Here is a 144,179-nt window from a genome sequence, read left to right as displayed (position 1 = left end):
TTGCAAAAACTCAGGAAAACTTAAAGGACACAGTAGATACTCTGAAACTTGGTTCAGAAAAACACACTGAGGAAATAAGTACACTATCGGATAAAGTAGCCGAACTTTCAGATCAGTTCACTAACTTATCTACAAAGGTAGATGATGATCTGAATGACACAACACCTGTAGCCTTCACTGACACTGAAGAGTTTGTAGAAATTAGAAAATTCAAACAGAATCAAAATCAAATCAATACACAGTACAAAAGAGAAATCCGGGAAGTACAAGATCAGCTGACACAGGTAATACAAGAATTACGTATTTCAGAGGACACTCGCGCCCCAACACGGGAAGAGGGACTTAGAAATACGGAAAAGACGCAAAATAATAACACAGGGCATTTCGGAAGTTATGAAAGAAACTGGCAATGTGCACCGAATTTCGAGATGGAACGGCCGACACGACCTAACAATGACCGATATGCGACTCGCCGACATGATGATTTTGACTATAAGCTGTTCATTACTACACGTAAATTCAAAACATTTAAGAATTCAGGCAACGACATTCATCCACAAGCATGGCTCCATCAATTCTCTCATTGTTTTCCTCCCAACTGGTCGTTAGAACACAGATTAGAATTTATGTGTGGCTACTTAGAGAATGAACCAGCTGTAAGAATGCGATCGGTCATTCACGATTGTCACAGTGAAGGAGAATTTTATCATGCCTTCCTCTCAGCATATTGGTCTCAAGCCACACAAGACCGCGTAAAACATGGCATCATAATGATGAAACATTTCGAACAATCTGAATTCTCCAGTCTTGTGAAATATTTTGAAGACATGTTGCACAAGAATCAATATCTTTCAAACCCATACAGCCCCTCAGAACTCATCCGCATTTGCTTATTCAAATTGCCTGAACATTTACGACATATTATTTTAGCAGGACGTTGCAAAGATGACATTGAAGCATTTCAGGGTCTGTTACAAGAATTGGAAATTGACACAGACAGTCGCAGGATGCGAAAACAGGAAAACAGTCACTACAGGTCACTTCCGTCACAATTCCGTGACGACAGAAACAATAACTGGACACGACAGGTCTATTCTTACAACCCAAATCGTGACCAAAACAGACACCACCCATATGACAACCACTGGCAGAGTAATAATAGTTACAGAGAAAGATCGCATTTCCGTAGTAATGAATATCACAGAGACAATCATAGAAATAGACAATATGACAACCAGAACTATTATTATCAAGGGAGACAGAATAATTTCAGACGCAACAGTTCAGCGCGCAGTTACGATTCAGGGAGAAATTCTCCACCACATGACCGACACGAAAGAAACTGTGTAAACTACCGACAAAACGACAGACCTGAATTCCATCAGAACTGGCGAGCTTTAAACAGAGCTGGGCCCTCTCGGCAAGGCGAATTTGTGGAAGTTAGGCCTCCTAATCCCAGTAACGACGCGCGGCAACAAAGAGACAGACAATGACTCGCACCGCAGGCACCCACGTGCGCCAGGTGGCTCAGAGAAAAATAACATAGACGCTAACCTTGAGAAAAATTCCAGTATTCTTTACCAACGTATACCGCATGACAACTGCATTCAAGTTCAAACTCTGAGTACTATGAAGAGTAAAGGATTGCACCACACTTCACATGTAAAACCGCTTATTGAAAGATAATCTGCTTTTTAACTTTGTCTTTGCCATAAAACTTTTCACTTCACATTTCTAGTATGCTTTGTCAGATTTAGAATCTGTTAACATGTAACAATGTTTGAAGTTAAATATCCAATCAAGAACCAAGAGAACTTATTTAAACAGAAATGACGAATGCATTGTTATAGTGAACAGACGTCACAGTGTTATTGTGTGTGTACATTCTTGCTTGTTTGTTGCACGATTACGTAACGACTATAAGGCTCACATACTTAGAACATTTACCAGTACTGTTAATGAGATTTTAATGCAACATTTTGGTTTATTTGAAAATACATTATGGATTCAAGGTGCTTTCTGAGAGACACCAGGTGACACAGAGGTTAGTTTATTTGACAGCTACATGACTATATCACGACGCTACTAATGTGTGACACAATTTACCTTGTTGCTTTTGCGGTGTATCTGTTTTATATCTGCACAGTTTTCTGAATTCTTCTGGGAAGAAAAACATGTTTTAGTAGTAACTTTTGTGGTATAGCAACAATGAGACAGCCTTTTTCGTGGCACAACATTACGTTACAGTACAGTACTTTCTTCATCACGGCAATAAGCGTAATAACTAAGACATTTATACGCAAAGCATTTCACTTTTGTGTATTATGAGGTAAGTACATTGACTTCTGCAGAACTTAGCTTTCGGAGGACGATAACTACGACACTTCCACAGAGATTATGTTGCAACGAGACGCACATTTAGGGCTACAGGACACGCATTTGAGTGATTAATTTTGTACTTTAAAAATTTATTTCTTAAGATATTTGAAGTACAATGATACGAAGTTTTTCCATGATACATTTCATTCCATTGCTGTAATCTGTAACACCTGAGGGTACAATTACATTAATCCTCAGGGGGGTACACGCTTGCTTTGTGTACCATGTGTTTGGCAAGCACAAGGAGCCCTAGCTAATATGGTATTTGCTTATACAACTTTACACATCGGTACCATATTTCTCTAACACACAATTACACAGCTATCTGATTATTTGACAGAGAAACAAACATTCTTTTTACTATGTCAGTGACACATGTTTACGCAATTACACAGTTGGATAACTTCACACTTATGAAATTGTACTTTGTCTGTACTTTGTGAAATGCTCATATTTTTTCGGAACCATTGTGATACTATGAAAGCTTTGAATGATGTATTTGGTATGGATTCATGATTTTTACAGTACGTTTGAGGCAGATGACACTTTTGACATGAGCAGAGAATTTTTTTAATTATTGGAGGAAGCTATGACGATTTTGAGATTTGACTGAGGTGTTATGATATTTTTTACGACGACGATGTGTATTATGCTGCTGAGGTATGTTTATGATTACTAAGCTGGTGCTATATAAGGAATTTGGTTATGCTATGTATTTATTATGATGAAATATTGAAGTGTCGTCGCAAGGTTGACGTGTCGACGAATATAAATATGTGTAATAAGGTAAGGAGTAATGAATAGTGATTAGGGACTCTGACTTATGGAAAAGGATGTTGGAAACCAAGAATCGTACTTTAGAATTATGAAATGTGTGTACATGTGTGAATCATGTGTGAATGTATCACAATGCCACTGAAAATTTTTTTGGACACTCTTATATTCATAGGATTTTGTTTCTACACATTTGCAAAGTAAATTCTCGACCTGTGAAATTTTGTATATATGACTGTTACTGTAGCGGAAACTGCTGTCGTAAATATTTCCGTACGAAAGTTAAGTGACCACCTGCACATAATGCGTCGTGGGCACCCAGGTGTGTCAGATGCCTGGCGAACAAGCCATTAGTGTGAGTGCCTCGTCAGAAGCACAGGTAGAAAAAAAAAGAAAGGGAAGGCCATTGTCCGTGCTACTGACATCTCCTTGTTGAAAGCATACTGTGGAGCTCGTAATTTATGATATTTACTGAAATGCCTAATGAAACGATGAGAAACATTTCACAGCTATTGCCTTGCTAGTTAAGAAAAATGCCATATGGCTTGCTTTGTGTATTTATTTACACATTTTGTTTAATATCAAGTTTCTAGCTGCACTGCAGCATTGGTTAAAATAAAATTTTATAGATGTACTAATATAAATATTTTCTGTCTACAGATTGAGTATATAATAATTTTTTTCAAAAAAATGAGGGAGCACAAAGCGACATTTACCTTCACAGGAACTGCATTCATAATTTTCTTTTCAAGTACTTGGTAATTTCTTTTGTAGAATAAATTGTGATGCATCACTCTAATGTTAAGATGTGACATAGGTATTAGACATGGCCATTTTAGTGTAATATTTTTTCTGCTTGCGCTATGTCATGTTTAGGTATAAGTTGCTGCTGTTTGCCAGGCATAGTGTTATTGAATTTGACTTTTGCTAATTTATACTGTAGCTTGCTTTGCAATTTTCCATTTTTTTCATTGCTGTTTATAATAATTGTTTTACGTGCTGCTGCATTGCCTCGTCCCTTAGTTTAGCATCTGAGCTCAGTAGATTTAAGTTAGCTTAAGAGGGGGTAGACTATATGAGAAACTGACTATGGAGAATAGGTAAAGAATGCATTGCGAAGTTATATAAAAAGGATTTGGGCCCAAATGAGTATTGTACAATCAGAAATAATTATTTTGAAAGAAATATGAACAGAATACAGAAAGCATGCTTGGATAAGATTTTTTTTGGTGGAGGCAAAGGTTGAAATAAGACGAAAGATCTATGGAATGAAGTTCTGGGATGGACTGCAGTACCAAATGTTACACTGAAAACGAACCCTGTCCTTTCCTTTTGTGTTATCCCAGTATGTGTTTGTGTACCCTTGTGTATTTGTTTTCTTCCTGTCTCTGTGTAGTTTCATAGAATTTTTTCTTCTTTTAATATTAAGCTACATTCACTATGATGAGGAATACTGTTATCCTCGAATATAATTGGCATTAATAATATGTTATTTACTTTGTAAAGATGTTAGACATTATTAATTCTGTTCTGTTCAATGCTCATGTGTGAAGTTGATGTTTCAAAAGTTATTGTGATCCTTTATGTATGTACTCATGTCATAATTCCACTGATGTATATGTTTATTTCTATTCTTTTGTAAAGCCTGTGTTGCTACAAATGTTATCTGTATTGTTATGTTCTTTAATGATGTATTTTGTACCTTTGTAATTGTATTTTCATGTTGTAAATTTATAATTGTACAGACACCAGTTCTTCCAATTAAGTTACATTTCACTGCACACGTTTCTGTTGGTCATAGTATATGGACAATATGTGAGAAGTAGGCACTGTTAGTGTTTGCACGTGTGTTAATAACTCAGCAAGGGACTGGATAACAGCATTGCTGGTTCTAAGGACAATTTCAAAAACTTTGTGAGTGCACAAGTGGTGGTTATGGACTTGCTACATTATCCGCAAGACTCTTCAATGGTGATTGTGCACCTGCACAGTCACAACAGATGGCTGCTGACCATCTCTACAAGGACTGCAGTGGGTCTACATCTTTGATGATCCATCAATACCATTATTTCTACAAGGACTGCAGTGGGTCTGCACCTCTGGTGGCCCACCAATATCGTAATCTCTACCAGGACTACGGTGGGTCTGCTCTGTGATGACCTACCTACCAATATTCATCAAAACTTCGACTGACTCTGCAGTGGGTTTGCTCTGTTGTGACCCAATACTTGTCTGCATGTCGAGAGTCAGCACTGTCTTTCCGTTGGAAGGACAACACTACTTCTTCAGGACTGCATGGAAATGCACTACTTCCGTGTGCATTTTCTTCTACTGCTCAGACTTTGAGAAAAACACTACTATTTTACCGTGATGAATGATCAGGACTGTCTTTATGGACTGTGAGAAAATTTTAGCTTTTGACCAACATTGTATCAATAAGTGTGTGCATTTGATATGTTTGTTATTGTAATTATGAAAAATTTTATCAAATCATTATTGGCCACTGCCCAAAAATATTTTGTAAAATTTTTTGTGGGGAGCGTGGGGGCTATGTAAGTAGGCTGTTTATGTTTTCTCTATGTAAGTAGGCTGTTTATGTTTTCTCTATGTAAGTAGGCTGTTTATGTTTTCTTATTGGCAACGTTACGTAGCGCTCAATATGAAAATCACTGGCTGTGCTGTGTGCAGTCTGTGGCTAGTTTACATTGTTGTCTGCCGTTGTAGTGTTAGGCAGCTGGCTGTGAACAGCGCGTAGCGTTGCGCAGTTGGAGGTGAGCCGCCAGCAGTGGTGGATGTGGGGAGAGAGATGGCTGAGATTTGTAAATTGTCATGAACTGCTATATTTATATATGATGATATCAAGGTAAATACATTGTTTGTTCTCTACTAATATCTTTCATTTGCTAACTATCCCTATCAGTAGTTAGTGCCTTCCATAGTTTGAATCTTTTATTTAGCTGGCAGTAGTGGCGCTTGCTGTATTGCAGTAGCTTGAGCAGCGAAGATTTTTGTGAGGTAAGTGATTTGTGAAAGGTATAGTTTAATGTTAGTCAGGGCCATTCTTTTGTAGGGAATTTTGAAAGTCAGATTGCGTTGCGCTAACAAAGTATTGTGTGTCAGTTTAAGCACAGTCATATGTATAAATTGTTCAAAGGGGACGTTTCATGTTTTGATGAAATATAGGTCCTCATGAAACGGTTTAATTCTCGGAAAAGTCTCTCGGTCGCGTTACATTGTGGACTAAACCTCGAAATAAATATACTTTTAATGTTATTGTCCTTCAAGAAATTTCTCCATTTTGTACCCAGAGTAGTATGCTGCATTATCTGATAGAATTGCTTTAGGTTTTCCCACGTGCGTCAGGTAATCACTTGAGAATCTTCGTATTATAGCACTTGCAGTGGCGGATTTTAAAGCATAAAGTTTAACATGTTTAGAAAATATATCGTAAAAAGCTAAGATATATTTGACGCCTCCAGAGCTTGCTGGATGCGGTCCACTGATGTCAGTACACAGAATTTCCAGGGGTTTACTAGGTAAAATAGAATGTAAATCTGTTTTTGTGGATAAATTCTGGGGTTTTGATTTTTGACATATGACACATGTTTTCAGTTCCCTGTAAATTTTTCTTCTCATATTGCTAAAATAACAGTATATACTGAGCTTCGCTAAACACTTTTTTGTCCCATAATGACCCCATACTAAGTGTGTGTGCCAAATTAAATTACGTTCAGACTCTTTGGGAATGCATACACACCAGTTAGTAGCATTTGGATGTCGGCGGTAAAATAGCACATCATTGTGTAACTTGTAATACTTAGTCAAAGGATGATTGTGTTTTTCTACCAGTAATGTTATTATTTTATACCAGTGAGGATCAGATTTTTGTAATTCAGCCATGTTTCTGCACATATCAATATAATATTGGTGATACTGCTTGTCTTGCATTAAGAGAATCCTGTAGTCATTTATATTTTCTAAGTCACTGTTGGTATCATTCATACCTTGTGGAAGTCCAGACAAAGTGTCTGCAATGGTGTTGTCCTTACCTCTTATGTACTTAATTTCAAAAGAGTAGTTCTGAAGTGTAACTGCCCATCGTGATAGTCTAGGATGTACAAGTTTACAAGTTAACAAAAATGTCAGGGCCTGGTGATCGGTGTAAATTACTGTATGTTTTCCAAATAAATAATAATTGAATTTCTTGAATGCCCATACTATGGAAAGTGTTTCTAACTCAGTAGTGGAGTATGTACGCTCACATTCAGTTAGAGTGCGACTCGCAAACCCAATAATTCTTATCTGTTCCTCCTCTTTATTCTTTACAACTTCAAATAAGCAACAGCCCAAGCCAGTACGTGAAGCGTCACAAGTCATACAAAAATCTAAATTGAAATCTGGATGGCTCAATATGTTAGCATTCACTAAAGCATGTTTAATTGTATTAAAGTCATTCTGGCACTGTTCCGACCAGATCCAAACTTGATTCTTTCTGAGTAGATTTAGCAGATGTTTACTGTTCAAAAGTGGTTGTGGCAAAAAACGTCTGAAAAATGAACATAGCCCAAGGAATGATTTTAACTGCTTTTTAGTTCGAGGGCTAGGAAAGTTTCTGATAGCATCTAATTTACTGGGATCCGGACGTATGCCCTGTGAATTAATGATATGTCCTAAATACTTTATCTCACTGCAACCAAACTTTGATTTTCTAAGATTGGCTGTGACTCCAGCTTGTGCAAATTTTTCTAAAATTCCTTGAAGTGTGTCAACGTGTTCATTCCAAGATTGTGTAGCTATCAGTATATCATCTACATAGTGTGTGACTGTCTCAACTAAATCGTCGCCAAGCACGGTATCCAGGGCTGTAATGAATACCCCAGAGCTGACATTCAGTCCGAAGGGTAGAACACAAAACTGATAGGTTCGCCCCCCGAACATAAATGCAGTATATTTCCGAGAATCAGGAGTGATACCCACCTGCCAAAACGAATTAGCGAGATCTATTGTGGAAAAATATTTTGCATCTAGAAATTTCTGTAATTGCTCTTCTAAATTTTCAGGTTTTGTGTGAACCGGTAAAATTATTTCATTAATAGCTCGTGCGTCTAACACTAACCTAATGCTTCCATTTGATTTTTTGACAACAAGTAGAGGACTACAGTAAGGTGAGGTGGATGGTTCAATGACCTTCCAGTCTAACATTTGTTTTAATTCTTGCCACACAGCAGGTCGTTGAGATAACGGTACGTTATATGTCTTATGGTAGAAGATCTTGTGAGGCTTAACTTCAATCTTGTACACATATGTGTTGATAACACCTAATCGTTTGGTAAAAACTTGTAAATATTTGGATAACACTTCCTGTAGTTTTATACGTTCATGTACACTGAGAGCTGTAGCTTCACTTATCTTATGATCAAGCAATGTTTTCAAGTCCATTAGCTCTGCGTCAGATGAGCGTGTTTGCATGTCTTGAATGTCTTTGTCAAGTACTAACTGAACCTTGTACCCTGTACAGTGTTTGTCATGCTTTAGAGTTCTCCTGTCCAAATAAATAATAATTACCCTGCTTTTATCATTTAAAATACATTTACCTTTGGAGAAGTCTATAATGCAGTCCTTCTCGCTCATAATATCTATTCCTAATATGCATTTAGTCACAAGGTTTTGTACAACCAGGAATGGCCATTGTACGGTTCCATTACCTATTTTAACGTTTACAAAAACTTGTTTCGTAACCCTACATGACTTATTACCTAGTGCAGTAGTTATTTTACAGTTTTGGGCAGGAAACTCAGGCACAGGTTCCAATTCACACATCTTTTTATAAAAATTAAAAGATAAAACGCTCACAGCTGCACCTGTATCTAGGATAATAGTAGTTGGAATCCCACCTACTACACCAGTAGTGGATGCTAAAACAATTTCATTTGTGTTTAAACGACATTGTGTACTGTCTTGTAAAAGTTCATCGGATATATTGTTATTGTGGTTGTATCTTATAAATAAAACAGGTAGTTTTTGTTTAGAATTACTCGGCATATCATTATTCTGTTGTTCAAGTGTGGTGTCAAATAACTGATTAACATTGAAGCCGCCCCCCAAGGATTCTTCAGCCACGACCTGGGGCAAAGTAGTGACTGTTTCTAGTTTGTTGGATTAGCATTTGTACTAGGTACTGACACAGATTGAGGTTGTGCATCAGGTGTCATTTCTATTATATTCACATTCGGATATTGCCTATTATGATCTCCAAACTTTTGCTGTTGTTGTTGCTGTTGCGCATTATAACTTACCTGTCGGTCGTAAGGTATGCTCCAATTTTGACCTGGTGGCTGCTGTGGTAAAGCAGAGTTTGAATGAAAGTACTGATCGTTACGAGTCCAACCTTGATGCTGTCTTGGCTCGTAGTTATTATTATTTCGATTTCTGTTTGTGCTTTTGTTATTACCTTTGTATCCGTTGTTACCGTTGTAGTTATTACCGCGGTGCCTTTTGTATGGATTGCCGCATGAAATGTTATTACTGTTGTAACTATTGTTTGTATTGGAATACGCGTGTTGATTTTGATTTCCGTACTGAGACGGCATGTGAGTTTGCTGTTTTTGTTGTACCGCGTATCCAACTGTGGGCGCGCCAGAATTGTGTTGGCAAGCCTGCATGTTTTGCATACCACTAGTGTAAACATTGTGGCTGCTGTTTTGCCGCGCGAAGCGCTGATCTTCAAGTAACATGTCAACCGAATCTAAAGCTGTTAAAAAATAATCTGAATCGTCATCCGGGATATGTAGGAGTTTTTCTTTAATGTTGAAAGGCAATTTGGCCTTCAACGCACGGAGTATATCTCGCGTTGCGACTGGTTCGTCTAAAAAGTGTCCCATGTTCAAGTATTTTTCAAAATATCTGCGTAAGTTACCATTTTTACTGTTAAAAGTTTCAGGTTCTAAAATTTGTCTTCTGAGTCGCTCCTGAACGGGTTGCGACTAGAATTTGTTCAGAAAAGCACGCTCAAACTCACTGTACGTGGTACATACGTCAGCTTGACTGTATGCCCAGACAGCTGCATCGCCTTGGATGTAACCGACAATATATGAAATCTTTTTCCGGTCACTCCAAGTGCGTGGAAATGCGTTACTAAAAGATTTGAGAAAAATCACCGGATGAATGGTTCGTTTTTCTGGGATAAAAATCTGAAATTGCCTGTGTTTCATTAAGCTTTCGTCTTCCTTTGCATTATGATATGGATTTGTCCCACTGTAATTACTGCTATGTCCAGCTGGCGAGTAATTACGATAATGTTGCTGTGGTTTACCATGATAATAGCTTGTGTTTGTGTTTCCACATCGTGGTATGTGTTGTAGTCGTGGTGTGTTTTGTTCTTGTGTATTTGTCGTGTGCGGTATGTGTGTGTCATACTCGAATGTATATTGGTTCCTGAACTGTGCATTTTGACTGATATTTTCGTTACATTCAGACTGTGGTCGATCGGTGAATTGTCTCATGGGTGCAGTGACGGATTGTATTGCGTCACTGATCAGCTGTTTGTTATTAGTAATGTATTGCGCTACGGAGTCGTGCACAATTGTTGGTAAATTTTCACGTAAGCATCTATCAAAATGTTTGTCTTTGTTCACTACCCAATCATGAAATTCTTTATTAATATTTTGAAAATGAGCTGTGGCATCAGATTGTAAGATGTCAGTCAGGTGTTGTTCAACATTGTCAAATTTATTCTGTACGTCAGTAATTCGTTTTTCAAGGTTGTCATGTACTGAAGGATATGTTTGAATTTGTTCAGTAAGAACTTCACACGTGACATTAAGGTTTTTTACTAGTGTCTGTAAAAGTGCTACGTCAGTTGTAGTCTTTTCTTGTCTCGTATTAAGCTGGGAAAATTTAGCACTGAGTTCAGTCATCTGTTTGGTCAGTGTGGCGTCTATAAGTTCCACACGCTTACATAAAGTGTCATTACCTGTCTTGAGTGCTATGAGATCAGATTTGATTTCGTCATTTTGTGTCTTTAACTGTTCATTTTGCGTCTGTAAGGTTGCCATATTTTCTGCGTTTTGTTTCATTAGCATTTGTAACATGTCGGCAATGTTTGCCGTTTGCAAGGTCTCTGCCCCCGCCGCGTCATTAGACGTGACGTCATGCATTAACATGGGCTCTGATTGAGACTTTGAAATTTTTGTGGTGGAAGGCCTATTGTCAAAATTTTCGTCAACACTTGCGTCAATGTTTGATGAATCGTCACTACCGGTTGCTGTCGTAAAGTCATTTTCTAACATTTGTCTCTCGTCCGAGTCGGATTGCGTCTGAATAGTACGTCTTTGCTGTTCCATTTTTGCGTATTGTTTTCTAGTTATTACCATGCCACACGTGATATATGTTTCAAGGAAATATTTGACACTGATTTTAAAATAAAATGCAGTTCAGCTTGAATCGGTCGTAGCAACAATGGCTGTCTGTTAATTTAAAAATATAAACTGAATTTGAGATTATTGGTAATGGCTGCTGGCCATGTTACATGATATCGTACAGAAGTCGCCCATATTGTACACTCGTGTATTGGTATTGTTGCATACGTTATTGTTTAAGGAAAAATACTGAGAATGGAATTTATCACTGAAACTGTTATGCGGAAAAGAAAAACTACAGAATCTACTGAAAAGCTAATACACTGAATTATACGTCTGGTCAAGCCTGCTAATGCAAAGATGCTGCGTCTTACCTTATTTTGCTGGAAGCTTCTTTGCGTCTTCCCGCAAAATTTTATAATTGGCAAATATCTTCTGATTTTTGTTATTTCTCATGTAGTCAAGTCCAGGTCCAGAAAGTTGATTTTTCACATGAAACAAAGAGAACAATGTAACAAATGACAAAATAACAAGTCCGACACGCAGTCGCCAATATAAAATTAATAAAATAAATAAAATTAATTAAATAAAATATTAATTATTTTATCTGTATGATTGTCTCTCCTATGAGTCGTCAGGTTTTAATTATTCGGTATCAGACGCTTGACAATGGCTTTTTCGTAAAGGCAATGTTACTCGTAGTTGACCGTGAAATAAAACTGAAATAATCGGACTTCGTAATTAAATCGTTTCCAAAGACTGCTGCGGTAGGTGCGGACTCATAAACTAAATCTCAATATTACAATAATTTGCCAGCCATGCCAAAACGTCGTACAGAGGTGATTGTCTACTAAACAAAAAAATTACACAGTTAGTTAAATCAGATATATTCAATGAATAAGCCTACAGTTCACAATCCTACTTACTTTTATAAATATAAATTCTTTTCAGAATCGAGTGCCTAGTATGGTTGCAACTCGCAGTAATTTTCTATAACATGAAATATGGCGGTGTGCCAGACAATAAACTAAAATACGTGCTTCTCGCACCACTTCAACCAGAGCTCTCTTTCTTAATCAAACATACGAGTAACGTAATTGTGCTTTTGTTTTATCAGCGACACAGCGCTGCAGTTGTGTGCCATAGGCTTTATTTATTTGTCACTGATTATTTATTTAATTAATATCTCGCGTTTCCGAGGAAACTCACGCTCGGCATGCAAATGTGCCTTTATAGATGGTCGGGTTGGTATTCCACCCCTGCCAAGGGCGTGACCAGACATCTCTTCGCTGATCATATTGGGGCTCAACTCGAAGCGGGACTCATCACTGAAGAACAGTCTATTCAGAAGATACCACACCGAAGACATTGCAGCAAGGTAATGACCGTATACAGAGAGAGCTAGAGAGCTTCTACTGCTTGTATTCGTGCTTGGAATTTCCTACCCTGGCCAGCAACATCGCGGGGTCTCTCCTCAGGTAAGAACGTTTCGAACACAGTGGACAGGGCCCTCCAAACAGCTCGTGATTTTGACGACAGAACGCACCAGTTGGACAGAATTTGGCACAGTATCCATCAGGAGGGCATCCAACAGCCTTGTCAATCAAACGGAATAACTGCTTGCATAAGGGCCAGAGGTGGATCAACGCGCAATTGACATGCTCAATTTGTGGAGCTCTTTCTCTTCAATAAATCATCCAATTTTTCTGAAATTGTAATAGCTTATTTGTCTCTACATGTATATCACCTCTACCCATTTCCGTCCCATTCGCATAATTCCTCCGTGGTGCGTCGTTTTTTGTGGGTGTTACTGTACATTCAACGATACAGTGTGCTGAGAGGATTACAAAACTGTAATCAGCTTTCATCTACATAAAGTAGTATGAATGTTTTTGATGTTACTTTATCGATGTGTAAACAAACAAATAGATATTAAAACATAGGTTTCAAAGTGAAATTAGTCCTCAGAGCAAGGTATTTTGACCTCCTGATTTATTTAAAAAACATCATTTGCTTTGAAAGGTTTTTCTTAAAAAATATCAAAATTCGTATCAGGCTTTGCGGTATTAGTTGAAGAAAGCCATCCCCACAAATTCGATAATGTCACTGCGACATGCTTTTGTCCATATATGTTAGTAAAGCTTGAGATAATTTGTGAAAGATAAACAAAATACGAAAGAAGCTGATAATGTAAAAGGATCACTATGAAAAAGTTGATGAAAGCCATCCCCACAAAATCGATAGTGTCACTGAGAATACGAGGTATTTTGTCCTTCAATATATGTTGGTGAAGCCGGAGATAGTTACTGAAAGATAAACAAAATAGGCGAAGGAAGCTGGTGAAGGAAAAAGATCACTATGAAAATGGATTGATATTTTCAAGTAACGTTATGTAATGACCAAGTGAGTGTTGATTTAGACAGAACCTAAAACAAGGGACAGTCAAATGAAAACGGGACAGTTGGAAAATGTAAGTAAACTGTATATTAGTTCAAAAGGAATCGTCATATGTGTTAGTATATTCATCACACTGTGAGAAAAGACGGTCAGTGCCTTCATGAAAAAAACTTTGCTGTTTCCTACAGAACCATGATTATATCCAGGCGTGGACCTCTACGTGCAAAGCAAATCGATGACCACACGTGTCTTTCTTCAGAGCTCCAAAAATATCGAAATTGTAGTATCGTAGCTTAAGGCCACTGCCGGAGCCAGATGAAAATTTCTGCAGGCGCCGCTAGTGGCCCTATGCACATCTACACCCATGAATGACCTCCTGGCCACCGCCAAATGAAGATCACCAGGACAGCACTATAAGTAGAGGGCAACTGGGCACTTTCTTCTAGTTTGAGGTTAGTTCCGTGTTACTTGTTGGTGCCGAATATTCCGCTTAGCTCTTAATAGCTAGCTCTACCGGCAAACTCAGTGTACACAAACACATGCCTGTGTTTTCGATTTTGCAGTGCCTGTGTTATTAAGGACTACGATGCAATGTTTCTTCGAACATGCATGCATATCCGAAGAAAATGCTGGTTCTGGTCGCGGTCCGTCAGATAATTTCACTGTCGTTATTCCATTATCCAGCTAACGGCTGTCAGTATTCGCAGCTGCGAATATATTTCACGTAAAGCAGTTTTCGTCGAGAGCAGACGACTTGGTGGATTGGTTGTAATCGATCTTGGATTTATGAAAAGTGAAGTGAGTTGAATAGAATTATGCCAAAACCCTCAGCGTGGTTTTCTGCATTCATCTAGGTACTGATACACTGGATATGGATATCAGACTGAATTAAGTTGTATACATACAACAGAACAACGAAAATAAACGGTTTCATCAGAATTGTGGCTCGAAGACTACTTAAGTGATAGAACCCAGTACGTTGTCCTCGATGGTGAGTGTTCATCGGAGGTGAGGATATCATCTGGAGTGCCCCAGGGAAGTGTGGTAGGTCCGCTGTTGTTTTCTATCTACATAAATGATCTTTTGGATAGGGTGGATAGAAATGTGCGGCTGTTTGCTGATAATGCTGTGGTTTACGGGAAGGTGTCGTCGTTGAGTGACTGTAGGATACAAGATGACTTGGACGGGATTTGTAATTGGTGTAAAGAATGGCAGCTAACTCTAAATATAGATAAATGTAAATTAATGCAGATGAATAGGAAAAAGAATCCTGTAATGTTTGAATACTCCATTAGTAGTGTAGTGCTTGACACAGTCACGTCGATTAAATATTTGGGCGTAACATTACAGAGCGATATGAAGTGGGACAAGCATACAATGGCAGTTGTCGGGAAGGCGGATACTCGTCTTCGGTTCATTGGTAGAATTTTGGGAAGATGTGGTTCATCTGTAAAGGAGACCGCTTATAAAACACTAATACGACCTATTCTTGAGTACTGCTCGAGCGTTTGGGATCCCTATGAGGTCGGATTGAGCGAGGACATAGAAGCAACTCAGGGGCGGGCTGCTAGATTTGTTACTGGTAGGTTTGATCATCACGCGACTGTTACAGAAATGCTTCAGGAACTCGGGTGGGAGCCTGTGGAGGAAAGGAGGCGTTCTTTTCGTGAATCGCTACTGAGGATATTTAGAGATCCAGAATTTGAGGCTGACTGCAGTACAATTTTACTGCCGCCAACTTATATTTCGCGGAAAGACCACAAAGATAAGATAAGAGATATTAGGGCTCGTACAGAGGCATATAGGCAGTCATTTTTCCCTCGTTCTGTTTGGGAGTGGAACAGGAAGAGAAGATGCTAGTTGTGGTACATGCACTGTATGGTGGATTGCGAAGTATGTATGTAGATGTAGATGTAGAATACTACCACTAGAAATTTAACCATCAGGCATCCCGTTGAGATAAAATACGCACAGTAGAACATTCACACACAAAAATTGATCATGCTGTGCTCATATTGCAAATGTTAACCACAGTATTAATACCGTACAGCACGTGCTCATAAATACTGGAAACCACAATTTTCCCTTAGGTTGGTTGTAGCTGGAATAGCACCACTGCAGATGTTAATAGGTTCGGCTGTTTGCCTATTGCGAGTATTAAATCTCGCCTCCACAAAATTGAAACAAAATTTTATACCTGCCCCTCCTTAAGCTGCGTGTACCTTGAAACTGACTAAGCGACCGGGATGTTTTCACATGTGTCTGTATGCCAGTAATTCTTGAACTGACGCAGAAATTAAACTGGGACAGTATTAGTGCACCTCCCTACGTAGAGAAACCTGTGAAACAGGTGACAATTCGCTCTTGAGATGGAGAGGTCGGTTTCACCAGAAACAGGCCGCCGTTGTTGGAGATGTCCTACATCCTGCAGGCACGTGTTTTGTGCTAGAGAACAAACACAGGAAGAGTAGCGCTTAGTATACCGCCGCTTCGCTTTCGAACAGAACCACACAGGACCTAAAGTTTCTATACGCGCGCCCCGCTGCCTCATCTCTGCTCGCGCACTGCGTGCCATTGTGAGGCGAGGATAAAAGCGCAATTCTTGTACTCCGGCGCTTGTTTCGCGTCCTGCCGAACGCTCCGGTTCGTCACCGCGCGCAGTACTCGCATTGTGTCCCGCCACGGGGGCGCCCGTGGTCGCTGTTTTTCTTCCATCAGCGCTGCGCCGAAGGAAAAGCCACAAAAAATGAGGAGAGGGGCTGACTGGAGGGGGGAGAGGGTCGGTGGCACGCCGTACGAATCCCGCTGAAAATACGCAGATACTGCGACGGCGGCAATGCGTTCGAGCAACCACTGCCCCGTCTCCAGCTGTCGTCCGGGCGGCAGCTCGGAGCTAATCCCCTCGGCACCCACTTGCGGGAACCCAGATAAAAAGCTAGGAACAAAGCTTACTGCATCTGCACCCAAGTCTTGTTGTTTTAAAAATACACTTTTCTTTGTTTTACCTCCCCCATAGTCCGGTATATGCTTACTGCTTCACGTAAGAGGATTCATTTCTGAAGAGTATCTGTCATAAAGATGAAATCGACAATGAAAGAAGTCGTGGTGTGAGAGAAGATACGCTATGGATGTGTATGATGAGGGTACATATAACACCAAACCAATATCAAATACACTACTGGACATTAGAATTGCTACACCAAGAAGAAATGCAGATGATAAACAGGTATTCATTGGACAAATATATTATACTAGAACTGATATGTGATTAAATTTTCACGCAATTTGGGTGCATAGATCCTGGGAAATCAGTACCCAGAACAACCACCTCTGGCCGTAGAAACGGCCTTGATACGGCTGGTCATTGAGTCAAACAGAGCTTAGATGGCGTGTACAGGTACAGCTGCCCATGCAGCTTCAACACGATACCACAGTTCATCAAAAGCAGTGACTGGCGTAATGTGCCAAGCCCGTTGCTCGGCCACCATTGACCAGACGTTTTCAATTGGTGAGAGATCTGGAGAACGCACTGGCCAGGTCAGCAGTTGAACATTTTCTGTATCCAGAAAGGCCCGTACAGGACCTGCAACATGCGGTCGTGTATTATTCTGCTGAAATGTAGCGGTTTCACAGGGATCGAATGAAGGGTAGAGCCACGGGTATTTACACATCTGAAATGTAACGCTCACTGTTCAAAGTGCCGTCAGTGCGAACAAGAGATGACCGAGACGTGTAACCAATGGCACCCCATACAATCACGCCAGGTGATACGCCAGTATGGCGATGACGAATACACGCTTCCAGTGTGCGTTCGCCGCGATGTCTCCAAACACGGATGCGACCATCAAGATGCTGTAAACAGAACCTGGATTCATCCGAAAAGATGACGTTTTGCCATTCGTGCACCCAGGTTCGACGTTGAGTACACCATCGCAGGCGCTCCTGTCTGTGATGCAGCGTCAAGGGTAACCGCAGCCATTGTCTGCGTGCTCCTGCAAACGTTATCGACCTGTTCGTGGAGATGGCTGTTGTCTCGCAAATGTCCCCGTCTGTTGACTCAGGAATCGAGACGTGGTTGCACGATCCGTTACATCCATGCGGATAAGATGGCTGTCATCTCGACTGCTAGTGATACGAGGCCGTTAGGATCCAGCACGGCGTTCCGTATTACCCTCCTGAACCCACCGATTCCATATTCTGCTAACAGTCATTGGATCTCGACCAACGCGAGCAGCAGTGTCGCGATACGATAAACCTCAATCGCGATAGGCTATAATCCGACCTTTAACAAAGTCGGAAACGTGATGGTACGCATTTCTCCTCCTTACACGAGGCATCACAACAACGTTTCACCAGGCAACGCCGGTCAACTGCTGTTTTTGTATGAGAAATCGGTTGGAAACTTTCCTCATGTCAGCACGTTGTAGGTGTCGCCACCGTTGCCAACCTTGTGTGAATGCTCTAAAAAGCTAATCATTTGCATATCACAGCATCTTCTTCCTGTTGGTTAAATTTCGCGTCTGTAGCACGTCATCTTCGTGGTGTAGCAATTTTAGTGTCCAGTAGTGTACTTTAATAAAGCAATGACAAAGTCCTATGCATAGTGATGAATACATGAGAAGAATATTTCCGGCATTTTGAAATTTAAAATTGCAACCCATTGAAGACAGCATGCAACAAAGGTGAAAATGGCAGGCAGAGATAACGCTACGTAAATTCTGTATATTGTGAAGACATAGGAAAGGGTTCTTCACTTAGGAAGCCAATGTGATTGATGGTTATTTGCGAGGAGACCACATGATGACGCGTGTACGAGAGACAAACCTGTAACAGCAAATGACGGGATTCGACATCGGAAGGGTCGTCGTGTACTGAAGTTGCGGTTTATCGTTGGTCTGAATGCTACTACTGCAGCGAATGTCGAATCGATGGGTATGGGAGGGTCGTACTCGATACCACATAAAATCTGAACGACTTCTCGTGAATACAGCCCGAGAGGGCAGATATACACTGTCTGGTCAAAAGTATACGGGCACTTATTATTGAACATTAATATAGAGTGCTCCTCGCTTCACCTTTATGACAGTTTGAACTCTATTGGGTACACTTCCAAACATACAAATTCTGTGGAGGAATGGTAACAGGCCAGACCGAGTGGCCGAGCGGTTCTAGGCGCTACAGTCTGGAACCGCTCGACCGCTACGGTCGCAGGTTCGAATGCTGCCTCGGGCATGGATGTGTGTGATGTCGTTAGGTTAGTTAGGTTTAAGTAATTCTAAGTTCTAGACCTCAGAAGTTAAGTCCCATAGTGCTCAGAGCCATTTGAACCATTTTTTGAATGGTAACACATTATTTCTCTAGAGCTGAAACTACGTAAGGTAATGATTTTGGACACTGGGACCTCGAGAGAATCGTACGTTGTAATTCATTTCGAAAGTGCTCGATTGGGTTAAGGTCGAAACTCTTGGCAGGTCAGTCTATTTCAGCAACGCTGTTGTCCACAAATGATTGCCTCGCAGATGATTCTGAGCCGTGTGGCTCGATCAGCGATTTTCCCGCCTCAGGTATGGGTCATCTTTCCGGTGGTGTGTGCGGAGCGACCGGTGGCGCCACCTACCGGGCTGACCAGGGAGCGAAGAGGAAGCTCTGGCAAGTAACGAGGATTTTGCTTTGGGACGCCTACGTCGTTTGGGAAGTCTGGCGGACAGTACAGGCGCCGTGCGAGGCAGCAGGAAGAGCACATCAAAAAGGGGCTGTTTGCCCGGGTGACGGCGCCGTAGCAAATATACCCGGCGTGGAAGCAGTCACGTTACTGGGAAGTCGTTCGCGTATTTCGCTTCCTGCATGTCGCCTGGAACGGCATCTGAGGCGGCTGTCTTCATCGAACAAGCAAGAGCGTAAGGGCCTTGTTTGTGCTGTAAATTGTGGCTGGAATCGACAGCTGGGTTCAGTGCTGTTGACTTCATTGTCTTGGCCGGCCGTTGCTACTCCTACTGACGAGGGGAGGCCACGACGTTTGCACCGCGGATTTACTGCAAACTTCGTACACTCGTAGTACTGTTGTGTAAGCAGTAGCGCGTACTTCTCAAGCGTTATTGAGAAAATCGCAAGATAATTTCGGTCGTCAAATATCTACCTGTGCGTGGCCATTTTTATCATGAAGCACCGGCAGCCGAGTGGTTACAGTTCAAGCCCGTAATAGCTGGGTCGCTGGATTGAGTCCCACTCGTCAGTTGTTTTCTTTTATTTCTAACACAGTCATTTTCTTTACTATTTGTATTACAATTGATGTAATAAGAAACATAAGTGTATTCGGATGAACTTTCATTAAATTTACAATGTTATTCGGCAGTCTATAAATTTTTATTATCACAAATAATATAATATTCATAACTACCGACTAGTAAACGACCAAACCCATAAAGTGATACTTAAAATGTATGCTTGTCCGTGTCTTCAAAATTGTTCTTATTTAATCAAAAGGGAACGAACAATTGCTTCTCCTGAAGACGCTATTAAAATACACTCGATACTGCATGACCAAAGATCAGCGCCGATATTTAAGGAAATGCTGCGTTATGCACGGTTTGCTTCCAAATTATCGGCTGAAAGAGAGGTTTTTGAAAATTTTAACGAGGTTTGTTTTTACAAGAAAAACCTCAAAAGACCTTGGGTGTGCGGAAAAATAGCATTTATTCAATGCAGTTGGTGCCGTTTAACTTTGTTTTTCACGTATTTACGAAAAATACCATCCCGCAACTTGTACTCGTAATGTCGAAAGCGACGATTAGTTACACATCTTTCGAAAGCCGTGTGTACCGGTCAAAACTTGGAGGTAATAAGTCGTTTTGGCTCCTTACAGGTATGAGGGATTTCTCAAATCACGGACAATCATACATTTTCAGTATCACTTGATGCGCTTGGTCGTTTAATAGTAGGGAGTTATGAATATTATATTATTTGTTATAATAAAAATTTGTAGACTATCAAATAACGCTGTAAATTTAATAAAAGTTCATCCGATTTCACGTATTTTTCCCATTACATCAATTGTAATATATATAGTAAAGAAAATGACTATGTTAGAAAGAAAAATAAAAAAAAAATGACGAGCGGGACCCGATCCACCCACCCAGCGATTACGGAGTTCTAGGCGCTACAGTCTGGAGCCGAGCGACGGCTACTGTCGCAGGTTCGAATCCTGCCTCGGGCATGGATGTGTGTGATGTCCTTAGGTTAGTTAGGTTTAAGTAGTTCTAAGTTCTAGGCGACTCATGACCTCAGAAGTTAAGTCGCATAGTGCTCAGAGCCATTTGAACCAACCCACGCACAGATAAATATTTGACGACCAAAATTATCTTGCGATTTTCTCAATAATGCTTGATAGTACGCTCTACTGCTTACACATGTTGTGGTCCTAATGGAGTACTACGAGTGTACGAAGTTTGAAGTAAATCCGCGTTCCAAACGTCGCGGCCTCCGCCTGTGAGTCTGTCCTCAAATGTGTTAATTTCAACTTTCTTAATACGCAAGGTTTTAGTAAGAGCTGTATGTGATGTGATGAATAACATTTAGTACGGCCTGGAGTACTGATACATTCTGTTTGTGCGTTGCTACCGTCAGTGTTAAGCGCCATTTGTAACAGTTTGGCTGGTCCTCGTGTAAGTGCCGCCTGGTTATTGCATTTATACCACACAACGGAGTTAACCTGACCAGTTGCTATAGATATACATGGATAAAATTTTCCTTGGATATATTTTGCTGCGATTTGCAGTAACATTATTGTCACGTTTCTATCTGTAGTGATAGCGTGTCTGAGAGACACGTGTCTAACTCTAAATGAGTAGTTTTCATAAATTCTTACAAGCTACTGAGAGACCGGTTGTTATTGTGTGTTTAATTAGTTTGAAACTGATTCTATTAATGAAATTACAAGAATTCCTTCAATGACAATATGTGGATGTGGTAATTTAAGACTACATTTCCTCATTAAATTTTAGTAAATTGTTCTTCAGGGTGTTCATAGTTTCTGAGTAAACGATTTTTATCTCATTTCAGTAAATGTGTAATAGGCCGTAAGTGCCGTGGTTTATAAACGTTTAAATTTTGATGTAACTTGCTCTCACCTAAATGGTAATTTTAAAACTGTGTGATGGTTTTATTTGTGTTTTGTCTTGTTTAAATGTGCCAAATAAATGTTCAGTACAAGTGTCGATGGTGATTTCCTTATGTGTCACTTGGTCCAGTCCTACCACCCCACAGCCTGTTGTGCTGTGCTTGTTTTGTTGTGTAGAGGTTGAATTCCATGCTGTGCTGACAAATCAGCTCCTTTACGACAGGATCTATTGTCATGCTAGTACAAACTACCATCGTCTCCAGACCGAACCTCTCCTATACTCAGTACACAATGCTGTAAAATGTGTTAACATACTTCTACACCCAGAGTTTTCGTAAACACGAAAAGGCGACCACAACCCAACCATGAAAAATACCCCCATGCAATAACACCACCTCCGCCATACTTCACTAATGACGCTACTCATGACGGTAGCTGACGTCCGCCATACCCAAGCCGTTTTCCACAGGATTGCCACAGGGTGTATCGCGATCCATCACTGCCAATCACTCGTCTCGAGAGTAATCGACCGTCCAGTGCCCTCGCTCTTTCCGCCACTTCAAGCATCGCTCAGCACTGGCTACAGAAATACCTTGATTATGAGGAGCTGCTCGACCACTGTACACCATTGTTTTTAATTCTCTACCCACAGTCAGTGTGCGATCTCGACTGCTCTAAGCCTATTGGAACTTACCAGTGAATCCTTCCGCTGATTTCGTACTTTTTTTATTTTTTTACGACTACGCTCTGCAATGCTCGCTGGTACGTGTACGTCATGGCGTTTCCACCTCACAGTCACGTCATCAATAGTGGACATCAGCACCTTAGAAGGGTACAGATGTTCCTTATGAGTTGATTACTCAGGTGACATGCAATGACGAGTCGACATCCGAAATCACTGGGTTCTTATGACGGACCCCTTCTCGATCGTGCTGCTTCGTATAGCCATGTGTGGTGGAGCGGTTCCTTTCTGGGATCTAACCAGCACCTACCTGTGAACTCGTTGCAGCATATCGGCGGCAGGAAAACCGAGCAGAAACCCACTGTACTGCGACTCGCACCACGCTGCATACAACGTAACTATTTTAAAAATCGGGAAAAGGTCTTAATTTTGAATGAAAGTAGGCAACACTGGCAAAATTTCGGTATATTCTGATGTTTAGAATTACAAGTTCACTGACAAGCCCGTGCTAGTCCTAACACAGTTATGCACAAACCCTTGCATTCACGTTAGCAAGTTTATGGTAACGTGTTTCCCGAAATCTGAATAGTTAATAAATGCGGGTTGTTCTTAAATGAAAATGCTCGCCATTCTATTAAGTTTAACAGTGTCTAAAGCCCTCAACTTTTTAGTCACCAATCTGCTCAATATGCCACGCGGAATTACTGTCTTTTCTCATACACAAAGTGACTTAAGAAATCCGTACTTTTTAAAACAAAAACCACCAGAATAAATATGCCTTCACTTTAAAGCACTTTTGAGGCATGTAGGACAACTAAAACCGACGAACTATAACTTCGTTCTGAGCTCATACTGCACACGACCGTACCTGATGATGATGTTTGGTTTGTGAGGTGCTCAACTGCGCATGAATCAGCGCCCGTACACATTCCTAATGTGAACACAATCTAATCTCGCCACTGTTCATGAATGATAATAGAATGATGAGGAAAACACTAATACCCAGTCCCCAGGCAGAGAAAATCCCCGAAATGACCTGAATACGAACCCGGGACCCTATGATCCAGAGGTAGCAACGCTAGTCACTAGACCGCGAACTACGGACTACCGTAGACTGCTGTAAGCGTTCTCTGACTCAAAGAGGAAAGACGTGCGAAGAATACTCCGTCCTGATTGGTCTGTTTTCTTTAAGGCCAATAGAAAAACATTATCCTCCCGCGTTAGTTCGCGCTTTTCATAACACACTTTCGAATTTTACTTTTTCCCAAATTATATATTTAACATTCTGATATTTTATTTGTACTTTACGTTATTAACTATTTTCATTTGCACTTGACTTAGCTTTCCTTTTACCATAAACTTACTTAACATATTACGACACAAAATTCTCCTTCGTCTCCATTCGCACTGTCCAAAAAATTTCTCACGCTACTTCGTACAGCGTTCGTCAGTATAACGATGATCCACATATTTACTTCAGACTCCATTCACGAATCATTCACACTATTAAAACATATACAAAACTGTAGAAACATAAATAAACAACAAAGTCTTCAAGAAATAAACAAAACAATTAACAAACTCATTCTCTTGACTTCGCTACTGTACTCCGGTGGATGAAAATTAGAACTAAGTACTCGACTGAACCGGCTTCAGACCATCTGTCACTGTGCGCACATGAGTCATTCTCCCGATACACAGGCTCCAGACAGGAGCGATATAAAGGCTCTACGCCTCGCATTCAACATACCTAGGGTCTGGAAATTGGCTGATTTGCAGCAAAACAAGTGTCCACACGAATAACGTCACGACGTCTGGAGATCATGGACTGTCAGGACGATTGTTGTGGTTTCCTTTGCCAAGGCAGCAGAGAGAGACAGACCGATAGTGCTGCACCCAATGGCAGCACTGCGACAATAATGGCACCACGCCGTCATTTCTGACAGAACCCATTCTGCGAGCCATATCACGATGAATAGGTGCTAAGACTCTGAGGAGAACTAGAGTTACAACACTGCACTGATCATCAGCAAATAGGCCATTAGGTATTCAACACGTCCCACATTGTTCGTGTGGCTGGTAATTTTAAGATTGGCACGTCCAAAAACAGAAAAGTTGGACTCTGCATTATACACTGCCGGAAAAGAAAATTAAGTGCATCTGGAAAAACGATGTCGACATTGATCCGATGGCAGTAACCTTGCCGATAATAGTTTCGACGTCGTCCACCAACAGATAGCGTACTGGCATAGCTACCATAGAGCCATCTGTGTCCACCCTTAAGTAGGGAACGGTCACAGGTGGAAGGCTGAGTGTGGCGCAAACGTGTGAAACAAGCAGGCAACCATACTACAGAGACACACTCGTGATTGCTACAGCCAACTGGGTGAGTTTGAAAGGGTTCAAATTGTGACCTTCAGTGTGACGAAATGTCATTTCGGAGAACTGCTTCATAAGCTGGACGTGCTGCATCAGTTGTGCAACGACGCTGCTATAAGTGGCCAAGGGACGAGGTTCTGGACGTCCACGCCCGCCAGGATCGTCATATTGTAAGGGCAACAGTCGTAAATTGTACAGCAGCACAGGTAAGGTGGCTTGTGAAGCCAGGCATGTCAACAGGACCTGCTGCAGACCGGTTATTAGCAGCAGGACTAGGGGCACGCACACTTCTAACCCATCTTCCACTCACGTCACAGCATCGACGTGCACGGCTCGACTGATGCCGTCAGACAATCTCTTGGAATGGCGCGCCGTGGTCTTCAACGATGAAATAAGATTCTGCCTCCTCGCAAGCGATTGTCGTTTGTGCGAACGGCTTAGACCTGGTAAGCGCTGTCTCCTAGAGTCATTAGTCCAAGACTCGATGGCCCTGCCTCAGGCCTTATAGTCTGGGGTTCGATAAGCTACAACTCTCGGTCAACTTTGTTGCTTCTGGAGGGGACGCTAATCAGCGCTCGGTATGTGCAGAATGTTGTTAGACCCATTGTTCTGCCGGTCTTGCAACAGTAGGGTGATGTTCCAACAGGGTAACGCTCGCCCACAAACTGCTCTACAAAATGTGCAGCAATTTCCCTGACAAGCACGATCTCCGTACTTGGCTCCAATCGAGCACGTGTGGGATATTATGGGTCGAGAAATTACTTGACCTACTATTCAACAGCCGGCCGAAGTGGCCGTGCGGTTAAAGGCGCTGCAGTCTGGAACCGCAAGACCGCTACGGTCGCAGGTTCGAATCCTGCCTCGGGCATGGATGTTTGTGATGTCCTTAGGTTAGTTAGGTTTAACTAGTTCTAAGTTCTAGGGGACTAATGACCTCAGCAGTTGAGTCCCATAGTGCTCAGAGCCATTTTTTTTACTATTCAACAAACAACTCTTTCAAAACTACGTGAATAGTTCTAGTAGAAGTGGAATAATGTATCGCAGGACAGTATTTGTTATCTGTGCGATAGACTGAATGCCAGACTCAAGTCCTGCATTGCCGCCCGTGGACGCTACATCACGTGCTGATATGGGTGTTTCAGCATGGGTCGGTACACGCTACCTCAAAACAGCTTGTGCTATCGATCTGTAAACGTATTCATTTCATATTCTCTCTATGCACTGTTGCAACAATAAATCTTGAATGACTTGGAAACCTCTAAAGGGGTGTACTAATTTATTTTCCGGCAGTGTATTGAGCCGCACATTTTGTCCTAAAAGCCGGAATATCTGTTTTAAACAGAAATAGAATCAGCTGATTTTTTTGACTCGTTTATTAGTAATCGGGTACCACCAGCTTCTTGCAATATGAACCTTAACCGTACTTAAACTAAAAAAAAAATGAGTAAACTACCTTATAATTTGGCGTGTAACGTGTTTGTGATACTTCGTGTTTAGCTCGTTCTGCATACGAATACAAACGTAGGACATAAGGCACAAGAACACCACTGATTGGCATGACCATATTTATCTTAACGGAATATCTCTTTATTACGCCTCACACATATTGCTCTTGTTTACGCCATTAGCTTGGAACGGACCATAGTTCTTCAGTCTCTGCTTCATCGCTGAAAAGTTGAATAAAATTGGAGAGGACAGACACAACCGTAAAAAGCGAGGGTTGTCTGTCTAAAGCCATACACCTGGCCACCCTACGTATTTTGAACAGCGGGTGTTACATTTCTGACGTGATACGGCAGCTGACTGCGTCATATCTTCGAGGACAAAAAAATACCACAAGACCGCATGTCAACAGTGCTGTCCTGGCCTACCTTTGAAAACCAGCCCCGTGTTTGACATCGTGGGAACCCATAACTGATACGCAAGTTTGGGGGAAGAATCATCATGCTATGATCGCGCCAAGTGGGTTTATATTGAATCTACACAATGTGTGTAACGCAATTTTATAACGGCCCTGATATAAATCCTACTTTAAGTGGCTAGTCTCTCATATAATTTATTCATTAAATTAATTGATCGAATGTCCCCTCCAAAAAATGATAGTGGGAAAGGATTCCGGTAAGTGTGACTGTTTAACAGATAAATACCATTACATTTATTTTATTGATGAAGAATTTATGCAAGGAACCATCATGAACATTAACGTAGACTAATCATTAAATAGTCAAATGACGCTGCATAGAATCTATCGTGCTTCTCTACTACGAGAAAGGAGAGCAAAGAGAACAGGCGAGTTGCGTAATATCGATAAATAAGTGGGTAATAGGATGCAGTACCAGGATATCACCTAAGGATGCAAAGTGGTTCTACAGTAGCAACCGCTGAGAAACCTCAGTCCGAATTTCGGGGGGCTGAAAAATCGACTGAAACCCTACAGGCTGGAGCTGCGTATATTAAAGACAGTACAGCACAAGGCGGAATACTTATGACGGCTGCTACTCGTGGTCGGGCGCTGCATGGGGATGGGCTCTGCATTGGAGATCGGTCGAAGCTCGAGTGCAAATAATAATAATAAGCTCTATTTTTGTCCGGTGGGCCGGACAACTGAAACTGTGATTGAAACTACAATGCATGAAGGGCGGCAAAGCAACGACCTCCTATTGCGGCGCACAGGAACCAACTCTCAAAACTCCCTTCCGCCCCGTGACCAGACAGCGACCGTTGCGCTGAGCCAGAACTCGGCCAAATGTCGCCAATAAATAAGGCTTCCGTCTTTGACTCCCGGGCCGCTCTGGATTAGCCGAATGGTCCAAGGCGCTGCAGCCATGGACTGTGCGGCTGGTCTCGGTGGAGGTTCGAGTCCTCCCTCGGGTACTGGTGTGTGTGTTTGTCCTTAGGATAATTTAGGTTAAGTAGTGTGTAAGCTTTGGGACTGATGGCCTTAGCAGTTAAGCCCCATAAGATTTCACACACATTTTGAACAATTTTTTGACTCACACTAACATACTTCGTCAACCTAGGCGCCAAAACCGTTCCTTCCCACCAGTTCCGGAAGGTGACGTCAAACATGTGCTAACGTAACAATCGAGCAGCCTATCACAGCCACCTCCAGGACTTTTGGGCGGGAATCCTCCTGGCGACAGGCGCCAACAGAATGTGATAACTGGAGAGTGATGTGTAGCGCCGTTCTATCAGCTATCCTGTAGAGCTCGGCGAACATTTCTGCGAAACTTCCCAGATAATAGCACAGCTGTGGCGGCGAGCTGGCGTGTTCCTGCCCAAAACGTATGGTTTTTGTGAGAAAACTGCTCACAGCCGTTGTAAAGACAGCGAGCGTCCATCGCTCTTGCCCCTAAGACCTGACAGCAAAAGAGAAAGACGCCAGCCAGAGGTCGGGACTATGTCCATGTTTCTCAGTGACCGGATGTCTCCCCACTCCCTGCCGTTATGAGCGGTTGGCCTTTTCACAGCCCAAAAGTTGCCACACATCTCCCATATGAAATGGGCACATCCTACTCTCGATATGTACATGCCGCTACATAGTGTTGTGGGTTGGCAGGAGAGCCAACACCGGTATGAGAGGAAGCCGAAAGGCACGCGTATTAGCTCACGCAGGCTGGCGTGAGGTCTGGAACAGGACAAGGAAATTAGACTGTAGAAAAAACTGACGTAGCTGGTGGAATACTTAACTTTAATCCATGTACTCTTGACGGTACATGTTTTACAGTATCAATAGTAACTGGTAATGGCGCCTTACTAGGTCGTAGCAAATGACGTAGCTGAAGGCTATGCTAACTATCGTCTCGGCAAATGAGAGCGTAATTGGTCAGTGAACCATCGCTAGAAAAGTCGGTTGTACCACTGGGGTGAGTGCTAGGAAGTCTCTCTAGACCTGCCGTGTGGCGGCGCTCGGTCTGCAATCACTGATAGTGGCGACACGCGGGTCCGACGTATACTAACAGATTTAAAGGCTACCACCTAGCAAGTGTGGTGTCTGGCGGTGACACCACACTTTGTCCTGCCGAAGTAGCTTTTAACGAGCAAAGTTCACATCCGTGACTAACACTCGGTGTTCGGACGTAACCACAAGTACCGGAACGAAGAAGAAGAACGCAAGACCAGAGAAGGCGGTGAAACGAAGTGGGCTAATAGCGTGCTGACCAGGACGTCACCACGATATTAGGGGCTAGCGCCGCTTCTGCCAGCCTCGGTCGGACATTAGTAGATTATTAGCACGGCCTAGTAGAGAGTACTACGAGAACAGTATTGGTGACCCACAAACTGTGTGTCAGACTTGCAGAAACATTGCATACATTCAAGGACTCTGAATTATATTGCCTGTCGCCATCGCTTGTGACAACATGTAGTACGCTGAAGTTAACTATTGTCAAATCAGCTTTATTGATATAAAACTATTAATGTTATTTGCTTGAATTTTTGTATAATATTCCGAGAACGCAGCATCCTTTAGGCACCCTATACGAGACGAGTGGGCAAGACCCCGCATACGGCGACAAGGATTCAACAGTTTTGCCGACGAGTATCCTCCGCACCCAGTGCCCTTTGGCCACGAACGTTTCGTTTATATTGTGGTGGCGCTTTAATTCTCTCTTGTCTTTACTTTTCATGGACGCTCGTTTGCTTTAACAGTTTCTTGTCGTGTTTGCTAATAAGTGGTGAGCATTGCAGAACTTTCCTTTGTTTTTTTTTTTTGTCTGTCTATTGCATTTCTGTCTTCCAACATGTCCACCCCACCTGTCCTACCCCCTGATCAGGTGCCACAGCCGCAAGCATTAGATGCCACACAGCTAATGGAGATGTTTCAGTTTCAGACGCAGCAAATGTCTACACTGCTCAACATGGTGCAGCAGCTACTGGCCAACGCGGCGCGCTCGACAGGAAAAGCACCTTCCACTACAGCTGCTATACAACCTTTCAGACAGTTTTGTGAACATGAAGAAGAATGGCTCGAGTTTTGAGGCACACCTACTAGCCCACAACGTTGCAGGTACTGCAAAACTTCCCTGTCTATTATCCACGGTAGGAAGTGCAGTATTCAGATTAATTCAAAAACTCTTTTCTAACGCCACTCCGAGTGAACTTAATTATGACCAAGTTACTGCTTCGCTAGCTGTTATGGCGCCCTGACACGAATCCGCCCGGTGGACTGTGTCGAGGACCCGTGAGCCAAAGAGTCTGAGGATGCTTTTAGGTGGTTTTCCATCTGCCTCGGCGAATGCGGGCTGGTTCCCCTTATTCAACGTCAGCTACACTATGTCAGCGATTGCTGCGCAAATAAGTTCTCCACGTACGCGTACACCACCGTTACTGTACCACTCAAACATAGGGGCTACCCTCATCTGGTGTGAGACGTTCCCTGGGGGGTCCACCAGGGGCCGAACCGGACAATAATCTTAAAAGAGTGGTTCGGTGTGAGGCAGCGGAGGGGTGAAGTGGACTGCCATAGTCGTCGTGGGGTTGTGGACCACTGCGGCTGCGGCGGTGACGCAGCCTCTCGGTCGTTTCTAGGTCCCCGGTTAACATACAATACAATACAACTGTTATGATCAACAAGTGAATATGGTAGCAGCTAGGTATCAATTCTTCAACTGCAAAATATGGTCAGAACAATATTATCGTGAGTGCGTAACAGATTTTCAAGGTATCACAAGGAAATGCAAATTTAAATGTGCTTGCAGTGCTTTAAATTCAGATATTATGTTGCGTGGTGCGATCGTGTACAATGTACCTATTGTCAAACTCAAATAACAGATGTTGAAAGAGTCTGCTCCATCATTTCAGCAGGTAGTGCAAATACTATATCAGTACGATTCCGGTGCCTTGTCGGCTCATACGTCTCAGCAGCCTGGTATTCGGCGGGTTGAGTCCCTTGCTTGCAGTCACCCCATTCCACACCGGCGGCTTGCGCTAACTACGCCGAGTAAACGAAGTTCCACACCGCATAGGCAGTTCGCTAAGCAGGCGGCTACACAGGCGAACAGAATTAAGTCTTGCCCTCGATGTTATTCACGGTACAAACGCCACGACTGCCCCTCCCGACAAGCTCAGTGTTATGTTTGGGGTAGAAAAGGAGATGTACAATCTGTTTGTTTGCAATGGAACAACCATAAGATTTCAGCATACTCACAAAAATGTAGTCACTAGGGCCATGTCATTAGTGCAGTATATTTCAACTAGCAGGCACGCAGTTTCGTCAGTGGTACGTCATTAAAACATACTTTTTGTTCATTTACTTTTTTGTGGGAAACGTGGGAAATTTCAGTTGGACATGGGTGCCTCTGTCACATTACTAAATCGACACACACACGAACTGTTAGGCTCCCCACGCCTGTCTAAAACTAGCACGCAACTGACGGCTTATAATGGACAAGACATTCCCATTCTCACAACATGTACTTTGCCTGCTACGTACCGCTCACATATGCGAACAGTGTTACTTTTACAGTGCTACAATCGCGTGTGTGAGAATACACTTCCTCTTGATTCATGTGATTTGTTTGACTTCAACATTCAGGACAATATGTTGTCAATGTCTGCATTCAATGCAAAAGACAGTGTAGCTTGCTTGCTAACAGAATTCCCAGAACTCTTTCCTGAAGGTTTAGGGAAGACAACACTCAGCCAAAATTTTGCCGGGCCAGACCTGTTCCCTTTGCATTACAGGACAAAGTCGCTGCTGAACTTAAAAAATTGCAAGATAACGGAGTTATTGCGCCCATATCAGCTAGTCAATGGGCACACCCACTAGTTTTGCTCCCCAAACCTTCAGATTGCATTCGCCTCTATGTTGACTTTAAGTCTGCAGTCAACGCACAAACTGTAATTGGTACGTATCCATTGCGACTCCCCGAGGATCTTATGGACAAATTAGGTGCAGGACACTGCTTTTCAAAAACTGATTTGCGCGATGCGATCTTCAAATACCGCTCGATGAAGAATCTAAAGCCGGCCGCGGTGGCCGTGCGGTTCTAGGCGCTCCAGTCCGGAGCCGCGCTGCTGCTACGGTCGCAGGTTCGAATCCTGCCTCGGGCATGGGTGTGTGTGATGTCCTTAGGTTAGTTAGGTTTAAGTAGTTCTAGGTTCTGGGGAACTGATGACCACAGCAGTTGAGTCCCATAGTGCTCAGAGCCATTTGAACCATTTGAAGAATCTAAAGAAGTGTGTGTAGTAAATACTCATTGGGCTTGTTTAAATATTTGCGTTTGCCTTTTGGCAGTGCTTACCCACCCACCATTTTTCAATAGTATTTGGAGCAGATGACTGCATAAGTGCCAAAGTGTTCAAACTATTTGGACGATATTGTAGTCGCAGATCGTTCGCCTGAAGAACATATTCCAAATTTACGTGCTTTGTTTCGTGTGTTATCTGATGCAGTATAGATTGGAAAGTGTGATTTTCTTAAACCTGAGTTGCAGTATCTTGGTCATGTCATAAACATTCAAGCTGTACATCCTCTTCAGTCACATTTGTCCTCCATACGTGACCTGCCAGTTCCTCGCAATGTCACAGAATTGCAGACAGTTTTAGGGAAAATGAACTATTATATTCGGTTCATACCGAATGCTTCACAAATCGCAGCTCCATTGCATCACTTGCGTCGCAAGAATGTCCCCTTGTTTGGACAGATGAGTGCCAAGCAGCTTTTCAAAAACTTAAATATGCTTATTTCACTTTGATCGTGACAAGCCAGTTGTATTGCAAGTGGCCGCATTCTCTTTAGGAATCGGTGCAGTGCTTTCGCACAGAATTGGTGATAAAGACAGACCTATCGCTTTCGCATCAAAAACGTTGTCCAAAGCTCAGTGTAACTATTCTCAGATTGGCAAAAAGAGGCTTTGGTTATTGTGTATGGTGTCATCAAGTTCACCACTATTTGTACACCAGAAAATTCTACTTAGTAGCGGATCACAAGCCTTTTCAGTCCTTGTTTCATCCGACGAAACCGGTTCCTGTACGAACTACCCAAAAATTGCCAAGATGGACTTTGTTGTTGTCCCAATACCAGTACGAGATTTTGTATCGTCCGACGGCTCAACATGGAAATGGGGTCGCGCTTTCACGTCTTCCGATTGTCTCCGATATTGACTTTGACGTTTCTGCTGCGTCTTGTTGTCGCGTCGATGCTCAGGACTTTGAATTGCTTCAGTCTTTTTCGCTGAACTGTAAGAAAATGGCACAGGCCACGGAAGCTGATTCAGATTTGAACATTTTGCTAAAATACATCCGCACATCTTGACCACTCATTGAATAGCATAAAGAACTCTGAAGTGCTCCGATACTTTTGCTGTGCCAGTGAACTCGACAATGTGACGTAGCACAATTCAGGTGTTGTCATCCATTTTTTTTTTTTTTTACCTAGGAGGTTTACCTGAAGTAATGGTGTCAGACAATGGACCTCAGTTCACGTCACATGAATTTAAAACATTCTGTGAACGCAATGGCGTATAGAATCTAACTAGTGCACCGTCCCATCCACAGTCAAAAGGCGAAGCGGAACGTTTTGTCAGAACATTCAAGCAGCAGATGGCGCAATTTCGCGCCACACACACACCAAGGATCAAGAATTACAACTGCTTCTCGCCTCATATCTATCGCATCCACGAGATGGACCATCGCCGGCGGAACTGCTTCGCGGCCGCCGCCATCAGACGCTGCTCCACCTGTTCCACCCTCCTCAGCATCCGGCGCCGAAGGAAGGCCGCAAGTATTGCTTCGCGCTGCATGATGTTGTCTTTTACAGGGTTTGTTAGCGGCAGCAGACGGTGGGCGCTAATCGAGATCGTCCGCCGACTTGACGCTTGCATGTATCTTCTTTTAGGTCCAGATGGCTTGCAGCGCCGCCATTAATATCATCATCGCTTCTGTCATGCACACGATCATCTTTCAGTCTCTCTTCCCCCAGATTCGCTGATCCAGAGGACAGAACGGCCACAGCAGCTGCCAGAAGGTGTGATCGCAACGCCGCGGGACGACCTCATGGAGACGGAGCCTTCGCCCCCTCCGCCTCCTCTCGTCCTACGGACGGAGTGGATCCGCCCACACAACAGCAGTCGCCACCTTCTTCATCTGGTTTATGGCATCAGGAGGTGGACGCGTATCCTTCTGGTCGTTTCCCTGAGACGTTTCCGCCACAGAACACGCTGGATGGCCGGGTACGGCCGGAAGCTTGACGTCCCTTGAAGCCACAGCTACCGACGATGGGACCACACTCCTGCCTCCCTCGGCGTGGTTGCACTCCCTACAGGACGCGGTCCGTCACTTTCACTTTGACGGGGGAAGGGGGGTGGGGGAGGAATGTTGTAACCTCCCAACAGAAAAATATTTGTAATATTCACATTTAGCGTAACCTCCCAACACAAAAAATCTCGTTTAAGTTCCCAATAAAAAATTTCTTTCCAATAATAAAATGTCAAGTTGTAATGTGACCTTCCATTAAAGACTGACTGCATGTCGAAATTAATAAGTTTTGACGCCAACAGCGCTGCATCATGGCCCTGTGAAATGATCCTGATTAAACTAAAAAATTCTTACCTCACAATGTCGTCAGATAACGCTATCTATATATCTGCTCCTATAAGAAATTTTTGGCACAGCCCAGTGCAATGCTGGCCACTAGATTTTCATTTGTTGGAAAACAACTGATTTTCTTTTTCTTAATCAACATGAGTATGCGCAGGAAAAATTCGTAAAATCTTTAAACTCAGATAAATGATTGACAAAAGTTCTCTTCAGAACAAAAGTTATTATTCAAACATTTCTGCAAGGAATTAGATGGGATTTTAACATTACAACTGTGGTTAAATCAGTTGTGGCAATTAACATATTTACGTGGCAACAAAGAACACTATTTTTTTGTTTTTTTTTTCCTTACACCACATCGCTAAGGCACCACCATCGTTCTGCACGACCGGCCCTACACAAGTCGACCGCTGCACTGCCCTGTCCGAACTCCATAACTCAAGTGTTCTGTGCGAGCTACAAAACACGACTGCTCTCTCCGAGCTATTAAACTCGACTTACTGCCAACACTGCTCTGACCTGCGATTCTATTCTAGCACAGATATTCCATATCGCAGGCAGCGCGTGAGCAATCCATCGAAATTACATCTGCTCAGGTGCGCTAGCGAAAATTAATGAAACTCCTAATGAACCTCTTACAACGTTCTGGCGTAACCACAAGCGCCGGAACGAAAAAGAAGAAGAACGCAAGACCAGAGAAGGCGGTGAAACGACGTCACCCCAATAGGAGCGGCATCTAGCCAAAGTGAATATAAACGCCACTCATGCCAGCCTCGGTCGGACATTAGTGGAGTATTAGCACTGTCTAGCAGAGAGTGCTACGAGAACAGTATTGGTGATCCACAAACTGTGTGTCAAACTTGCAGGAACACTGCATATAGCAATGGGCTTCGAATTATAGTGCCTGTCGGTTCAAATGGCTCTGAGCACTATGGGACTCAACATCTTAGGTCATAAGTCCCCTAGAACTTAGAACTACTTAAACCTAACTAACCTAAGGACATCACACACACCCATGCCCGAGGCAGGATTCGAACCTGCGACCGTAGCAGTCCCGCGGTTCCAGACTGCAGCGCCAGAACCGCTAGACCACCGCGGCCGGCATAGTGCCTGTCGTCCATAGTTTGCGACAACATGTAGTACATTCAAGTTAAGTATTGTCTAACCTGTTTTATTGAAATAAAACTACTAATGTTTTTGCTTGAATTGTTGTACAGCATTCTGAGAACTCAGCATCCTTTAGGCACCCTATACGAGACGACTGGGCAAGATACCATATCTGGCGACAAGGACTTAACACTCTGCCCCGACAAACCCGCAATGAGCAAAGGCAGCACTCTCGCCAACGGGCCACAGCACACGCTTGGCCACGACAACACGCCGCCTCACTTGAGACCCGCCCGTGTCACACCCTCCTTTCCACCAGGTCGGCGCACCCTTTAACTGCAGGGTGGGGCACGAAATGTGTTACCATTTTGTTTTTGAATATAAACTTTATTGTCAATACAATCTGAAAGGAACATATAATTACGATGAAGAGCAGTCCATGGAGATTTGTTCTAATCCAGCACATGCTCAATATGTCCACCATTTCGTTTCCTAACTACCTTCAAACGAACACTGAAGTTAGTGATTACCCTACGGCACAAGCCTTCCGTAATTTCACTGCATGCTTGAAGAATAAGTCTTCTGAGCTCCATTAAATCACGTGGACGTGTCGGGAAAATTTTTTCCTTTAGGTACCCACAAAGAAAAAAGTCACATGGATTGAGATCTGGACTATTGGAGGGCCAATTTTGTCCGTCATTGAAGTGACCTTGAAACCTGACTGAAAAGATCCTCATGTCGAAATGCTCGTGTAAAAACTCCAAGACAGTGCTTGCAGTATGTGGCCTTGCTCCATCTTGCATGAACCACTGCCTGTTGAAGGGCAAGGCAGTAGCAAGAAGTTGTGGAATGAAGCTATTGCGAACCATGCTCAAATAACGCTCGCTGTTCACAGTTTCTTCAAAGAAAAAGGGTCCAATAAGTCCGTGACTGGAAATTGCTGCCCACGCTGTAATCCTCGGAGAATGATGTTGTCGTTCATGAAGCACTTGTGGGTTTTCAGTGGCCCAAAAGCGTACAAAATGGTTCAAATGGCTCTGAGCACTATGGGACTTAACTGCTGTGGTCATCAGTCCCATAGAACTTAGAACTACTTAAACCTAACTAACCTAAGGACACCACACACATCCATGCCCGAAGCAGGATTCGAACCTGCGACCGTAGCGGTCGCGCGGTTCCAGACTGTAGCGCCTAGAACCGCTCGGCCAATCTGGCCGGCCAAAAGCGTACATTTTGTTTGTTAGCCACACAGTCTAAATCAATAAGCGCCTCGTCTGCAAACCAAACGATGTTGAGAGTTTCTTCCCTATCCTCTGCCCACTGAGAAAACCGTAGTCCCTGCTGCTTGTGTTCTTCAGTGGGCTTCTGTGCACAGGTCATCTTGTATGGGAACATATAGAGGTCACTTTTAAGAATGCGTTGAACGGAGCGTATGTATATTCCCAGTTGCACTGCTGCCTTTCTACACGATTTCCCGGGACTTCTCTGTACAGCAACTCGTACCGCTTCAAAATTCTCCGGCGAACAAACAGGCTTAGGCCGAGGTTGCTTCGTTTCCAATACTGTTCCTTCCTGTACAAATTTATCGTACAATCTGTGGATGGTCTTCTTGCAAGGGCCCCATCGTGTGTTGAACTGTTGTCGAAAACGCCTCTGAGTCACAATGAAAAAGTAACACAATTGCCGATCGTTGCTGTGTCGTCAGTCTTCCATTGTCAGTCATTGCTGCTTACTAGTCTCCTAGCAGCAGTATTATGAATTACACGTCATTTCGTAACTCATTTGTTTTTCCAAGTTCTGCTGGTACTGCTGTAGAGATTCCAGCGGGATATCTAATGTGCGTCGTAAATTGTGAAAGAAACAGTTGGTAACTCATTTCGTGCGCCACCCTGTACCTTCTCCTCTGCCATGCCCTCTGACGGAGACAGTAACGCTCCAAGCGCTCTTCCGGCCAGATGGATTTCAAATCTGATGGAATTCCGCGAAATTAAATGCGGCTGCGCGGCACAGAAGATAATATTTCCAGTTACGCGGATTTACTAGCTCTGGGCTTCTCCGAACAACAATCATCATATCCGAGGAAGAATATCGTCTATATTGTCAACTTGTATAGTCTCTCCTCTGTGGCACGCTTTCGTCGAAAATTTATTTCGATAACGCAAGACCGGAAAGAAGATACTCAGCTATCTCCTACGGCTGGCGTTACGTGGGAGGCGTTATGACCGAGCGAGACGTTTACTGTTAAGCTTACGATACAAGAAAATTTAGATAATATATTATTACCGCCTCCGATATACATATTGAAATAAGCACCATGAGAAAATAAGAGAAATTCGATATTAATTTGGATTCTTATCAACACTCGTTCTTCTTGCTCACCATTCTCGAATGAAACAGTAGAACCTAGGAATAATGGTGTTGTCCTAATTTACCTGAGCAACAGATTATAGTGTCAGCATTTGTTGTAAGGACCTCATAAGACAAACTTTTGCCGCTTCCTGCCCTTTCGTCATCGGGAAAGTACGCGTAATCTTCCTCCACTGTGTCCCCACACACATTTTGTGCTTGAACCTCATTATACACTACTGGCCATTAAAATTGCTACACCAAGAAGAAATGCAGGTGATAAACGGGTATTCATTGGACAACTACATTTGCACGCAATTTGGGTGCACAGATTCTGAAAAATCAGTACTCAGAACAACAGCCTCCGGCCAAATAACGGTCGTGATACGCCTGGGCATTGAGTCAAACACAGCTTGGATGGCGTGTACAGGTACAGCTGCCCATGCAGCTTCAACACCATACCACAGATCATCAAGAGTAGTGACTGGCGCGTTGTGACGAGCCAGTTGCTCGGCCACCATCGACCAGACGTTTTCAATTGGTGAGAGATCTGGAGAATGTGCTGGCCAGGGCAGCAGTCGAGCATTTTCTGTATCCATAAAGGTCCTTACAGGACCGGCAACATGCGGTCGCACATTATCCACCTGAAATGTAGGGTTTCGCAGGGATCGAATGAAGGGTAGAGCCACGGGTCGTAACACATCTGAAATGTAACGCCCACCGTTCAAAGTGCCGTCAATGCGAACAAGATGTGACCGAGACGTGTAACCAATGAATGGCACGCAGTATCATCACGTCGCGTGATACGCCAGTATGGCGATGACGAATACATGCTTCCAATGTGCGTTCACCGCAATGTCGCCAAACACGGGTGCGACCACCATGATGCTGTAAACAGAACCTGGATTCATCCGAAAAAATGACGTTTTGCTATTCGTGCACCCAGGTTCGTCATTAAGTACACTATCGCAGGCGCTCCTGTCTGTGATGCAGCGTCAAGGGTAACCGCAGCCATGGTATCCGAGCTGATACTCCATGCTGCTGCAAACGTCGTCGAACTGTTCGTGCAGATGGTTGTTGTCTTGCAAACGTCCCCAACTTGTGACTCAGGGATCGACACGTGGCTGCACGATCGGTTACAGCCATTCGGATAAGATGGCTGTCATCTCGACTGCTAGTGACACGAGGCCGTTGGGATCCATCAAGGCGTTCCGTATTATCCTCCTGAACCCACCGATTCCATATTCTGCTAACAGTCATTGGATCTCGACGAACGCTAGCAGCACTGTCGCGATACGATAAACCGCAATCGCGAAAGACTACAATCCGACCATTATCAAAGTCGGAAACGTGGTGGTACGCAATTCTCCTCCTTACACGAGGCATCACAACAACGTTTCACCAGGCAATGCCGATCAACTTCTGTTTGTGTATGAGAAATCGTTTCGTAACTTTCCTCGTGTCAGGACGTTGTATGTGTCGCCACCGGCGCCAACCGTGTGTGAATGCTCTGAAAAGCTAATAATTTGCATATCACAGCATCTTCTTCCTGTCTGTTAAATTTCGCGTCTGTAGCACGTCATCTTCGTGGTGTAACACCTTTAATGGCCAGTAGTGTACGTTTTGTCCACTCTATATTTTTTTTTCTTCTGGGTCTTAACTGGATTCATTTCTAAGCGAAATAGGCAGCTTCCTTTGAAACCTTTTCCTCACATATTTTTAAGTTCTTCTTTTATTAATAACTTGGAATAGTCGACTCTTCCTTTGATATATCTGTAGCGAGTCAACTAACTTCAGTTGTTTGCTGCTTTGTTACATTTCACACATTTTTAACTGAACTATGACCAGTGGTTCTCGTACGCTAATGACCCAATGAATTTTTCCATTGTCCTAGTCTTATTTAACATAGAATCGTCTCATTCACTCGTTTTGTTTTTACTGTCTTGAATCTCAGCCCATTGTTCATCATCGTTCGTTCTGATGTTTTATTGGTTGATGATGATGATGATTAGTGTTGTAGGGCGCACAACAGGGAGGTTATCAGCGCCCGTTCCTAAAAGTTCAATTCAGAGCTGAATTGTGAGAGAATTGGTATTGTTCAAATTGCAATGTTTTATTGGTATCTGACCTGAACTGTCTTACCTACGCCATTATAAGGATCGTTAGCTTAAACACTTCTTCCATTTTACGGCTGCACTATTTTCCTAAATATCATTCTGGGAAACGTAGATTGTTTGATCGAGTGACAAACCAAAATGATTACTATTGATACTCTGTGAGACATACTGAATCTTTGCAGTCAGTGACTAACGAACATACACCATCAAATACCTAATCCATGTAAAATAGCTGATTACGTTATTCGTAAACAAAGCAGATGATCGCCAGTTAAACGAGTGGACGCTAGCTAATAATTTTTAATACTTACTCTCTTGCTGTTAGACATTTGATTTCTCTGCGCATTGGAAAGCCACATCCCACTCAGCTCGGTTAGGGAAAGTGTTCTGGCATAACTACAAGCGCCAGAACGAAGACGAAGAACGGAAAAGTAGAGAAAGCGGTGAGGAACGTCAGCCAATAGCCCTATGACAAGGACCGAGCCACACCAGGACCGCCCCCTGCAAGAAATGAATATAAGCGCTGTTCCTGCCAGCCTCGACAGCTCAGATCGCCTCAGTGTACTGACATTAGTCAAACGTATTCACGCAGTGTGCTACAAGAACAACTAGTTGTGATCCTTATCAGTTACTCGTCTGGAATTTGTCTATAGCGGTGAACATTACTTTTTGCATGTTGCTTGCGACACCGATGAAACTCCAAAGTTAAGTATTGTCAATTGCTTTATTGAAATAAAATACTAATGTTATTTGCTTGAACTGTTGTATAGCATTTCGAGAATGCAGCATCCTTTGGGCACCCTATAAGCGAAGAGTGGACAAGATCCAACGGAAGGAACTTCATTTCTGACAGTATGTGCGTTTGCAGTAGTATTTGTCTTACAAGTAAGGAATATCCCCAGGAAACCTTCATTGCAAGGTGAATTTCGGAACTATTTTAAGTTAGTTCCAATCATAATGTAGAAATTAGTGAGAATACAGCCTTGTAAATTTGAAAACGTACACTGTCGCTGCTGGACTATCCATCCCTGTGCCTTCAGCGAACTTCTACTAAATATACAGGGGCAATGAGTGTACCGTAGGGTGTGTAATAATAATTTGATATTCATGATTGTATAGAATAATTGTGCGTCATTCACAGTTGTTGAAAGCACAGATGTCCACCCGTGGTAGCTGAGTGGTCAGCGCGACAGTATGTCAATTCTAAGGGCCCGGGTTCGATTCCCGGCTGGGTCGGAGATTTTTCTATACTCAGGGACTGGGTGTTGTGTTGTCCTAATCATCATCATTTCATCCCCATCGAGGCGCAAATCGCCGAAGTAGCGTCAAATCGAAAGACTTGCACCCGGCGAACGGTCTACCCGACGGGAGGCCCTAGTCACACGACATTTACTTTTTTTTTTTTTTTTTTTTAGAGTAGTGATCCGGCAGAAAAATACATAAAGACTTATTAATGGTAAAGCGAGAGACTTTGACACGTTGAGCCACAATATTCAGAAGTGGTAGCAGTCGAACCAGCAGGCTGATGAACGGGGCAGTTTGTGCAGCAGCAGTTTGCACTTCGACAGATCAACGACCGAGCCGATGGGCAATGCTTCCAAGGAGAAAAACGTCCAGCACAATTCGCACATCAGCGGTCAGTACTGCAGGAACTGTCATCATACTGAACACACGTGCGTGACGTATCTGGCAATGCAGAGAAGGACGACATGACAATGCCCGACCAAGCCAGCATACAGGAAAAACAGGGAAAGCCGGAACGTGAGTCTACATTGGTCACGTTTCTGCCCAACGTGGAGGCGTGGATCAAAGAGCAAAGAGTCAGTCGCCACACTAGAAATTTCGCGACATTGGCGAAAACATCGCATAAATACCTCCGAGAAACGGGCATGAAGGGGTGCTTTCAGAAGAGAAGAAAGAGACGAAGAGACGTCGCATGGACGGGTGGAGCGATGGTTAGTCAGCGGATGTCATACTTCGCTCCAACGACTTAGGAACTATGCTGCTCGACAGAAGATGATAGGTGAACGCAGAAGGTGCCTACCAGATGTTACCAGAGAGAAGTTTGTGTGGTACTTACCCAGGTGGCTGGTAAGGACGAAGGATTGGGGTTCAAATGGCTCTGAGCACTATGCGACTTAACTTCTGAGGTCATAAGTCGCCTAGAACTTAGAACTACTTAAACCTAACTAACCTAAGGACATCACACACATCCATGCCCGAGGCAGGATTCGAACCTGCGACCGTAGCGGTCGCTCGGCTCCAGACTGTAGCGCCTAGAACCGCACGAAGGACGAAGGGGCTGCGGCCTCACCAAATGGGCCATTTGTGAACTAGAGGTCGACGAACTCCGTCAGAAGACGCCGAACCTGAGGGTCGCTGGTTCGATTTCGAGACGGAGCACTTGCACCACGCCATAGCCACCTGTTGATAACGCAACGAGCGAATTCACAAGGAGCAGACCGCGCAGCCGCCGCAGTGGGTCACGGGTACGGTATTGAGTGGAAGAGTACGCCCCCTGGCGTTCCGCCGCTACACGGGCCGTCGCCGTATCAAGTAGTCACCGGAATCTGCACGCTACGACTCCGCGCCGCACCGCCGCCGTGAGGAATTGAGCGAGTTAAAACACAATGTATTACTGAGTATGTTTAAAGAATCTTACTTGTCATTAAATGACTGATAGTGGAACCGCCAATGTTCCACTCACACCTCACCCACTGAGCCAAGGAAAGAACCCACTCCACTGCCCACAAAGTCTCGCTTTCCCTCCTGACACCCCTGAAAAACAATGACATTTGCTCCCCTCTGTCACTGACGCTCAATGTCCATTGTTACAAAACCCTGACTCGCTACAATACGGATAACTGCTACTGTGTCTGACACACCTATTAGGTTAATTGAGCACTTACAGCTTCAGCGCGTTAGCGTCCAGTGTATCTGCCATTAAAAAAAAATTTTAGTAGCTACACAATCTGGAAAAGACTCAGATATTCGTAGGTCTTCATGTTCTTTACAGTGTTAGCCAAAGCTGTTTAACGTTACAGGCGCAAGTCTCATACTATAATCACAACTGAGGTCAGCTCACAATTGTTCTAGTGAGTCAGTATCCTGTGCATATAGAGCCAGGGAACTGTTCTGGAGTCTTGATTGACCTCTTGCTGACACATAGCTACGTCTCCTGGCATATTGTTTCGCTGGAGAGTACAATCTTCCTCTGCAGACACAAGTGTAATGCACAAATGAGCGATGACTCCAAGTGTAGCTGCAAGCAACCACCATGCGTTTTGTGCAGTGGTTATGGGCTAGATTGGTTCCGACGGTACGTAATGATTAGTGCTGACTAGTCGCTCTTCCAAAACGCATCCCATATGAGCAAACCAATTGCGAATTTGTCTGATATTGCTCGTAGCTTACTTACTTGGGCTATGCACGGCACTGTTTGGATAAGAACAGCTCGATATAGTCATAGGCTAGAGTCGTGCACCTTGCAGAACTAGCACTCCTGAAAGAAAGGATATTGCGGAGACATGGCTTAGCCAAAGCCTGAGTCGCACTTCGGTAGCTCAGATGGTAGAGCACTTGCCCGCGAAAGGCAAAGGTCCCGAGTTCGAGCCTCGGTCGGGCACACAGTTTTAATCTGCCAGGAAGTTTCATATCAGCGCACACTCCGCTGCAGAGTGAAAATCTCATTCTGGAAACATCCCCCAGGCTGTGGCTAAGCCATGTCTCCGCAATATCCCTTCTTTCAGGAGTGCTAGTTCTGCAAGGTTCGCAGGAGAGCTTCTGTAAAGTTTGGAAGGTAGGAGACGAGATACTGGCAGAAGTAAAGCTGTGAGACCGGGCGTGAGTCGTGCTTCGGTAGCTCAGATGGTAGAGCACTTGCCCGAGAAAGGCAAAGGTCCCGAGTTCGAGTCTCGGTCGGGCACACAGTTTTAATCTGCCAGGAAGTTTCATATCAGTGCACACTCCGCTGCAGAGTGAAAATCTCATTCTAGCAACCAGGTGTTGGCGTCTGGAAAAGGCTGTTCGGATGGCAGACTCGAGGCCACAAGCTTATCAGTGGTAGAATGACCCTGGCGGGAACCTCCCTGGCATGGAGCCAGTAGGCCGCGTGACTCCAGGACCCAACACAACCACCGGCTCGCCATACGTTCTAGCAGCTTAGAAAGAACGTTGGTGAGGCTGATGAGCCGATAGCTATCCCCATCAAGCTTGTTTTTACCTGGTTTGAGCACGGGAATGATGGTGCTTCCCGCCATTGCGATGGAAAGACGTCGCCGCACCTGATCCGGTTGAAGATGACGAGGAGTTGTCGCTTGTAGTCGGACATGAGATGTTTAGTCATCTGTGGATCCGATCTGGTCCAGGAGCTGTGTTGGAGCAATGTGCAAGGTCGCTGAGGAGCTATCACTCTGCAAATGGGGCGTTATAGGGTTCAAAAAAATGGCCTTGAGCACTATGCGACTTAACTTCTGAGGTCATCAGTCGCCTAGAACTTAGAACTAATTAAACCTAACTAACCTAAGGACATCACACACATCCATGCCCGAGGCAGGATTCGAACCTGCGACCGTAGTGGTCGCTCGGTTCCAGACTGTAGCGCCTAGAACCGCACGGCCACTCCGGCCGGCATTATAGGGTTCACTTTGGCGTGTAGTGAACAAGAGAACTTTTCCTTCCATCCGACGATTTAGGTTGCTAAAGGCTGTGGGGTAATTCTCCGACGCAGAGGCGCGAGCATGGTGCTCAGCAAAGTGCTCGGCAATCTCGTAGATAACACACCATCGATGTTAACGCCAGGGACACCTGTTGGGGTCTGGTATCCAAAAACACGTCTGATCTTCGTTCAGACATGGGAAGGTGACATATGGAACCCAATGGTCTAGACATACCTCTCCCCACCCCTCTGTTTCCGTCTTTTTATAAGCTAGCGAACGCGGGCACGCAGCCGTTTAAAGGTTATTCGGAGCTCCGGGGAAGGGTGCCGCTTACGTCGCTATAGAGCCCGGCAATGCTCTTTAATGGCCTCAGCAATTTTCAGCGACCACCAAGGTACTGCCTTTTGCCGGGGCACCCTAAGAAACAACAGGTCGCAATTTACGCCGCAGAAACGATCATCCTGGTGACACACTCAACCATCGCATCGATATTACCGTGTGGGAGATATTCAACAGTGACCACAGAGATGAAAGCTTCCCAGTCTGCCTTGTTTAAAGCCCATCTGCGTAGGCGTCCGTGGGCATGATGCTGGGTCACTGATAGGAAGATGGGGAAGTGGTCACTACCACACAAGTCATCGTGAGCAGTGGACAGACGGGAGAAGTCCTGGGCTGCAAAGTGTTAAATCAGTGGCCGAGTAGCTACCGTGAGCCACACAGAAATCTGTGGGGACCCCAGCATTTAAGAGGCAGAGATCGAATTGAGACAGTAAAGTTTCTCTACCATGGCCAGCAAGTACAGTTCCACCCTACAAGCGGTTATGGGCGTTCAAATCTTCTGAAAGGAGGAAAGAGTTAGGGAGTTGATCAATCAGTGCAGCCAATACGTTCAGGGGTACTGCACCATCTGGAGGAAGATATACATTGCAGACAGTGATTTCTTGCGTCACCCTTATCCCGACAGCCACAACTTCAAGAGGGGTTTGAAGGGGCACAGTTACCCTACATACTGAGCTCAGGACATAGACGCAAACTCCACCTGACAGTTTATTATAGTCCCTACGGTTCCTGTAATATCTCTTAAAGCTTCGGAGGGCAGGGGTCCGCAGTGCTGGGAACCAGGTTTCCTACAAGGAAATGTAGAAAGCAGTTGTAAAGCTTAACAGTTGCAGTAGCTCAGCCAGGCGGCGGAAAAAACCATCGCAATTCCACTAGAGGGTGAGGTGGTCATGAGGCTGGGAAGGCATGGAACATTCGATGAGGCAGTTTACGCCTCCAGGTCACATGCTGCCACGGACTTAGTTCCTGAACAGTCTATATCCATTGTGTCTGAGCTTATGGCGAGATATAGGTCCTCATTGGACGCCAGAATCTCCATCTCGCCGCCAGATGCAGAGCTTGTAGGGAGTGGTGGTGTGGCTGCCACCGCAATTCCTTGGCTTTGGGGATCTCCTTTTTGGATTTCCGTTGCTGATACTTGGGTTTCACTAGCTGGAAGGGCTACACTGATTCAGTCTCCAGGACTGAGGAGGATCATGAAGCCCTACGACCAGCTGCTTTTGGGCACTTTAGCTACTGGCGGGTGTCATCTTTCGCACTAGTAGAAACCTAGGGAGGAAGAGGCACAAGCGACCCCTTCCTAGTGAGAGGAGCTAAAGACGACGCACTGCTCTTGCTGAGAAGTGGGGAATGATATCCCCGATCGTTGGGGGCCAGTGCTCCTAAGGCAGATGGTGCGGTAAAAACAGGGAGGGAAGTGCTCCCCTCCATCAAGTGGGCAGGTACAGTCTTGTGGCTCTGGGAGCCAACTGGAATAGGCGAAACGTAAGGAGCTGGAACTGTTGTTTTAGCAGCGGTGTAGGTGCATGTTATATGCACAGAATGTAGCCTCTCATCTTTTCTCTTAGCCTCAGTGAAGGTCAGTCGGTCCAGGGTCTTGTATTCCATTATTTTCCTCAAACTTCCAGCACTTAAAGCACCACATTGGGGTGGAATATATGGTTTGACACAAGAGCGATAAACCATCACCTTGACCTTTTTGGATAATGTGTCACACTCAAAGGACAAGATGAAGGCACCAGTGGCCACCTGATTATCCCTCGGACTCCCGTGGACACGCCAGACGAAATGGACACCTCGTCGCTCGAAGTTCGCGCACAGCTCGTCAGTAGACTGTGAAAGAAGGTCCCTGTGTAATATAATACTCTGGACGATATTTAAGATCTTACGAGGTGTGATCGAAACAGAAACAAAATGATTCAAATGGCTCTGAGCACTATGGGACTTAACATCTGAGGTCATCAGTACCCTAGAACTTAGAACTACTTAAACCTAAACAAGCTAAGAACATCACACACATCCATGCCCGAGCCAAGATTCGAACCTGCGACGGTAGCGGTCGCGCGATTCCAGACTGAAGCGCCTAGAACCGCTCAGCGACACCGGGTGGCGAAACAGAAACATTGACATGAAAGATTCCCCATCAACTGTCGTACATACGATGTACCTGGGCGAATAAGCTTCACTGTTGTCGTTAGCCTGGCGTCCCTCTCATGGTTTGGCCAGGGAGTGGAACGATTTGGGGTCGTATTTCGCAGCACTGAAGTTAGATCTCGATCGCTTAGAGACTGCTAGTGGTGGACCACCAGCATGGAGTGTCATCCGCCGATGCCATCCACTCTGACCAGGGGCCCTCCCCACAGGCATCATCATCCAGTCGCAGCAAAGACCACCTGGCAGGATGGCCATTGCCGGAAGTTCCAATGCCCCAAGGTGATGGGCATCTACTACAACCAACAGGGTACATGGTGGCCGCACCACAAAAGACGCTACCGACCTACATATCAGGTGCAAACGAGCAAACAAGTCCATTATAGTCATCAGCGCAGAAAGCGATACTGCACAGTGGATGGGGGGAAACGCACCCCAGAGGGTGACCTCGCCCAACAGCTGGAGAATGAGAGGAAGTGCAAATCCACGCCGACAAAGGATGCGAGAGATCTCACTGCATGATGGACATGGTGCACCATGTAAGGCACCCTTCCCCAATAGGTTCGCTCTTCGGGAATTTAGAATAATGGAGGTCAAAGCCTACAGTGGACTATCACATAAAGGCCGAAACATGTGAGACACCTTTTAGTCGTCTGTTACGATAGGCAGGAATACCTCAGGCCTATTGTAGCCCCCGGACCCGCATAGGGCTTTTTGGGGGTGTCCTGATACTTTTGACCACATAGCGTACCAATGTGTGGCATAATGCTGTCTTAAGGGTCAAAGCAGCCCCCAGCCTCGCTGTGTCCCACGACTCTGGTCTAGCCATGTTAACGGTGTGGGAGATAATGTGCAGGGTAGTTAGAGAGCACTCCCAAATAGGCGTGATGCGTCTGTTGAGTAATGTCTCCTTTACTTAAAGAAAGTGGCAGTTGGAAATTTTCCGTGGGAACCTCAAGACATGACACCTCAACAGCTCCACTGGAACATGGATACAAAGACGATTAGTTTCTGCTATTGCCACTTCGTTTTTTGATCATGGAGACTTTAATTTTGCGTCTTAGTGGTATACTATACCGCCTCACAAAAGGATCAGTCTATATACAATGTGCGTCAGCGAAGTGAAGTCGAAAGAAGATAGGGAATTCTGGTGAGGCGCACATACGGCGATATCAACAGCAGCAGAAAATGGTATAGCGAGAGTAGGATTCGTTATAAATAGAAATGTAATGCAGAGCGTCAGTTACTGTAAACAGTTCATTGACAGGGCTGTACTCATAAGATTTGACAGAAAACCATCGTCGACAAGGATAGTTAAGGTACATATGCCGACGGCGCAAGCAGAAGATGAAGTGACAGATATAGTGTAGGAGGATATTGAATGTGTAATTCAGTATGTAAAGGAAGATGACATCTAATAGTCACGGAAGACTGGAATATGGTTGTAGGAGAAGGAACATAAGAAAGGGAATATAGTCTAGGTAGTAGGAATGAGAAAGTAGAAAGATTAATTGAGTTCTACAATAAACTTTTGAAGGTAATAGCGAATATTCTATCCTAGAATTACAAGAGGAAGAGGTATACTTTGTAAAAACGCATAGGCATGGTAAGATTCCAGTTTAAATCATAGTTAGACAGAGATTCCGATATTAGATATTTATTCGTAAGGTGTACCCAGGAACAGATACAGGCAACTCCGATCAAAATTTAGTAATGATGAAGAGTGCGCTGAAGTTTAAGAGAATCGTAAGAAATGAAGTGGAACGAAGGGGAATACTGAAATACTGTGCAATGATGACACGCGTTGAAAGATCGCTAATGAGTTGCGTACTACAGAAAGGACTATCATAGTGGGCTATTCAGTTGTACAGGGGCACAGTTAGACGCAGGTTCAAGGAAGGTAACTCCAAAAACACTTTGGATAACAGAAGAAATACTTCAACTGATCGACGACGGGAGGAAATGAGAAAATGTTCAGAAAAAGACAGCAATACACCAATACAAATCACTCAGGAATCAAATAAATTGGAAGTATAAGACAGCCAAGGCGTTTTTAAATGCTTTTTTTCAAAGGTGAACTGAGATGAACTGATCCAATTTTATCCTTGTTCCACTGGAAAGGTGAGTGAAATAATTGTTAGTTTCAGTGACGCTGAGAAAGGATTGAAATTATTAAAACTGACAAATTTCCACGGCTCGAGAGAAGTCCTATCAGTTTCTACAGTAAATCTTCGGCTGAGTTAACCCCTCTTTAGCTACACTCAAGTGACAAAAGTAATGGAATGGCGCTATGCCCATATACAGATGGTGGTGGTATCACGTACACAAGTTATAGATGGGCAGATCAGTGGCAGAGCTGTCATATGTACTCAGGATATTCATAAGGAAAGTGTCCGACGTGATTATTGTCGCGCGACAGGAATTAACAGATTTTGATAGTAGGAATGTAGACGCATGGGACATTCCATTTCGGAAATCGTTAGGGATTCTAATATTCCGAGATCCATAGCGCCAAGAGTGCGCCGAGAATATCAGATTTCAGGCTTTACCTGTCACTAGGGACAACGCATTGTCCGGCGATCTTCGCTTAACGACCGAGAGCAGCGGAGTTTGCGTTGAATTGTCAGACAAGCAACATTGCGTGAAATAACCGTAGAAATCAATGTTTGATGTACGACTAACGTATGCGTTAGGTCAGTGCAGCGAAATTTGGCGTTAATGGGTTATGGCAGCATAGGACCTACGCGAGTGCCTTTGCTAACAGCACATCTCCTGCAGCTGCGCTCCTGGGCTCGTCACCATACGCGTTGGACCCTAGACGACTGGAAAACCGTGGCGAGGTCAGACAGTTCCTTATTTCAATTGGTAAGAGGTGATAAAGGGTTCGAGTGTAACGCAGACCCAACGAAGCTATAGACTCAAGTTATAGACAAGGCACTGTGCAAGCAGGTGGCGGGTCCATAATGGCGTGGATCTTGTTCACGTGGAATGGAATCGATCCTCTGGTCCAACTGAACCGATAGTGATAAATTTGCAGCCAATCATGGACTTCAAGTTCCCAAAAGACAATGAAACTCTTAAAGAGTTCAGTGCGGCATGTAACCGAATCACAAATTGTTGCGATTGGTTTGAAGAACATTCTGGACAATTCGAGCAGATAGTGTTGTTGTTGTTGTTGTTGTGGTATTCAGTCCTGAGACTGGTTTGATGCAGCTCCCCATGCTACTCTATCCTGTGCAAGCTTTTTCATCTCCCAGTACCTACTGCAACCTACATCCTTCTGAATCTGCTTAGTGTATTCATCTCTTGGCCCCCCTCTACGATTTTTACCCTCCACGCTGCCCTCCAATACTAAATTGGTGATCCCTTGATACCTCAGAACATGTCCTACCAACCGATCCCTTCTTCTGGTCAAGTTGTGCCACAAACTTCTCTTCTCCCCAATCCTATTCAATACTTCCTCATTAGTTATCTGATCTACCCATCTAATTTTCAGCATTCTTCTGTAGCACCACATTTCGAAAGCTTCTATTCTCTTCTTGTCCAAACTATTTATCGTCCATGTTTCACTTCCATACATGGCTACACTCCATGCAAATACTTTCAGAAATGACTTCCTGACACTTAAATCTATACTCGATGTTAACAAATTTCTCTTCTTCTGAAACGTTTTCCTTGCCATTGCCAGTCTACATTTTATATCCTCTCTACTTCGACCATCATCAGTTATTTTGCTCCCCAAATAGCAAAACTCCTTTACTACTTTAAGTGTCTCATTTCCTAATCTAATTCCCTCAGCATCACCCGACTTGATTAGATTACATTCCATTATCCTTGTTTTGCTTTTGTTGATTTTCATCTTATATCCTCCTTTCAAGACACTGTCCATTCCATTCAACTGCTGTTCCAAGTCCTTTGCTGTCTCTGACAGAATTACAATGTCATCGGCGAACCTCAAAGTTTTTATTTCTTCTCCATGAATTTTAATACCTACTCCAAATTTTTCTTTTGTTTCCTTTACTGCTTGCTCAATATACAGATTGAACAACATAGGGGAGAGGCTACAACCCTGTCTCACTCCCTTCCCAACCACTGCTTCCCTTTCATGTCCCTCGACTCTTATAACTGCCATCTGGTTTCTGTACAAATTGTAAATAGCCTTTCGCTCCCTGTATTTTACCCCTGCCACCTTTAGAATTTGAAAGAAAGTATTCCAGTCAACATTGTCAAAAGCTTTCTCTAAGTCTACAAATGCTAGAAACGTAGGTTTGCCTTTCCTTAATCTTTCTTCTAAGATTAGTCGTAAGGTGAGTATTGCCTCACGTGTTCCAGTGTTTCTACGGAATCCAAACTGATCTTCCCCGAGGTCGGCTTCTACTAGTTTTTCCATTCGTCTGTAAAGAATTCGTGTTAGTATTTTGCAGCTGTGACTTATTAAACTGATAGTTCGGTAATTTTCACATCTGTCAACACCTGCTTTCTTTGGGATTGGAATTATTATATTCTTCTTGAAGTCTGAGGGTATTTCGCCTGTTTCATACATCTTGCTCACCAGATGGTAGAGTTTTGTCAGGACTGGCTCTCCCAAGACCGTCAGTAGTTCCAGTGGAATGTTGTCTACTCCGGGGGCCTTGTTTCGACTCAGGTCTTTCAGTGCTCTGTCAAACTCTTCACGCAGTATCATATCTCCCATTTCATCTTCATCTACATCCTCTTCCATTTCCATAATATTGTCCTCAAGTACATCGCCCTTGTATAGACCCTCTATATACTCCTTCCACCTTCCTGCTTTCCCTTCTTTGCTTAGAACTGGGTTTCCATCTGAGCTCTTGATATTCATACAAGTCGTTCTCTTATCTCCAAAGATCTCTATAATTTTCCTGTAGGCAGTATCTATCTTACCCCTAGTGAGATAGGCCTCTACATCCTTACATTTGTCCTCTAGCCATCCCTGCTTAGCCATTTTGCACTTCCTGTCGATCTCATTTTTGAGACGTTTGTATTCCTTTTTGCCTGATACATTTACTGCATTTTTATATTTTCTCCTTTCATCAATTAAATTCAATATTTCTTCTGTCACCCAAGGATTTCTACTAGCCCTCGTCTTTTTACCTACTTGATCCTCTGCTGCCTTCGCTACTTCATCCCTCAAAGCTACCCATTCTTCTTCTGCTGTATTTCTTTCCCCCATTCCTGTCGGGTGTTCCCTTATGCTCTCCCTGACACTCTGTACAACCTCTGGTTCTTTCAGTTTATCCAGGTCCCATCTCCTTAAACTCCCACCCTTTTGCAGTTTCTTCAGTTTTAATCTACAGGTCATAACCAACAGATTGTGGTCAGAGTCCACATCTGCCCCTGGAAATGTCTTACAATTTAAAACCTGGTTCCTAAATCTCTGTCTTACCATTATATAATCTATCTGATACCTTTTAGTATCTCCAGGGTTCTTCCATGTATACAACCTTCTTTCATGATTCTTAAACCAAGTGTTAGCTATGATTGTGTTGTGCTCTGTGCAAAATTCTACCAGGCGGCTTCCTCTTTCATTTCTTAGCCGCAATCCATATTCACCTGCTATGTTTCCTTCTCTCCATTTTCCTACACTCGAATTCCAGTCACCCACGACTATTAAATTTTCGTCTCCCTTCACAATCTGAATAATTTCTTTTATTTTATCATACATTTCTTCAATTTGTTCATCATCTGTAGAGCTAGGTGGTATATAAACTTGTACTACTGTAGTAGGTGTGGGCTTCGTATCTATCTTGACCACAATAATGTGTTCACTATGTTGTTTTTAGTAGCTTACCCGCATTCCTATTTTCCTATTCATTATTAAACCTACTCCTGCATTACCCCTATTTGATTTTGTGTTTATAACCCTGTAGTCACCTGACCAGAAGTCTTGTTGCTCCTGCCACCGAACTTCACTAATTCCCACTATATCTAACTTCAACCTATCCATTTCCCTTTTTAAATTTTCTAACCTACCTGCCCGATTAAGGGATCTGACATTCCACGCTCCGATCCGTAGAACGCCAGTTTTCTTTCTCCTGCTAACGACATCCTCTTGAGTAGTCCCCGCCCGGAGATCCGAATGGGGGACTATCTTACCTCCGGAATATTTTACCCAAGAGGACGCCATCATCATTGAATCATACAGTAAAGCTGCATGCCCTCGGGAAAAATTACGGCTGTAGTTTCCCCTTGCTTTCAGCCGTTCGCAGTACCAGCACAGCAAGGCCGTTTTGGTTATTGTTACAAGGCCAGATCAGTCAATCATCCAGACTGTTGCCCTTGCAACTACTGAAAATGCTGCTGCCCCTCTTCAGGAACCACACGTTTGTCTGGCCTCTCAACAGATACCCCTCCGTTGTGGTTGCACCTACGGTACGGCTATCTGTATCGCTGAGGCACGCAAGCCACCCCACCAACGGCAAGGTCCATGGTTCATGGGGGGGGGGGGGGGGGGCAGATGATGCTACCATCAAATTCGCCCGATATGAATCCTACCAAAATTTATGGGAGATAATCGAAAGGTCGGTTCGTGCACAAAATTCTACACCGGCAACGCTTCAGCAATTATGGACGGCTATTGAGGCAGCATGGCTCAATATTTCTGCAGGGGAATTCCAACGACTTGCGCATGTGAGCATGTGAGCAGTCGAGCAGCCGACCCGAGCGGATCGCTGCTCTCTGCATATGGTGTAGCTGCCGGGACCAGTTCACGTTGGTCATTCTGGCGTGCTGCAGGTCTTCTTTCTTCAAGGGCCACGCATTGCACTCTGTGCAGGCAAAACGTAGGGACTTCCCACTTACATAGTGCACATTTTAAATCTATTTTCTTCTCTGAAAGAAGCAAAAGATGTCGGAACCCTCCTTACCTAATAAAATTTCTTGCACTGGGGAAATTTTGGATCCTCCTCCCCCCAGTGACCCCATCCAATTACCCGCAGCATGGCTACAGCACAAGCGGTGGTGATACCGGTAGACCTCGCCAGTGTCTCAATTCCACTCGCCACTTCCCATGAGGCAGTTGCCTTGAGGGATTGGCAGCACCTGATCGATCTGGTCGTGGAAGGTGACATTACTGAAAAATTGACCCTGCCGAAAATGCTCTAGACACGCCCTCTCTGTCTCCTCAGGCGGCTCAGGCGCCGAAAGAGCTGGAGCCGGAGCCGAAAGAGGACACACACGACTGAGGAGACGGACCGTGGCAGCAGGTCCTGCCACGCCATAGGCACTGCAAAGGCGACACACAGGCAAGTGAACCCACAAGATCACGAGGCAACTGCCGAGTGCTGCTGCCAACTCCATCAACCTCAAAGAGTGAAACAAACAACACAGGGAACAATACAAACAACAGTCTGGGAATGTATTCCCGTAAATCACACGATTGAGTTCAGCACGGTTAGACCTTCGCAGAACTAGATGGTAGAGGTGACCGATATAGTCAGATCGCGCGACCTGCTGAATATGAAGTTATTTCTTCATATGATCATAAAGGTAGAGATCTGCAAAACGTCGCACAACCCCCCAACAATATCACAACTGCCAGCGTTTTGTGCATGCGGGCATTCCATGCGGTCTCGGTCCCCAGTGCCACAAATGCTATGGTGGCCACACAACACAACAGTGCAAACTCCACCAAACGGCGCCACGCAAATGCACCAGCTGTGGTGAGCCCCATCTGGCCAACTACACGGGGTGCATTGCCTACAAGGAGGTGCTGAGGCGCAAAATAGCAAAACACGCCCAACCTATCGCCATCACAACTCCGAAACCACCACCCCTCGCACACCCAGTAAGGAGTGGAACATCCTTTGTTGGAGTGGTAGGTGGCACCCCCAGCAGCGTGGGGAGGGCAGAGGAACCTCAGATCTGCGAACCCACACAGCAAACCCCCCAGCAACAGACACACAGCCAAGTCAGACAACACCCAGCACCACACTCTCATTGGTTATACCACAGGACACCCATAACAATACAACCCTACCCCCCGAGAACATGGATTGCAGCCCATCAAAAGCCAAAGAAAATGCACGCACACAGGGAGAGTCACTGCTACAGAGAAGGTGGAGAAGAGAAACAGTTCGAAAAAAGGGGACACGACTATATGACAAAAAGAAAACACAGAAACGAGACACCAATATGCAGTCACATAAGTCGGACTCCAACCCAACGCCTCACAGAACACACCCTCTCACTACAGGGGCCCCACAAGCGCCCGCAACAACTCAACAAACAGCAGACTCACAAGCCAGACCAAACCCGAGGCCGTCATAAGCACCAGCGGCCGCTACCGAAAACCCACAGGCTGACACTCCCAACACAACACAACAATCCGAGGAATAGTGGAGACATCATTCTTCAGACTCACGGCCACTGATATTGTTATGAAGAATATTGGGTGTGTCTCGCAACTCTTCACACAATTCATGTCGGGCTCACTCAACTGGACTAACATACAAACACTCAGGTAGATGGAGTGTTTCTCGCTTTCCGAGAAGCATAAGATTCAGCAATACACTTGCGTTTGTTATCAAAAGTGTGATCATATGGGATACTAAGCGTAATTTGTGGGTGAACTGAGGATTTTTTTGTGAGAAGGTTGCATCAAGCTCTCTTGGATGGAGAGTCATCGGCTGATGTCGAAGTAACTACGAGTGTACCCATGAAAGTGTGTTAGGTCCCTTGCTGTTCATGTTTTTATTAATAACCTTGTGAGCAAGGCTTTTCGCAAGTGACGCAGTTGTCTATACACAAGTACTGGCTGAAAGAAGCTGCAGATATATTCAGTCAGATCTTGATAACATTTCACCTTGCTTCATATGTTCAGAAAAGTAAAATTGTTCACTTCACAAAAAGAAAAGCCGTAGTCAACGGGTCACAGTTGGAAATGGGCAACTAATATAAATACGTCGGTGTAACACTGTGTAGGGATGTGAAATGGGACGAATACATCGGCTATGTCGTGGGTAAAGCAGGCGGCAGACACAGGTTTATTGGCGTATGTTAAGGAAATGAAATCAGCCTCTAAAGGAGATTGCTTACAAATCGCTTGTGTGACTCATCGTAGAATATTGCTCAAGTGTTTCGAACCCATACCAAATAGAACTAATATGAGGTACTGAACGTGTACAGAGAAGAGCAGTACGAATTGTGACAGACTTTTTTTAGTCGTGGGAGAGTGTCACAGAGGTACTGAAGGGACTGAACTGGCTGACTCGTGAAGACAGACATGAACTACGCCGAGAAAGAATGCTTAAAATGTTTCGAGAACCAGCTTGAAATGATGGAATATGCTACAATCTCATACATATCGCTCCCGTATGGATCGTGAGGACAACATTAGATTAATTATAGCGTGCACGGAGCTGTTTAAACAATCATCCACATTTGAAATGAACGTGAAGAACCTCTGGTAACTAGTACAATAGGGCTTCTCCTCTGATGTGCACTTCACAGTGGTCTGCAGAGTATAGATGTGGATGTAGGAATTACATAAAATGGATTCCTCATACCTTTAGCTGACTCAACAACGGTCGAGAGGCAGCACCGACTATACCAAAACAAGTACCCTCACAGACACCAACCACATCACACGACATTTCAAACCCTTTATGAGCGTTTGTTTGATCATGGGTACTATTTGTGTCCAACAGTGCTTCCATCTTGAGTTCCAAATGCATTAAGACAACGTCTCCTCCATTTACTTGATGTTGTATGTAGTGTTCCTGTAAACCATTGTAACAATTTAAAATACTTGTAACGGAAGAAGAAAGCTTTGGTTTCAAAAAGAGTCTGTTTTCACTTAAATTCGTAAGTTTGGCGCTACTTGTACGTAAGAAATTTGCCATCTAGCATGACAACTATATAGTAAAAAAAAAAGAAGAAGAGAGAAGAAAGGAAAGAGTAGCACAAAATTACGTTTCTGGTAATCCTGGGATGGTTGCAAGAGATAACACACAAGTGGTTGGTGAGTTGTCATAGTTTTCTCAGCTGTGTCAGACATTTTGAAACTATAGAGGAAGTTATCAGACGAACGTGCAGGGAGGCTGCGGATAGTGCGTACACCAGGTATGGAGGGCCATGTTCTACAGGGTACTGAGACAAACCCTAGAACAAGCTCCAGGCAAGGGACCTGCCAACGTGGTGTAAGCCCAAGTACTATTATGTGTAACCTGTATGATAGGCATGTGTGAACGCGTGCATTGCATCCCACGGAGGCCACTCTAAGCATCTAGATATGTGTTGAGTGTGGGTCAGGGATTTTCTCTGCCTCGTGATGACTGGTTGTTGTGTGATGTCCTTAGGTTAGTTAGGTTTAAGTAGTTCTAAGTTCAAGGGGACTGATGACCATAGATGTTAAGTCCCATAGTGCTCAGAGTCACGTGTTGAGTGTCAACATATTATAATTCCCACATTTTTCGGTTGCAATAATCGTATCATTTATCACCTGTTGAGAACCAAACTCATTTGTGACAACCCGTCACAATAGTGGGATGGTTTGGCATCGGTTTACATCGTAGTATCCTACAGGATGACAATTATTGAACTATATGAAAGAAACGCAAATTAGTTACTACGGCCTGCACGCAGTTTATACAACATGTAAAAGTCACTACAGATATTCGGATTTAGGTTACGAAATGTTACACATGGCTGCAATAGTTAGCGATGACGTGGCGCAGACTAATAGCGAAATTCTGCATGTCACACCGAAGTGTCGAATCATCGATGCTGTCGATGACTTCCAGAATGGCTATTTTCAGCTCCGCGATAATTTTGGGGCTATTGCTATACACCTCGTCTTTAATACAGCCCCACATAAAGGAGATGCATGCGTCTAGATCCGGAGAATATGGTGGCCAATCGAGGCCCTTGCCAGTTGTCTCTGGGTACCCCATAGTGCGGTTCCCAAAATGCTCCTCCAGAACATCAGTCTCCTGCTTCGATGGGGTCGAGCTCCGACTTGCATGAACGACATCTTGTCGACATCTGGGTCACTTTGGATTATGGGAATGAAATCACCTTTCAAAATCTCCACATACCGTTCGGTAGTCACCGTGCCATCAATGAATACCGCGTCGAATGTGCCGCGACTGGACATCGCTCACCACACAGTAACCTGTTGAGGGTGAAGAGACTTATCGATCGCGAAATGCGGATTCTGAGTCCCCCAACGACGCCAATTTTGCTTATTGAGGAACCTATCCAGATGAAAGTGGGCTTCGTCGCTAAACCAAACCATACAGCGCATATTAATTCCCATCGTGCCCCGCAACCAACCGTGTGGTTTTCACGTCCTAACGCAAACCGTTCAGAAAATATGACGATACTATTTCATATACACTACTGGTCATTAAAATTGCTACACCAAGAAGAAATGCAGATGATAAACGGGTATTCATTGGACAACTATATTATACTAGAACTGACGTGTGATTACATTATCACGCAATTTGGGTGCATAGACCCTGAGAAATCAGAACCCAGAACAACCACCTCTGGCCGTAATAACGACCTTCATACGCCTAGTCAAACAGAGCTTGGATGGTGTGTACAGATACAGCTGCCCATGCAGCTTCGGCACGATACCACAGTTCATCAAGGGTAGTGACTGGCGTATTGTGACGAGCCAGTTGTTCGGCCACCATTCACCAGACCTTCTCAGCTGGTGAGAGATCTCGAGAGCTGGCCAGGGCAGCAGTCGAAATTTTCTGCATCCAGAAAGGCCCGCACAGGCTCTGCAACATGTGGTCGTGCATCATCCAGCTGAAATGTAGGGTTTCGCAGGGATCGAATGAAGGGTAGAGCCACGGGTCGTAACACGTCTGAAATGTAACGTCCACCGTTCAAAGTGCCGTCAATGCGAGCAGGAGGTAACCGAGACGTGTAACCAATGGCACCCCATACCATGACGCCGGGTGATACGTCAGTATGGCGATGACGAATACACGCTCCCAATGTGCATTCACCGCGATGTCGCCAGACACGGATGCGACCATCATGGTGCTGTAAACAGAACCTGGATTCATCCGAAAAAATGACGTTTTGCCATTCCTGCACCCAGCTTCGTCGTTGAGTACACCATCGCAGGCGCTCCTGTCTGTGATGCAGCGTCAAGGGTAACCGCAGCCATGGTCTCCGAGCTGATAGTCCGTGCTGCTGCGAACGTCGTCGAACTGTTCGTGCAGATGGTTGTCGTCCTGCAAACGTCCCTATCTCTTGAGTGAGGGATCGAGACGTGGCTGCACGATCCGTTACAGCCATGCAGATAAGATGCCTGTCATCTCGACTGCTAGTGATACGAGGCCGTTGGGATCCAGCACGGCGTTCCGTATTACCCTCCTGAACCCTCCGATTACAGTTTCTGCTAACAGTCATTGGATCTCGACCAACGCGAGCAGGAATGTCGTGATACGATAAACCACAATCGCGATAGGCTACAATCCGACCATTATCAAAGTCGGAAACGTGATGGTACGCATTTCTCCTCCTTACACGAGGCATCACAACAACGTTTCACCAGGCAACGCCGGTCAACTGCTGTTTGTGTATGAGAAATCGGTTGGAAACTTTCTTCATGTCAGCACGTTGTAGGTGTCGCAACCGGCGCCAACCTTTTGTGAATGCTCTGAAAAGCTAATCAATTGCATATCACAGCATCTTCTTCCTGGCGGTTAAATTTCGCTTCTGTAGCAAGTCATCTTCGTGGTGTAGCAATTTTAATGGCCGGTAGTGTAGTTCAGTAATTGTCACCGTGTATTTATTACCCAAGGTTGGTGTCCGTAGGAGATTTTACGAGGCAATTCCCGTAGACCAATGAGAGGAAGTAGAGACAGCCACGTGTCCGGAGTCAGCCAGTGTCCCGGACAGGTGGAGCCTCCTCCTACCGCAGAAGCGGCCAGACTGCAGCTGCTCGGAAGCCACAGTACGCTCTGCCGCGCTGTTTGAATTACTGTGTATTGACAGCGCATCAGGCGAATTAATCGAATTGCCGCGACCGTAATGACGCGTTCCGGCGCGACTGGGATATGGCGTCGGCTTCCCCCGCCACACACCTCCTGCTCCTCGTCCTGCTCCTGCCTGTAGCCGGCGACCCGGCGCAAAGCCCACCATATCGGCTATTTATGGGCGCCGGGCCGGCCGTTGCGCGCAGAATCAATGCCCGCTACAGATAAACCGCCACCACCGCTGCTGCTGCGGCAATACGCTTGTTCCTTCCTGCCGACAAATCCTGCTGCCGGCCTGTTGCCTGATAAAGCCACATTGCCGGGGCCTCGCGCCGCCCCTATTGTTTCGTCCGGCGCTCTTGTTAGCCGCCTAGCCAATTTCCCGCTTCACTTGTTACTCGTATTTGATACGGTAACTCGGTACTTAGCAGATTCCTTTTATTTACTACTTCTTATGATGCGATACTGCTGTACAGTAGCTGCAAGCAAATTGTCTTCTTAGGTATCACCTACTCTCACGTGATAAACTGATCAGCAGCTAGTGTAAATACACTGAAGAGGTAAAGAAACGGGTAGACCTGCTAATATCGTGTAGGGCCCCTACGAGCACGCAGAAGAGCCCCAACATGACGTGACATGAACTCGACTAAAGTCCGAAGTAGTGCTGGAGGGAGGGAATTGACACCACGAATCCTGCAGGGCTGTCCATAAATCCGTAAGAGTACGAGGGGGTGGAGATCTCTTCTGAACAGCACGCTCCAAGGCATCCCAGATATGCTCAGTAATATTCATGTCTGGGGACTTTGGCGCCAACGGAAGAGTTTAAACTCCGAAGAGTGTTCCTGGAGCAATTCTGTACGTGTAGAGTATCGCATTGTCCTGCTGGAATTGACCACGTCCGTCGGAGTGCACAATGGACGCGAATGGGTGCAGGTGATCAGAGAGGATGCTTTAGTACGTATCACCTGTCAGAATCGTATCTAGACGTATCAGGGGTCCCATATCATTGCAGCTGCACACGCCTCACTCCGTTACAGAGCCTCTACTAGCTTCAACAGTCCCCTGCTGACATGTAGAGTCCTTGGATTCATGAGGTTGTCTCCATACCCGTACACATCCATTTCCTCGACAAAATTTGAAACGGAACTCGTCCTACCAGGCAACGTGTTTCCAGTCATCAACAGTCCAATGTTGGTGTTGATGGTCACAGGCGAGGCGTAAAGCTTTGTGTCGTGCAGTCATCAAGGGTACATGAGTGGGCCTTCGGCTCCGAGAGCCCATAGTCCGCACGTTGACACTTGTTGATGGCCCAGCACTGAAATCTGCAGCAATTTGCGGAAGGGCTGCCCTTCTGTCACGCTGAACGATTCTCTCCAGTCGTCGCTGTTCCCGTTCTTGCAGGATTTCTTCCCGGCCGCAACGATGTCGGATATTTGATGATTTACAGGATTTATGATATTCACAGTACACTCGTGAAATGGTCCTACAGGAAAATCCCCACTTCAAATGGTTCAAATGACTCTGAGCACTATGGGACTTAACTTCCGAAGTCATCATTCCCCTAGAACTTAGAACTACTTAAACCTAACTAAGGACATCACCCACATCCATCCCCGAGGCAGGATTCGAACCTGCAGCTGTAGCGGTCGCGCGGTTCCGGACTGTAGCGCCTATAACCCCTCGGCCACCCGGCTGGCGAAAATCCCCACTTCATCGCTACCTGGCAGATGCTGTGTCCCATCGCTTGTGCCCCGACTATAACACCACGTTCGAACTCATATGGTAACCTCCCATTGTATGAGCAGTAACTGATCTAACAACTGCGTCAGACATTTTTTGTCTTATATAGGCGTTGCCGACCGCAGCACCGTATTCTGTCTGTTTAGAAATCTCTGTATTTGAATACGCGTGCCTATACCAGTTTCTTTGGCGTTTCAATGTATTATTTATGCATTTGTTCAATCTGGAAACGTTAGTTCCTTCAGGCCTTCTCTTACATCTAAACATGCAGTGCTGTAGAGCTTTGTAATTATGTTCCTGTCGAATGACAGCAATTGTATAATGCAACAGAATTAAAGGATCACTTCTTCCAAACTTTGCAGTTTTCTCCCATTCTGATGTAGTAGTTTGCGTGTCGACAACGTTCCTCCGTAACAAACCATGGCCCCCTTCGACGTCATCCACCGGTTCGGTGATGCTTCAAACAACAAGGCGTCGACACATATGAAAAATTGCCAGAGCTCAAACGTTGATGTGAAATGTGAGTGAATGATGACACATTCGCACCAAATTTCACCAAGTGTCTGTCCAACGCCACCATGGACGTGTCACACGATGGCAAGGTCGTCACACACATTTCATCCATTATTTTGATGCATCTGCGATGGAGATCAAAACCGCGACACCCAGCGTTCAAATCGAGCAGTTTTCTTGTTGGTGGCCGAAGAAAACATCTGAGACACGCTGACTCGCAGAATCGGCACGAAAAGCCCCTAGCATTTGCCGTTAAGGGCGTTAATGAAACTACCCTGATCCGTGGCGCCATTTTTTACTTGACTTAGATCTTGCCTGGCGCCACTGGCTCGAGTTTGCTATCGATTTACTATTTGTTCAATGAGCATGTTTGCTCGCAATCGGCCAAGGAGGAAGTGTTGACTTTGTGGTGTGTCTCTGGGTGAGAAGACGAAAAGACAGTTGGTTTCACAAGGGGAGGCCACGACGTTTGGAACGCGGATTTACTGCAAACTTCGTACACTCGTAGCACTACATGAGGACAACAAAACGTGTAAGCAGTAGCGCGTACTTCTCAAGCGTTACTGAGAAAATCGCAAGATAATTTCGGTATAATATACATATATATATATATATATATATATATATATATATATATGTATCTGTGTGTGTGTGTGTGTGTGTGTGTGTGTGTGTGTGTGTGTGTGTGTGTGTGTGTGTGTGTGCGTGGCCATTTTTACCATGAAGCGGCTGCAGTCGAGTGGTACCGGCACGGTAGCTCAGCGTGTTCGGTCAGAGGGTTAGCTACCCTCTCTAATAAAAAGTCTGAGCGAGTGGAGCAGCGAATAAACTGAACGGGTGTTCTCGGACGTCCGCCCTTAACAAATTCAACGAACAATATAGAATATTTCTTTTTTAAGTGGCTGCCGTTCAAGCCGCTGGATCGAGTTCTGTTCGTCAGTATTTTTTTTTTTAATTTCAACAGTCATTTTCTTTACTATTTATATTACAATTGATATAATGGGAAAAATACATGTAATTCGATGAACTTTTATTAAAATTACAATGTTATTTGGCAGTCTACTAATTGTTGTTATCACAAATAATATAATATTCATAACTATCGACTAGCAAACGACCAAACGCATAAAGTGATACTGAAAATGTATGCTTGTCGGTGTCTTCAAAACTGTTCGTATTTAATCGAAAGAGTACGAGAAATTGCTTCTCGGAAGACGCTATTAAAATACACTCGATACTTCATAACGAATAACCAGCACCGATTTTTAAGGAAATACTGCGTAGTGCATGGTTTGCTTCCAAATTATCGTCTGAAAGACAGGTTTTAGAAAATGTTAACGAGGTTTGTTTTTCCACGGAAAACGTCAAAACACTTGTACTCGTAATGTCAAAAGCGACGATTAATTGTACATCTTTCCAAAGCCGTCTGTGCCGGTCAAAACTTGGAGGTAATAAGTCGTTTCGGGCTCCCACCTGGTATAAGGGATTTCTCAAATCACGGACAAGAATACATCTTCAGTATCACTTTATGCGTTTGGTCGTTTACTAGTCGATAGTTATGAATATTACATTATTTGTGATAACAAAAATTAGTAGACCCCCAAATAACATTGTAATTTTAATAAAAGTTCATCGGATTACACGTATTTTTCCCATTATATCAATTGTAATATAAATGGTAAAGAAAATGACTGTGTTGAAACTAAAAAAAAAAAAAAAAAAAAAAAAAAACCTGACGAATAGAACTCGATCCAGCGGCTTGCACGCCAAAGACTTTTTTAAAAAAAAAAAACATTCTGTTGTATATTGTTCGTTAATTTGTTCAGGGCGAACGTCCGATGACATCCGTTCAATTTCTTCGTTCATTTGATCTCTCAGATTTTTCATTAGAGAGGGTAGCTAACCCTCTGACCGAACACGCTGTGCTACCGTGCCGGCACCACTCGACTGCAGCCACTTCATGGTAAAAATGGCCACGCACAGATATATATATTTGACGACCGAAATTATCTTGCGATTTTCTCAGTAACGCTTGAGAAGTACGCGCTACTGCTTAAACATTTTGCTGTCCCCATGGAGTACTACGAGTGTACGGAGTTTGCAGTAAATCCGCGTTCCAAACGTCGTGGCCTCCCCTTGTGAGACAATGGCGTTGCACGGTTAGAGGCGAGTTGTTTTGTAACATCGGGTTCCTATGAGAGAGGTGAATTGTGCTGTTTGAGCGAAGTTGGTCTGCGAAAACCGCATCCGTCCGACACAGGAAACTTCGTGTTGGACGAGCGGCGTGTGGGGCGCGTCGATCGGTTGGTGGGGTATGTCTTCGTCGCATCCGCCAGCTGGTGCGGGCCGCCGGTTGCGCAAAGGTGCAACTTTGTGGCCGTCCGATCGTCGGTTAGTGACACAGCAATTCATCGGGTTGTATGTGCTACCGCTTCATGTTACTTGCAACCCGGTTCATCTGTTTAACCCTGGACCGATCTGCCGTATACGCCATCCCAGTATCTGTTTAAAACTTACAATCTCAAGACATCTCTTGCATCCACGCAGCGCCGACACCTTACAGAAGATGAGTATTAAGTGCGGCTGCGTTTGACTACAGTAGTCTGAAGAGAGTAACCTTGTAGTTATATTGCTCTAAACTGTGGCTTTAAGATTTAGATTGCAAATTTGACCTGATCTTTTATATATCTGGCTATTTTGTTATTAATATTATTAAAAGCATGTAATATTACTTCCAACTATGGGCTTAAGATTTAAATAGTAAATTTCATCTGAACTTTCGTGCAGCTGGCCCTTTTATTATTATCATTATTACTAGTAAAAGCACGATATATTTGTTTTAAAATGTGGTCTTACACCCCTTTCGTTGGCGCGTTGACTTGCATACATTTTGCCCCCGCTCCACCCATTCCATAGATATTCATCCCTTCTCTAAGGACATCGTGAGCCAGCAACTCTACTGAAATTGGGCTCACCCCTTTGAAGCGTAGTGCGACCACAATTTTAGCTCTTAGGTACACGGTGAAACCAGTGGGGACCACTCAAACCATCCGAAGGATTTTGGACGCTATCCCACACATAAAAGGGTGCTTATGCTAATCAGTCCTCCTGCTTCTCGCCCTCCTGTGGCGTGATCACGAAGGGGTGCGACATTGACACATGTGTGACCGAAATGTCAAAGGGTACCTAAGACTCCACCCGGTCGGCGTCTCCCTCATTGCCAAACGCACGCATTTGTTGAGCAACTTAAAAATGCGTCTGTACAGAGGCAAATGACATCCCAGACACTTGCAGACAGGCAACCCGTTGACACCCCTCCGATTCCACATGCCTGCCAGCAGGAGCAAGAGCAACGACATGCCTGTGTGCAGTTGCCTAGGTCTCTCCTCACAGTTTGTCTCTGTACAGGTTTTAGGCACCGTTGAGCTGAATTTCAAACGTCTGTGTCGCAATGATAAATAAAGACGACGTTTCGAAAAAGTGATCCTTTAATTGTGTTGCACAGTGTAGAAGAAATGCATAGGAATAGTACAGAAATAACCATACTAGGAGATTAGATTGACTGGTGCGGAAAGAGAGTGAGAAATAATAGCTTAAAGTTTACATATGAGATATGAAAAACGTCTAATGGTAAAGGTAAAGGTAAACTGGTATAGCGTCGACAGTGTGACAGAAATACTGGTTCGATGTTGAACAGAAGGAAGGCAGATTGAATATGCCGAGAGGAAAACTATACTATTAATAACAGGTGAAGCTTTAATCTCTTATTGAGTGCAATGTGGTTTCGAATCAGTCGCACATTAGTGGGTACTTTCTTCCAGAGCCGTGTGGCTGAAACTGAGGATTAGATGGAGAAGGATAGTATTTTGTAGGTACACACAACGTGGTGGACGTACAGAAATACCTATTCACAGAAATGTATCAAGCTCTGAGCCACCTACCTTATTTAGCAACAAATCATGTTGCAATTTATAACTTACACCTCGTGAAATTTAATTGATTTCTAATAAGATAAATAATATTTCTGAAAAATGATCATCGGTTTTCCGCAAACCAAGATACAGAGTGTAGTGATACATATACAATCTACCACTCTGATAAATGTAGTTTTAGGTAGAACACCGTTCAACGTTAACAAAACAGTAGCACACAATAATGGAAAAATCAGAAACGAAATACCACTAACAGGTGGGAGGGCAGACAGTACTGGAGGGGAAAGAGAAAGAACGGTACATTGGGAAAAAATAAAGGTTTTATGGTTATGAGAGAACAATAATTTCTAGAATCTCTTGTGAGGAACACGTGATAAGAAAGGACTGAACAGTAATGCTGAAGATAATACTCAACGTCCAGTCAGTATTGGGGAAAAGTGAACAGTTAAAGGAAAGTTTACTGGCTAAAGACGTCTGCCGATGGACAAATTAAGTTTATAAGTCTCGACATTGATGATGATGATAATGACAATGATTAATGAAAATGATTATGATGAGGATAATTGTCACCACTACTGCTACAGTCACAGATGGTCTGCAGACTAAATAACATTTGACATGTCTCTATACATTACTGCCCGTTAAAACTGAAACACCTTGAAGGCAGCGTGCAAAAAGAATGATTTACAGTTACAATTATCTGTGCCTACTCCTAGAAGAGCCAGCTAATATTCTGCTGTCTTCTACGTATATGAGACTAAAAGACCATTACGTTAAACTTAGGGAGAGTCGAGACCGCGCGGAGTCTTACTACTAATCATTATAGTCACACACAATTCGCGACTGGAGCAGCAACCGAGGGCGAGGACGAAAGGAAGGACGGTATTACCCAAAATTCCTTCCGCTACACACCAAAAGGCGGCTTGTGGAACGTAGATGTACTTTATTTTTAGGATTAACTGCCAGTCCACGCACCAAAAGTCGATCCTATGCATGTCTTCTTGTTTTTCGTTACAGTTTTCTAGCATTACACTTTCTCTATACACAACAGCGTCAACTACCAACAGTCTTACGAAGCTTCTCAAAAAATGGTTCAAATAGCTCTAATCATTACGGGACTTAGCATCTGAGGTCATCCGTCATTCCCCTAGACTTAGAACTACTTAAACCTAACTAACCTAAGGACATCACACACATCCATGGCCGAGGCAGGATTCGAACCTGGCGACCGTAGCAGCAGCGCCTAGAACTGCTCGGTCACAGCGGCCGGTTGAAGCTTCTCACGTTATCTGCGATGTCATTCACTTGATGGCTCCCCACACATAGTAATCGCACACCAACATAACATGTGAAATCTTTGGCCAGCTAGAATGACCTCTGCTAACAATTCTGTCAGGAGTGAGGACTGTGAAAATGTTCTCCAAGGTTCGCTCACCTGTATCGGCAGTTGCTCCATCCTGTTGGAAGTAACTGTAGGTCTTTTCTTCCCGCTGCCACGAATGATTTCAAAATTTTGGCTGCGTAACTCGCCGAAGTCAGCGTCTGATGAAAGAAGATGGGACCAATAACGCGGCGTACAGACACTGCAACCAAATCCAACACTTCTGATCATGCACTAGTCTTTCGCGGAAGTTATGAGGATTCTTTGCTGCCCAGTGCCTGTGATTCTGTGAGTTGATATACTCAGATAAAACCAAGCTTCATCAGACATGAAGAACAGATCCATGTCCCAGCGAACAACCACTCTCAAACCTGGAGACGCTGAGGGTCTTCTACTGGTTTTAATGCATGAACAACGGACACTCGGTAGGAATGCATGTGCAGTTCCAGGTGGAGTATTCGTCCGCATGATCGACGTGATGTGCCGGTCTATTGAAAGAGGCGTTGGGTTGATTTAGTATGACTCTGAAGCATTTTCTGGTGAACTGCAGCCACATTTTCTGGTGTGCGGACACGTTTCGGAATGTGTTTTGCCTTGTTCCAAAAGGATCCTGTCTGACGCCATTTTCGGACTATACGTTGCATGCCGCTCATTGCTGTCACTTTGACACCATTAAATTCTCATGAATCAACTGACCACAGCCTTTCCACGACTTTGTTGTCATGTAACTTTCCACAACAAATATACACTGGTCCAATGTGAGCACCGTCGTTCCCTTTCCACTGTTCCACTGACTCAGGCCGGCCGGAGTGGCCGTGCGGTTCTGGGCGCTACAATCTGGAGCCGAGCGATCGCTACGGTCGCGGGTTCGAATCCTGGCTCGGGTATGGATGTGTGTGATGTCCTTAGGTTAGTTAGGTTAAATTAGTTCTAAGTTCTAGGCGACTGATGACCTCAGAAGTTACGTCGCATTGTGCTCAGAGCCATTTGAACCATTTGAACCACTGACTCAGCTCGCACTACTCTCTGAACCGGTGTGGATCACGGGTCAGGAGTACACTTGGGGTGGGCGTCACAGGATGTGGTTTTATGCATACCTTCACGTTCAGTAGTATCCACTCAACCGGGACACTTTTATTTGACACCCCTGCATTTGCCTAATGCGTTTAGTACAATTCTCTTAAACTCTGACCATTTACACTCAACATCATGAACGTTCTAAGTGTAATCTGATATCTGTTTCTTGTGGGCCTCATCGTTCCATTCTTTACACTACTGTTGACACTCTTAATCTATGACGCTATAAGTTCATGGCTACTGATTCCCTGCTCTACCCTGAGTCAAAAGGTTCAATATTTAAAACATTTTCCTTCCTGAATAGAGGGACAAAACATGTGTACCAGAACTACTGAACGACGTTCTATCCTTGTCAGTTTCTTCAATACAATCATCTACATCCACATCCACATCTACATATGCATGTAAATCTACTTTACTGCTCAGAAACTACACATAAGTGCATGAGAGAGGGCACACCGAACCATTTTCACATTTTTCCTCAACCGTTCCACTCTCAAACAGCGCCCGGAAAAACGAACATTTCAGTCTTTCTTGCGAGCTCTGATTATTAAAATGATCTATTCTCCCTATATAGGAAGGTGTCAACAAAATATTGTCCCTTTCGGAGAGGAACGTTGGAGACTGAAATTTCGTTGATAATACACTCCTGGAAATTGAAATAAGAACACCGTGAATTCATTGTCCCAGGAAGGGGAAACTTTATTGACACATTCCTGGGGTCAGATACATCACATGATCACACTGACAGAACCACAGGCACATAGACACAGGCAACAGAGCATGCACAATGTCGGCACTAGTACAGTGTATATCCACCTTTCGCAGCAATGCAGGCTGCTATTCTCCCATGGAGACGATCGTAGAGATGCTGGATGTAGTCCTGTGGAACGGCTTGCCATGCCATTTCCACCTGGGGCCTCAGTTGGACCAGCGTTCGTGCTGGACGTGCAGACCGCGTGAGACGACGCTTCATCCAGTCCCAAACATGCTCAATGGGGGACAGATCCGGAGATCTTGCTGGCCAGGGTAGTTGACTTACACCTTCTAGAGCACGTTGGGTGGCACGGGATACATGCGGACGTGCATTGTCCTGTTGGAACAGCAAGTTCCCTTGCCGGTCTAGGAATGGTAGAACGATGGGTTCGATGACGGTTTGGATGTATCGTGCACTATTCAGTGTCCCCTCGACGATCACCAGTGGTGTACGGCCAGTGTAGGAGGTCGCTCCCCACACCATAATGCCGGGTGTTGGCCCTGTGTGCCTCGGTCGTATGCAGTCCTGATTGTGGCGCTCACCTGCACGGCGCCAAACACGCATACGACCATCATTGGCACCAAGGCAGAAGCGACTCTCATCGCTGAAGACGACACGTCTCCATTCGTCCCTCCATTCACGGCTGTCGCGACACCATTGGAGGCGGGCTGCACGATGTTGGGGCGTGAGCGGAAGACGGCCTAACGGTGTGCGGGACTGTAGCCCAGCTTCATGGAGACGGTTGCGAATGGTCCTCGCCGATACCCCAGGAGCAACAGTGTCCCTAATTTGCTGGGAAGTGGCGGTGCGGTCCCCTACGGCACTGCGTAGGATCCTACGGTCTTGGCGTGCATCCGTGCGTCGCTGCGGTCCGGTCCCAGGTCAACGGGCATGTGCACCTTCCGCCGACCACTGGCGACAACATCGATGTACTGTGGAGACCTCACGCCCCACGTGTTGAGCAATTCGGCGGTACGTCCACCCGGCCTCCCGCATGCCCACTATAGGCCCTCGCTCAAAGTCCGTCAACTGCACATACGGTTCACGTCCACGCTGTCGCGGCATGCTACCAGTGTTAAAGACTGCGATGGAGCTCCGTATGCCACGGCAAACTGGCTGACACTGACGGCGGCGGTGCACAAATGCTGCGCAGCTAGCGCCATTCGACGGCCAACACCGCGGTTCCTGGTGTGTCCGCTGTGCCGTGCGTGTGATCATTGCTTGTACAGCCCTCTCGCAGTGTCCGGAGCAAGTATGGTGGGTCTGACACACCGGTGTCAATGTGTTCTTTTTTCCATTTCCAGGAGTGTATCTCACTGCAAGGAAAATCGCCTTTGTTTTAATGATTGCCACCACAACTCGCATATAAACGACACCCTCTACCATATTTTGCGATTATAGAAATCGAGCTGCTATTATTTGCGCTTTTTCTCGTCTCGTTAGGATCTAAACGGCACAGGAACACTCTAGCGGAGGAGGGAAAAGCGTAGTGTTGCTAGTTCCTTTAGTGGATTTGTTCTAAGTGCTCTGCCAAAGAAATGCAATCCTTGGTTCGTCTTCCCCACAACTTTATCTATGTGATCGCTCCAGTTTCATTTCGTCTTTATTTTTATCCCTAGGTACTTAGTTGAATTGACAACCTTTAGATTTGCGTGACTTATTGTGTAAGCAGTGTTGTTTAATGGACTCCTTTCAATACTCATGAGGAAGATCTCACAATTTTCATTGTTTAGGGTCAACTGCCACTTTTCGCACCATAGAGATGTCGTATCTAAATCATTTTGCAACTTGCTTTGACCGTCTGATGACTTTACTAGTTGGTTAATGACTGTATCATCAGTAAACAAATTAAGATTCTAAGAAGACTTCTCAAATTGTCTCCTAAACCACTGGAAAAGCAAGGGCCTGTAACACTTTCCTGGGGAACGCCAGATATCATAATCGTTTTACTCGACGACTTTCCGTCAACTACTGCGAACTGTGACGTTTCTGACAAGAAATCCCAAATCCAATCGTACGACTAAGATTATGTTCCATAGGCACACAATTTGATTTGAAGGTGCTTCCACTGATCAGCCGGAACATAATGACCATCTACCTAATAGCAGGCATGTCCACCTTTGGCATGGTCAACAGCGGCATGAAAGCAGTGAGGTAATGGCAGATCGCTGGAGGGTGTTGGTACTACATCTACAAGTCACCTGATTCCCGTAAATTCTGGAGCCTGCTGCAGTAGCCGAGCGGTCTTAAGCGCTACAGTCTGGAACCGCCATCTTTAATCTTTAAATATCCCGCCATCCACTAGGTATAATTTTTAAATTTTCCGCCAACGTGACATCATTGAAAAAGGAGTGCCGGCCGGGGTGGCCGAGCGGTTCTAGGCGCTACAGTCTAGAACTACGCGACCGCTACGGTCGCAGGTTCGAATCCTGCCTCGGACATGGATGTGTGTGATGTCCTTAGCTTAGTTAGGTTTAATTAGTTCTAAGTTCCGGGGGACTGATGACCTGAGAAGTTAAGTCCCATAGTGCTCAGAGCCGTAAATTCTGGGCAGGGGAGCGATAATCTCAGACGCCACGTTCAGTCACATCCCAGATGTGTTCGGCCTGGTTCAGATCTGGCTAGCTGGGTACCCAGCACATCAATTAGACCCCGTCACTGTGTTCCTCTAACATCACACTCCCGGTCTTGTAACATGGCGCACAATCTTGTTGTAAATTGCCGTTGCCGTAGGCAACTAGTGTACCTTTCGCCGTCATGGTGGCTTGCACGAGATCCACTAGATCAATGGATTCCCACAAGAAGGCTACCCAGAGCGTAATGCAGCAGCCGCCAGCTTGCCTCCGTTCCGCTATACAGGTGTCAATGAGCTGTTCGCCTGGAAGACGAAGAATTTGCTCCCTCCCATTGACATGATGAAGAAGGTATCGGGATTCATCAGACCCTGCAACGCTCTGCCACTGCGCCAACATCCAGTGCCAGGGGTAAAATACAGGGAGCGAAAAGCTACACTCCTGGAAATTGAAATAAGAACACCGTGAATTCATTGTCCCAGGAAGGGGAAACTTTATTGACACATTCCTGGGGTCAGATACATCACATGATCACACTGACAGAACCACAGGCACATAGACACAGGCAACAGAGCATGCACAATGTCGGCACTAGTACAGTGTATATCCACCTTTCGCAGCAATGCAGGCTGCTATTCTCCCATGGAGACGATCGTAGAGATGCTGGATGTAGTCCTGTGGAACGGCTTGCCATGCCATTTCCACCTGGGGCCTCAGTTGGACCAGCGTTCGTGCTGGACGTGCAGACCGCGTGAGACGACGCTTCATCCAGTCCCAAACATGCTCAATGGGGGACAGATCCGGAGATCTTGCTGGCCAGGGTAGTTGACTTACACCTTCTAGAGCACGTTGGGTGGCACGGGATACATGCGGACGTGCATTGTCCTGTTGGAACAGCAAGTTCCCTTGCCGGTCTAGGAATGGTAGAACGGTGGGTTCGATGACGGTTTGGATGTACCGTGCACTATTCAGTGTCTCCTCGACGATCACCAGTGGTGTACGGCCAGTGTAGGAGATCGCTCCCCACACCATGATGCCGGGTGTTGGCCCTGTGTGCCTTGGTCGTATGCAGTCCTGATTGTGGCGCTCACCTGCATGGCGCCAAACACGCATACGACCATCATTGGCACCAAGGCAGAAGCGACTCTCATCGCTGAAGGCGACACGTCTCCATTCGTCCCTCCATTCACGGCTGTCGCGACACCATTGGAGGCGGGCTGCACGATGTTGGGGCGTGAGCGGAAGACGGCCTAACGGTGTGCGGGACCGTAGCCCAGCTTCATGGAGACGGTTGCGAATGGTCCTCGCCGATACCCCAGGAGCAACAGTGTCCCTAATTTGCTGGGAAGTGGCGGTGCGGTCCCCTACGGCACTGCGTAGGATCCTACCGTCTTGGCGTGCATCCGTGCGTCGCTGCGGTCCGGTCCCAGGTCGACGGGCACGTGCACCTTCCGCCGGCCACTGGCGACAACATCGATGTACTGTGGAGACCTCACGCCCCACGTGTTGAGCAATTCGGCGGTACGTCCACCCGGCCTCCCGCATGCCCACTATACGCCCTCGCTCAAAGTCCGTCAACTGCACATACGGTTCACGTCCACGCTGTCGCGGCATGCTACCAGTGTTAAAGACTGCGATGGAGCTCCGTATGCCACGGCAAACTGGCTGACACTGACGGCGGCGGTGCACAAATGCTGCGCAGCTAGCGCCATGCGACGGCCAACACCGCGGTTCCTGGTGTGTCCGCTGTGCCGTGCGTGTGATCATTGCTTGTACAGCCCTCTCGCAGTGTCCGGAGCAAGTATGGTGGGTCTGACACACCGGTGTCAATGTGTTCATTTTTCCATTTCCAGGAGTGTATTTACAAATTATTCAGAAACCAAATGGCAGTTATAAGAGTCGAGGGGCACGAAAGGAAAGCAGTGATTCACAAGAGAGTCAGACAGAGTTGTAACCTATCCCCGATGTTATTCAATCTTTATATTGAGCGAGAAGTAAAGGAAGCAAATGAGAAATTTGGAGTAGAAATTAAAATCCATCGACAAGAAATAAAACTTTTGAGGTTTGATGACGACAATGTAATTCTGTCAGAGACATCAAAAGACCATGAAGAGCAGTTGAATGGAATGGGCAGTGTCTTGAAAGGAGGATATAAGATAAATATCAAAAAAAGCAAAACGAGGATAACGGAATGTAGTCGAATTAAATCAGGTGATGCTGAGGAAATTAGATTAGGACATAAGACACTTAAAGTAGTACATGAGTTTTGCTGTCTGGAAAGCAAAATAACTGATGATGGTCGAATTAGATAGGCTATAAAATGTAGACTGGGTGTGGCAAGGAAAGTGTTTCTGAAGAAATTTGTTAACATCGAGTACATATTGAAGTATCAGAAAGTGCTTTCTGAAAGCATTTGCATGGAATGTAGCTATTTATGGAAGTGAAGCATGGACGATAATTAGTTTAGACGAGAAGAGAATAGAAGCTTTCGAAACGTGGTGCTACAGAATAATGCTGAAGATTAGATGGGTAGATCACGTAAGTAATGAGAAGGTACTGAATAGAATTGGGGAGAAGAAGAGTTTGCGACACAACTTGACTGGAAGAAGGGTCGGTTGGTAGGACACGTTCTGAGGCATCAAGAGATTACCAAGTTTTTAAAAACGTTCAAATGTGTGCGAAATATTATGGGACTTAACTGGTTCAAATGGCTCTGAGCACTATGCGACTTAACGTCTGAGGTCATCAGTCGCCTAGAACTTAGAACTAATTAAACCTAACTAACCTAAGGACATCACACACACCTATGCCCGAGGGAAAGGGACTTAACAGCTAAGGTCATCAGTCCCTGAGCTTACACACTACTTAACCTGGCTAAGGACAAACACACACACCCATGCCCGAGGGAGGAGTCGAACCTCCGCCGGGAGCAGCCTCACAGTCCATGACTGCAGCGCCTTAGACCGCTCGGCTAATCCCGCAGGGTACCAAGTTAGTACTGGAGGGAAGCGTGCAGGGTAAAAGTCGTAGAGGGAGATCCAGAGATGAATACACAGAGCCGATTCCGAAGGATGTAGGATGCAGTAGTTGCTGAGAGATGAAGAGGCTTGCAGAGGACTGAGCAGCATGGAGAGCTGCATCAAACTAGTTTCTGGACTGAAGACCACAACATCATCAACAACAACAACTGTAATACAAACACTTTTTCATTTGTATGTTGCATATAAGCAGCCTACTATCCTCTATGCTGTTCAGTGTCATGTTTGCTTACATCGGAAAATTATATCTATGGTTAAAGATGGATTTGACTTATAGGTTTCGAAAGTGGTAGTGAAGACAGTTGAGTGTATACAATAAATATTTTTCAGTTTTGTCTGACTAAAAAATTCAGTTACATTGTTCAGTGAGTGCCAATGTGCTACTAGTAATTCAGCTCGCACAACTACGGTGCGTAGAGAGTTAAAATAATGCTGTACAATAGACGAGCAGCTCCTCAAAAGCTCTACATTGCTGTAGCCAGCGCTAAGCGACTGTTAAGGTGAAATAAACAGTGATCCACGATGGACGAGTGGACTCAAGTGATTGGTAGTGATGAATCGCTTCATGCCGTTTGGCAAGTCGATGGAAAGTTTTTGGGTTTAGCAAATCCCTGTTGAGTGCTACCTGCCGTCATGTGTAGTGCCAACTCTGAATTACCAAGGAGGTGGCGTTACGGTATGGGAACGTTTTCCGAAGTTAGGATGTGGTCCTCTTACAGAGCTTACGAGAACGCTCATCGAGAAAGCATACGATCACAGTTTACAGTATTGTGTACTGCTTACCGAGGTGAAACGGTGACCGTTTGTATCAACGTTTATATGAACCCCATCATAATGCAGTATCTGTAAAGCAATGGATTGTGCACAAACATTCCTCAAACTTAATGGCCTGCCCATGTCCTGACCTGAACCCATGGGCTGCCATTTCTCCACAGATATTCAGACACCTCATTAAAAGTGTCTGCATTTGACATCAAGTCGTTTTAAAGGCACCCTTTATTATGTGCCAAGACACTTTTGATCAGGTAGTGTACAAGTCAGTATCGTGCTCGTCGGAGGCTCAAGTAACTACAGTTGGGAGGAGGATGGGGAAAGGAGGGAGGTACAGACTTGGAGAACCGTATAGCTCTGGCGTTAGCGAGCACGCATTGGCTATCCCCACAGATGTAAGCGCTTCTTGGTGCTCGCTGATAACAACAAACGCAAGTGGTTTATGAGCACACTTACAAGCAATGAGCGTCTAGCAGCTCTTCATATGTTCCGTTCGCAGTGTATGCCTACACCTACGTAAACAACTGAGGAAGAAGAAAGGAAGGTATGAGTTTTAACAACCACTAGACAAAGAGGTCATTGGAGATGGTGAACAAATTCGTATCACGGAAAGATGGGGAGGGATATCGCCTCTGCCCTTTTCAAAGGAACCATCCCGGGATTTGCCTGGAATTATTCACGGAAATCACGGAAGACCTAAATCTGCATGGCCAGATGGGTATCTGAACAGTCGTCCTCCCAAAAGCAAGTTCAGTGTGCTAATCGTAGCGCCACCTCACTCTGTTGTAAACATTTCAGATGCATACTGCAGATAGGAAACTTAGGTTTTATTAGGGCTATTCGCTTTACAGTCGCACTACAGTTAGATGAAAAGTTCTAAGGACGCATTCCACAAGTAACTGAAGTTCAGCAAACCTTTGTGATGAAATATTTCTCATGTTCAAGAACAAAACGAGACACCAAATCAATATTTGTCAAGTTACAAAAGTTATTAAACTTACTTAGATGTTCATGCCCGTCTGTCCTCGGAATCGGACGACATTAATTATCCAATAAAAAGTTAGTCAGTACCATCTGGATACTATCAAAATGCTGATACTTTAAACCATAAATTTTTTGAAACTACTTTTCGATATTATCAATAATGCAGTAATGCAAAACTTAAAAAAGCAGTGTTTAGTTAAGAGAAATTGTTACAACAATTTTTATGACATTAAATTTTATTAACTGTATTCAGTTTCTTTAGGTTCTTGTCTGCTAGATGATGGCGTAATGTTTGAGTTGTAACCGTGAGTTCTAATGCGTTATACTATATTTTTGCTAATACACCATTTGATTTCCTTGTATGTGTAACAGGTGAAACGTCCTCTTTGAACAATTATACAAGACTGTGCTTAAACTGACACACAATATTTTTTAGCGCAACGCAATCTGACTTTCAAAAATCTCTACAAAAGAATGGCCCTGATTAACATTAACCTATACCTTTCACAAATCACTTACCTCACCAAAAATCTTCGTTACTCGAACTACTGCAATACAGCAAGCGCCACTACTGCCAGCTAAATAAAAGATTCAAACTACTGAAGGCACTAACTACTGATAAGCATAGTTAGCAAATGAAAGATTTTGATAGAGAACAAACAATGTATTTACCTTAATAGTCATAATGTATATAGCAGTTCATGACATCCAGCCTTACAAATTTCAAAACTCCGCCATTCCTCTCCCCACATCCACCACTGCTGGCGGCTCACCTCCAACTGCGCAACGCTACGCGCTGTTCACATCCAGCTGTCCAACACTACAATGGCAGGCAACAATGCAAACTAGCCACAGACTGCACACAGCACAGCCAGTGATTTTCATACAGAGCGCTACGTAACGTTGCCAATAAGAAAACATAAACAGCCTACTTACACAGGGTAGGTAGGACATGGGTTATATGGAATTGAGTATTGATAAATAACATGACATGTGACAAATAACTGATCTTTTCATACTGAGATGACGGTACAATATCGAAACCGCTAGTAATAAAACTCTTAATACATTGTGTCTCCTTAATTTTCTCATTAATTTCGAAAAATGCACCCCAACTGTTAGAAAACGCCTATAAAAAGAGTTCAGTATGCATTATGCCGAAATTTGCCCTTAATGTTTATAATAAAAGAAGGAAAAAATAACTATTACAGTACATTAGGCAGTGACACAATTCTGCTATCCGTATATAAACAAAGGACTGTATATTTAACCTCAATGGATACTGTAGTAGAAATAAAATCCTCAGCTAAAATGGTTCCAGGATGCCATTGATTAGTTACATCAAAGGTGTTATTAAAAAGTTCTCGAAAGTACTTCAAGTGTTAAACTGACCTGTATATAAAATGTATGTAAAACTAGCGTAAGCAGTAGGTCACGAAAGCTATGGAAAACAGTATCTGAATATCCTGGAGACACCCAGGAATGTATTTCTGAAACCTTGCTCTCGCAGTTAGGTGCAACTGCTAGCTAACACAGTTTCTGTTTGCAACTAAGCTGTAAAAGAGTCACGGCCACATTAGTAGTACTTAAAATGCATTTGTGCAAGAACGTCGTTGAATACTTACTATCCACTAGGCATATAACTATTAAATATTTCACTGATCATTAAATAAATAAGCCCAGGATACAAATTCATTCTTACGTAATACTACCAGATATTTTAACTTACAATAGCCAGTCTCTTTTCTTTATAATCAGCAATATCTACGTCTATTATACAGAAATGATGTGGTTTGTATTACTCTGAAAAGTTATTTCACATCGTTTATCTTTGCTTTTTAAAGATTCGTTTTATACATTGCCTCAAGATCCGCTGCTGCTCTCTGTTGGTGATTTCTAGAGCTGTGTCCTCCATCCATTTCGTAGTATCATTCAAAGGGCCTTTGTTGTTCGTCTGGTAGATGCATCTCAAGACAGCCCTTTTTCATACCGTTACAGATTTAAAGGAAAAAGGTATAATTTTATTATTCATCACATACGTTACCATTCTTTCCCACTGCATTTTTGACAAGTTGGAAACAGAGGAATGAGAAGGAAGAAAATCATATAACAACTTCGTAAGACCTGCCATCTCCTCGGGTTGTTAATCGGCCAGGAAAATTGAATTAAATTGAACGTGCAATGTTGCCCATCAGAAATCACTACATATCATCAGTATTTGCACAAAATGTTACTCTTTTGCTTTCATCTCAATAAATCTGTTATGGGGAATCATCGTCTGTTAGTGGAAGCGTACGGAGAACACGCACTGTCACAAACAACGTACAAAGATTTGTTTGGATGATTCAAGAAGAACTATTCTCAGATGAGTGACGAAGTGCGTCCTTGTCGATGTGGTGCACCATCAGCTGCTGCAACCGGGTCGAGCAGCGAATACTGAACGCTGCGAAGTCACTCAATTTCATTCGCACTCTTAACGACAAACACCCACAGTACGCTCAGATACGTGTCAAATTTGTTCTTCTTCATGGCAATGTCAAACTACACGGGGCAAACCGAGTGCCGGAAGCCTTGAAGGGACTTGAATGGTATGTCTTACCCACCCCCAATATTCACCAAACATCGCCTCTTTCGATGCTCATTTATTCTGATCCAAGTAGCACGGCCTTTCTGAAAAACACATCTTTGAAGTGTGTGTGGATTAACTGAGTAGAACAAGATATTTTTTTCTTTTTGTTGCGAAGTCCTTTTCATTGCAGGAGAAGTGGGAAACGGTTGTAGCTGACGAAGGGCACTACTTTCAATAGATAATCTTCTATTTATAAGGATAAATATGTGTTTTCCGTCTCACGAACTCCCAGTATTAATTCAAGTATCCAATAAATAAACAAATTTGGTGTCGCAATTCGGCCGCTGTAAATGACAAAAATTACTTTCTCATTTGAGAATAGTGGTCGTGTTGTCCTCCATAACTTAACGAATAACGCACATAGATATATTTACTCGATCTCAGTACACTTCGGATGGCCCGTCTTCACCGAGACATTCTCTATTTGAAAATGATAAAAAGTTTTGTGATATAAATCCTTGGTGTTATTATTACAAAGAAATGTTTTCCTTGTGCATAATCTGTACTTAATAAAACCATCCCACCTACAATTATGAAACTATGTAAAACTTTCCTTTCAGCACATGAAGTAGGAGTGTTAAGAATTTGATTAGTTATCTTCAGAAATCTCAGAATACGTTAAATAGATCGCGTTTCGCTTCCAATCCCATCCAGTTTGTCTCTCACCACGTCTGTTGCCGCGACGTCACATTTGGTTTAGAGTTTACGTTACAGAAACTTTTCTGTTGGCTGGGTTTTGAATCACTTGAATTAATGCATTTGTTTCATTCGTTTTTGTGCTTGAGTACTTCATTGTACGAATACCTCTTTGGCTCTACTTTTCGCTTAATCATTGCCCCTGCACCTTTAATTACATGGTTTTCTCATCGTGTTGCGCTCTTTTGTGTCCGCCTACGGTAGCTGAGTGGTCAGCGCAACAGAATGTCAGTCCTAAGGGCCCGGGTTCGATTCCCAGCTGGCTAGATTTTCTCCGCTCAGGGACTGGGTGTTGTGTTGTCCAAATCATCGTCATTTCATCCCCATCGACACGCGAGTCGCCTAAGTGGCGTCAAATCGAAAGACTTGCACCCGGCGAACTTTATACCTGACGGGAGGCCATAGTAACACGACATTTAAAAAAAAAACTCTTGCCGTACCACGATCGTAGCTCTTCCCTGGCCAGTGGCCGCAGCAACCGCCTGCAGGTGCCGCAACCCGCAGCACAGGGTGGGAGCTCACGGACAAGGAAACCGATAGCGGTCGAGTTGTGGCTGTACGATGCTATTGTGTGCACGGGCCGTGATAAGTGCTGAGTTACTCGCGCCCCGCAGAATCTGAGCGCCGTTCCAGGGACCGCTATCTGTCCTCGCTCATTGTTCGCGCCGCATCTAATTTTCGCGCTTTGGTCGCCATCCAGGATTTTGTATATATATGTGAAGGTCAACTTTGTTCCATTCTGTAGCAACTGACGCAGAAAGTGAAACAGCGTCGGAACAGAATAGGAACGTTATGAATCTTCCACGCTAATATATATTAGAACTTCTACTTTTGCACTGCCTGCTTTTCCCCTTTCCGTAGCCGATGTCGCTAACATACACCTCTGTTGTGGCGCTGGGCTCAAAGGTAGGCAGTTCAGATCGTGTTCATAAAAGTAATTTACACCTATAGCAAGGAACAGGATGGGGATGTGTGGAATAGGTTGTCTGCCGGCATCGGATTCCACCTCCTCCCCTCCCTTCAACAACGCAAACATCGCACCACAGTAAACACATCTATTACGGGCACTTACACTCAGCAAATACAGTAGGACATAACTGCGACGCATTACACGGAGAAGTGCTACTCTTTGAGGAAGAGGAAGACAATTTGCGATTAGACGACAGAAAAACCGATCCTGTCTCCAAGCTAACAATGACGTACGACTGAATACACAGGTCTTCGACTAAAAAACTGCATAGGATTTTTTAATATTTTCTTATAGATTTTGACCTCCCAAAAACAGGAAAAATATTCAAAAAATTCTATCACATAGTTTTTTATGTATATTGCAGTATTTATGTTCATAAGTAATAAACCTATGTGTTTTAATTTAATAATTATTAAAAATTATATCAATTATAATTGATAAAATAAACTTAAATTAAAAAATTACAATATTAACTTTTCCTTGTTATCACTTGCATGTTTTACCGTGAACACCTGGTCTCCAGAAGCAAATGCAAAGAATCTTATTGTTCACTTTTATCGTGTTGCGACAAGTCAAACGAAATGAAGAGAAACTCTCAGTAGAAATATTGCTATTCAAGTGAACACTGCTGTTGTTTCTGTCTAGTCATGGCTACAAGAGGTTGTGTTATTTCTCCAAACAGTTTTGTTATATCTATGGTGAATACACTATTAAAAGTCAACAGAGAAACATAAGTGATTTTGTGAGGAAAGTTTATTTTCCTTACGTTAAATTAGAAATTGGTGATCAAGATAAAAAATGGGCCCCGCATAAGGTGAATAGAAGATGTGAAGATCTTCGTTTGTGGATTAAGGTTAAGAAAAATGCATTTCAATTTGGAATTCCTATGATATGGCGTGAGCAGAAAAATCATACCACTAATTGCTACTTCTTTTCAGTTGATGTAAAGGGATTCAGTTCAAAAAACAAAAGAAGCATAAGTTATCCTAATCTTCACTCAGCTATACGACCAGTTCCCCATACATCTGAAATATCTATCCCACAGCCACATTCCAGTCTGGATGAATACCCGTGTCAATAGGAGCAGGAAGTTACATTACCTCCTCAGGGTAAATAAAGCTCAGATTTTTCTTCAGACGAAGATGAAAGGCCTCAGCTATTTTCTCAAAGTGAGCTCAATAATCTAGTAAGAGATTTAGGTCTTTCAAAAGATGCAGCCGAACCGTTAGGTTCCAGATTAAAAAATAAAAACTTTTTGTCATCTGGCACCTCATTTTCATGGTACAGGCACCGATAAAAAGAATTTACCCAGTTTTTATCAAAAGAATGAAATTTAGTTTTTCGCAATGATGTGGAAGGACTCATTCACTGCTTTGATATGCAGTATGACTCATCTGAATGGCGCCTATTCATTGATTCATCCAAAACCGGTTTTGAAGTAGTGTTATTGCACAATGGAAATTAATTTGCGTTGCTTCCGATGGGACCTTCTATGCCTATGGTCGAAAACTATAACGAATTGGCCATTATCCCGAAAAAATCTAGTATCAGGACCATCACTGGATGGTTTGTGGGGACTTCAAAATACCCACGATGTTTTTGGGTCAGCAGGTGGGCTATACTAAATACCCATGCTTCTGATGCTTGTGGGATAGTAGAGCCAAATTGGTTCAAATGGCTCTGAACACTATGGGACTTAACACCTATGGTCATCAGTCCTCTAGAACTTAGAACTACTTAAACCTAACCAACATAAGGACATCACACAACACCCAGTCATCACGAGGCAGAGAATATCCCTGACCCCGCCAGGAATCTAGCCCGGGAACCCGGGCGTGGGAAGCGAGAACGCTACCGCACGACCACGAACAGCGGACTAGTAGAGCCAGAGAACAGCACTGGACTAAAAGTAATTGGTCACCCCGAGAAACTTTAAAACCTGGAGAGAAAAATGTTATAAATACTACTTTGGTATCACCAGAAAAGGTTTCGTAGCCCCCTCCCCATATTAAACTGGGGATGTTGAAACAACTCGTACAATCGGTGCAAAAGGATGGAACTGTTTTAAATATCTAGATACAAAATTCTCGAAGCTGTCAGAATCAAAGTTGAAAGAGGGAGTTTTCACTGGCCCCGACATAAGAAAACTTTTAACCGATACCCTCTTTGTGGAAAGTATGAATGAGAAGGAAAAAGACGCCTGGGTATCGTTCAAGGATGTAGTACGAAAGTTTTTAGGAAATAATAAGGAAACTGAAACTTCCTGGCAGATTAAAACTGTGTGCTGGACCGAGACTCGAACTCGGGACCTTCGCCTTGCGGACAAGTGCTCTACCAACTGAGCTACCCAAGCATGACTCACTCCCCGTCCTCATAGCTTTACTTCCGCCAGTACCTCGTCTCCTACCTTTCAAACTTTACAGAAGCTCTCCTGCTAACCGTGCAGGACTAGCACTCCTGAAAGAAAGGATGTTGCGGAGACATGGCTTATCCACAGCCTAGGGGATGTTTCCAGAATGAGATTTTCACTCCACAGCGGAGTGTGCGCTGATATGAAACTTCCTGGCTGATTAAAATTGTGTGCTGGACCGAGACTCGAACTCGGGACCTTTGCCTTTCGCGGGCAACTGCTCCACCACCGAGCTACCCAAACACAACTCACGCCGCGTCCTCACTGCTTTATTTCCACCAGTACCTCGTCTCCTACCTCATACTCATCCTCATTTATGAACTTATTACATGTTGAAATGTTTCCTTGTGAAGCTTTCCGGTTATTTTCTTGGCGATTGTTGTTTTCCCTTTACATACACTATGTGATCTGGTGTATCCGGACACCTGGCTGAAAATGACTTACAACTTCGTCGCACGCTCCGTCGGTAATGATGGAATGCAGTTTGGTGTTGTCCCGCCCTTAGCCTTGATGACAGCTTCCACTCTCGCAGGCATACCTTCAGTCAGGTGCTGGAAGGTTTCTTCGGGAATGGCAGCCCATTCTTTACGGAGTGTTACATTCAGGAGAGTTATGATGTCGGCCGGTGAGGCCTGGCACAAAGGCGGCGTTCCAAAACATCCCAGAGGTGTTCTATAGGAGTCAGGTCAGGACTCTATGCACGCCAGTCCATTACAGAGGTGTTATTGTCATGTACCCACTCCGCCACAGGCCGTGCATTATGAACAGGTGCTCGATCGTGGTGAAAGATGCAATCGCCATTCCCGAATCACCACTGCCAGTGGGAAGCGATAAGGTGCTTAAAACATCAATGCTAGGCTGTGCTGTGATAGTGCGAAGCGAAACAACAATGGGTGCAAGCCCCCTCCATGAAAAACACGACCACACCATAACACAACCGCCTCCGAATTTTACTGTTCCCACGACAGAGACTGGCAGATGACGTCACCTGGAATTTGCCATACCCAGACCCTGCCATAGGATCGCCGCATTGTGTACCGTGATTCGTCACTCCACACAATGTTTTTCCACCGTTCAATCGTCCCATGTTTACGCTCCTTACACCAAGCACGGCGTCGTTTGGCATTTACCGGCGTGACGTGTGGCTTATGAGCGACCGCTTGAGGATGAAATCCATGTTTCCACAACTCCCTCCCACCTGTCATAGAACTTGCAGTGGATCCTGACGCAGTTAGCAATTCCTGTGTGATGGTCTGGATAGATGTCTACCTATTACACATTACGACCCTCTTCAACAGTCGGCTGACGGCCGGGGTGACCGAGCGGTTCAAGGCACTACAGTCTGGAACCGCACGACCGCTACGGTCGCAGGTTCAAATCCTGCCTCGGGCAGGGTTGTGTGTGATGTCCTTAGGTTAGTTAGGTTTAAGTAGTTCTAAGTTCTAGGGGACTGAAGACCTCAGCAGTTTAGTCCCATAATGCTCAGAGCCATTTGAACCATTTTTTTGAACAGTCGGCTGTCTCTGTCAGTCAACAGACGAGGTCGGCCGATACGTTTATCACATCGGAAACAGTGGACCTAGGAATTTTTAGGAGTGTGGAAATCTCGCGTGCAGACGTATGACACTAGTGACACCCAATCACCTGACCACGTTCGAAGTCCGTGAGTTACGCGGAGCGCCCCTTTCTGCTCTCTGACGAGGTCTAATGACTACTGAGGTCGCTGATATGGCAGCCCAATGCACCTAATATGAAAAACGTATGTTTTGGGGGTTGTCCGGATACTTTTGATCACATAGTGTATGTCAACGGATTTATATGTTATATTTTGTCGGTTGAGGCGTCTTGTCACGGTCCCCGTGGTTCCTCCCGTCGGAGGTTCGAGTCCTCCCTCGGGCTTGGTTGTGTGTGTTGTCCTTACCGTTAGTTAGTTTAAGTTAGATTAAGGAGTGTGTAAGCTTAGGGACCGGTGACCTCAGCAGTTTGTTCCCATAGGACCTTACCACAAATTTCAAATTTTATTTTGTGAATATATCTTGTATGCTATTGTCACATGCGAGCTCACCTCCCGAAACGAACTGGAGCTTCAGCTTGTCACCGGTCATCCCTTTACACTACATCCTTTCTCTCGGGGCTGCTGATCTCACTATGGGAGAGCTTCTGCTGACGTTAGAACGAGAGAAGCTCATGGCGAGTTACGGCTGCGACTCGATCCGTATGGCTTTAACGGCAGCAACTATCCAGGTTCTGTTTCCCATTCGATACACATTTTTAACTTATCACACGCAATGTACGAGACATATGCTCTATTTGAAACAAAAGAAAAGGGCAGCGATCTGAATCGGCTTCCGGCCGTCTATACAGATTTGACTTGCCGCTTAGATGCCTTACTATTCTTACTACAAACAGCATTAGTTCTTTAAAAAGATTCATCCCGTTTCATAAGGTTTTAGTTTTTACGTGAATGAAGGTACAAACTTAGGATAATATGAACTTACAGTTGGGAATACAATGTTTTTGTGTTCAAAAGGAACATCTAATTTTATGCAGGACAGAAAGAGAGTTAGAATTGATCATAACGTCATTTCCCTTTTCTGTTGTGTTACAGGTCAGGATTTCAACTGACAGTGAAGCTATCATCAGTGCGTTGTAATCAAGTAGACTAATGTTATTATAATCACACATCATACAATCTAAGTCACTGATGTGCAAGCATTAGTGTGAGTTGGACTAATACACGACACATAATCAATTCTGACTCAGACATCTACAAGCAGTAGCCCAACTAACACTAACGCTTGTACGTGCCTGAGTTAGAATGGATTATGTGTCATTACGCCTCTCAGCATTTGAAGCATCTATCTTATTTAAAGTCCACAGTTCTTATTTTTATTTTTACTCAGGTAATTCACGTAGTAAGCAAAGTCTCTTCATTACGAAAGCCGATCCCGTTCTCAGTACCATTCCTCGCATATGACATGTTTCTCCTTGTGCTTATGATTATTCAACGTCCTCTTGCGACTAGATTGTCCGTTATATTTGAGTTTTTATACTACAGTGTCGCTTCGGATCTTTCTGGACGCAACTAACAGTTTCGTTTCTAGATATTGGAACCGAAATTTAGTATCGTAAGTAATGGAACCTAATAATATCAACATGAGCTACACACGTAACAGCATTTATGCGTCGGAACATAGCTATTTGCTCCAAATCACAGCTTTAAATATAGTTTGCTAAGGATAACAGGGTAGATGATCATTCATCGCCACAGTTACACCAAAAGAATGTGGCACAACACACGCAAATCGATATGTTCGGACGTTCCTTCCTACGCTGTTTAGGAAGAGCTAGAAGCAGCTTTTCTAAGAGGTTCAGCGAGTAGTTTTGTCATAGCACGAAAGCCAAAATACATAAAACTGGTGATTAAAAACGATTCAGTGAGCGCACAGTTTGTTGATAATTACATTGAAAAAGTCAAGTAATTTTTTTGAAAACTAGGAGGTTGTATTGCTTTCTCAAACTCGTCATAGCGACGTCGAGTTATAAGTACGGTTGCCATAAAGATTCGCGCATACTTAATATAAAAATATAGTGTTTGAGAATTCTGAAGTTATACAGTGCGTACGTAGAAGCTATTTCCCATATTTTACCAGGGGCTAATAGAGTTTGTCATACATATTACATATATGTGAAAATCACGAGTCGTCGTAATCATGTCCTTCAGTTGCAAAATTGATTGTTGTGTCGCACCACGCACTGATTATATTACATCACACAAGCGGCAAACAAATTAAACACTGCAGGCATCTCTTCAGGAACAGCTTCTCAAGAAACTGAGAACGTTATTTTTCACGGTATATTTACTAACAAAAGAGATGCAATACTTATTATCATAGTGAATTCAATAGTAGCTTTATCAGTGCATTAAGCAGAGAAGTTCTTGTTGTAAAAGACCTATATTACAAGCCCCGACGTTTTTCCATCTTCATTTAATGAATGGTGTACCACGTAACCGACAAACAGAAAGATCTTTTGTAAGTTAGGCACTACAGAAAATTCGTCGGTTGACATTTTCACCAGAGTTCCATTACTGGTAACTGCTGTCCTGTCACATCATCAGACTACGTCTACCCAGTTTTGATCAATAGCGTCATGACTTTATATTGAATCACTTCAACACGTCGTCCATATTGGTGCTCTCCAACGGTAATAAGTATTCCATTAAAAGAACAGCTCTATGTTGATTATTACTGTTTTGTCAAGTCCATCCTCGAATTTTTACTAACGTACGTGGCTATATAATTGATCTTGAAGAATGATACATCTGACACTTCTGTAGTGGAGTGAACGGTGCAGACCCAGATTAATTGGTAGGTTGGTCGTCCCTTAAACCAGGACGGCTTGCGCAGGACAATCGGTACCGTAACAGGAGTAACTCGGCAGTCGCGGAATCTGGAGAGCTCAGTTACAAAATATACTTTTTGTTTAGTACGACGCTTTTACAGCGGTACAAGATGGAGACTTAATGGCGTACGTCGTTCCCCAGGCAGCAGTGACTACCTCAGCACATGGAGGTGTTCTGGGCCATGGTGGCATATGGTCGCCTACATTTGCGCTGGTTTAGCCAAGCGGCTGCGTTAATCTGTTGACTTGAGGACGCGGAGCTGACGTCACGCGTCGGCTGGCGAGGCCCACCAGAAATACAGACCCCGCAACAGGCTTCTGACGTCACACCATTCCGCTTGTTCGCCACACTTCGCGGACTCTTAGTTCCGTGCAGGGCCCACGGGAGATCATTTTAATTGAAAATCTACCCACTAAATATCTTAACCTCGTCATGTGCTATCGAAAGCTCGCATGTATTTAAATGCACAATCAACAATTATTAAAATGGTCTGAAATAGTTTCTCGCTTCCTGATGGAGACAGCTACTGGCTCTCGTAAGACCTGCAGTGTGACGTGCGCCACGGTCTGTCTTTCTGTGGGTCTCGTCGGCAGGTAGCAGGTGTGTGTGTGTGTGTGTGTGTGTGTGTGTGTGTGTGTGTGAACAGCTTGCTGCTGCGGCAATCAATAATGTGTTTGGTGCACTTATGAGCAGGCTCCGAACCCAAGACCCCTTGGAGACACACAGTGAACTGATGAATTCGCCCTAGACGTGGCAGGGTATCGTAGACCGGCGGTTAGTGGATGAAGCTGAGCCGGTTGCCCCACAATGGGCTTAATTTTTTTTGTGATGTCTAGACGTCGGTAGTAGTCGAAGATAAGATACTGCTGAGCGTCAAGTATTAAGACTGGCTTCGCCCAGCTTTATTATCAATGGACTCTCCTCCGGCTACATAGGAGACCTAGAAAGCATAGTGTGCATGAGATAATTCAGCTCGCCACTGTGGCAGATTAGGGTCTTGCACCATGCCCTTTCAGCAATATTCCATCCGCCACAAGTGGTGAAGTCTCTACATAGAGCTGTCGCCGCAACAGTTCATTATGTTTTCAGAAAATTCCCTAAAACAATATTTTTAATTAATTAAATGCATATTTAACTATTTGTGCGGACTATTAAATCTGACACTGGTACTTAACTGAGGAATATTTCTAGTTTAAATATCAAACTTTTTTACGTTATACAACTCCTGTACAGCTGCTGTTGCAGACAACACAGTTGCTTTGTCAGTACCGGAATCAGCATTCCGATGTTAACAGATACTCAATACTCTAGTTAAAAGAATTATATCCACAAGAAAGGCATCGTATGGAAGTATTTATGGCAACGAACAGAGAATAGAAAATTCTAGCTTCCATTTTTTAAAATAAGGCATCACGTGAAAGTATTTATGGCAATGAAATGAGAATGGAAAATTCTAGCTTCCATGTTTTTAAAATAAATAAACAAAGCCCTTTCTCCTCCGTGTCATATATTTGGTTACAGCGTAAAAGGCAATAGTTGTTTGTACGTATCGTCCCCAAGAAAAGCAAGTAACAATAATTTCGATATACTACATACAAGGAGATATTACAAAAAAAAGCGATTGACAGGTATACGTTTGTGAAACAGTGAGTTGGTAATATCAGTGGTGCGTCCGTTTAAAATGAGTTTACCTTGTAAAGGCAATCGCTTTTCTCACTTTGCCAATTCAGTTTCTCTGAACGGAGTATATTATTACATAAGCTTCAGTGTGGGACTCTTCAGCCATTTTTCCGATACTAGTATAACGCCAGTGTGTCAGACAGCTATACTCTGAAAACAATATGAAATGGTAACTTTTTTATTCTAAATGAGGGATCCTAAATCGACAGAACATAAAGCTCTAACCATAATATACAATTAAGGGATTTAATTACGAACTGGCAACAGTTGTCGGCATGTCCCTGCCATGTATGAAGAACACGAGTTTTCTAATGCTATGTAAGATACACAATCGCCATGCATCCATCGTGCAATAGAGATGTGTAATTTAAAGATTTAGTACAGCTTTAAATTAATGTAAAACATTGACGTCGTTTGAATCGTGTTTAACCTCATAGCCACTGCCTCACATGGACAGAAACGTTATGATTCTGATGAAGTTAATAATATTTACGTAGAAAATGCAACAAATCAGTGGGCTTCGTTAGTAGTTTAAGCCTCGTAGTCTACAGATATCTGGCAGCAACGCCAGAAATTTATTGCACACGATTAGGTCAGAGGTACGGATTTCTACTGGCAGTGCTGTATTGTAAAATATCCGGTATTTGGATAGGCTAATGGCGTGTCAGTTCCGTGTTTGTGTACCGCGCATCAAATTACAAGCGAGTGTGACACCAATCTACATTGTCACCGACTGATTGGAACAAAGTTTGCAGCCACAAGCCGCACAGGGACGCGGTTTGACAGTGATACACGCCGATGCTCACATATGGAGCTGTGATAACGTTGAAAAGGAAAACTAGTGTTCAGCTTCCCGTCTTCGAGGTTTGTACAATGGAAGTACCATACCTTCGCCACTATAACAGACCAAAACCTATTTTAAAATACGGAAGTACTTCTGTTCTGCCATCCATCAAGGTAATTTACCTGTAAAACTCTGCCGGCCGCGGTGGCCGTGCGGTTCTTGCGCTGCAGTCGGGAACCGCGGGGCTGCTACGGTCGCAGGTTCGAATCCTGCCTCGGGCATGGGTGTGTGTGATGTCCTTAGGTTAGTTAGGTTTAAGTAGTTCTAAGTTCTAGGGGACTTATGACCTAAGATGTTGAGTCCCATAGTGCTCAGAGCCATTTGAACCATTTTTTGTAAAACTCTGCATCTGTCTTCAATTGTCGTTTGAAGGTTAACGAATATATAGACGACAGGAGTGTTGTGTGACACTCGGAATTTGCGTACAACCGATGTTTGAATGTTAACGAATATATAGACTACAGACTGAGGTTCGCGCAGATGCGGATATCTGCGGTAATATTGACTTTGTGGATAAAAACCCACGTGGTTGCGAATAACAGCGGATACATCTGCCGGTGTTAATAATAATAGTTACATTGCATTTGGAAAATGTCACGTTACCGCCTGGTCTGCTGATAAACCTCTTTATTTACACAAGCGGTTTCGGTCGGCTGTCCATCATCACGTTGCTGTAAACCAGTTAAAGTAACACATAAGTAAAATTACAGGCTTATACTGTCACAAACCTGTTAACTGATGTAACTGTTGACGCAACACACAAGTAATAAAATGTCGCTCACTTACATAAGCCAGCCGGAGCGGCCGTGCGATTCTAGGCGCTACAGTCTGGAACCGAGCGACCGCTACGGTCGCAGGTTCGAATCCTGCCTCGGGCATGGATGTGTGTGATGTCCTTAGGTTAGTTAAGATTAAGTAGTTCTAAGTTCTAGGCGACTGATGACCTCAGAAGTTAAGTCGCATAGTGAACCAAGTTACATAAAAGTATTCCCAGCATCATGTTAGGCGAAATATAAAACTGTTAATGCCAAATGATAAATCAATTAACTAGACAATCATAATAAAAGTATGCCATAACACAGAGGTGGTTCTTTAGTCCGGAACCACTCGGCTACTACGGTCGCAGGTTCGAATCCTGCCTCGGGCATGGATGTGTGTGATGTCCTTAGTTAGGTTTAGGTAGTTCTAAGTCTAGTGGACCGATGACCTCATATGTTAAGTACCATAGTGCTTAGAGCCATTTGAACAGATGTGACTCATTATCAACAACACATATTAAATAGATGTAAATGCTTCACGTTTGTTCAGAGTTACTTGTTATCATATCGCAATATAAATTACATCGCCAGTTTATAAAAACTGTTTGCTAGTCGACTCATTCATGTTATTTGCAATCGGTGATAACACAGTGAACAAATTCATACCACATAGGGCTTACCAAACAGCTGATCACTGATTATTTGCTAGAACTAAGGTTGGTCATAGACATCATACATCGATAGTGAGTAGTATGTTGCCATTATCATGTTGAGTGTCGTCTGCGTGATAAGTACCGTGTGATGGTCATAACAGATAGTATGTATGTTCTATCTGATAACAACCTGTCACGTGTTACAAGCACAGTTCCGGTGACAGAAAACAAAATACATAGAAGTAACAACTTACAGGCAGTAATAGGCACTAGTGTGAAATACGTTACAGCCACATACATGTATGCACTGCTTACATCGCACAATCACATTTATGAACCCGGCCATACACATATATAAAATGTATGCCTTACCGAATGTCCAAAATTATTTCAGTGTAACAGACGTAACACGCCCCATTTCATAGGCAAATAGTTATATCAACATCTCACATAACAAATTAAGGTGGCAGTTGCGTGCAGTGTATGAACTTCTTTACAGAAACAGATACCCATTTTGTATTTTCTATGAAGTGTACAGCTGATGCCAGTTTACTAATTATTCATATTACAAGATACACTGAAGCGCCAAAGAAACTGGTATAGGTATGCGTAATCAAATAAGGATATATGTAAACTGGCAGAATACGGCGCTGCGGTCGGCAACGCCTATAAAAGACAAGTGTCTGCCGCAGTTGTTAGATCGTTACCGCTGCTGCAATGACACATTATCAAAATTTTAGTGAGTGAACGTGGTGCTATTGTCGGCGCACGAGCGATGGGACACAACATCTCCGAGGTAGCGATGAATCGGGGATTTCCCCGTACGACCATTTCACGAGTGTACTGTGAATATCAGTAATCTGGTAAAACACAAAATCTCCGACAACGCTGAGACCGGAAAAAGATCCTGCAAGAACGGCACCAACGACGACTGAAGAAAATCGTTCAGCGTGACAAAAGCGCAACCTTTCCGCAAATTTCTGCAGGTTTCAATTATGGGCCCGCGTCCGAACCATTCAACGAAACATCATCGACACGGGCTTTCGGAGCCGAAGGGACACTCTTGTACCCTTGATCACTGCACGACATAAAGCTTTACGCCTCACCTGGGCTCATCAACACCGAAATTGGACTGTTGATGACTGGAAACATGTTGCCTGGTCGGACGAGTCTCGTTTCATATTTTATCGAGCGGATGGACGTGCACATGTATGGAGACAACCTCATGAATCCATGGACCCTGCAAGTCATCAGGAATCGTCGAAGCTGCTGGAGGCTCTGTAATGGTGTGAGCCGTGTGCATTTGGAGTGATATTGGGCCCCTGATACGTCTGGATACGACTCTGGCTGGTGACACGTACGTAAGCATCCTCTCTGATCACCTGCACCCATTCGCGTCCATTGTTCACTCCGACGGATTTGGGCAATTCCAGCAGGACAATGCGACACCCCACACGTCCAGAATTGCTACAGAGTGGCTCCAGAATCACTCGTCTGAGTTTAAACACTTCCGCTGGCCACAAAACTCCCCAGACAAGAACGTTGTTAAGCATATCTGTGCTGTTCAGAACAGATCTCCATTCACTCGTACTCTCACGGATTTATGGACAAACCTGCAGGATTCATGGTTTCAGTACCCTCCAGTACTTTAGACATTAGTTGAGTCCATGCCAAGTCGTGTTGCTGCACTTCTGCATGCTCGCGGGGACTCTACACGATATTAGGCAGATGTACCAGTTTCTTTGGCTCTTCAGTGTATATATTAGGTTGTCTCGTAAGCTCGTTCGTTTTGCTCGTGTGTTAAACCTATAGCACCTACAAATCCTGAATCCTTTGTGCGCCCCAGGGTAACACACTTGTGCTGGATACGGGGACGATGGAGTAAGAGCTCTGTCAAAAATAGCTCAGACAATTTAAAGGTGGGAATTTCACAGTAACAGAGAAACCTGGATCTGGACGGCCACCGGTTACAGATGTGGGCATGATAGTCCACGAACGACAACGTAAATGTTAAAGTTGGAGCTCAATGTCGCACGTACTGCTGTAGCCAGAAAATTGAAGAAGCTGGGTTAGGTAAATATTCGCGATGTATTGGGTCCTCATGAACTGACTGAAGCGAATTTGATTCAGTGCGTGTCCATTTGTGACTCTGTTGAAAAGCAATCAGAATGGCCCCTTTCTGGAGCGGCTGGTAACTCGAGATGAGAAGCGGATAGTGTACATCAACTCCAGGAGAGTACATCGTGGAGCAAGACAAGTCAGCCACCACTATCGGTTCCTAAACCAGGACTGCATCCGAGAAAGATTCTGCTCTGTATCTGATCGAATTGCCAAGACGTCCTGTGTTACCAATTCCTTCCGAACGGGACTATCACTTCCTAGAAATAGTAGTCGCAGATGGATTGACTCAAGGCAGCGGTTGATGCGAGACGACAGGATTTGGGAGATGATGTCGTCTTTCACCACGACAACGCCAGACCACATGTATCTATGGTGACACGTCAAAAGCTGCCTTCTTCTGAGTGGGATATCTTACCATAACCGCTGCATTCGTCAGACATTGCACCTTCCGACTTTCATCTATTGCGCTTACTGCAGAATTTCCTGAATGGCAAACACTTCAACTATTTAGAGGACTGCGAACAAACTTGAAGAGTTCACCATCCTGAAAACCCCCACATTTTAGAAGAGTGGTATTTATAAAAATCCACAGAAATGGTATTATACTGTCTATAACAATGGTGTATACTGCAGGAAATAAATAGTTTGTTTACGAAACCAATCTGCCTTATTTAATTATATTGTGCACGATCTTGGATGTGAAGTGTGTAAGCAGACAGGCTGGCAATCACTCTGTCGTAGCTGTGCTGCGGGAAGGTATGTTCTCAGGCGTTCTTTGTGACTGCACTGTGACAAAAAGCAAACGAACTTACGAGGCAACAAACTTGGCGCTAGAATGACCATGTCAACAGAGCATCAGAAAGAATGCGACACCCCACACGTCCAGAATTGCTACAGAGTGGCTCCAGAATCACTACGTGTAACTTGTATACAGTGTGGTAACATAGCGATACAGCTAAAATAGTTGAGTATGCAGACGTTTAAAAAAAATAAAACAATACTGCAGCTACACTACTGGCCATTAAAACTCCTACACCACGAAGATGACGTGCTACAGAAGCGAAATTTAACCGACCGGAAGAAGATGCTGTCATTTGCAAGTGATTAGCTTCTCAGAGCATTCGCACAAGGTTGGCACCGGTGGCGACACCTACAACGTGCTGACATGAGGAAAGTTTCCAACCGATTTCTCATACACAAACAGCAATTGACCTTCGTCGCCTGGAGAAACGTCGTTGTGATGCCTCGTGTAAGGAGGAGAAATGCGTAGGCTTACCATCACGTTTCCGACTTTGATAAAGGCCGGATTGTAGCCTATCGCGATTGCGGTTTATCGTATCGCGACATTGCTGCTCGCGTTGGTCGAGATCCAATGACTGTTAGCAGAATATGGAATCGGTGGGTTCAGGAGGGTAATACGGAACGCCGTGCTGGATCCCAACGGCCTCGTATCACTAGCAGTCGAGATGACAGGCATCTTATCCGCATGGCTGTAATGGATCGTGCAGCCACGTCTCGATCCCTGAGTCAACAGATGGGGACGTTTGCAAGACAACAACCATCTGTACGAACAGTTCGACGAAGTTTGCAGCAGCATGGATTATCAGCTCGGAGACCATGGCTGCGGTTTACCCTTGACACTGCATCACAGACAGGAGCGTCTGCGATGGTGTACTCAACAACGAACTTGGGTGCAGGAATGGCAAAACGTCATTTTTTCGGATGAATCCAGGTTCTGTTTACAGCATCATGATAGTCGCATCCGTGTTTGGCGACATCGCGGTGAACGCACATTGGAAGCGTGTATTCGTCATCGCCATACTGGCGTATCACCCGGCGTGATCGTATGGGGTGCCACTGGTTACACGTCTCGGTCACCTCTTATTCACATTGACGGCACTTTGAACAGTGGACGTTACATTTCAGATGTGTTACGACCCGTGGCTCTACCCTTCATTCGATCCCTGCTAATCCCTACATTTCAGCATAATGCACGACCGCATGTTGCAGGTGCTGTATGGGCCTTTGTGGATACAGAAAATGTTCGACTGCTGCCCTGGCCAGCACATTCTCCAGATCTCTCACCAACTGAAAACGTCTGGTCAATGGTGGCCGAGCCACTGGCTCGTCACAATACGCCAGTCACTACTTTTGATGAACTGTGGTATGGTGTTGAATCTGCATGGGCAGCTGTACCGGTACACGCCATCCAATCTCTGTTTGACTCAATGCCCAGGCGTATCAAGGCCGTAATTACGGCCAGAAGTTGTTGTTCTGGGTACTGATTTCTCAGGATCTATGCACCCAAATTGACTGAAAATGTAATCATATGTCAGTTCTAGTATAATATATTTCTCCAATGAATACCCGTTTATCAACTGCATTTCTTCTTGTTGTAGCAATTTTAATGGCCAGTAGTGTATTTAAGAAACATCAGCAGCTATTTGCAGACGCTACAAGACGAATAAAAACAAAAACAGGTAATTAATATGCTGTGCGAAAAAATATTTTGCTCAACATGATGCTGTGAATATTTTTTGTAGCTACGTGACATTTTATTACGTGTGTGTTGTAGTCGACATTTGCATCAGCTAACTTATTTGTGGCATTTTAAGCATGAGATGTTATTTATGTATTATTTTATTGGCGTACAGGGGCTGATGATTGCTATCCAACCTAAACTAGTTGTGTAAATAAACAATTTTATTAGTAGTTCAAGACGATAACACGACAAATTTCAGGTGTTAAGGAGCTGCGGGACATCACCACCTAGAAATGTATTTACTTTGTACTTAAAATTACCAGTATTTTGAGTACCCTGTAACTGCATTATATGCGCTCGATAATAATAATTATTGCTATTTGAGGTTGCTATTACTACTGATAACTTGAATAAAAGTAAACCAAGGGCAATGGAATGTAGTCGAATAATCTCCGGTGATCCTGAGTGAATAATATTTGAAACTGAGACAATGAAAGTAGTCGACGAGTTTTGCAGCAGTTGTTTGGGCAGCAAGATAACTGATGATTGCCTTAGTAGAGAGAGCATAAAATGCAGACTGGAAATAACTGGAAAAGTATATCTGAAAAAGATGAATTTGTTAACATCAAATGTGGATTTAAGTGTACGAGGGCCTTTTTGGAAAGAATTTGCTTGAAGCATAGCCTTCTACGAAAGTAGAACGTGGGCTATCAACAGTTCAGGCCGGAAGAGAAAATAAGCTTTTGAAATAGAGTGCTGCAAGAGAATGCTAAAATCAGACGGATATATCTCATTACTAACGAGAAGGCCCTGAATCCAATTGGGAAGAAAATAAATTTGTGGCACGACTTGACTACAGGAAGGGATCAACTGGTTGGACACATCATGAGCCATCTAGGATTCTCAGTTTCTTAATGGGGGGTGGTGGGGCGGGGAGGAATACGAATTTGAAACCACGCCTTGACTAAAGGGTTGAGACTGAAATCGGTGTAGGGTGCAGCAGCTAAGCAGAGATGAAGAGGCTGTTGTTGTTGTGGTCTTCAGTCCTGAGACTGGTTTGATGCAGTTCTCCATGCTACTCTATCCTGTGCAAGCTTCTTCATCTCCCAGTACCTACTGCAACCTACATCCTTCTGAATCTGCTTAGTGTATTCATCTCTTGGTCTCCCTCTACGATTTTTACCCTCCACGGTGTCCTCCAATGCTAAATTTGTGATCCCTTGATGCCTCAAAACATGTCCTACCAACCGATCCCTTCTTCTAGTCAAGTTGTGCCAAAAACTTCTCTTCTCCCCAACCCTAATCAATTCCTCCTCATTAGTTACGTGATCTACCCACCTTATCTTCAGGATTCTTCTGTAGCACCACATTTCGAAAGCTTCTATTCTCTTCTTGTCCAAACTAGTTATCGTCCATGTTTCACTTCCATACATGGCTACACTCCATTCAAATACTTTCAGAAACGACTTCCTGACACTTAAATCTATACTCGATGTTAACAAATTTCTCTTCTTGAGAAGCGCTTTCCTTGCCATTGTCAGTCTACATGAAGAGGCTAGCACAGGATAAACTAGCTTGGAAACCTGAATGACACCTGTCTTTGGAATGAAGACCAGAACAACAACGACATATTGTTACCATTTTGGGGAGGAGTATCGTTAAGTTGGCTGGAGTTACTACAGTCCAGGAGAATTTTCCGTCGTACCTGCATCTGTCCTTCAGGGACGAACCCTTTGCCAGAAAATGTTCGAAAGCTGTTAGAGCATACAACATTCCCGCAGAATTATTGACATCCTTTCGAGAGCCAGCCACGACAAAACTATTCCGCCTGATGTGCAAACTATGTGAGACATGCTCCCAAATTCCACGAAGAATGTAATAATTCTCAGCCCAGAGAAAGCACATGGCTTCAGGTGTGAATATTAGCGACCTATCAGATTAATGAGTACTGGCCCCAAAATACTGACACAAATTATTTACAGAAGAATTTGAAAATTAGAAGAACTTGATCTTGTGTAGGTAATTTTGGGTTCCGGAGAAATGTAGGAACACGCAAGGCACCATTGATCCCACTACGTATCTTACAAGACTTTTTGCAAAAATAGACATAATGTCTGGTGGAATACCGCAATCACTGGTTATACAATGTTACTTATAATCCGTCTTGATTGCAAAAACGTTTATTCACATTACCGGTTTCAGTTCGTCTAGAACCATTTTCAGATCTGCAATTTCGGTTACAGGGGTAACCCGTCCACACACAGCAGCCTTCATGTGAAATGTGACGTAGCATGTGAAGGTTGCTGTGTGTGGACGGGTTACCCCTGTAACCGAAATTGCAGATCTGAAGATGGTTCTAGTGAACCAAACGGAAACCGGTCATGTGAATAAACATTTTTGCAATCAAGACGGATTATAAGTAACATTGTAAATCTTACAAGATAGGTTAAAGAAAGGCAAACTTGCGTTTATAGCATTTGTAGAAAAAGCTTCTGACAATGTTGACAGGAATACACATTTTGAACTTCCGGAGGTAACACAGCAGGAAGCGAAAGATTATACTCTGAAGCGCCAAAGAAACTAGCATAGGCATGCGTCTTCAAATACAGAGATACGTAAGCAGGCAGAACATGACGCTGCGGTCGGCAAGGCCTGTATAAGACACGAAGTTTCTGGCGCAGTTGTTAGATATGGATACTGCTGCTACAGTGGCAGGTTATCAAGATTTAAGTGAGTATGAGCGTGGTGTTAGAGTCGGTGCACGAGCGATGGGACACAGCATCTCCGAGGTAGTGATGAAGTGGAAATTTTCCCGTACGACCATTTCACGAGTGTATCGTGAATAACTTGAAACCCGTAAACACCAAATCTCTGATATCGCTGCGACCGGAATATAATCTTGTAAGATCGGGACCAACGACGACTTAAGAGACTTGTTCAACGTGACAGAAGTGCAACCCTTCTGCAAATGGCTGCAGATTTCAGTGCTGTGCCATCAATAAGTGACACTGTGCGAATCATTCAACGAAACGTCGATATAGGCTTTCGGAGCCGAAGACCCAATCGTGTACTCTTGATGACTGCACGACACAAAGCTTTAAGCCTTGGCCTGGGGCACTCAACAACGACTTTGCACTATTGATGACTGTACAACCCTCCTACTTCTACGGCTAATTATGCTTTTCTATATGACCGTGTACCTTAAGTCCCTAATCTGTTGGGAAAATGCATCTACTCCGAGGAATAATGCAAAAGCGAGAGAAGTAGATGAAGTTATAATCGAATCGCCACTTCTCAGTAGTTTAGCAATGACGCTTAGTACGTACGGTTAACTTTTGAAACGTCCCCTTAGAAAAATTATACATTTCTGTGCTTAAACTGATACACAATATTTTTAGCGCAACGCAATCTGACTTTCAATAATCCCTACAAAAGAATAGCCCTGACTAAGAATAACATATACCTTTCACAAATCACTTACCTCACAAAATTTTCGTTACTCGATCTACTGCAATACAGCGAGCGCCACTACTGCCAGCTAAATAAAAGATTCAAACTACTGAAGGCATTAACTACTGATAGGCACAGTTAGCAAATGACAGATTTTGATAGAGAACAATCAGTGTATTTACCTTAACAGTGTTCAAAAGTCATAATATACATAGCAGTTCATGACATCCAGTCTTACAAATGTACTGTCTCTGATGGACACACGTCCAGATCATCAGCTCTCAAAACGCCGCCATCCCACTTCCCCAGATCCACCACGGCTGGCGGCTCACCTCCAACTGCGCAACGCTACGCGTTGTTAACTTCCAGCTGCCCAACACTACAATGGCGAGTATTCCAACAATGCCAACCAGCCACAGACTGCACACAGCACAGCCAGTGATTTTAATACAGAGCGCTACGTGGCGTTACCAATAAGAAAACCTAAACAGTCTACTTACACAGCCCCCATGCTTCGCACAAAAAATTTTACAAATTGTTTTGGGCAGTGGCCAATACAGATTTGAAAAATTTTTTCATAATTACAATAACAAAGAAATCAAGTGCACACACTTATTGATACAATGTTGGTCAAAAGCTAAAATTTTCTCACTGTCCATAAAGACAGTCCTGATCATTCATCACAGTAAAATAGCACTGTTTTTCTCAATGTCTGAGCAGTAAAAGAAAATGCACACGGAAGTAGCGGATTTCCATGCAGTCTTGAAGAAGTAGTGTTGTCCTTCCAACGGAAAGACAGTGCTGACTCTTGACATGCAGACAGGTAACGGGCCACAACAGAGCAAACCCACAGCAGAGACATTCGAAGTTTTGAAGAATACTGGTAAGTAGGTCATCACAGAGCAGACCCACTGTAGTCCTGGTAGAGATTATGGTATTGGTGGGCCACCAGAGGTGCAGACCCACTGCAGTCCTTGTAGAAATAATGGTATTGGTGGGCCATCAATGATGCAGACCCACTGTAGTCCATGTAGAGACGGCCAGCAACCATCTGTTGCGACTGTGCAGGTGCACAATCACCATCGAAGAGTCTTGTGGACAATATAGCAAGTCCATAAACCACCACTTGTGCACTCACAATTTTTTTTTTAAATGTCCTTAGAACCGGCAATGCTGTTATCCAGTCTCTTGCTGAATTATTAACACACGTGCAAACACTAACAGTCCCAACTGCTCACATACTGTGCATATATTATGACCAACAGAAACGTGTGCAGTGAAATGATACTTAATTTGATGAACTGGTGTCTATACAATTATAAATTTACAACATAAGAATACAATTACAAATGTACAAAATACATCATTAAATAACATAACAGTACAGATAACATTTGTAGTAACACAGGCTTTACAAAAGAATCGAAATATACATATACATCAGTGTTACAGGAATTATGACATAAGTACATACATAAAAGATCAGAATAACTTCTGAAACATCAACTTCACACATGAGCATTAAAACAAAACAGAATAAATTATGTCTAAACATCTTTACAAAGAAAATAACGTATTATCAGAAAAATTCTACAATGTAACTCTCATCAAAAAAACACATAAAGACAGGAAGAACACAAATACCCAAGGGTACACAAACACATAGTGGGATAACACAAGGAAGGGACAGGGTTTGTTTTACTGCAGTATTTTGCAAACAAAATTTTCTTTACTGCTCGGAAATCTCCCTTCGTTCTTCACTGTTTCCAAAAAGTCCTATCTATACCTGCTTTTCTGTACTTTTTTTGTATAACTTCTCAATGGATTTCTTCCAATGCATCGCAACTCATTCTCTTATATAGTCTACCCCCTCTTAAGCTAACTTAAATCTACTGAGCTCAGATGCTAAACTAAAGGATGAGGCAATGCAGCAGCACAAAACAATTAATACAAACAGCAATGAAAAACATGGAAATTGTCAAAGCAAGCTTCAGTATATCTGAATTACCAAGCAAATGCAACATTACAACTAATATGAGCCAATGTGCAGCAACAAGAAAAATAAATCAGTAGTAAAACTGGCTTAACAGAGTAATACAAAGTGAAATTTAGTAGCACTATGCCTGGCTAACAGCAGCAGCAAATGCAATAACTTATATCTAAACATGACAAAGCTCAAGCAGAAAAATATTACAGTAAAGACAACAGTGCAGATAAGGGAAATGTCTATTCACATCTTAATATCTATGTCATTAAAGTGGTGCACCACAAAAACTTATTCTATGAAATAAATTACCAAATACTTGAAAAGAAAATTATGTATGCAGTTCCTGTGAAGGGAAATGTCTTTTTGTGCTCCCTCATTTTTTTTTTTGGAAGTATCACAAAATTATTATTTACTGGATCTATAGGCAGAAAATATCTATATTAGTACATCTATAAAAATTTATTTTAACCAATGCTGCAGTGCAGCTAGAAACTAGATATTAAACAAAATGAGCAAATTTGTACATAGGAAGGCATGAAACATCATTCATTAGCGATATGGCATTTCATAAGGTAGTAAAAAAATCTCTCAACTAGAAAGACAGTAGTCATAATCAGGTGTATAGACATAAAATATTTCTCGCCATTTCATTAGGCATTTCAGTAAATATCATAAATTAAGAGCTCCACAGTGTAATCATATGTTTTCAAGTTTGGGCGTGTCGTATTTGTGATGCTTTCTACAAAGAAATATCAATAGCGAGGATAATGGCCTCTTTTTTTTTTCACCTGTGCCTCTGAAACGCACACACTAATGGCTTTTTTCCAGGTGACTGTCGCACAGCTGGGTGCTTACAGTGACCTACCTTCCTTACCGAAATATTTACGACATCAGTTTTCGCTACAGTGTCAGTTTGATACAAATAAGATTTCACAGGTCGAAATATTTGCGTTATAAATCTGTAGAAACAACATCTCATAACAGTGTCCAAAAAATTTTCGCCGGCATTGTGATACATTCACGCATTTTACACATTTCATAACTCTTACAATACGATTCTTGGTTTCCAACATCCTTCATCACAAGTCAGAATCCCTAACCACTACTCATTATTCCTTACCTTATTACATGTATACATATTTGTCGACACTTCAATATTTCATCATAATAAATATATAGCATAATCAAATTCCTCATATAGCATCAGCTTATTGATCATAAACATACCTCAACAGCATAATACACATCGTCGTCTTAAAAAAAATAACATCATAACACCTCAGTCAGATCTCTAAAACGCTGTAGTTTTCTGCAATAATGTCAAAACCTAAAAAAAATTCTCTGCTCATTTAAATAGTGTCACCTACCTCAAACGTACTTTAAAAATCATGATCTCATACCAAATACATCATTCAAAGCTCTCATAGTATCACAATGGTTCTGAAAAAATACGAAGAATTTACAAAGTACATACAAAATACAGTTTCATAAGTGTGAAGTTATCCAACTGTGTAATTGCATGAACATCTGTCACTGACGTGGTAAAAAAATGTTTGTTTCTCTGTTAAATAATCAGATAGCTGTGTAATTCTGTGTTGGAGAAATATGGTACCAATGTGTAAAGTTGTATAAGCAAATACCATATTAGCTAGGGCTCCTTGTGCTTGCCACACACATGGTACAGAAAGTAAGCGTGTACCCCCCTGAGGATTAATGTAATTATACCCTCAGGTGTTAGATATTACAGCAATGGAATGAAATTGTCACGGAAAACTTTCTTTGTAATTCAAAAATCTTGAAAAATAAATGGTTTAAGTACAAAATTAATCACTCAAGTGCGTGTCCTGTAGCGCTAAATGTGCGTCTTGCTGTAAGATAATTCTGTGGAAGTGTCGTAGTTATCGTCCTCTGTAAGCAAAGTTCTGCTGAATTCAATGTACTTACCTCATCATAAACGAAAGTGAAATGCTTTGCGTATATATATCGTAGTTATTACGTACCTTACCGTGATCAAGAAAGTACTATAATGTGACGTATTGTTGTGCTATGAAAAAGGCTGTCTCATTGTAGCTATACCACAAAAGTTACTACTAAAACATGTTTTACTTTCCAGAATAACACAGAAAAACTATGCAGATATAAAACAGATACAGCGCAAAAGCAACAATGTAAATTGTGTCACATATTAATAGTGTCGTGATATAATCGTGTAGCTATCAAAGAAACCAAATGCTAAGTCATCTTTAATCTCACCGAATGTACTTCAAATAAAGAGTACCTTTTCGAGTAAACCAAAATGTTGCATTAAAATCTCATTAGCAGTATAAGTTTTAAGTATGTAAGCCTGATAGTCGTTACGTAATCGTGCAACTTGTTGCAAGAATGTACAACACTCTGTCGTCTGTTCACTATAACAATGCATTCGTAATTACTGTCTAAATAAGTTGCCCAGGTTCTTGACTGGATATTTAACTTCAAACATTGTTGCATGGTAACAGTTTCTTAAGTCTGACAAAGGATATTAGAAATGTGAAGTGAAAAGTTTTATGGCAAAGACAAAGTTAAAAAGCAGAATATCTTTCAATAAACGGTTTTACATATGAAATGTGGTGCAATCTTTTACCCTTTCTAGTACGCAGAGTTTCAGCTTGAAAGCAATTATCATGTGGTACACATCGGTAAAGAATACTGGAATTTTTCTCAAGGTTAGCGTCTATGTTATTTTTCTCTGAGCCAGCCGGCGCAGGTGGATGCCTGCGGTGCGAGTCATCGTCTGTTTCTTTGTTGGCGCACGTCGTTATTATGATTAGGAGACCTAACTTCTACAAATTCACCTTGTCGAGAGGGCCCTGCCCTGTTTGAATCCCGCCAATTCTGATGCAGTTCAGGTCTGTCGATACGATTATACCGTCTGTCGTCATGTCGGTAGTTCCTATAGTTTCTTTCTTGTCGGTTAAGTGGTGAAGAATTTCTCCCTGAATTATCACTGCATGGTGGACCAATGTGTCTGAAGTTATTCTGTCTCCCGTGATACTAATAGTTCTGGTTGCCATATTGTCTGTTTCTATGACTGTCTCTGTGATAGTCACTACCACGGAGAGGTGATCTTTCCCTGTAATTATTACTATTCTGCAATTGTTGTCATACGGGTGGTGTCTGTTTTGGTCACGATTTGTGTTGTGAGAATAGCCTTGTCATGTCCAGTTATTATTTCTGTCATCGCGGAATTGCGACGGATGTGACCTGTTTTCGCGTTCCGCGATTGTCAGTGTCAATTTCTAATTCTTGTAAGAGTCCCTGAAAAGCTTCATTACTGCCAGCTAAATAAAAGATTCAAACTACTGAAGGCACTAACTACTGATGGGCATAGTTAGCAAATGACAGATTTTGATAGAGAACGAACAATGTATTTACCTTAACAGTGTTCGAAAGTCATAATATATATAGCAGTTCATGACATCCAGTCTTACAAATGTACTGTCTCTGATGGACACACGTCCAGATCATCAGCTCTCAAAACGCCGCCATCTCACTTCCCCACATCCACCACTGCTGGCGGCTCACCTCCAACTGCGCAACGCTATGCACTGTTAACATCCATCTGCCCATCACTACAATGGCGAGTGTTCCAACAATGCCAACCAGCCACAGAATGCACACAGCACAGCAAGTGATTTTCATACAGAGCGCTACGTGGCGTTACCAATAAGAAAACCTAAACAGCCTACTTACACTTTATATATTTTTAATTATGTAAACTAGTTTTTTAAGTAACTCTAGTTAATGAAAAATTTGGAAGAAAGGTTTTCAAAGTATGTCATTAATGAAATAACCAACGGTCGCTATTACTTCACCAGAACAGGAATAATTAAATTAAAACCGAACTTTATACTAGTAAGCAATCTTACGCAAGAATAGTTATTGGCCTCATGACGTAGGAACAGTACCTAACGCACACTTTCAAGTACTTCACACCACAAATGTCACAGCAGTCAGTTAATAATTAAATAGCAAACACATGCAACATATCATATTAATTTTCAAAGATAAGTTAAAGTAAGAGTGTTTACTGGCTGTGTACAGAATCTTTTGGTTACGTTACTCACCGTAATACTGACTGTCGTAATTGTAGCAAGTAGAAAGAGTGTTTGAATTTAGCAGTTATTTTGATATTTCTTTGTAATAAAAGCTACAAATTATGCCACAAGCTATAAATTAGAACTGTTCTCCGACAATGAAATTCAGTGTCCAAATTTCGTGAAGGTTTAGGACCAAATTTTTATTATGAAAGTTATTTTTAGCAAATGAATTAATAGTGGCTTTTGCATCGTTCTATTTCTGACATCATTCATACTACAACCAAAGATTTCATTATTATGTAATTGTCCAAAAGTTGAAAAATTATAGTCGATAATCTATTAAATTAATATTCACTTCATTTTCAGTTCATTTTCTGATTATTTCGGTTCATACAAAGGGATAGGATGAATACTACTTGTATAATTACTTAGGAAAATTATTTACATGACAATATGCACGAAAGCAGTGTTATTCAAGCAATAAAATTCCAACTCCGCTGGACTGTCTATTACACTTCTTGTTATAAAAAGTCTAGATCTTACTTCACTTTATGATGCCGTCGGTTTGTCGAGTGGCTTCATTTAGTGGTAATAGGGCACGGGTTGATCTTCTTGCCATACCATAGCCAATAACAAGGGTCCACAGAACGATTGATGTTATGTGAATTAGCCTTGCTGCATTTGTACTGTCCCCAATCAGTGCCATAGCTTTCCCATATTAAACATCCGCCAAAACAACAATTTCAATTTTCACTGCTCCGCACTTCGGAAACAGACTTGTTGTCTCCACACTTTTCCATATCCACACCGGCGAATACACACAACCAACGACACCAATCGTCTCCTCTCGACTCCCAACTGCTACAAATTTTGGCGCGCTCGCACGCCCAGCGATAATGCATTTACAGTTTATTACATTCCTTGACAATAGCTTTTCCCTGACTAGGCCAGCGTGTCTACCTGCAAACTTCACAAAAGACGTAGAAACTTTATGATCATCCACAGAGTTGTGGTGTTACAACTGGAAACATGTTACCTAGTTAGACGAGTATCGTTTCAAATTATATCGAGCGGATGGACGTGTACGGGTATAGAGAAAACCTCATGAATCCATGGACCCTGCATGTCAGCAGGTGACTGATGAAGCTGGTTGAGGCTCTATAATTGTGTGGGGCGTGTGCAAATGGAGTGATATGAGACCCCTGATACATCTAGATACCACTCTGACAGGTGACAGGTACATAAGCATCCCTTGAATCCATTCATGTCCATTGTACATTCCGACAGACTTGAGCGATTCCAGCAGAGCAATGCGACCCACCACATGTCCAGAATTTCTCCAGGAACACTGTTGTGAGTTTAAACACTTTCGCTGGCCACCAAACTCGCCAGACATGAATATTATTCAGCATATCTGGGATGCCTTGTGAAGTGCCGTTCAAAAGAGATCTCCAACCCCTCGTATTCTTGCGGATTTATGTACAGTCTTGCAGGATTCTTGGTGTCAGTTCCCTCCAGACAGTTTCCGCCAGACAGTTCCCTCCAGTCAGTTCCCTTCAGACATTAGTCCAGTCCATGCCACGTCGTGTTTCGGCACGTCTGCGTGCTCGCAGGGACCTTTCACGATAGTAGGCAGGTGTACCAGCTTCTTTGACTCTTCAGTGTATATAATTTGTATAGGTATCTGACAGCAATAATAAGAATCGAAGGGCATGAGAGGTACGCAGTGGTAGAGAAGGCAGTGAGACAGCGCGTCCTTGATGTTATTGCTGAGCAAGCAAGCAAGCAGGTAAAGACAGCAAAGATAAATTTGAAGAGAAGTTCAGGGAGAAGAAATGAAAACTTTGACGTTTACATACGACGTTGTAATTCTGTCAGAGATGGCAAAGGTACGGAATAGCCAGTGTCATCAGTGACGATACGAAAAGAACATCAAAACCAAAGCAATGGAATTGGAGGTTAGGCGAATTACACTGATATGACAAAAGTCTGTGACAGCGAGATGCACATACACATATGGCGCTAGTATAGCGTACACTAGATATTAAAGGGCAGTGCACTGGCGAAGCAGTCCTTCCTGCTGAGGTGATTCATGTTAAAAGCATTCCGACGTGATTATGGGCGTACGAGATGAATTAACATACTTTCAACGCAGAGTGGTATTTGTAGCTAGATTCATGGGCCATTCCATTTCGGAAATCGTTGGAAATATATTCCGAAATGTACAGTGTCAAGAATGTGCCGAAAATACCAAATTTTCGTCATTACCTCTCACCAAGGACAACGCAGTGGCCGATGGCCTACACTTAACGGCAGAGAGCAGCGGCGTTTGCGTAGAGTTGTCAGTGCTAACGGGAAAGTAACACTACGTGAAATAACGGAGAAATCAATGTGAGACGTGATGTACGACGAACGTACCCGTTAGAACAGTGTGGCGAAATTTGGCGTTCATAGGCTATGTTAGCAGACGACCAACGCGATTGCCTTTGCTAGCAGCACAACATGGCCTGCAGCGCCTCTCCTGGACTCATGACCAAATCGGTTGGGCCCTAGACGACTGGAAAACCGTACCCTGGTCAGACGAGTCCCGATTTCAGTTATACGAACTGATGGTAGGGTTCAGGTGTGACGCACACCCCACGACGTCATAGACGCAAGTTGTCAACGAGTCACTCTGCGAGCTGGTGATGGCTCCATAATGGCGTGGGCTGTGTTTACTTGGAATGGAGTTGGTCCTCTGGTCCAACTGAACCGGTCAGTTACGAAATGGTTGTGTTGTGGCTACTTGAGGCAATGTGCAGCCATTCATGGACTTCATCTCCCAAAACAACAATGGAATGTTTCGGATTACAATGCGCCATGTCACCAGGTTACAATTGTTCGCGACTGGTTTGTAGATTATTCTCTACGACGTCAAACGTAGATGAATATTGCATATAGCAAAGGACTCGGATTTGTATTGCATGTCGCCCATCGCTAGCGACACCATTGTTAATTCAAAGTTTGACACACGGTTTCTGGATCACTAATAACTGCTATCGTAGTGTTCTCTGCTAGGCCTGTCCGAATACTGAGTGGCAGAGGCCTGCAGGAGCGGCGCTTGTATTCTCCTTTTGTAGAGGCCGCTCCTGTCGTGATGCAGTCCTAATCAGCGCACCACTGGCCAACGTCGTTCCACTGTCTTCTTTGCTCTTGCGATCTTCGTCTTCGTTCCGGCGCTTGTGGATAAGCCAGAACATTTACTGCATCAACTCAGTTGTAAAGGATTCAGACGTTTGAAGCTGTTTAACACAAGGTGTCCCAAAAACAAGATGAACTTCAGGGGTTAGTTCCTTATACAGAAAAAAGTAAAAAAAATCTAGTAAACTGGGGCTATAAAATGCATACTTTAAGAGGTATGAACACATGGTCATCTTCCATACTATGAAACAGACCTCTTCTATTGCAAGGTCTTTGCTCTCCATATTTTGGGAGGAGGAAATATTGATCAAAACAAGAAAAAAGTCTACAAATCATGGTGTCTAAAATGGATACTTTAAGAGCTATGAGCACTTGTTCATTTTCCCTGTTTTGAAACACATCTTCTGGACAAGCGGGCATTGCTCTTATTGTATGCATGTTAGAGCCCACGTTTACTAGACTTTTTTCCCTTGCTTTGGTCCATACTATCTCCTTCCAAAATATGGCAAGCAAAGGACTTGCAGTAGAAGAGATGTGCTTCATAGCATCTACGATAAACAAGTGCACATATCTTTCAAGTTATGAATTTAGAGCTCTTATTTACTAAACGTTTCTTTCTTGTTTTGGTGTGTGTAACATGTCCCTAAAGTTTGTCGCTCTTTTTTGTGACACCCTGTATGTGGCATTCCGATTCTTGAAACTCATGTTTGGAGGATTTACCGGTTCCATGGTGATACAGGTAAATAGTTGACAACCCGTGTCGTGTGCGCTCTGTAAGCCATATTGGCGTAAGACTTATGCATTGTGAAGGTGCCCAGTGTTTGGCCGAAACCAATCATAAATACTTGTACTACGGTTGCGTGTAAATGAAATGGAGTGAGCAAGGCTAATTTAACGCTGAAGATTGTTTTCTGCGTGCCTTGTTGGCTTGAGTGGCAGTTAGCTATGTTTTGTTCAACTCCTAAGTACGCCAAGTAGTAGAAGCAAACCTGTCCCAACTTTAGAGGTGCGTTAAGCCAAGCAGTATGCAACAGCGTGGTAAAACCTACACAGCAGCCAGCTTGCTACAAACTGAATTAAGTCTAAGTCGAAGCAGGGCCGATTCTCCGCCGGAAATCTCAGGATTATCCCTTCCCCCCAGGAAATGGCCTCTCGAATATTACTTAACGATTTATACATCGGGGCGGCCGACTGCGGGATCTCGCGCCGCCGGAAAATGGAATTGCACAGCAGGAAGTAATAAAAATATCGCCGGCCCCCACGGCGTCCGCGACGGAGACTGCCCGGCCGGCGCTAAATTCGCCGATATCCCTGCGGCGCCGTTCGGCGCGCGCATAAATCAGGAAATTAACGTTTTATATAATTACAGAAAGGGTCGGCGTTGGCGGGGGGCAGCAGGCTCCCGGTCCGACTGCAGATGCAACGCAATAGCACAGCGCAGGTAGGCCGGCGGCGTGGCCAGTTAGCCGTGATAAATGGCGAGTTTCATCTAATATAAGGGGCGCGCCCCGACTAATGAAGGCCGGATATGAAGATTAGTGGCACTGCGCGATCGCCCGCCGGCCGTTTATCAAAGGGATGCGGAACTTTTCGCGCGCCGTATATCGCTGTGTTCCGCGGGGTCCTTCCGGCTGTCAGCGCGCGGCGAGTTTCCTCCGAGCGTCTGCTAGGCTAGACGACTGCCGCTTCCTAGGATCACAGCGAAACACGGCCCCGGGAGCAGACAACATTCCATTAGAACTACTGACGGCCTTAGGAGAGCCAGTCCTCACAAATATCTACCATCTGGTGAGTAAGATGTATGAGACAGGCGAAATACCCGCAGACTTCAAGAAGAATATAATAATTCCAATCCCAAAGAAAGCAGGTGCTGACAGATGTGAAAATTACCGAACTATCAGTTTAATAAATCACGGATGCAAAATACTAACGCGAATTCTTTACAGACGAATGGAAAAACTGGTAGAAGCCAACCTCGAGGAAGATCAGTTTGGATTCCGTAGTAATAGTGGAACACGTGAGGCAATACTGACCCTACGACTTGCCTTAGAAGCTAGATTAAGGAAAGGCAAACCTACGTTTCTAGCATTTGTTAACTTAGAGAAAGCTTTTGACAACGTTGACTGAAATACTCTCTTTCAAATTCTGAAGCTGGCAGGGGTAAAATACAGGGAGCGAACGACTATTTACAATTTGTACAGAAACCAGATGGCAGTTATATGAGTCGAGGGACATGAAATGGAAGCAGTGGTTGGGAAGGGAGTGAGACAGGGTTGTTGCCTATCCCCAATGTTATTCAATCTGTATATTGAGCAAGCAGTAAAGGAAACAAAAGAAAAATTCGGAGTCGGTCTTAAAATCCATGGAGAAGAAATAAAAACTTTGAGGTTCGCCGATGACATTGTAATTCTGTCAGAGACAGCAAAGGACTTGGAAGAGCAGTTGAACGGAATGGATAGTGTCTTGTAAGGAGGATATAAGATAAAGATCAACAAAAGCAAAACGGAGATAATGGAATGTAGTCGAATTAAGTCGGGTTATGCTGAGGGAATTAGATTAGGAAATGAGACACTTAAAGTAGTAAAGGAGTTTTGCTAATTGGGGAGCAAAATAACTGATGATGGTCGAAGTAGAGAGGATATAAAATGTAGACTGGCAATGGCAAGGAAATCGTTTCTGAAGAAGAGAGATTTGTTAACATCGAGTATAGATTTAAGTGTCAGGAAGTCGTTTCTGAAAGTATTTGTATGGAGTGTAGCCATGTATGGAAGTGAAACATGGACGATAACTAGTTTGGACAAGAAGGATATAGAAACTTTCGAAATATGGTGCTACAGAAGAATGCTTAAGATTAGCTGGGTAGATCATATAACTAATGAGGGGGTATTGTATAGGATTGGGGAGAAGAGATGTTTGTGGCACAACTTGACTAGAAGATGGGATCGGTTGATAGACATCAAGGGATCACCAATTTAGTATTGGAGGGCAGCGTGAAGGGTAAAAATCGTAGAGGGAGGCCAAGAGATGAATACACTAAACAGATATAGAAGGATGTAGGTTGCAGTAGGTACTGGGAGATGAAGAAGTTTTCGCAGGATAGAGTAGTATGGAGAGCTGCATCAAACCAGTCTCAGGACTGAAGACCACAACAACACCAGGATCACCGAAAACTACTTCCACTTCTATACAGGTCGAGATCCATACTAAACCCAGAGTCTCAATGTTTTGACTATTTTGTGGGACCAAACTACACCTTCATTACACTACTGTCCAATTTCTGTATCGTTTGGTCCATTTAATACGAGCACTTTTTTTGTGTCCCTGCAGGTAATGATTTAGTATCCGGTTGTGTGGGTGATGCACGCTACAAGAAGGAAAGTGCGCCCAGGTAGTCAAGAACAATATAGCTTCATGATTCACACTGAGAGTAGGCAATAAAGTTTGGCTCAGGATAGCAACTAAAACAGTTTCTGAGTGAATGTAACTGAAATGATTGTCCTGATAATATGATAATTGGTGTAACACAGTAAGTGTTCTTGAAGGTACAAGGTGAGTACACAGTTTGTCACAGTATGGGCAACATTGCCGTAGGCAAATTCCATAATATGCTGCGCTTAGGTTCCGACTGGCATGCACTGCATTCTCACCGAGAGACTCGCTGAACTACCAACGTCGAGTGTTCGTGTCGAGGCATCGGGGTTGCGACTGGAACGCACACTGACTGGGAAGCTGCTAGACGGAATGCTAGGAAATAGTGCCAGTAGCACGTGGCTCGTCGAAGGAAACTACTGCCGGCAACAGCAGCGTTATATCTGGCAGATTTGGAGCCCCCACATACTGCAGCAACTGGCATATGCAGGATGAAATAGGGTAGAGTTGCGGACGTCTTTATAGGCCAGCACTGCTTTGTGTGCCTGGTGGCCGTGTCGTAAGCTCCCAGCAAAGACGCCGCATCCCTCTTCCCTACGGCGGAGATGACAGATCCATCTCACTCCGTAACAGGCAGCTGTGACGTAGGGGATAGTTGAGCACACAGCAAATGAACTTCTGAGAAGTAACTGACTCCAGATCGCCACTGCAAGTAGTGCCCTTTGCAAGGTTCGGTCGGATCGTGACCCTACAGTGGCTAGTGAATTTGGCTGGCAGTACGTCAGGACGTAGAGCAGTTTCATTGTCAGGGTTAGGATTGCAGCGATGGTGGATGGAGTCAAACGGTGGACCGTCAGTAAAACATCACTGGCTAAGAAAGTCTTTCATAACATTGCAATGACTAAAGTGAAGCTCGAGGTCCAGACAGTAGTCTTTTGACATAATTGGTCACGTTCGCAGTTGGCGCCAGAATAACGGTGGATGTCGATGGCAGCGGTGACAGCGTGCTGCTTCAGCGCAGTGTTAGTGTGCTGGTGCAGTGCCTCAAGGCTGCTGGCAATGGACAGTGGAAGCCAGCCCTGGGTAGTGGTCTGCTCCTGTAGTGGCAGCGTAAAGCCCTCCGTACTGAGAGGGCTACATTATGGCTTCCAGCACCGCTTGTGGCGATAACTTGTGCCTACTCTGGATGACGAATAATGTAGACCCACCCAGGGTAGTGGACAACGACAGTGCGAATGGGCAACTAGATGGCCCAGACACGAACATGTGGCACACCAGGAACGTAGCCACCAGCAGAATGTTTTCTCTCAGCCAGTGATACAGCAGTGAGAAGGCAAAAAATTGACCGCATACAGACAACTCAGGCAGAGACCTCCAACTATTGGCAGTAGAGTCTGTCGGTGGTAGCTAGCTGCTTTATCCTGGAATGCAAGTGGTCTTGCTATTGTGCTTATCAGCTGGTGTCGACTATGTCACCTGGCATACTGTGCACAACTGAGCACTTCTGAGCAAACTGAGACTGAAGGTCTAAATTAGGTTGTGTTTGTGTGAGCTGGGCTGGCTAGCGTTTCGACAGTAATCCTCGAAACTGCAATGTGTAACTCTCTGGTGACTCTGAGTTTGTCTGCCCTTGTTTTCCCCTCGGGTCAGCACTTCTAGAATCCCTACTTGTGCTGCAAGGTGTCGCGACTTCGGCTTTCAGGTACGCTGGATGGAGCCTTCCACATCGTCAGCATACTGAATGAGAGTTCTTGCATTCCTAACACTCACTCTTCCTCCATAGCACCTATTTATCAACCTGATAGGCGCTTCTTTCCAAATAACACTGTTCTACTGAATCGACACAGGAGCAGTTCATTTTCTTAGGTTACTGTACCATTTGATCCACTAAATACGTCCACCTTTTTGTGCGCTGGAAGTAATGGCCTTTTGTGAGGTTAACTGACTCAAAATGACCACAGAATGCAGTTCCCTTTGCAAGATTCGCTCAGGAACAGGTTGAGACGGAATTGCATTCACTGACAGTAACAGTTCCTGTTTGGTTTCGACTTACTGTCACCGACAAGGTATCACACTACACTGCGATCTCTGTGAATTATGGTATTTTTACAAACATTGTTTCACGCTGTGTTACAAGCCCTTACTTGTAGACACATACGGCAGAATGTGTTGAGATACCTATGAATAGGGCAACACCATTAGCAGTGTGTGATTCCAGTTCTGCACAGTCAGGTCGAGAGGCTTAGTAACTCTGGGATCACAATTTTGTTAGTGTTTCGTAGGTCGAGCTGGTCTACTTATGCAACCTGGTGTTTAGAAACTATATGTGTTACACAACTGACTGTGTACAGACCGGGTTAAAAACCCTGATAATAAGGTCAGGACGGGGTCGGATACGTAAAATCGAACAAAATTTCGCAGAAAACCGTAGGTCAGAAAAACACTGTTGTGGATCTTCGGCCATGAAACGTAAGTCAATTAGCGCACACCGAAGAGATAACAATACAGTAGGACAATCGCCATGCGGCTCCGTAAGGTCCAGTATTATTAAACAAACCTGAAAGCCACATATTTTAGTCTTCTTCGTTGATCCATTATGGACCGTGGGATAACGGCTGGCATGAACTTCTTGATGCAATAATTTACCAACAGCCGTATGTATTGTAGAAATTTATTTTATTTTGTGAACTTCTATGTGCTACTAGTTTCGGCATTACATTGATGCCATCTTCAGGCCCCACACGTCATAGTCGTAAATCGCTATACACGGAAGGAGCCATATAACTGGATCCGTGAATCAAATCGTCATGCAACACCTCTTGGTGGCCAGGTGACATAGACCGAGGCCGAAACTGATAGCACATAGAAGTTCATAAAGTAAAATAAATTTCTACAATACATACGGCGGTTGGTAAATTATTGCATCAAGAAAAATATATTTTAGTTGTTAATGTGCAGAGAGCATGAATGAACTTCCTGTTCACACAAGTATGTCTAAAGTTACTCAGTAAGCGTAGGTCAAGACAATGGCAGTACAGAAAACAGAAATTAAATTTTCAGCTCTCTTATCTTCTTCAAATCACATTTCTTTATACCAAATGCTCGGAATACTCGGCTCAACTATAGCTTTTAAGTTAACATCCCAGAAATACCACCATCACAGACTAACGCAGCAACAGCTTAGGCGGACAAAATTGCACTGTTGATCCTTCGTTACTGTCCTTGGGTTTTACACTCCACAGCGGATGGTTCTCTCTGCAATTTCGTAAGATGGCACTTCAGCAGTAAGAGGAAAACTTGGTGCTGTGGCCATAAAACCGGCACTAAGGAGTAATGGAAGAAAGTCATTATGTCAGATTTGTCTTGTTTCATACTGTTTCCAACTCCTGGCCGAGTCTGCCTTCCAAGAGTGAAACATGGCGTGGGTTCGTTGATTATTTCGGTTGCCATATAGTGGTACAATTTGTACAGAAACCATATGGCAGTTATAAGAGTCGAGGGACATGAAAGGGAAGCAGTGGTTGGGAAGGAAGTGAGACGGGGTTGTAGCCTCTCCCCGATGTTATTCAATCTGTATATTGAGTAAGCAGTGAAGGAAACAAAAGAAAAATTCGGAGTAGGTATTAAAATCTATGGAGAAGAAATAAAAACTTTGAGGTTCGCCGAATGACATTGTAATTCTGTCAGAGACAGCAAAGGTCTTGGAAGAGCAGTTGAACGGAATGACAGTGTCTTGAAAGGAGGATATAAGTTGAACATCAACAAAAGCAAAACGAGGATAATGGAATGTAGTGGAATTAAGTCGGGTGATGCTGAGGGAATTAGGTTAGGAAATGAGACACTTAAAGTAGTAAAGGAGTTTTGCTATTTGGGGAGCAAAATAACTGACGATGGTCGAAGTAGAGAGGATATAAAATGTAGACTGGCAATGGCAAGGCAAGCGTTTCTGAAGAAGAGAAATTTGTTAACGTCGATATAGATTTAAATATCAGGAAGTCGTTTCTGAAAGTATTTGTATGGAGTGTAGCCATGTATGGAAGTGAAACATGGACGATAAGTAGTTTGGACAAGAAGAGAATAGAAACTTTCGAAATGTGGTGCTACAGAAGACTGCTGAAGATTAGATGGGTAGATCACATAACTAACGAGGAGGTATTGAATTGGGGAGAAGAGGAGTTTGTGGCACAACTTGACAAGAAGAAGGGACCGGTTGGTAGGACATGTTCTGAGGCATCAAGCGTTCACCAATTTAATATTGGTGGGCAGTGTGGAGGGTAAAAACCGTAGAGGGAGACCAAGAGATGAATAGACTAAGTAGATTCAGAAGGATGTAGGTTGCAGTAGGTACTGGGAGATGAAGAAGCTTGCACAGGATAGAGTAGCATGGAGAGCTGCATCAAACCAGTCTCAGGACTGAAGACCAAAACAACACAACATAGTGGTACTGCATGGATACCACGTTTGCCCTGCATGATAGCATTGGTGACAAGAAGTATGTGACCATTTTTGCTGATGAGGTCCATACCATGGTACAATGTTTGTTCCTCAATGCCAGTGCTGTGTTCCAAGACGATATGGACCCCGATCACTCAGCCCGCATGCTCCAGGACTGGTTTTAAAAGCTTGAGGATGAACTGTCGCATCTCCCCTGGCCACTACAGACACCAGATCTCGCTACTATTGAGCCATTGTGGTCTCCTTTCGAGACAAAGATGCGTGATCGCCGTCCACCTAAATGACCGCTACCTGAACTCACCATTATTTTACAGGAAGATTGGCATCAGATTCTCTTGAAAACGATACAAGACCTATATTTATGTGTTCCGAGACGACTGGAAGCTGTTTTCAATACAAATTGTCCTCCTACACTGCATTAGGCATGTCAATGTGTTCTGCTTGTGATTATTCAATTTTTCTATCCATTCCCTGTATATCCACAGTTCGGGAAACGAATGAAATACAAAAAATCCGAAAAATGAAGGAATACAGAACTATACTTAACTTAGAGATGCTATCAATAGAAAGGGTATCGTACTAAAGCGAAATGACGGCAAGTAAAATGAGAAGATATCGAAAAGGAAGTAGTCCTCAGAAGAAGAAAATTGGCATGCAAAAATATAAAAATAGCATTTGGTGAGACGAAAAACAACGCCGCCAGCATTTTTAGACCGTGTGACTGTCCGTAGACTGTAACTCTCGTGTGCAGGTGCCACAGACGGAAATGGTTTTTCTTCCTTTTGTTTTTTGTGGCTCTGAGCACTATGGGACTTAACTTCTAAGGTCATCAGTCCCCTAGAACTTAGACCTACTTAAACCTAACTAACCTAAGGACATCACACACATCCATGCCCGAGGCAGGATTCGAACCTGCGACCGTAGCGGTCACGCGGTTCCAGACTGTAGCGCCTTTAACCGCTTGGCCACACTGGCCGGCTCGTTTTTTGTCATCGCTGTGGTATAGAGGAGGCTTTCGACATGTATATCTCTTGCTTTTTACCGCATGTGTTCCAGGATTCTAGTGCTTTGTTGGGTTCATAACAGGCTAAGAGCTGTCATTACGTCTTCAATGAAGAGGCTTGTGTGTGCCGAGATGTACGTTATTCTGTTTTGAGTGTATTTTGAGACGCATAGCATTCTACACTTCCTTTAGTCGTTTCAGATTTGAGATGTGAGGTGTCTCCCTAAGAGTTGTGTGCCGTACAACGCAATGGTCGCAACCTTTGTGTTGAACAGTCTCGGCTTCTTTATTTCAAGGGTTGCCTTCATTGCTCTTACTATTTTCGCTTCAATCGGCTTGGAAAACGTAAGGTCGAAATGCTCTTACTATTGTCTTCGTTGTAATAGAGAATGTATGGCCTACCAGCTACAGGAATTACACAGCCACCGGTTTTAAGGGGCAGGTGGAATACAGTATGTACGAGGGGCTGGTGAAAAGTAATGGCTCAGAATTTTTTATGTTAAAACTCTTAAAGATTTTTGAATGAAACAAATTTTATTAACGTTCTAAATCTTTATTTTTCATTTCTCAATACAGTCTTCCTGGCAACAAACACATTTCTCCCAACGAGAGACAACGTTGTTGATACATTCACTGCAGAATGTTCTCTTTGCCAACGTAGTCACAACCTCACCTCTGCTTGAGCTGCTTCGTCATTATCAGAGTGAAGTACTCTCTCTAAGATCTGTACATGGATGAGAATCGGATGGGTTCAAGACAGGACTGTATGGAGGATGGTCGATGACAGTGAGTCCGAGGTATCGAATTTTGTAGATGCCGCAGCGCTCGTGTGCTGTCTGGCAATGTCGTTGTGAAGGAGAGGGTTCTCCATGTGTGGACACATTTTTTTGCGCTTAGAAACTCGTTTCTCACGCACCGACGTAGTTACGTTACAAACCAGCGTGTTATTCCATACAATTCGGAGCTCTCTAGCTGCAGAAGCTTGCAGCTTGCGTAAAAGTTGACCGAGAAATATACCTGAGACGAAACACCTCAACCGATACTGAGAACAGAATAAAAATTCGAAGGCATTACTCTGCAGCACTCCCTCGTACGTGAACCAAGGAGTATAACAAAACAGAAGATTGAGGGACTGGAGTTCGGATTAGAAAAATAGGGATGCAGTTTCTATCACCTACTTCTCAACCTGTGAATCGAGGATTAATATTCAGGATGAAATGTTCAAATGGTTCAAATGGAACTAAGCACTATGAGACTTAACATCTGAGGTCATCAGTCCCCTAGACTTAGAACTACTTAAACCTAACTAAACTAAGGACATCACAAACATCCATGCCCGAGGCAGGATTCGAACCTGCGATCACAGCAGCCGCGAAGTTCCGGACTGAAGCGCCTAGAACCGCTCGATCACAGCGGCCGGTGATGAAATGTTATCATTAAGATTTCCTGATGGCATTGTTTTCCTGATGTCATTCCTGATGACGTATATCATTGCAAGCAAGGAACAATTAAAGGATTTTTTGGGTATGTCAGTTTTCCTCCTTTGATATAAGCATTTCTTTTGGTTATTTATCCTGATGGTTTTCGTACCTTGTTGAAACTTGGCAGGATGCTAGTCCTGCTCCCTTAACTACTCTGTGAATATAGAACGTTTCTCATAGCATTCAAAGCACCAGAACAATCGTCCTATTAACTTAGGAATGAAAATCATCAGGATAAATAATCACAGCAAATGCCTTACCCCAGTGCTGGAAAACTATGATATTCAGAAAGACATTCCTGAGAGCAAACAGGTTACAGACGATGACACATACATTAACACAACCTCTATGACAAACCTAATACAGGAAATGATAGGAAACGAAAAATATTAAAATAAAATAAAATCTATATAAGATATGACAAACACACTTTACACATTTAGTACTGACATTTAACCATTGGAAGCAACATCCAAAACTTAGTGAAGTAAATGAGTGTTCATTTGCTAGTGCTGTGCAAATGAAGATGCGAATGGCAATAACCGGAAGAACAGCTATAGAACCGGAACAAGAACACATGTGGAACAGCATATACAACATTTGTACCTAGCAATTTAAAATATTATTACGTCATAAATCATCAGAAAGTACCAGAAATGTTGTTATCGTCAATGTACAATGTGTAGTACGTAAAACAAAATAGCGTAAACACAAAAATTTATATATTTCAGACCAGTGATGATGCCTTTCAAATATAAAGCCCAAACGCTTGTAGCACGGAAATTTAATTTCGCTCTTTTGAATTAGAGGAACACAAATTGATAACAACTAACATAGTATTACATTCAACTGCGGGCGACAGGCCGGCAAAAATTACAGATTTTCATGAACTGTTTTTAGTATCTGACTACGGACTATAATTCCCACAGTATTATCTCACTTAATACCCTTAAACCTCATTACCTTTGTTTTACGTTTATTCAGGTTTATCTTTTAAACTATTTTAAAGCTATAATCCTTTCATTGAAATTGATTTTGCAAGTCATTTGAACCTACTGGCAGAATTATGTTTGGTCGACAAATCTTCGAGATTTTCCACTGTCTACGTCAGTTCCTTTCCAAAATTCCTTCCTAGATTCCTTCACTGCTCACCTTACGTACAGACTGAATAAGAAAGGCTACAACCCCGACTTAATCTCTACTCAAGTGTATCTTATGTTTCATGCCCTACGAATCTTTTTCTGTGCAAGTTGTAGATAAGACTGCGCTCCCTTTGTTACGTCAAACGCTAGGCTAAGCGGTCTGTACAACAGGGCAAGTATAAATGGGTCCAAAGGCACATAAGACGACAGAAAGAATTAAGAAAGTCGAAATCGTCTCAATAAAGCAGAGGGAGAAATAGTCACTGACAAGTCGGGAGTAATGTAAGCAATGTTCGAAGTATCCGTCTTACTGTTCCGTCTTTCTGTGCCTTAACCTGAAGCATATATCGAGTACGGTTCTCCAAAAATATCACAAACATTCGGTCAAACTAGCAAGATCTCCAAATATTTAGCTATCGGCAAGCAATTCGGCGTTCCTTATTTGCGTGCATCAGTCTGTAGACGTGGGAGTAGAACTACGTCGCTTATCGTTGGCCACAATGGCACGCCTAGTCAATAAACAGTAGGTATGAAGATTCCTCCACGAATTAACCACATTATCTGAGATAACATGAATAACATTGTAAATACAGATTCATTTCGGAACAGGCCACATACAGAATGTGTCTCTTACTATTTCAGGCTGTAGGGCGGCCTGGGAATTTTAGGGGCAGGAGGTATGTGAATTCTCAGTCTCAGTACCGATATTTCTGGAATCTTGATGGAGCGATATCGGGTAAACAGATATGAGAGACCGGGAAGTCGCACATGGGACTTCAATGGAATCTCAAGGAATGCCAATACGTTGGAATACTCCACGTGTTTTGGAAATGTGCTCCACAAATTATGTGTCTTTCTTACCTGTAATTCCCCTTCATACCATGTGAAATTGTTGTAGAACATTCAAAAAAAGTGCTGAACGTTCCTTACATACGCTGTTCTTATAAAGCATATACGCACTTTTCGACAGAGGGTGCACGCACAGTTGGGGTAGAGCAAGTAACAGTTATTACCAATTATATTAGGGACTAGCCTAGCGTCCGCTGCTTCACTTGCGTTCGCTGTATGATACTCACACTTTTTTCCTTTTTCTTTAATCGAATTTTTGTGTTGTTCACAAACTGCAACATTTTCTAAACTTCTCACGGCAGTTCTAAATGTACTTCTGGCCAACTGGTAACTGGAGTTGGAGTTTTTGGTTATGTGTGTCTTTTGAGTTCTTGTGGTGATATTTCAATAAAAGCTTTCATCCCTAACATATATTTCTTTAGAAGACAAATACGTCCTCATAGATTTAGGTTTACTTCTGTTTTAATATAACGAAACATTTTCGTAAAAATTTTTAAACCTTATTTCATTTCCTTAGGGATTAAATTTCCAAACAAGTACTGAAATACAATATTTTATTTCTAACTGAGACACAAATTACATATTTTCAGAGACTTAGTTTCAAAAGTGCTTTCGTCGTGGAATATTAGCTTAAAAAATTTCACCCCATATTTTATCCCCTTAGGGGATTCCAAAAACAATGAGAAACACATTTTGTTAATTTCTAACTGTGAAATAGAATACAAATTTTCTTGAAACTTCCTGGCAGATTAAAACTGTGTGCCCGACCGAGAATCGAACTCGGGACCTTTGCCTTTCGCGGGCAAGTGCTCTACCATCTGAGCTACCGAAGCACGACTCACGGCCGGTACTCACAACTTTCCGTCTGCCAGTATCTCGTCTCCTACCTTCCAAACTTTACAGAAGCTCTCCTGCGAACCTTGCAGAACTAGCACTCCTGAAAGAAAGGATATAGCGGAGACATGGCTTAGCCACAGCCTGGGGGATGTTTCCAGAATGGACAAATTTTCTTAATTTAGCTTTAAATACGCTTTCATAATGAAGTATTTTCACAAAAGTTTTCACTCTCTATTTCACGCCCTTAGTGTTGAATTTACACAAACATGTTAGTACGGTTTATTTTTATTTCCACCCGATAGGAGAAATACCAGTTTTCATAGAGTGTGGCAATTAGTTATGGATTCAAAATTTCCTTAATCTCGACATTTTTTCAAAAAATCTTTCATCTCTCAATTCACCACTTAGGGGTACCATTTTCGAACACTCCCTTACTAAACGATGCCTGCAGCAGAAGACCAATACCGTTTTTAAATTTCAAGCTTCTATACTTAATGGTTTCGGCTGGGCGATAATATGTCAGTGAGGCAGATCCCATTTCGCCCACTTAGGGACTGAATTTTTGCAAAAACACTGAAACATGTAATTTTTTGTGTATTACCGAGAAGCCAAATTCGAAAATTCACAGATTTATCTTTAAAAATATTTTCATAATGAAATATTTTCATAAAACATTTCATCCCATTTTTCCCCCTTACTGGTGACCTTTCAAAAATACTGAAACACGTATTTTCGTATTTCTATTCGAGAAGTCAAATAGTAATTTTCACGGCAGTATCTTGAAAAATGATTTAGTATTTCTTTAATTACGATTTATTATCAAGAAACAGTCACCAACTTTTGCAGCTCCGTTAGGGTTAAATATCCAAAAATATTGAAAAACTGATTTCATTATGTCTGACCGAGAAACAATATACAAATTTTTCGCAGTTCTAGCATCAAAATGCCTTAATAGCGACATATTTTCAAAAAAACCATTCATCCCCAATTTCACCCCTTTAGGGGCGCAATTTCAAGAAGCCTTGTCTTGAACGATGCCTACAGTATAAGACCAACACCCTCTCTAAAGTTCAATTTTGTACCCGCAGCGGTTTGTGTTGGGTGGTGATGAGTCAGTCAGTCAATCAGACAGGACATTTTATTTTATACTAGCTGTACCCGCAATGCGCTGCAGTGCCACGGAAAGAAAAAGTGTTAGGGAATTTTGATTTGTTTATTGAAGTGCTTTCGGATACACAAAATTTTTGGTTTTTCCGTCTGATGCGTAGACAAATGAGTCAGATGGTTTCCCGACGCGTGGGAAAGCCACATACAGCTGTCCATGTGAGAAGGATGCATCATCTAAATTTAGTCCACACGTTTTCTAATCGCGAATCTCGGAAAGTTATTCACTGACTGATTCGAAATTTTAAGTTACACAACGTTCCATCGGAATACGCCTCCGGTTGTACATGCTTTCTTTAAAAAAATGCGTTTGCAATTTGTGTTACTAAAAGCTTTAGCTGTAAAGAAGCTATAAAACAACGTCATGTCTAAAGTGGCAGTTTCTCACGCATCTCAGTATTTGTGACGTCAAATACACTGAACTGTTTGTGTTACAGTGATATAAATTTTCTAGCACATTTAGTGATATATGGCAAAATACACTGATCATCCGAAACATAATAACCACCTGCTTAATAGCTTGTCTGTCCGTCTTTGGCACGAAATACGTCAACGATCCCGCGTATCAGTGATCCAACAGTTTGTTCGTAGGTTTGTGTAAGCATGTGGCATTAGATGTCCACGCACAGGTGATGTAATGCGCGTAAATAACGGGTCACTGATTGGCGTACCCGGTGACGTCGCTCGTTAGCGACGCAGATGAATTCTATAGGATTTAGATTACGAGAATTTGCTCACCGAGACATTAATTTGTGTTCACTATAATGCTCCTTAGACCACGGTATCTCAGTTCTGGCTCCGAGACAGGGACAATTACACTGCTGAAAAGTGACACAGCCGTCGGGGAAGACATAAAACATGAAGGGATGCGGGTGGTTCGCAGTTGTCAGCGTATCTTCGATTACTATCAAAGGTCGTATGTAATTACGACGTTTGTGGAGACGACCACCGACATAATGCAGCAAAAATGTGAATTACGCTAACAGCCGACACGTTTCCACTGATTGATGGTAGAATCCCGATGGTCCCGAGCCCCGTGTCGTTTGGACAACGTGTAAGCACATAGGGTATCTGTTGCGGAACCCCATGTTCATCACTGTAGGATGAACGGTGTGCTCCGAAACACTTGTGCGTACCCCAGGATTGTGTTCTTTCGACAGAGATGCCACAGATCACCACCAATCCTACTTCACACAGCGGAAAAGCCCTCTATCCACACGTTCTGTGAAGGATTGTGGTTGTCCAACTATTTAGCACATAGTGATACTTTCACTGTCCTCCTACCTCTTCCCGTAGATGCTCATGACAGTAGCACCCGAACATTCGATCAGCTTAGCCGTTTTCGAGATATTCCTTCACAGGTTCTGCGTAATAATAATCTACTCTTTGTCAAAGTCTCTTATCAATGGATTTGCCCAATTGCGGTACACATCTTGGCTAGGGTGTTTTCCCGTCCTTGTCTGCTCCGCTTACGTACTTTTGTTACGGCATCACGTGCGCGCAACCCCACCAGGCGGCACCCAATCTTGTGGTGTACAGTTGTCATAATGTTTCCTTTGATCAGTGTATGTTCCAGAATGGAGTTAGCAGTAACTAAGTAATACAAGTGAAAGGTCATGCCTGATGCGGCAGTTTTACGGTACGTACAGCGAAAATGTAGTAAGCGCTAGCATTTTCTCCTGTTATCATTCTGTGGAGGATGTAAGGGATAAAAAATTTTTTACCTGTTTGAAATTATAAATGAAATAAAGTTTGTTGGCAGTCGCTAAGTGTCCTCATACTCGAACAGTGGATTTATAAATGTGGCGTTGTGGTATCTCATCGTATATAACGTCATATCTCCTGAACTATTAGTCGTACTCTTTCCGGGAGAGGGGGGGGGGGGGGGTGAGGGGAAGTTGGAACCATCCGCGTGTGTACAGAAGACAAATCCCTAAACTTTCATGGTAAGAGGACGAATGGTTATGACCGCTTAGAAGACAAACAAAGAAACAACCATTTTTAGTTATATAGATTTCGAGGTTTATTCGAAACTCTCTTACCGCAAGTAATGGTTATACAACAGATAATAATGATCTATTGAGAATAATATGTTAATGAATGGATGAAGGCACATTTTGTAACTTGTGTGATGCTATCCTTACAGCTCCTACCAATATAGGTCTGATATGTGCTGGCAACCTTTTTTTCTCTCTCTCTAGTTTTCCTTCAGAGTTCGCTGAGCAAGTGATCTTTTGAAATATAGGTTTCCTCCATGAGCCCTGTGTAGTTCAGTGAAATGATATTGAAAATACACGAGCGATTCTCAAAGCGCATGTTAAACTGGATTGAAATCCGCGAAAACGGGATGCCATGATTGCTCTTAACGTAGAGTCGTAATCGAATACTATAGCATTAGGAAGCAGTTGTGAAATGCAGGAAAATGAGATGTAGAGTTGGTACGAGTGCTAATGTAAAACATAACCAAGCGTCAGATAAAGCGCCTCTACAGGATATAACAGAAGGGTATGGCGAAACTTTCAGGAAACATTCCTCACACGGAGAGGAAGAAAATATGTTATTATGTGCACACGGGTTCACAATCGCTTATTGCCACGTTACAGCTCAGTTTCCCCAACTCTCCAGCGCATTAATCATTAGAGACACACAGGAAAAGAACGTTTCAGCATAATTATGAAGTACATTTCTAAGTGAAATGTTCAAAAGTCTTCGGTTAGCTAGGATTCATGCGTAAACCCGTCTTCGCACTGAATTCCAGATGCGTCGAGTAGGTTTAGGACCGGAGTGCATGGAGGCCAAGGATTGGTCCATCTTTACCTATTTGTCTGTCACGGAATCTGCTTTCTAGGAAGCCACAAGCGTTGATTCTGAAATGAGGATGAGTTCCGTCGTGCATGAACTACATGTTTTGACGCTCTGTAAAGGCACATGTGTCAGCGGAACAGGCAGAGTATTCTCTATGACAGCATTGTAGGGTTTCCCCGTTGAGCCTGGGTGGAAGAATATCAGGCCCTAAGAAACAATAACCAACAATGTCGGTCCAAATGATGATAAAAAATCGGTTTTGATGACTTAATTCGAAAATTTCGTGAGGATTCTCCACAGCCTATTCGTGCTGATTATGAAAATTTACAATATGATCGCGTTGAAATGAAGCTTCTTTCGTGAACATCATATCTGCACCACAGCGAGGTTTAACACATTGCTGAATAAACAATTCACAGAAGTGTACCCGTGCAAGAAAATCATCTGCCAACAGTGCCTGCACATACTATATGTGGTACGAATATAGCAGGTTCTCGTGTACCACTCTCCAGACAGTCATGTGGTCAATATTTCTTGTTGCGGCTAAATGTCTTCCGCTTACGTTAGGGTTGTTGTCAACTGCACGAAGAAGTTCCTCCTCCAGTTGAGGTTTTCTCGTCCTTCTAGGCCTTCACCAGTTGCGGGCAATAGGCTTAAAGTCACATGATCCCTAAGATGGTATTCTGAACATTTCAAGTAAGAAAATGTTTCATGTAATGCTGGTACTTTCTGTTGCTGAATGTTTTCCTTGACTGACATGATTATGAAAAGAAGTAGAAAATGAGCTCTAACATGGAATGTTCTGGACCCATTCACATAACTTTTTTTCCCTCTATTTATGAGGAATGTTTCATCAGATTTTGGATTTACTACTTTGCTACAACATGCACAGTGGCCGTAATCAGCCTTTTTTACTTACGTAGCTCTGTTAATAGCAAAATTTTCTAATCGTCCTCCAGTTCCATGGTTCTGATGATTTGTAAACTAGGGAAGTAACTTTATCAGATTCATAAATCAGTGTAACAGGAAGTTAAAGCATATGATAATACTTACTTAGCAAATATCTTACGTCTAAATTGTATGAAAATTTAATGAAAATGTTTTTGAAAACCCTATCGTCTGCCACCCGGTTTGAAAGCTGGAACGCCTACTTGTGCGCGGTAGAGACGAGGTTCAGCACAAAAAAAAAAAAAAAAAAAAAAGTTCGGTGTGATATAAATGAGTAGGATTAGTAACGTGCATCAGTGACCGTACGGCATCTATTAGTAACAGTTTAACAGTGAATTATTATTTATATACTGCCGTAAATTTGTTGGAAAAATCATTTTTGTTTCTTTGAAAAATAGGGGCTGGGGGACAGAGCGTCATCAGTCTTCTGATTAGTTTCATACTACGCATCACGATTTTCTCTCCTGTGCCAACCTAACATCCTGAATTATTTGTTCGATAAATTTCAATCTCTCACTTCACTTACACTTCTGCCCTCCACGGTCCCTTCTAGTGTGTCCTTTTGTTCTGTCATTTCCTCTAGTCAGTGTTTTTCCACATAATTCTTTCCTCGCAGGTTCTCCACAGGACAACCTTCTTTCTTGTCTTATCATTACATCTAATATTCAGCATTCTTTCGTGAAATCACATCTGATGCACGTAGATTCTCTTTTTTCCCTGCACTCCCACAGTTCATATGATACTGTTATCGACACGTACTTTGACAGATATTTCTTTGTCAAATCGATGCTTACGTTTGATATTAGTATACTTCTTTTACGGAAGAATACCACCTTCTACTGCACTACTGTTTTTTGTATCCAACTTGTTTCGTCTTGCGGCCGTTCTTTTGGTTCTGAAGTATTATAAATTAGTATTATATCTGTGGGGAAACTGCACAACTTTTTCGTAACTCAAAAAGTCTTAATTTGTTTAGATTTGTGGCATCACGAGTCACACGTCTTTTTCAATGACTTCACGTCGGTGAGAAATTTAAAAATTACAAGATGGCACTGGTGGTAAATTTAAAATATTGAAAGGTATCTTTCCTTTGTGTGAGATAAAAATTAGGGAAATATCTCATTTTTGATAAAATGTGCAGTGAACGAATAAAGATTTGCCTCGGAGAAAGACGCGCTACAAATGCGTTGGCAGTATGTGTTTAGTAATATTGCACACATCGAGGTACAAGCAAACATTCTATCGTTCTGAAGAAAGTCGTTTAAATTTTTAAGCCATCGCATTTCATGACCTTCTAATGTATCAGGCCCTGGTGGCTAATGAGCATCATATTGTTTGAAGGTTCGCTGATCTTGAAAATGCTATACTGGCTTTCACGTAAAAATTGGTAATGAATATCAATTCGGAGTTCGTAAAAATATACCTGCAGGTTCGACATTGCGATAAGCAATCTATCGTTCTGCCTTCAAATAATGTGCGCACTACTTCCTAATACATCTACCTGAAAAGTATAATACCGTCGAATACAATTAATCTGGTAGTAACAAAAGGTTTCTACAATAACTGCAGACACCAACTCCACCAACTTCTTTCCTTTTCCAAGGTTGCCAGTCACAAGCTAGGATAAAGGAGGAGCTATAGAGGAGTAACACATCTTAAGAAAATATTGGTTCAGCTGGCCATGCTAATAGTACTATACAAGACCCCCTTGCTAGTGCTATGGTGAACACCGCAACGGCAGAGAAGAAGGAGAAGATAGACTTCAACTGGCAAAAGAGGCAGTCTTTCGTCCAAGGCTAAAATGGTCAGAGAGTACGATAGTTCTACATGTTAGTGGCGATGCTCCCAACATCATGTTCCACATGTTAGAGGGGACTGAATCACTAATATTTCATGCTAACAACTTGGTCTTAGGCTAACAACTTGATTTTGGGAGTTCAAGGATGACCCTAGATTTCCTACTGTCTACAATTTACAACTTTAAATCGAAAATTGTGAAGTTGCCAGAATGGATGCAGTATCCCAGGTGGTAACACTGATGAGGAATCCACCATCACAGCTTGTAATGCATTGGGATCTAGGGTTCTGAGGAGTCTCAATATTTGCAGTGATGAAGATGTGGGCTATACTGCAAAGCCTTCCAAGTTTGAGTTCAAGAAGAAGTACTTCATTAAACGTAAATTTTTCTCTGAAAATTGGGAGACAGAAGGAATTGGAATTATTTCTACAGAACTATATACAACTTACAACAGTGCAGGAAACCAGATTCTTAGATCAGAATGTATCTGACACAACATTACAGAGTTTAGAAAGGGAAACTAGCAATAAGAATAATGGAAAATATGCCAGTGTTTGGAACTGCATTTTATGCAAGCAAAAACGTCGTAGATAGTGGAGCTAAAGAATTACATAGTTGAATCAAGAATTCTAGGAAGGGAAATAAATTGAATTAAACTGCGTGGCTTTTGCAGACGAATTTGCAATACATTCAGAAAATTTGAGAGACGCACATATTCAAATAAATCTTTTGGAAGAAATATCAAATAGAACTAGTCTCTAAATTTCAGCTGAAAGAAACAAAATGCATGCCAAACATAAAAAAGCACCAAAATCCATAGAAACACAAGTAGGTAAACTACAGCGAGTAAGTAAATTCAAATGTCTCGGAGAAATTGTACAACAGTAGGTATGAGAGTTAACAAAATGTACAGAGCATGTGGTTTGTCAAAGAATATTTGCAACAAGAAACCAATACCTAGAAGAGCAAAACTATAACATTAAACCACATAGGTACAACCATAATGTTTATATGGATCTGGATGCCTATCAGTGAACTATAAGAAGGACAGAATTGAGGTACTTGAAAGATGGATAGTTAGAAAAATAATGGATGTAACACATACTTCATATGGCCGCAAAACGAGAAGAATCATGAGATCTACAAAAATATTGAGAAAACATCTGAAGTAATGACTAACAGAAGATTAAACTTTTTCGGACACCTCTACCAAATAATGAGGAAAGGCTCACGAGACAAATATTCCTGTATTTCTGGAAGGAGAAACCGACAATAGAAAGGTTAATAGAAATAGGGGAAGATCTAGAAAGAAACAACATCAAAGAATCATAAATAGCAGACAGAAATCTTTCTTAGAAATAAAATATTAAATTTAGAAGGTTTTCAGTGCTTAAGAAATAAGAAATCGGGAACAACATCGACATAAGAAAGGAAAAGGCAACATGGGAAGAAGATGAAAGAGCATTGAAAGCATAGAAAAGAACGAGGAAAGAAGAGGAATTGAAGTTGTTACATGATCCTAGTTGCACAATACAATAAAATAAAAATAAAAAACCTACAGACACCACTATTCATGAATAAAATTATTATTGTTCGATAAATCAGATATTACACAGAAAGGAAAACACGTATCTCCTAATACATCCAATATACAACAAAAATGAGTAGCCGGAAGAGCAAGTCTCAGCTTCCTAATACATCATTTGTTTCTCACAAAAATAAATGCAATATAGAAGTTACTCATTATGCCTTTGCATACTGCCTCTGAGTTACAATTAACATCTGTTTTCCAATCATTGATATTATGTATATATATGTTGTGCTATAGGGCTGATGGTCTCTTCATCAAAGTGATAAAAAAATGAACTCGTTTTTGTATGATGCGCTTAATATGTAGGATGGTAGTGGGCGGGAAGTTAAAAAAAATACAAGATGTCACTCTGAGGAAAAATATTCAGCCAGTCAAAGCGCTTAAAAGTTGGAAACGCTATTGTTGGTCAAATTTTAAAATTTTAGTGGAGTTTTCCTAAGCAAGCACACACACACACACACACACACACACACACATGCACACACACACACATGCACATACACACAGCTGATTTTTCTGCACTGTTTTCAAAACAATCTCTTTAACCAGCGTTAACACAGAAAATTCGGTCTTATCAGTAAATTTCGTCTCTCTCTCTGTTTTAAGCTCTACTAACATTTGTATCAAATATATATATATATATATATATATATATATATATATATATATATATATCTTTGTATCGTTTACTTGAATGAAGTGTTAATATTATAAGTATCACACATCGAATGAAAGGGAAAAAATACTCTAGATAAAATTCTACTACAATTTTTTTTTATGTTTTCATACAATAAGTAATATTAAATATCTTTACACTAAGATCAGAGCACAAATCGTTCTACATCTTATGCTGTCACACAGTAGAAACAAATTTAATTCGTATTTTTATTCATCTTCAGCACTTTTTTGACTATCATCTATTGCAAAGAATAGGTTTTATACATGAACATTCAGTAACTGAGTCTTTCAATTTAAAATTTTCTGCAGCAATCATAAACTTCAAGCAATAATCGACGCCTCTCGAAATTTTTCTTCAGTACATATTACTTCACTGTCATGTGAATTATTGCCTACTGCTTTCAAAACTAGCAAGAAAACTAGTCACTCTCCAAATTCATTCAGATCATTTCAGTGGACATTTCGATATCCGCTGTCGAAATTTTGGAGACTATCTTCCAGATGTGAACGTTAGCTTCCTGACTGTAATCGTCCCTTTCTTCTTCTACTACTTTTTCATTATTGTCATCATTATCATCACCTTCCACATCGTACTCATCTTCTTCTCCTCCAGTGTCTCCAATTCATGCTTTTATATGTACATGTTTTCTTTTGCTTTAACTTCTTTGCCTTGGTTTGTCTTCTTCTCCACTTTGCGAATTGTTGTCTCAGTCCCTGAAAGTGTTGAAAAATACGTCTGATGGGAAGCTGAAATGCATGCTTCTTGAATTGGCCCTTCTCCTCTGACAAAATCTGGCGAGACTTTTTGTGTCCAGCATTAGCCACAGTTGGATTATGGTCCGAAATGCGTCCCCCCCCCTCTCCCCCCCATGCTGATGTACTGACATTATCTCTTAAGAATGGTCTGCCAGTTTTATATTACACAGGTTTAACGAAATGGGTGTATTTATATCCTTTGTTGGAACTTGCTTGTCTGTAGGAGAGATATCTTTTCTTATGAGCAACGGTAGCCCTAAACATTCTATCATAATTATAAGAACCACGTGTTGTATAACTCTCTCTATTAACAATAGCTACAGAACATTAAGAAGCTTTGTAAATGATGATTACATCTTATGTACAAGGTGTTTATAAATGAATATCGGGGTTTTAACGCTTTATAATATTTATTACACATTGGAGCGTGCTTATGGCGTCCAGGTCACTGTGCGCCACGTTTTATTGGACTGCGTTTTATTTTCTGACCAGCGGGCCGCGGCTGACTTGCCAGCGGACCTTCCATCTCTTTTAGGCCACACTCGGACGAATGTGGTTAAAGTTTTAAAGTTCTGTGCCATGTCAAATGCTTTTACAAAGATTTTAGGGAGAGTATCTTAATTTGATCACTGTGTGACAAGCTCGCCCATATTTTATGTAAGTGGCCAGCCAATGACAATTTATTGTGGCATTCTTGTTGCTACGTTTTCCCTTTCCGTACGTTCTACTTTCTTATGTGGCATTTTCCTTCTTTTCCTGCTTTCTTTGCGTGTGTTTTTAGTTTTATTAGGTCTATCCACATTCGTTCTATTTAATGTGTGTCAGGGCGCTGATGACCTCGACGTTGAGCGCCCATAAGCCCCAACACACGCAGACAATATTTATTACATTAAACTTACAGCTATAAATGGTATGTCAAATCAGAGAGCAACTTAAACAACTGTGTTTCACACTAGTGCGCATGCGCAGCGCGCGATGTTTCCGCCGCAGTTCGCTAGACAGTGGTTGTAGTGAAGATGGCGACCAGTGAACAGAAAGCGTTTTGTGTTTTGCAGTTTGCAAAGACCGAATCTATAGTTACTGTGCAACGTGCATTCCGGCTAAAGTTCGGTTGTGATCCTCCAAGTGATAATAACATTTATAGATGGTATCATCAATTTGAAGATACCGGCTGCCTTTGTAAAGGGAAGAACACAGGACGACCAAGAGTTAGTGAAGAGACTGTGGAGCGAGTGAGAGAGTCGTTCACTCGTAGCCCAAAGAAATCAATCCGGAAGGCTAGTCGTGAATTACAAGTTCCTCTGTCGACTGTTTGGATTGTTTTGAGAAAACCCGCACAACTACGTCCTTACCGTTTACAGCTATTACAGGCTCTAAAGCCGGCAGACCCTATATTACGTGCCAACATCACAAACTAAATGTTGGTGACGATGAAGATTTTCTGGATCATGTTGTCTTCAGTGATGGATCGACCTTTCACCTTAGTGGACATGTTAACACTCACAATGTGCGCATCTGGGGCTCAGAAAATCCTCATGATGTGGTACAAATGCAACGAGATTCCCCTGAAGTGACTGTCTTTTGTGCCGTATCCCGGCGGGAAGTTTATGGGCCTTTCTTTTTTGGTGCACCTACTGTAACCGGGACTTCTTACCATGATACACTAGAGCAATGACTCTTCCCTCAGTTGGAAGAAGATGAGTCAGAGACCTTCATTTTCCAGCAAAATGGCGCGCCATCTCACTGGCATAGCGAAGTATGCCATTGGTTGTACCCAAGTGCTGCATAGGCCGCAAGGGGCCCAATGACAGGGCTTGCTTTGCATGGCTTCCACGTTCACCCGACCTAACGCCATGCGATTTATTCCTTTGGGGCTTCATCAAGGATCGTGGGTACGTGCCTCCGCTACGAGCAGACCTCTCTGAATTAAGAAACTGGATTGAAGCAGCTGTTGCTACAATAACTGAAGACACACTTAATAGCATTTGGGAAAAACTCGGCTATAGACTTGATGTGTGTCGTGTGACAAATGGTACTCACATTGAACATTTATGAGGTTCTTGGTAAAACTGTTTGAGTTGCTGTTTCATTTGACATACCATTTATAACTGTAAGGTTAATATAATAAATATTATAAAGCGTTAAAACCCCTATATTCGTTTGCAAACACACTGTATATACAGGAAGTAACGTAATTAAAATCACAAAACTGACACAAATGAAATTATAAAGCAGAAAAGCGTTTCTAGCAAACATAGGCCTGCAAACAAACTGTCTGCAAGATGTCTGCGGATGCCTCGTTAAGGGCCGTCACTGACTTAATTTTGAAGTATTGCTCTTTTTAGTACAAATGTATGTGAAATGTCGACATTTTGATCAAATACACATTGGTTAGGGTCTATCGTAAAATGAAATATAATGCTGTTTGTTTCGGTAAGGATATATATGTTAGGAGTGAACTGGAGCTCTAGAGACTTTTTATACATCAACAGTACTGACGTTGTATAACTAATTGCCCGACGGTGGCTTTCAGATGAGAGAGCTACAGCCAGCTACAGGAGGGGTTACGTGTGCTACGTTATTTAACACAATAAATTAACAATAAATATACTATACATGTAGGGTAATGGCTTGACTAATGCTTGACGAAATGGTGCTTGATGTTTACACAAATCAATTCACTGTGTTACATGGCTCACGCTTTTTAGCTAGTGCGTTTGGGTCGCGTCCCAGCGTAACGTGGTAACATGAAACGCGTGATGTTTATCAGGACAGGCATCAGCAAGCGTGAACTCGCTGGCAAAGCGTTTTTGCTTGTTGGAACAAGCCACAGCTTCTCGTGGCTTCTCTGTCTGAAAAAGTACACACTTAATGTTGTCGGGTTGGTGAAACATGACAAGCTTGGTAATTGCTGCGGTATTTACTTGTTCATTCATGCCTTCAGCTTGTTGGAACAGTCTGAACCTGTCAGAAGAATACCTAAATTGTCAGAACATATCGGTAACTATCGACTGAACAGGAACAAATAGGCTTAAAAAAACAGTTACAAGTACATAGCGAGTCACTGATTCTGCTTCGGCGCTGTTGTTTCTCTACATTATGTGTTCGCCGTTGAGTTAAAAAAAAGTCTAAAATGCAGTTCATACCATTACAGCAAATACAGTTTATATTTCGCTTCTCGATTACTCGTTGTAATTCAAGCAAACAGTGAATTTTTTTGTAGCATTATATTGTTAATTGTTGTGTATCCTTTCTTTCCAGGATGGTGTAGAGTGTCCTCTTGATTCTGCACCACATACGATTTACACTCATGTTCATAAATTAAGGATAACTACAGAATGTGGTGCCACACAACGTGGCACTACACAAAACTGGCGCTAATAGCATAGGCGCATAGGGAACACACACGACACAGATGTGTGAGTCCACGATATTGGTGATAAGTTGAGAAAACCGTGTGCTACAAGATGCCACTGTTTCCCGCACATGTACCCCGCTATTAGTGTGGGATACTATCACCATGCACACGTACACAGGCCGCACAACGGGTTGGCATACTTTGGATCAGGTGTTCGAGCAGCTGCTGTGGTATAGCCTCCCATTCTTGCACCAGTGCCTGTCGGAGCTCCTGAAGTGTCGTAGGGTTTTGATGACGTACAGTGATACGTCGACCGAGAGCATCACAGACGTGCTAGATGGGGTTTAGGTCTGGAGAATAAGCAGGCAACTCCATTCGCCTGATATCTCCTGTTCCAAGGTGCTCGTCCACGATGGCAACTCGGTGGTGCCGTGCGTCACGCAGGAGATATTAGGAGGAAGGTGGGACCCACTGCACCCTAGAAAAGGCGGACATACTGGTACAAAATGACGCCCCGATACACCTGACCTGTTACAGTTCTTCTTTCGAAGACATTCAGGGGTGTACGTGCACCAATCATAATCCCACCCCACACCTTCAAACCACGACCTCCATACAGGTCCCTTTCAAGGACATTAATGGGTTGGTATCTGGTTCCTGGTTCACGCCAGATGAAAACCCGGCGAGAATCACTGTTCAGACTATACCTGGACTCGTCCGCGAACATAACCTGGTGTTGTACACTGGGGACATCTCGTACTGTAGCACCTGGACAAGTTTCCTGTCTGCTGGAATCGTTGCCATAATCTTAAGATCACACTTTGTGGCACACGGAGGGCCCGTGCTGCGACCTGCTGTGTTTGACCAGCCTCCAGTCGCCCTAGTATTCTAACCCTCATAATGTCATCAGTATGGGTTCTTTGAGCCATTTTCAACACACAGTCACCCTTAGCACGTCTGAAAACGTTTGCACACTTACTCGCTGCACCGTACTCTGACGTGCACCAACGCACCTCGACATATGTGGACTGCTGCCAGCGCCACCGTGCGACGACCGCAGGTCAAATGCACCGCATTGTCATACCCCGAGGTGATTTGAACCCGCAAACCACCCACCAGAGCGTTGTTTCACCATGTATTAGCATTATCCTTAATTTATGAGCATGAGTGTGCTTTTTTCCGAAGGAACCCGCGTTTTGGATGAAAGTAGTGTGGTTCCTTCTGGCGGTTTCATTCTAGGTTGGGACAACGCCTTGCTTCGAGGTGGGTATAGCTCCAGCGAAACGGTTTGTGGAAAACCATCAGCATCATACTATTGGCTCAACTGCTGTGTCATGGTAAATGACGCAAAATTGTATACACTCAGTTATTTCGTCGGAGTCACGTGTCCTCGTGAAGAGTATGGAGAAAGTGAAGTGAACTGCTAGAACATGATGTGGATAATAGTGAAGACAAGGGCAGCCCCTGTATGTCGAGCGATACAAACCAATGACCTTTAAGTTAAATGTGAAATTGCTGGGTCAGTGGTGGTGTGACAGATACTTGCAAGATTTCCCATTCGACGCGAATGAGCGGAATGGACCTTTTCTTGAATAAAAGAATGTACCTTCTTGTAATAAGATTTATATATAGAGTGTTATTGTTTGCTTCGTTTTCTCCCCTCCATATGTAATAGATTTTACTGTGATAATCAGCATGTAAACTGGAGCAGTGAACAGTAATTGATGTTTACTCCATATGTGCAATTCTAGGATTCTGAACTGTTTAAGAACAGACTTAGGCAAGGATCGTATCCTTCACTTGACTAGCACGTGGACCACTGATCTGTAACTGAACTTTACTGACGAGGCAGTTCGGCATTTGACATAAACGTGTTTTGTGATGTATAAAACAAGAAGAGAGAGATAATTTACTGATGAGATACAATTTTATGTGCTAACCTTGTGAATACTTTAAAGAGAATATTTTTGAACAAAAATACAGGTGTGTGTGTACGAGAGATTTGTTTAATAACTAATAGAATACATTTTAACGTGGTACCCAGTTCAGCTGAAAGGGAAGAATAAATTTGTGGAAATATTGGTGTATAATTGGATACGTTTGAATATGATGGACTACATACTAACTAGCTATTTCGTTTTGGATAAAAATATATGCCGCTGCGACTGACAGTGTAATTTTTCAGGGACGCAAATTTTTTTAAATTTTCTTGACAATGCCACTTCGTTTTGTTTCAATGTCTGGTAAAAATAATGCTCTGTGATTAGTTGTTCATTTTAATGGAAGCTTAAAATATTGTTTTAAATTTTCCTAGCGGCAACATCTTGCATTTTAAACCGCTGTGATCAGCTGTTTAATTTTCAATGGATGCCATAATAAAATTACTGCCAGTGTTTAAATTTTCTACCATCCCCATCTTGGATTTTTAACTTTTCTCCCAGTGCTGTTTTTGATTTTTAATTTTCTTGCCGTTTTTCATCTTTAATTTTTAAATTTACTGCCATCTGTCATCTTTAATCTTTTAATTTGCCACCATCCGCCATCTTCAATCTTTCAATATCCCACCTTCTACCAGGTATAATCACTCAATTTTTCACCAACTTCACATCATTGAAAAAGAAACATTGCTTGGGTCGTCATCACAATGTGGTCACAGACCATTGGGCTTTGGCTTGTAACATCACAAATGAAAACAAATTAAATTTTTCCACTTGTAAACAAAGTGGTCCAGGTTCCCTATAGATGCACTACTGAATTTTCCACGGTGGCGGAAATGAGAAGGTGGTGACTCTGAAGCATAGATCAGAAACACCTAGAATATTTTCATCCAAATGTGTTGGGTTGTGAATGTAGGAGTGACATTCCACAAAACCACTAGGGCTGAGGGTGTTGATGAGAATGGGCGACATGTAAATATTCGAAAATGAGCTGTTGGTACTCATTTCTTGTATTTAGTCACGTGTTGTAAATCAGCAGAGAATCAGACATATGTGAGAAATATATGTCACATATGTACATATCTACTGTCTTCTCCTAACAATCTGGATCGATTTCAGCCGATATTGATACACATATTACTATTTGGAAAGAAATACTGTGGCGGTAAAAACCACCAACCTCCCATTGGGATGGATGTTGGGTTGATAACGGGGTGATGAACAGACAGAGACGGGGGACGAGGAGACGAACAGGTGTAGAGGGAGAGAAGGAGATGTATAGAGAGAGGAGTGAGGAGGAGATGGGCAAGAGAGGGGGAAAAGGGATTGAGGGAATAGGGGGAGGAGGAGATGGACAGTGAGCGGAGGGAGGGAGAAATGGACAGAGTTAGCTAGTTAGTCACACTTTCCATGGATCATGTTAACCATTCTTATATCGAAGTGGTATGGAACGTGTTACTTGACAGGAGATGTAAACATGTTTAGTGTCAACATTAATTAACACATTAATACCCTGTCGTTGGACTACGTTAATCAACTGACACGCAGTCAAACGGCCATGTGGTACTACGCACTGCACGTGAGTAATCATTTCTCTCTCGTTATAGTTTTCGCTGTCTCCGCTAGCACCAAAATCGTCCTATGGGACATGACTTTGGAATCGCCCTATATATGTGATCATTTTTATTCTTGTTATCAAGGAAATATGCTTGGACGCAAGAGATATCTTCAGCCTTTACTTGTGAAGTACATGCATAAGTAAAGCAGCATTACAAAAGAAAACAGACATTTTTCAAATCAACGGTACAGGCAGTCAGCTAAATCATTTTAGAGAAACTACGGAAAACCCTTATCTGGATGCTGAGAGAGAGATCTAAACCCCACTATCGGCTGAATTCAAGTCCAATGCCTTTATCACTGAATCACCTCATTCCGTAGTATGAAGATTACAGCGAACGGAAATGCTACTCAAGATAGCATCCTGAACGTATTCTGTGGTATTCACGCCGGTAAATCGAGCTGGCTATTTTCTAAAGTGGATTGTTTCCAGTTGAAGTTAAACGGCCATTAAGACGAATGAAGCGTGGAAAAGTATTGCCATATTGTAGGATAAAATCATCACCTATTGCGGCGTCGTTATGTTGTTCAGTAACGTCAGGAATGTGACCTCTACATATCATTGTAGTCACAATAACACGCGGAAGACATAGACATGTAGGCTCGAATTAATGTGACAGATTTTTCATTAGTGTAATTTACAGTAGGAACATCTATACAATGTGCATACGGATGCGCACAACAGAATTTTTGACTGCCGTGATACACTCTAAGACAAAAAAAAAAGTAATACACACCACGAAGGAATTATCCGAGTGGGACGGAACTCGGTCGATGTGCTGTGCAAGTACAGAGAAAAAAATGAAGACAGTTTCATAAAAATTGGATGATTTGTTCAAGACAAAGGGCTTCACAAATTCAGCAACTCAACAACGCGTTTGTCCACCTGTGGCCCTTATGCAAACAGGTATTCGGCTTAGCATTGGTTGATAATGTTGCTGGATGTCCTCCTGATGGATATCGTACCACATTCTGTCCAACTGAGTAGGTATATCGTCAAGATTCTAAGACGGCTGGAAGACTGTCCTCATAACGCTCGAAATATTCTCAATTAGAGAGAAATGCGGCGATCGTGCTGGCCAAGGCAGGATTTGTGAAGCACGAACACGAGCAGTAGAAACTCTCACCGTGTGCAGGCAGGCCATCTTGCTGAAATGTAAGACCAGAATGGCTTGCCATGAATGGCAAAAAAAAACGGGATGCGGAATATCGTCGACGTACCGCTGTTATGTAAGTGTGCTGCGGATAATGACCAAATGGGAGCTGTCACGAAAAGAAATGGAACCCCAAACTATCCTGGTTGTCGCGCCGTAAGATGGACGACAGTCAAATTGGTATCACAAGGCTGCCCGGGGCTTCTCCAGTCACACACAAAGGATTTATGACGTCATCAAGGTAACGTCACAAGCAATACCCCTTTTTCAAAATGGTTCAAACGGCTCTGAGCACTATGGCACTTCACTTCTGAGGTCATCAGTCCCCTAGAGCATAGAACTACTTAAACCTAACTAAGCTAAGAACATCACACACATCCATGTCCGAGGCAGGATTCGAACCTGCGACCGTAGCGGTCGCGCAGTTCTAGACTGTAGCGCCTAGAACCGCTCGGCCACCGCGGCCGGCACTCCTTTTTCAATGATGCCACGTTGGCGGAAAATTTAAAATTATACCTAGTGGATGGCGGGATATTTAAAGATTAAAGATGGCGAATGGTGGGAAATTTAAAAATTAAACATGACAGATAGCAAGAAATTCCAAAATTAAGGTCGAAAAATGACAGAAAAATTGAAAATCGAAGACTGAACTCGTAGGAAAGTTAAAAATCAAAGACTGGGATTGCAGTAAATTTAAACATTGCAAGATGACAATCGCAAGGATTCATTTTTGGTATCCGTTATAAATGAAACAGCCAGCCACTGCGACTGAAAGATAATTGTCTTAAGTGATGAGTCCCGTTTCGAACTGAGTCCCGATGACCAGCGAGGACGTGTCTGAAGACGCCCCGGTCACCAATCGGATACCAACCTGACTGTTGCCCACTATACAATCAGGAGGACGTTTTCCTGTGCCATTTCTTTTCATTCCAGGACTCTGTTTGGCTGTCAACTGCGGTACCCTTACAGCACAGCGGTTGCGTTTCTAACAAACAATTCGGCGAAACCATTCCAAACACATGTGACGTTAAAGTTTCGTTCTTAGAGCTGAAAGTAAACAAACTTGGTTGTACGAAAAGTAACGTCGCATTTATCATTTGATGTGGGCGACATGGGCAGTACGCTATTCGTGTTTCACAGATATTCCTGATCTGTGATCATGAGATTTCGACAATTGACAAGGGGAGGAAGAGAACTGACAGGAGATTGTGTTCAATGTTGGATGGACTGGGTAAAAGATGCACGAAACAGTGCAAGAACAAGTAGTTAGAAAAAAATACTCAGTTAAGCGATAAAGTCTGTTGAATCTTTGTTAGTGTCTTCTGAACTAAGGTATTACAATATGAGCCATGAACTCGAGGAAGGAAGTTGCTTTATGATGGCACTTTTTAATAAATATTCTTGAGGAATTAATTAATAAAGAAATTTTGTAAGGACGCTCCCTGTCCAATGGCTTTGTGTATTTTTATATAAATGAACACCCACTATCAAGTTTATTTGGTGTTGCCTATAATTTGAAAGGAAACTCGGTATTTGTAAATAAAGTGAAAATATATTTGCCCCCCCCCCCATCCCCCACCCTCCCAGCCAATCACGTGAACAATTATGTATATACTTTTCTGAGTTCGTTTGTACTTTTCAGAAAAGCTGATTGGTTCATGCTAGTTCGTCGCCAAAGAGCGTCAGCAGTAAAACGGGATATATTAATGTAAACTCAGGTAGGCGCCTCACAGAATATATAAGTAAATAACATCTACAGTATCGGAGAGTGAGGCAGCGATATACAAACAGCAAGAGTATCAAACTGGCAAACACCAGATAAGGGAGCGAGTCATGTGATTCATATAGCTTTGGAACTGAAGGTGACAGATGTCCCATGGTTGAGCGGGATAAAATATGACAGCACCGTAAGGAATAAAAACAGAATAAATTAGGAAAGATATATTGCTGCGACACTGGCTAGTCTTAATTAACAAATAATTAATAAACTATGAGAAGTAATAAAATTTATAAATTTGTGGTAAGATTTTGTGGGACCAAACTGTTTAGGTCATCGGTCTCTAAGCTTGCACACTACAATCTAACTTAAACTGACCTACGCTATGGACAAAACATACACCGATGCCCGTGGTAGGACTCGAACCTCCGAAGGGGAGAGCCTCGCTGACCGTGACAAGACGCCCGTGACCACGCGGCTACCCCGCGCGTCCGAGAAGTAATAGAAAGTGTGTATTATCAGTCAAAGTTCATATTTCAAATCAAGTTTCATAAATTTTTGGTTCTTAAGTGAATAGATGACATATTCTATCATTAAACCTTCAGTGTTCATGAGTGTGACCAATGCTTTCACAGTTTTGACGAAAAACGATAACAAAATGTAGACTAATCGAAAGCTGAACAGTTATTCTGTGCCAATGTTAATGGCACCAATATGTAAACGAACTAAGCACTCCTGTTTATTGACAGCAAATTTTAACAGTATCAGCACAATCATAAAACTTAAGAGAAAGTTTTACAGAAGAATCTAGGGTAGTTTCAGAAAGTCAGAATATGCTATCAAAAACTTGGACGCTTTTTCTGCTCAGTACTCCCCTTTCATGATCGAATGATGGACAGTAATAGGTTTCGATTCCTGTTTTATGGTACTTAATGACACGGCTCTTAGATCGGGTGAAGTAAACCTCGTCCCGTAGTTGAAGTAAGTTTGCAGATTAGTTTCTTTGAATAAATTTTGGAAATATGTGGTAAGGACTATTGGACCAAACTGCTAAGGTCATCTGTCCCTATAATTACGCACTACTTAAGCTAACGTAACTTAGGCTAAGGACAACACACACCCATGCCCGAGTGAGGGCTCGAACCTCCGACGGATGGAGCCGCGCGAACCGCGACCAGACGCCCAAGACCGCACGGCTACCGCGCTGCGTCTTTGAGTATGTAACAGTAAATATTGGGCTCTGCAACCAGTCACTCAATCAATACCAAGAGGAGGGAGGGAGTACTTTATGCATAACATTTTAAAATACTATAATCTAGTCAGTTCCTTTATATATTAAAGTTTTGAAAAAGTTTGAAACCTTACTTACTTATCAATATCGTCTTTAAATTATGTTGTGAGTAACAATTAACGAATCTCGCATTTTATAAGTAATTTTCTAGGGTAGACATAAAGTACCCCCCCCCCCCCACCTCTCCGCCCCCCGCCCTTCCTCCCTCCCCTTGGTAGTATACGTTATTGAAAGTGCGTTAGTATTGCTAAGAGTTTTCTAAAAGATAATTTTAGGTTTTGAACCCAAGTTACACATCACTATCTCTTTAAAACGAATGTTGTTAATATAACTCAATAAAAATTAACTAAGTTTGTTTTTTCCGCATTTTTTTGGCTTGGCATAATGTACGCCGCTCCCCCACCCCGCACTCCGTCGTTGGTAATGTGCCTGATGGAAAATGTATTGAATTGCTTGGGTTAAGCATCCCTCGATGAACTTTCTGCATGCTTAAATCGTGGTTAGAAATAGATGGCACATAGTATGAAGAAGAGGAGGGTGAAACGTAACTGACTCCCCATGTTTCACTGAGTCTGACCTCCTCCTCACAAAGAAAAATACATTCCCTTTGAATCAAGTGGCAAATGTTTGCTCTACTCAAACGCGATGCAGCAGCAGCGTAGAATAGCACTTGTTTGATATACAACTACGGCTAATATAAAACCACACTGCGCCCAAATTTCTAGATTTCCGGAAAGCATTTGAGACGGCGCTCGATTGCAGACTGTTAACGAACGTGCATATGGAATAAGATCACTGATATGTAAATATCTTCAACA

Source organism: Schistocerca serialis, chromosome 4 (assembly GCF_023864345.2).
Source record: "Schistocerca serialis cubense isolate TAMUIC-IGC-003099 chromosome 4, iqSchSeri2.2, whole genome shotgun sequence".
Lineage (NCBI taxonomy): Eukaryota > Metazoa > Arthropoda > Insecta > Orthoptera > Acrididae > Schistocerca > Schistocerca serialis.
This window is presented reverse-complemented; position numbering follows the sequence as displayed.